We start from the raw sequence: 133,638 nt of genomic DNA, 5'->3' as shown, positions 1-133,638 counted from the left end.
GCCCGCAGCGCCCGCTGGGTGGCGCCAGAGGTCTCGCGGCGGGCGCGCCGCGCCCTCTGGCACCGGCCGCAACGGTTGCGGAGGGGGCGGCCATTTCTCCGCTGCACGACCGCGGCGGTGCGCGTTGCACTCGTGTGCGGTAACGTCGTGTGGTGGTGTGCTGCGCGATATGAACGGCGCTACGTGTAGCCTCGGATGCGGGAGGGGACGGCCAGCCGTCCTCGAAGGCGCAGGGCCTCTTTCTGGGTGGGTGGGTTGCATCCATGAATGGCAGTTTAATCCTGCAGCTGTTTCGTGTAGGGTGAAAGTCGGGGGGGAGGCTGCGTGTTTCTACAAAGTGCTGAGAGAATATGTCGTGAGGCACGTTTCGGCCTTATATTTCTGAATCGGCACAAGTTGCCTCCAGGAAGAAAACAGTCTGTAGATGAAGGATTTGCAGGGTGTGTTTCTGAAGGCTTTCTTGCCCAGTGGGGCAGAGGTAACATCCAAGTTACAGGGGAGGATGTGATCTAATGAAAAAAAAAAAAAAATTCATTTTAGTGTGATCCTGGGATTTCTCTTCAGATTTTAAAAAAAAAAAAAGTGAGGTAATCTGTTTCACTAGTTTTATTTGAGAGGCAGGCAGTGTGGAACACATATATTGGCCTGGCACAAGCTGTGCATCTTTTAGTAGCAGAGGAAGAGATGAGGTCAGGATTGAGAGCAGTTAAAAGTCGGTGTTAGGGATGTGTTACAGCTGTTCATCATGTGGATGTGGGTGATGTGTATTTCCCTGGGGTTTTAGATACCTGCTTGAAAATGGTACTTTTTCTTTCATTACATGTATTAAAAATGTTCATGCCTACTCATCAACCTGCTTAAAGATATGTGGAGTATGTGTAAAGAAACTTGAGACTTGGTGGTGGGAGAAGAATCTTATCTGAGTGTAGGTGACTGATAAAAGGCTTGGATTTCAGCAGTGTGAGAGGGATCATGCAACTTCTAAAGTAAACGATGGGCAAGCACCACAGGCTGAAAACTGGTGCTTTTGGCAGAGTTTCAATTTTGTTTTCCCCTTGATCTGAAGAGTCAGACTAAAGCTTCTGTTCTCCATGAAGACATCCAGTCTTGGTTTGGAAACACCAAGCAAAGATGAAAAATCTTCCCCCAGGTACTTTGCTCCTCTGGTTAATCACCTTGTAGATTACAACTTTGTCTGATTTCACAAATTAGTTTTCTTGGCTTGAACCACTGGGGTTTTGTGTGTGTGTCTTTCTCTGCTGTGTTAAAGAGCTAGTAACTTTCATTTTCTCCTTTTGAAGCATTTATATACTGTAACCAAGTCATCTCTTTATCTTCCTTTTGATGGCCTGAACAGCTGGAGCTCCATAGGCCTCTCCCGCAAAGCATTTTCTTGAGCTCTCACCTCTTCTTTGTGGCTCTTTCTGCCTCCTCCCCAGTTCTTAATCAAAGACCTGAGAAACAAGCTTCTCTTCTACTGCTTCTCCCTTCCCCTGCAGCACAGTACAAACACAGGGATTGTACTTGCTCATTTTCCTTCCTCAGATGTGTCTGTAATCTCTTAATTTTGTGTAAACCCAAATTCAAGTTCTTTGTTTTCTAGAATACACTCTTGTCCTCTGAGGCCTGTGCTTGCTATTCTTATTGCATTGCGTTTGCTTGAGTACTATGTGTTACTGAGCTGAATTTACTTATGATCAAGTCCTTTTACCCTTTGTCAGTCTGAGTATGATAAACATACCTGCGTACGTATTACACATACAAACATATACATGTGTTATGTACATGTCTGTTTCATAGAAGAGGGAGGAAAAACCCCACCTTTATGGGCTGTGTACCCAGAATGAAATCCTACAGAACCCCGCTAGAAACTTCCTCTGTGGATCATGTTTCCCTACTATCTCTGCAAGTTCGCTGGTTAGCCAATTTTTAATCCATTTATTGTGCTTTCATTGGTGTAGGATAAGAGCTACATTTTTAAGTAGAGTATCCTGCAGCACTATGTGAAGTACTCTACTAAAGTTGTTACACTTTCATGAGTAGCATTAACAATCAATCCTGCAGTCTCAGAGAATGCAGTCAGGTTTGTGAGTTGGTGTCTATTTCCATATAATCAGGTAGACCAGCCCTACTTATGTTCCCATCCTTTCATTCTTTATTGATTGCATTGCATGGTTTTTGCCATTATCTTGCCTTGCACTGAGGGTTATAATTACTGAGGTCAACCCGTTCTCTTTAGTGAGTATCAGTACAATGCTCCAGTCTTGTGGCATGTTCCTAGTTTTTTGAAGGGGAATCTCTTCTCAGCGTCATGAGAAGAGCTATGAAATTAGATTCTGCTGCAGCCCCTAAGTCTCATGAGCAGCTTGATGCCAAAGGCCTGGATAAACAACAAGTAGTCATGACACCGATACTATTCTGTCAAATATCCTAGGGTTTGTTGATCTCATGAATGCTTTGTGTCTCTAAACCTCCATTTGACCTTCCCATTCCTGTAAATTTTATACTCTTTAAAACTGTAGTCTGGAATGACAAGTACTGTACCCCACAGTGATGTGTTTTGCACAATTCCTACCATGTACTGAAACTCCGTTTTCATTCTTTGGAATGTACTTTAGTCTCTTCACATGGGCTGTGAAGAGTAACTGAAGGACTGTCTGTATCATTTTACCAGGCTGTAATCTTTAACTGGGTTGTAACCAATTAATCTGACTAGGAGCAGACACAGTTATCAGCGCAAACAGCCATCTGTTCATATCCTCCCTTTCAGCCACTGTACAAAGTAGTCTGAAAGATGCAGAGCAGGAGAGAGAATGGGCGGATAAACTGGCCTCCAGAATGATCCTCCAAAGCACCTTATCTTTCTTTCCAGTGAGAAAGGGATATGGATTGAATCCTCAAATCGCATTTGTAAAAAGGAGTTTCATAATTAATTTCTTTCTGCTTTGCCTGATTCTATGCAGTTGGAGCTGTACATTTTGCTAACTGGGAAAATTCCATTTCGGTGGTGTGCACTGTTTTTCATTTCCAAACCCCATGGATAGATGCAGGCAGCCATCTTAGGTTCCATGATGTAGTTATGCCTTATCCATTAATATCTGTAAAAATAATTTGAGAGTTTTAGAAGACAGGTGATTCTCACATGCAAAAGTTTATTTTTAAAAAGATTATTTTTTTTTAAATTGGATCAATTATGTTGCTAAATTTAAGAGATTACATCTATGCTGAGCCTCTTGAGGTGTGCACCAGTGTGATATGTGCGAAGGGATGCCTTCCCCCTCATGGTTTTTAGTGGTGAATGTACTTGTGGGTATGCATCGGAGTCTGGAACAGGAGGTAAAACCTTACTGACTACGGACAGCAATTTCATTATTGATTGGAATGGAAAGTCACTTAACCATTGGTCTTCATAATGTGCTTGGTGAACAAGAGCAGAGCAGTCTGATTTCAAACTCATTGGTAATTTTTGGCTTTTTTATTTAATTCTGTGATACACTGTGTGACTTTCTCTGGTGCTTATGAAAGGAAGAAGTGTTCTGTATGACAGGTGCTTTGTGAACTTAAAAGAATAAGCTTGTTCTTCACCCTCCTCTGATTTTCCTGTTATTCCAGTCCTAGCTTTGAGTCTTTCCCTGAAGCACAGACTCAGCGTGTTGTGGATGCAGGGTTGTGTGGTGACGTCAGACAATTACATGTGCGTCAGAGCCCGAAATGCAATATGAGCAATTAAGTGAGGCTCTTGGCTGAATTTGTAGCTGTTCTCAATCTATACAACTGCAGCTGTTTCCTCTGGTGGTGATGTCCCTTTGGTCTTGCACCCGTACACTGCTATCACCGCTCTGCATGCGGTGCCTGTGGTGATGGTTCTGCTCTGTCACTGGGTACAAAGCTGGTGTGCTTAAAAGCGCCCAGAGGTGCACAACAAAGGGATAAGGAGCAACAGTGATATGTTGCAACAAGGGAAGTTCCAGTAGGACATGGAAAAAAACTCTTCCCCACGAGAGTGGCAGAGCACTGGAACCAGTGCCAGAGACATGATATCTCAGTCCACATTGAACCTTGAGTGGACAAGGCTCAGGATCTCAAAATCTAATGTGAAGTTAGCCTTGTGTGGAAAAGGCGTTTGGACTAGGTGACCTCCATGTGTTGCTTTCAGCCAAAATCTTTTTTTTTTGAATGATTCTTCTGCAGTCATTAGTACCCATTCCTTATACCAAATTTCATTCTGGCTGTGTATGATAGAAGTCAGTTTTTCACCACAAGATGATTCAGAAGTGTCCTTATGTTTCTCCCAAAAATTTACCTTTTTTTCCAGGCTCCTCATCTTGGTGGCTCCATCTCAGAAGTCACTCAGATTCCCAAAGTAGCTGGATTCTTGTCTACTTTCCCAGGTGTGGGGTGCGGCCTTACTCTGGAATACAAGCTCTAGAGCATAAGGAATTAACAACAGTTACTAAAAGAGGTGATTTGAAATCATGGGCTTGTTCTTCACTAATGTAAATCTCCCATTTATTTCAACTTACAGTAGTTTAGGATCCAAACAGTAAATGTTTCTTTAAGGTAGTGAAGCAACTGGGAGTTAGTAGCTTAGGTAATTGGATTCATTGCTATTTGGAGCATAATCAGCAAGCATTCATTCTCTGTACAGCCAGCATATAAAATTTGCAAGAGCTGCATACAGCGCGTACTCAATCGATGTAAATCATTTAGCAGCCCACATAAGGGATGTCTGGCTATTGGACTAAAAAATCCACTTGGTAATAGAGGCAGATGAGTCATAAACAAGTTTTCCAGTTATATATAAAATTATTATATCCACAAGGGAATCTGAAAGCTGAACAGATTTTAGCTTTCCAGCCACTAGAAGGGAAGACAAAATGCTGTTGCAGTATTTTCATGTATTCTGAATATGTTTATTAAGTGCCAAGATGGCATTTTGCTGCACTTAATAATTATTACTGACATAGCCTAGCTCTAATCATTTGAGGGACTGGGCGACTTTTCTGTTCACTGAGGCCTGGTGGTGGTGGTGAACATGTGTAAACAGATCTGTCTTGAAAGTAAGTGTGAACTTTGCACCAGGTTTTAATAGTTGCAGAATCTTCCCTGCCTGAATCGGAAGCTAGGGAATCTTGTCTGTGCTTGCGGAGCAGTGTGCAGTTGTTGTGCAAGTCAGAGCCTCAGCTAATAATTCAGCAGAGATTTCCTGGGATTAAACTATCAGTTAGAGTATGGCCCTCATTTAGACCGCTAACATCAGACTTGGAGTGTGTTGGCCGAGTATCAGCAGCTGCAAGGGATGCAGATGATGAGCTTTCTCCTTGCCAATGGATGTCAAATCCCTAAACGTTTTCACTCACTCGGTAGCTATTTGCCAGTCAATAAATGCTATGAGCAGCGAAGCATAGATTTGAGCTCAGTTTCTTTCCTTTCTTGAATAGCTCCTGTGTTAACAGGAGAGGAAACATTGCCCCTTTCCATTGCGTATCTCTCCTCTTGCTTTCAATGTCACAACATTATGAGTCAGTGGGGAAATGAAACATCTTACAACTTCTTATTTGAAATGAGAACTTGGTTAGTCCCTCTTAAGACAAGAACTCTCCTTGCTATCAATTACCATACCTGAATTTTGCCTAGATTCTCACAAAATTTTCTTCTCTTGACTACATCCTTCCATCTGCTATCCCATGCTTGTTTGTGCACCTATATCACAGATCAAATGGGCACACCTTTGTGAGCATGACCTTTAGCTGGTTTGTTGCAGAGAATAGAATGCCATGGGTCAAACTCTTGGATTCTTAGCATTTGCCTGGGTTGCCTCATTAAGCAGGATTTGGCCTGTAAGTCCTAAAGAAATAGTGGTTAATTTTTGTATGACATTTTGCTTGCAGGTGTGTTTTGTTTTACCTTTGGGGACACTGTGGTAACTTTAAAGCAGAAAGCACTGATCAGAGGTTTTGAGTTATCCTTGAAGAGCCTGGAAAACTCTATCAGTTACATTAAAATAAGAGAAGAGGGTCTCTTGGGTTTTAAAATGTATGTACTGATTTTCAGCCCAGGATCTCCAAGTGCTCCATAATGATAGAGAGTTAGTGGGCAATACCTGCTGCTTTGGGAGGGGAATCGGGTTCCCACATTAAAACGCAGTCATGGAAAGCTGTCTTTTTAATGCTGGCACAAAAGGGTAGAACACTGTACAAAGATCTGCTCTCCCCTGTGTGTTAGACTCACAGCTCTAACTCCAAGTAAGAAAAAGGGTAACAATTGCTCATGGATGTAAAAGGAGGAGGAGGAATAAGAGAATGTGGAATATAGATCAAAGCTGTAACATTTCATAAATGATAATGTGAGAACCTCCTCTAGGCCATGGATCCTCTTCATGCAATTTATCTTTCCTTCGTGACTGGCAGATGGGGCTCTCTGTGCATACTTCTGTTTCTCCCTTTCTCCCCCTTCTCTTCTCTTGTGCCTAGAAACCCTTGCTGCAGGTCAGGGTAGTGTGAGCTGGCTGCTTAGCTGCTGCACAGAATCAGGAAAAAAAGGGCCCTGCCTGAAAGGGCTGACGAGTGATTTGTGTGAAACCCACTAAATCCAGCCCCTAGTTCAGTTGTCCTTCAGTGCTAATGGAAATAATTTCTCATTTACATGGACAGAATTGAGAAGACAATCAGACTCAAAGTTGCCCTTTGAAAACATGTAGGGTTTGTCTCTAGGACATGATGCATACCTAGCCGCTAAGAAAACTCATCCTGGGGTGTTCCTGGGTACTGATCTAGGCTGGTTGTGGAAGCAGTTCATACTGAGGTGAATCCATTATCTCTGCCCTGCCTTGCATTGTGCCACAACTTCAAAGCACTGAGCAACAGCAAACATGAAAGTCTTTAGGGAGCTAGTGAAATTAAACAAACTCCACTAAAAATGGAGAAAAACGTCTCTGGTAAGGCAATTGATTAGATTAACAAACTGGCCATATTTCTTCATTCTCTTTCTCGGCATGGAACAAAGACATAGACTTTTATTCCAGAAAAAGTCACTCTCCAGTGAGACAAACAAATTGTCCCCAAACTTTGCTGGTGACAGAAGGCAGGGAAGGGTAATTAATGAACCATCATGCAGATGTTTACAGAGCTGTTAAGATTTATGTGTGAAGACTGTTCAACCCTGAAGATGCAGTGTTTTTTGTAAGGAAGAAACTGACAGGTCAGTGGGAGATAACCTTCTCAATTTCTCTTCCTGTCAGTGTAAGCTGGTTTCAAACCTGAAAGTAAACTGCAAATTACCCAGCTGCAGTTCTTGGGTGGTACAGTACTCGGTGCAATAGACTAAGCCATTTTTCTACATTGTTTTTTTGCTAGAAATAACATGTCCAAGTCTATGACTGGACTGATACAGGAAGATAAAATCATCATGTGCAATAAATATGAGTCCTGGGATATACCATTTAAATGTTCAGCAATTATAGGGGTCGTGTTGATTAATTTGATGGTTTGTGTCTATGTGTTTGAGATTCCTGGTAGTGCTGCCAGGGACTATCGTACCTAAAGATGCAAATAGTCAGCATGAGCTTTCAAGTATCAGGCAGTACAGCTAAGGGATGTTTATGACTTTCCTCTTCTGAAGGCAATAAAGGCCTTGAGGGAAGAATTTGTATGGAGCCTTCAAATAAAAGATAATAGAGTAAAAGGCTGGTTTACTTTCTGTAAATGTGGAGGAAACAAAAAAAGGGAAGGAGTGTGCTGTATTTTTAGCATACTAGAGAGAGACACAGTTGATAAGGTCTCAGTGTTTTAAATTAGTCTGGTGCTGAATATGTACCAGCTAAGTAAGGAAAAAGATACTATCTGTATTGGAGAAGAAAATTAAGCAACTCTTTAAATTGAAACTTTAGTGAATTTCTACAAAGTAGTTACCTTATGTACCTACTAAATCACTTTAATTCTTGACAGATAATGTTGTACTAAAGAAAATAAAGTGGGATTATAATGGGGTTTGGAGGCTATATACTTTGTGGGAAAGCAGACTATTGGGATAAATTTTTCCACTTGGCTTAACCTGTTACCCTGCGGGGCTCCTGTCATTAGAGACTGAGGTAGGCCAGACTCCCTGACTGAGTTGCCATCTTGTTCCACCTCAGATGTGCCCTGCTCTTGTACCTCCCTCTGCTAAGCTATCCTATAGCTATTTATTTCCGGGCTTTCCCTTCCTTGGACAAAAGCAGGCTTGTGAAGTTGACCAAAAGTGGAGGGAAAACTTCTTGATGTTATGCCATTATCTCAGTTTTTAATGACACATGGCCATCTTGAGACATTTTGTCATTTCTGTACTGCTTTTTAAGGTCACTACTTAACCAAGATAAGCCAATATATTAATTGAGTAGATGTTCTGATGCCCAGATCAGCTTGCAGGATTCATAAATTATCAGAGCGCAGGTCCAAATCTGTCTGAAAAAATAATTGAGATTAATTGTGAAGATGAAGCACAATATAATATTACACAGTACAAGCCAAAGCAAGGTGGGGTGCAGAGAGTTAGGCACGGCTCTTACATCAGCAGTGAAACTGCCCACAGTGCAAGGGAGAGGACTTGCTGAGAAAGCAGCAGTATGCAAATGCTTCTCTTCTTGCCCACAGTTTGCAACTTCTTACTCAAGTCTTACTTTTTTTTCAAGGACATTCATTTAAAAGAAAAAAAAAATTTGACCCAGCTTTGGGGGGGAATCTTAATCTTTAGCTTTTTTTTGATTGCTGGTAAGTGATGTTTCTATGCAGGTCTATTATAATGGCACACTGTTTGCACACCTTGTGCAGCTGATGGGGTATGGCCAACTCTACCTACTTTCAGGCCAACTTTGTTTGAATTATTCAAGGAATTGACTGCTGAATGGAGTTCTTTTGCTGTATGAAGAACAGTGGGTTGCATTTTGGTGTTAATAATGTTCTGTTAAATTTGAAGGCAGGAGTTGAAGAGTCAAAAATGTGGTAGAAGGCTCAGCAATGATGTTTAGCTGTTGCGGAATTCATACAGGCAGAGAGCTCTGACTGTATGGATCAGGCTGAAGGCCTAGATAACTTTTGGCCTTTCTTATAGGCTGTGTTCCCCTCCTCACTCTTTCTGTTTCAGTCTGTCTTATTTTATTTATTGCCAACTAACAATTCTCACTTGTTATATAAAGCTGAATGCAGATTGTTTGAACCAAGATCTGCATCTTGACTTGTTTTTATGAGGTATCTGGTACATAAAGTAATTAACAATTAAACTGACAACTCAAATAGAGAAGTCCTCCTGGCATAAAGACATAATGGAAATGTTAATAGCTCTTATTTCAAAAGCAGTGTTGTCGTAAGCCATAATAGGGAGTAGGTGTCATTTAGGATACCTGAGTAGGTTACTCAGACTTGGGAAGAATTCTGAAAGTGAGACGTGAATTCAACTAAAAAGGCTCAATGCTATGTGTGATAAAGGACCTGGGTATGTCAAAGCTAAGCGTTGCACACTTGGCCCTTCAGGGTGGAAACTTCTGTCTCTGATCCTTGTACTTGGGTCACTGTGTAGATCAGCAAGTCTTTTCCTGGACATATCATTGCAACATGCAAATAGGTGCCTATGGGATGGGAATTTACAGAATGCTGCAAATGAATTATTTTTGTCTGAGCTGGTAATGCACCTTTTTCAGTATGGTGAATGGTTGGATTGTAAGCCTTTTGAGGCAGAGAATGTTTTCTTGCATAAGAGGCTCCAGCATACTTCAAGGCCCCATAGTCCTGTTGAAGAGTAAACTGCAACATACAGTTTGCCTGCTTTTGTGGCAATGCCACACATGGAATTAAGATTTTGTGGTGGAGGGGAAGAAGTAGGGGAAGCACTAATGGCTTACTTCTTTTGACGTGTGACCTAGTTTAGCTACTGATGGTGTTGATAAACAGGGGAAAATGCATGCAGAAATATTTCTTCCTCTTTGTCTATAAATACCTATAACACACATTATATTTCTGCATGCTTTTTAAAAATTCTCTGCAGTACTCTCTCCTCTGTGAGCATATAAGATTACACATTAAGACAGAATTAATCCCTCATTGTGACACACACGGGCTCAGCATTTGCCATGGCTTTGCTCTAAGAAAGGGATTTGGACATTGTGGTCTCCATCAAAGAATGGCAGATTCCTGGCAGAACCTTCTTCCATTTTTTTCTGCAAGCGAAACAGTTAATAAATCAGTCATGCATCATTGCTGGATTAGCAATCACACCCCCAAATGCTAATAACTGTTCTCACTCTTTCTCCAGAAGATTACCCTTAAATCCTATCAAAGGACAAGATGCCTTTTGCCTTGCCTGGCATTAGCACCCTAGTGACCTACAGCCAAAGTCAATAGTCAGTAAACTAACTCTCTGACATGGTGAAAGAACAGTGTGCCTTAACCAGATCCACTGTTTCTTAAGATGGTTTTAGTTTCTCCTGTCAATGCCTCCACTTTTTATTTTTCCCTTTGTTTTGTTTTTTTTTCCACCTCAGCCAGTCTGGCCACATAAATTGAAGCTGAACAGAAGGAAGTTTGCCACAATGAATCACTCAAGAGTCTGTTGCAGGGTCACACAGGCTGGGGAAGTTTTGCAAGGCTGAAGACTGGCGGAGCTGGAACCAAGAAAATGAGGAGAAGGTAGGTACTTAACAAATTCTTTCTTTCTTGTTAACGGAGCAGATGAGCTTATTTACCTCTTGTCTGCAGCTGAATGGGGTCTGTAAAACTGCCTGCTCCTCTTGGTCTGAAAGCAGAGAGACAGGTCATAAATTGATGAGAGAATTCATGGTCTGTGAGCTCTCCTTGTCTGCAGTTTCAAAGGACAGTTGCTTAAAGTTGGATGTTGGGTGTATAAAATATTATAACACTTTCCTTGGTTTTGTAATGCTCACTAGTGAAATGGCTTGGCTCAGCAAGGACTCCTTAGATAACTACTTTGTGTTTGTTTTCATAGCATTGGTTTGTTGTCACTGGGATTCATTTACAAAAACACAGGAGTATTTTATATGCAGAAAACATACAAAAAGTAAGATTACACTTAAGTCATGTGTTTTATTTTTAAGGAGCAGATATATTAAAAATAATTGGGTTAGAAACCTACAAGATATATATACTAAAACATTTTGAGTAGTAATTAATATTGTTTCATTATGTTTCACTGCATGGAGGATTCATGTTAATGTATCTGTTAAATAATTTTCTTACAGCCTTATAATTTTTTTGCTAATCTGTTATTAGATTTAAAGGATGGTCTGGAGATTTTAAATCTTCTTAGTATGCAGACAAAGATAAAAGGATATAAACTGAAAGGTATAAACAGTGTTTAAACTTTATCTTGAACACATAACTAATGATGCATGATTGTGCAAGTAACTTTTTCAAGTGCTTCCCAGTAAATATGCAACCACAGTATGTTTGCAGAGATGTACTTTCTGGTATGATCAGCATGGTTATCTTTTGGAGTGAACTGTTAGATAAATAAATGGGCTAGCATTCAGATCAGGGCTCACTGTGTCTGGCTCTAAGGCGTCAGACTGTTTCATTCAGAACTATTATTTCCTTGAATCATAGAATGAAGTCTTCACCAAAATTTTAGTTTATAATGTTTCTTTTCTCGAGACTGCAAACAAAAGTGGTGGAGGGGGGAGTGTGGGTGGGGCCAAAGTGAGAGAGCAAAGACCAGTGCAACTGGACAAAGAAGAGAGGTTAAATATTTGAGCGTAGAATTGGAAAGTAAAAGGAGAAAATTATTTGAGTTGAATGGAAAAACTATGTGTAGGGAGAGCAAAAATGTAAAAACCAAAATCTGGGAGGCACCCAGACTGAAACCAAAGTTTGGTTTGTACCAAGTACTCCCTTAAATGAAGACATAAATGGGCCAACTCGCCACCTTTTAGTCCTCCACCCTCACCTAATACTTATTCCTCTGTGGACAGTATCAGCTTGCAGACCACTTCTGTCTAAATGTAAAAGAACAGATACTTTTAATTTAATCGAAAATTCAGGTTATGGGCTCATCATTGCGAATGGAGTACTTCAGTGGCTTTCAAACCACCTCTTAAGTTTTTGGTTTTCAAACTACATTTTTCTGGCTGCTTAAAACTTTGCTTCTTGCTGTGTTCACTGATATACTTGCTGCCTAGCTGTGACTATTGGTCTCTCAGCAGACCATGCACATGGTCCCCACTGCTCTCATGCCAAGCAAAAAGCATGGCATAGGAACCGGAGGGCCCACATGATATTTCTGTAATGCTGGGTTGCCTTCTTGCAGCCTCGAGTGGCTTGCAGTGTGAAGTTTCACCTTCTTCGGGTTTCACCTTCTCCTCAAATATGGTTAATAAAATTTTGCTTGCTAAATAAAAAATGTGGAAGAAAAGCAGTGCAAGTGCAAATACAATTATATAGCAGCTACTTGAGAAATGTTGTAACTATTTTAGATGAAACACAATTAAGAAAATAGAAAGGCCTGAAGACCTTGTAAACATTGTGTAAATGTAATGTAAACATTGATAGTTTTCAGTTCTTCTCTAAAGCTTTGGAACCCTGTAGTGTTCAGGGCCTTTGAATTTTTTTTTTCCCCCAGAAGCTTAAAACTTCTTGGCTTATTTTAAAACAAAAGGGAAATGACAAAATTTTTTTGGTAGTGTACCACTACCTTACACTTGTCTTTTTAAAAAGGAAGAAATCAGATGTGCTGTGTAAATATTTGCATCTTAGCTTTTAATATGGCTTGCAAACCTAGTCTGATATAAGGAAAGGTTGTTCAGAGAATAGTAGACTCTAAGCCACCAGGAAAACCTGAATTCAGTTCTTGCTTTGCCACAGATTTTTTTTTTTTTTTTTGGTATCATCACCTTGGGCAAGGTGCTTTGCCAATAAGGTCCCTCAAGACCTAGGCTACCTCTCTACACAGGGCATTGCAGTGATGAGTACGTAGGGGACGGTGAGCTGCTTCAGTATTGCTCTGATAGGGAACCATGTGAGTACCTACAATAGTCATCCCCTCTTCCTGCAGCAGGCCCTGCCCTGAGGAAGGTGGCATCACATCCTATTAGATGACGAGTAATATTTCAGCATTGTGGCTAGTATTCAGTGGGCAACAGGAGATCATGTGTCCACAAAGAACCAAATGTGAAATGCTAAGCCATATTGCCAAGCTGGAGAAAGATGCAGTGCTTCCATCTTGTGACGTATAGTGCATACTCCATTGTTTCTTTATCCTCCTCAGCACAGCCTCAGGACACTAGAATCCTGAGCCATGACTAGGTTTTAGAGGTGCTGCAGTAATACAAATGCTACTGCTACCACTAACCAGCTTGATTTTGTTTTAATAGCAGTCTTCTCTGCAAAACCACAAACCCAAGTTAATTACACAAGGCAGGGGAATGTGGAATTATTACAATAATTAGACCAGGACAGCGGCCTTGGTCCAGAAAAACAGCTTTAAGCACAACTGTGCCGGAGAAAGTTTGGTCCAGCGCATTAGGACCAAATGCTAAGATCACAACCAGCTCCTGAACTGTCTTTTTAAAACTGCCTTTCCTAATGGCTACTGTTGTCTGAAGAGCTGTGCTGCCTCTGCTTGATAGTATCTCCTTTTCCTCTCCTGCCCAGCCAAGCTGAGACCAGGAGCTCCCACCTAATGGTGACTCTGCCCTTTGCACCTGCCCTGGCCTGGGAAGTTGGAGATTGTAAACCTCCTTCCATGCTCTTGAGAGAATTTCCCATCTAATGTGTGCTTGCGTGCTGATTTGTTTGGATAAACATGGGTAGAGGAAAACATATGTATGCCTGTCATTGGGGTTAGTAGTTACAGTTTATTTATGGCACCTTCTAGTTCTTGAAATTCTCTGGGACTAATGGATATCTTGTATTACAATAATATTTAAGTTAGCTCTATCTGCAGAAGCTGGTTTTCCAGTTTTTCTCCTTTACCTGTTATGAGTCATGACCTGACAGCTTTGCTCTGCCAAGTGAGAGACCTACTGGATTTTACACCTGCTGCTCCCTCTCCTGTTTAGAAGCTAGTCTGGATATGACTGTTATCATGCTGTGTTGTGGTTTAACCCCAGTCAGCAACTAAGCACTATGCAGCCACTCACTCACTTCCCCCCCGCCCCAGTGGGATGGGGGAGAAAATTGGGAAAAGAAGTAAAACTTGTGGGTTGAGATAACAACGGTTTAATAGAACAGAAAAGAAGAAACTGATAATGATAACACTAATAAAATGACAATAGTAATAATAAAAGTATTAGAATATACAAGTGATGCACAATGCAATTGCTCACCACCTGCTGATCGATGCCCAGTTAGTCCCCAAGTGGCGATTCCCCTGCCCCCACTCCCCCCAGTTTATATACTAGACGTGACATCACATGGTATGGAATACCCCGTTGGCCACTTTGGGTCAGCTGCCCCGGCTGTGTCCCCTCCCAGCTGCTTGTGTCCCTCCAGATTTCTTGCTGGCTGAGCATCAGAAGCTGAAAAATCCTTGACTTTAGACTAAACATTACTTAGCAACAACTGAAAACATCAGTGTTATCAACATTCTTCTCATACCTAACTCAAAAAACATAGCACTGTACCAGCTACTAGGAAGACAATTAACTCTATCCCAGCTGAAACCAGGACATGCTGCCATAGCCAATGACTCCTCACAGGGCTGAGGTTAGGCTTTTGAAGCAAATAAAATTTGTAGTCACCCAAGTTACATCCATCAGAATGGAAATTTTTAACTGCAGTTGTTCTAAAGATCAATACAGGATTAGTATTGATGAAATGTTGTAATTCCCAATTTCTTAAATCTCTTAAGAGCAGGTTGCATCCACAGTGGCATCTCCTTGGTCTCAAAAAGCTGTGAGACAGCAATTCTCAGGCTTTAATATGAGTCAGTTCTCACCAGGGAAGGACAGTGATATCCCCTTTCCTGAATGGATGCTAACTTCAAAGAAATGGGTACTGCCCAGCTGTCCACAGCCTGTGGACTCCAGAAACAATTTATTGGTTTGATAGTGATAGGAGCAGAGGAAGGTGATATAAGGCTGAAGAGGAAAAAGACCAAAAGAAAAAAAGAGAGGGAACAACTTGACAACTGTATGGAGATGAGGAAGGCTGCTGAGGGAGAGAAGTAAGCAATATGGACATATTCCTTACAAAATGGGGTAGATGGGATTAAAGAAACCCTAGGAAAATAATAGTGAGGAAATGTAAAATGTGGTCATATGTAGTAAATATGAGCATAGAAAAGCGAGGGCCTGAGAGGAAAAAGAGAGAGGAAAAAAGAGAATATATAAAGAAAAAGGTCTTGCTGAGCTGACAGAAGAATGCCCCTGGAGGAGAAAAAATGCAAAACTGTAAAGCATTGAGTATTATGCCAAGCTTAAGGCGAAACACAAGCCCTGGCAACAAGGGAAATGAAGCTTTTTGGAAGAAGGAAAAAGGTTTTCAAATAGAATACAAACTACACACATTTAGAGTTAATTTTAAGTCTTATTCTACTGAAAGTTGATTGATCAGGTATTATGCTAAAATACTTACATTTTCTTTTCCTGGGTAGAAAAATCACTGAGAAGTTTAAAGTACTGTAATTTTTTAATAGCCTTTTCTGCAGAAGGTCTCACATTTTCATTACCACCACTGGATGATACGGTGAATGACCCAGAAAGCCTGCCACCTAAGGACTTAAATTTTTAGCAGGTCTAGCTTCCTCAGTATGGGTATGCCTGCAGCGTGACACAGAGGTGAGATGTCCCAGATGGCTTAAGGCAGGCTGAATGTAGTTATTGTCACACTGTGGTTGAAGAAGCACAAGCCTCAGTGTGGCCTGCATGTGTCTGAGTAATGTTTGAAAGCTGAAACCTATGCTGCTGCCATTACTTTTCTCTCCTGTGTACATCAATGGCAGTCAGATGCAGGACTGTAGTGCAGATGTGTCAGGATTGAACTTCATAGATGTGAGAACGGTGTCAACATTTATAAAAATGCACTAATCAACACATTTAATGTTCTATGTACTTGCTTCTGCTTTTCCACCCGCTGACACAGCTTTGTGTCTCACTAGTCCTGGCTACTGCTAGGAAATGTATGTGCCAAAAGAGAACAACCCATTTTAGCAGGGCTGACTACGGAGGGAAACCTGAGCTCCTGAAAGCCTTCTTTCACTTTAAATGGAAGACATAATCTGGGCAGTCTAATTTTTGCTGGCAGGAGCAAGAATACAGTCAGATGATCATCTTATCCTCCAGCACAGTGAAGGTCATAGAAAGGACGTTTTTGGAAATGGTTTCCTCTGTCTCTAGCTGAAGAATGACATTTCTTGTAGAAGAGGAGTTGCTTTATTCAGCTAAGTTTTCTTTGAGACGAAAAGATTAATCTTCAGGTAGCTCAAACCTCTTAGCATAATTGCTTCTAAAAATATCTGTTCAGAACAAGACTTGGAATATAACTTAATATTGTTTCAAGTAAAAGGGGTAAAGCTCCAGTCTAGTTCTTCATGAATACAGTAAGTGGTGTGTATGTGTTTTACCTTTTTAAAGTAACTTTTCTTAGAGTATCTCATCCCAAACTCTGTAATGCATCTGATTTATGCAAAGCAGCTTACATATGTGCCAGTGGAGAGAATTCTTTATCTTCTCAGTATGTGTTAATTCTTGTATCCCAAGTCAAAACATTTATCCCTGTTCTTGAAAGTAGAAAACCATCACCCTGTGCCCTCTTACCTTGTTTATAAATTTTTGGTTTTGAAACCTAGATGAAGAAAAGAAAAAAAAAGTATCAGAGAGCAAAACAGAAGTTATTAGATGATTGAAAGAATATATATTCAGGGTGACAAAGAATGCAGGCAAAATAAAACCCATCAGTTGAAATTGGTAAATTTTCTAGGCCTAAAATATTCCTGAAAATTTAAAAAGAGAGGAGTACAACAAAAGCAACTTTTATTTGTTTCAGGCCTTTGGAAAATTTTATTACTAGCTTTAAGGGTCATTGCTGCAAGTTCAACCAAGTTAGAGAAAGTGTTATTTGTTCCTATTTCTAACAAACCACATTTGATGAGACTCTGGAGTACTGTCCTCATAATAATCCCCTTGTGTATTTTTCTTGTTGTATTTCTACACAATAGCTCTTTAATGTATTGTCATGCCAACATATGCCTTTCTATTGAGAACTTTTCCACATACAAATTATTATTGCTACTTTTGTTGAACAAACAAGCCATGTGGTATAGCTTGTTTCATTTACTCATATTTACACTTGCTTTGGAGGAGAAACATCTTTGAGAGTTACAGAGTTTGACTCTACCACTGATGTTCTGTGTGACTTTGGTCTTAGAGACATAGGACTAGGTATTCAAAAGTGTTCTTCAGATCTGGGTATTTAGCTTGAAGTGTTAATCTTCAGGCTTTGGTAACTTTTTCAGAAATGCTAAATGCCTGCTGTGATGGCAGGATTGTTCAGGGGAATACCACTAACTCTAATACTCAGTCTTTTCAATAGGTTAACCCTGGAACAAAAACATTAGGACACTCAAAGAAGAAGCCATTTTTTGGGGGGGGGGGGGGGATCTATTTCTGTAATGCCTCAGTTGCCCTCAGTAGTGAAGCACAGTCAATTCTTATCAGATATCCTTGTAAACCCTTTTAAAATGGATGAATTAAAGTCTCTGAATAGGTGCTTTGTCTTGAGCCTGATAGTAGCAAATGTTCATGCTGTCAGACTCCTACTACTAAAAGCAGCTTTGACGCACACTCATGGAGGCCCATGATCAGTAACCTTACTCAAAGCTTTGCTGTAGCCAGGCACTCATCCTGCTGTGAACGGCATAGACCAAGACATTGCAAAGGGACTACTCACATGCCTTTTTATTTTTATACATATCTGACTGGACTGGGAGCATGCAGCTGTAGCTCTTGAGCTGGAGTAACAGTAGCAAGCTCCATTCTATGTTGACATAAATGAGAATTTGTACCCCTGACCATCCTGTGCTGTCATTTCTTTCTAGTTCTGATAAATCAGGTTCACCCTCAATGCTTTGGAGGTCTAGAGACCCTTGACAGATTGAGCTAGATCAGCTGTGCCAGATACCTGATGCACTTTGCATTCAAGTCCTGTCTGTGCCCTCCTTTTTGAGACCATCCTCTGCTATTTATTCTGGTGTGTTTTTAGAGTTTCCATTGTCCTTCTGTGAGATTGTGTATTCTGCACTCAGCGCTACAGAAGAGCTTCCAATATGAGGAGAGGTGTGTCATAAACATCTTCCTTTGTATATTTAAATGCATTCCAGTCCTTCCTGATATTATGTTTCATAGCTCAAGTATGTCAGCTAAAAATGCTCTGCCCTGAGCTCCTGACAGTTTTTCCGAGAAGCTTTGGATAGTTTCAGTATCTGCAAGGCCTATTGTTATGGCAGTGGAATGCTGCAAAAAAATTTAAATGGTTTCCATATAGCCAGGTCCTAATAAAGGTTCCTTTTAGATTAGGAACAAGAGCTTAAAATGTGTGTAGTTTCACTAGGTGGGAAGCCAGCAGGAGCTCCACAGTACTGAAGTTAATGTGCTCTCATAGCTTTCTCGGAAGGCAAGCAACAGGAATCTGGACATTTGCAGTAGGCCAAACTGGAGATTCCTAAAGACGTGGATTATGATCCCCCCATCTGAAGGGAGTATGGGTGCAGCCTCCAGATTGCATATTAGCTGAAGGTGGAAGAAAAGCCTGTTTATCAGTAATTTTCCTGCAGGCCATTAGCATGGATCTGCTTCTGTCTTTTTAGCCACTGTTGCTGTGGAAAATAGTGGTTAAAGTTGGCAAGATAGAGGAAAAGGGAACTCTTGTAAATATAACAAGAATTAAATAATTTTAATTCAACATTCTTGAAGACTGTGGTGACTCTGCTATTTGCCAGTCTTTATACAATGGTGGAACGGTCATGGAGATGTTTGCAAATCCCAAAAGATTAGTCATGGAAATCCATTCTCTGTTGTTTGCTATCAGTTGTTTTCTATGAAAGTTTCAGCCACATGCTCAGCAAAAAGGGCAATGGATGAAAAGCATACACATAACTCAAATAGCCAATAGCTGGTATGTTCATGAGCAACCAGCATCTGCAAAATGGGCCATCAAACCATTTGGCAAAAGCATACAGGGACAAAATGTGTTCCTCAACAGTGAGAAATATTTGTGAATGATTGTGAATTAGAGAAGATCAAAATCGGTGTCAGCTGGCAAATACTGTTCAGCCAGCTCCAACACTGGCATTTAAAATCTCAAAGAAGATAAATTCCTGGAACTGTAGAAAATAGTCCGCCTGTAGGGGACGTATCTGATATAATGATAATGCCTGTTTTTCTCAACCTTATATAGACAGGCTGAGAAGATTCAGTCCAACCAACATCAAAAAAATACGAAGTCTCATTTTCTGCTGCTGTGCAACTTGTCCATTTGCATACAGATGTCCAGCACTATAAAGACTGAAGCATTAAAAGTAAAGCTCATTATTACCTAAAGAAATCTGCGGGTAAAAACATGAAAGCTACTTCAATATGGTTAAAACCAGGTGCTTCATGTCAGTTTGATGTTGAATCAGTGTAATGTTGTTTCAGCAATGGGATATGACAAAGTGATAAAAGCAAGACTTTTTTTTCTAACAAAGCAGTTGCTGGCAAATTAAAGGCCAAGTATAGTATTGGAAAAAGACATGTCATGTGCAGGAGGTATAAGATGAAATCTGTAATAGACTACTTTGGAGCTCTTCAGACATCTGAAATCATAGGGCTAGGGTGATATGTAAGAAATTACACAGACCATCTGTAATGAGGTGATTCTTATCATAATTATAAACAGCTTGATCCATAGGGACATGTAGGCATCCCTCTGTGGATTGAAGCCCTAGTGCCTATATTGATTCCTGAATAGAAAACAACTTTCTGTGATGTTATGGCTTTTGTAAGTCATTCAGGTATTTTACAGAGACTATGGAGGTGATACATAAATAGGATATAATAAATACACAGATCTTGGGAGCTATGGTGCTTTTACCATACTGGATGTTCAGCACTATGTAAGCACAATAGAAAAAATCTACATATCACAGACAGGGCTGTTCTGTTTCTTCTCTGAATGTTTCATTGCTCGGCTAAGTTAATTGTACACAAGCACAGCATGATGTTCCTTAGCTGCTTCCTTTCAAGCTGAGGGAAAACACTTGATAAAGGACAAAAAGACTGATTTGCAGCAGATCAGTCAAAGCAAATCCCATTTTAATTGGAAAATGTGAAGGCATTTCTTCTTACTTAGTCATCTTGCCTGCCAAATTTGTGCCTTCTATCTCCAGCAATTTCAGCACAAGGTTTTTTTACATTCTTTGTGTGTGTGTGTTTAGAAATGGAAAAGTTTATTTTTCATACTGCAAAGTTACTGAACTGCTTTTGCTTAGATTTTGTTTGTCTTTTTAAAGACTATTTGGAAATTACTAGCTTGAAATGTGAGTTTCAAAGCTCTCCATAACTGATACTGTAGTATTATCAGGAGATAAGGAGAGATGAAAGGAACTTTCAATAGAATGTTTATTCGTTTTGCTTCTTAGTTAATGAAATTGTTACCTTTGAGTGTTAGTTACCTGCAAAGAGGACTCTTTCCATAAGGACCCTTTGCTGGCTTTTGGACACCCAGGCTGTTGTCCCAGGATAGTATTCTGTCAGTAGCTTCCAGTGGCTCATTTGCCTTCATTTACTGGGAGCTACCTTACCCTCACTTGTGCTAGTGTGACTGACTTCAAACCTAGATCTGTGAAATGGTTCATTTAAAAATGAAATAAAATCTGTTCACACTTCAGTAGGGCCAACCTATTTTGCAAGGTTTGCAATTTGTTCTGTTAAAGGAACAATGACAAGGAACAACAGCCTGAAAATACAGATTCTCTTTAGAACTAAAAGGCCAGTATACTTGCCATTTCTGCAGACTCCTCTATGAGTATTTTCTGCTGGTACAGTGAAGGTACTTCCAAGTTCCAGTTTTGCTAGAAGTGTGTTTTACATGCTCTACGTGTCATGAAGGAGTTGAACAGGTTGTACCTAAACTTGGAGGAAAGGATACATAAATAGATGGGGTTTAGTGTTTTAACATCTGATCCAAAGACCTTTTAAATGTAGTAGAAAGTCACGACTGACTTCAGTGAACATTGAATCAAGCCCTAAACCAATAGCTCCTGTTCAGCAATACAGCCATTGAAAGACTCTAATCAAGTGGATAGAAACGCTTTTGCAAAAGATTCCAATCATCATATAGCTCAGCCTGGTTCCTTTTCCTAGGTCCCTCAGCAGCATGACTGCTTTCATCTCTTTGGCTAGCTTTGCAATAGCCTGAAGCATAAAATCCCTCAACCCTATGCCCTTTGTGGTACATAAGCGTACTCTTTGACAAACTGCCTGGAACAGACATACTTCAGCTAGCATTGAAGTCTATCTAAATAGGAATGTTTTGTGGTTCTTTTGTTGCTGTTTTTTTGTGTGGGAGGATGATATGTTTTGTTGATTTAAGATGTTTCTGCAATTTTAGAGACTTTTTAGTGGTGCATTTGGTGTTTGAAAGCAGCTGGATTCTTTTATCTCTAAACTTGCCAAATGGAATTTATTCCACAAACCCTTGGCATTTTCCAGAATATTCTGCCAACCCCCACTTTTTTAAATAACTCCGTACCTTTTTTTTCCTGTGCTGTCTGTCCTCTTGTTTTCCAGGTATTCTTGGTATAGAATAAAAGCTTGAAAACATATGCATAAAGTGGGCACATTTCAAAAAGAAGCCTGAGTTTTTGAAGAAAAATGGGGTGAGAGACAAAGGCATATCAGAACATAGACCTGCCAGACATTTAGGATCACATGTAGATCATCAGTTTCATGCTGTGGCATGCAGAGAAATCTGAGAATTCACTTGTAGCTGGTAATTGAGCACATGGAAATTGTTCCTGTGAAAATGAAAAATCATGAAATATTGCATTGCCCATGCAGTTAATGCTGCCATTTTGTGGATTAGTTTTCTATGCAAATGGTTTTTATTTTGTTTGGATTGGTCTTTTCAGTAGGGGTCTAATTCAGAGTTCCTAGTGAAATAGGAAGGAATCCATATTCTGAACATTTGGAATGTCACCACAATTATTTCTGTTGAGTACTGTAAGTGGAAAGTCCAAAATTGTTAGAAAAGACTTCTCTAATCAAACATGATACAGAGTACATACATAACTGTAGCCCATGAACCCCATAATACATAACCTTTCAAACCTTTTTTTTCTCATTTGTCTGGATGTTCATGTTGTATTGATAATCTTGGGAAAGAACAGTGGTGATAAGCAAGCTAATAATGCCCCCTAAAGAGGGGAAGCATGGGAAATTGTTGCCTACATTGCAGTCTTGTCATACATTGGACTTGTGGTTGATGACTACTTTTTCAGAGGGAGAAGTATCTCTTGTCATTGCTGGGTAAGGAACAGGAACATTCAATACCAGGGGATGTTCAAAACATTTCTGATGCAGTTTGGGAATATATATGTACATATCAGGTTCTTGTCCAGTGCTGTCTGGCCCGAATGGGGTACTATGACATGAATCATTGAAGAGGTTTGGGTGGTAACCAAGGTCCTGGCATTCTCCCCATAGGTCTCTTGAATGCTGGGTTATCTCCAAACGATGTTAATCAGTGGGGATGACATTTCCTTGACAGTTACACTCTGCACTGCCAGCTTCCCAGCTAGGCAGAACAGCTTAAAAAAAGGAGGTCCTCCTCACTTTTTTTTTATTTTGTATAATTTTGTACCCCCACTTGTGGTGGGGTACTGGCACCTTGAAAATGGGTCCAATACCCATGTCTTAATGATCATCCACACCCAGCATAGCAGAATGTCTTATTTATTGCCAGCTAACCTAAAATCCCCTGTAAGTTAAAAGTGGGAAGATAATTTATTTGCATAAGCCAAATATAGACAGCAAAATTAGAAGGTGCAGAGGCAGGCCAAAAAAAAAAAAATAGAAGCAAATCTTTATATCTACCTGTATTTTAGCTCATCTTCAGCTAACAAGCAGTCAGAATACTTTGGTGCTTTATGGCTGGGATCCAGTTCTTGGACAAAACCCACTGCTTTGAATTTAAACGTCACTGAAAAAACCCTCTTTTTAGGGGTTACTTGTACATGATAACTGGCAAACTTTTCTTGGAATTCTGTTCAGATTCAAGCATTCCCTCTCTTTCTCTTCATCTTTTCCTGTAATTCGTCACTTTCTTAGAGGTCAGTTTGAATATTCTCATACAGGACAAGTGATGGTTCACCATGCTGTGGAAATGCTCATGTATTTCAGGTGTTAGCTAGACAGAGTAATCTCCTTTCCAGATGGCATACAGGCTTGTTGCTTCACCGTACTACAAAAAAAATCATTAGCTCGTTGCGAGATAAACATTCTTTCAGCTGATTGATGATGCTCAAACCTCAGTACATAGCTCTTGACAAAGCCATATCCTTATAAACCAACACTAATACAGGGTACAGGCATGTAAAAGAGATCAGAAGTTAGGTACATTACCAATTCTTGAGGTTCATCATGCCAATAACCAGTGTCTTTGGTGAGACAGTGGATTTGAGATCAAGGGTTCCCAGGCCTTGAGAGATACAATGACAAGTTATTTTCGGAACTAGCAGACAAAAAGGAATGGAAGGGATTTACTGTTGCAATCAACTTTTTAGGTGCTGTGTACAACTATAGAAATATTGTTACCAGTGACAGAAAAATTGTTTTTCTTGCTCTATTTAAACATACCCAGGATAAAAGTAGATTCTACATAATTTAAGGGAGTTGGGAGGCAGGAGAGGATTGCTTTCATTGCTGCTGAGGAGTAGGGAATATACAAGTTCAATTTTTTTTGGATAAAATGTGATTTTATTGAACTATTCAGCAGCAAAGTGTTCTGTCTATTCAGCAGGTATAAAAGTTAAGTCTGTGCACTGATTTTCCATTGTGAAGGAGTTAGCTGCTGTAGTACTGTGGTATGTGATGGTCTATTACAGAGAGGATGTAGATCAGAGGTCAAAATGAAATGTGACTGTGAAGACCCTTGACCACTACTTTGTAATAGCTCCACTTAATAACGTTACATGTGAGAACAAAAAGATATCTTTGAATTAGTAGCTCTACTCTGTATTACATTACTATATGTAATTTCAGCTACACCAGAGGGATGAAACATTAGTGGAACTATGCTAATGAGAGAAGATGATGAAAAATAACACCTGTCTTAACTTTAGCCTGTGTATATAAGTGTACTATTTTCCAATTTCTTTGCATATATACATAGATAAATTAATTGAGAGCTGCTTAAAAACTGTGTACAGCACAGCATAACTGATAGGGAAAAGAGTCTTATGAAAAGCTCAGATTTTACCCAGTAGTGCTTATTGTAACTTTCTTTGTTTGCAATGGAAAAAAAACTTTTTTACTTTCTCCTTTGTGCCTCTTCAGACTGTAGACCCACTTCTTAAATATTGTGGATGAAAGCCCAACTCCAGTGAGGCCTGTAGCAAATATCCCATTGACTTCACTGAAACCAAGATTTTGCCCTGAATTTATAAAGTGGTAAAGTACTACTAAACCACACATGCCATAATGCACACCCAAAATGCCAGTGGTTTCTTTTCAGGGATTGGCAAAAATGCTGTTGCAAGATCACAGGGCATTAAACAAGTGTTTCTGTTGTCAGATATCCAGCAGAACCTTTGTTGGTATACAGAGGAATGTTATTAAACACTCTACTCCCAAAACTTTCTTCATGTCAAATGGACAGTGTACATTTTTACATGTCACTTTGGTTTTTAAATATATTTGCCTATTACAGTGCTTTAGAATTTGCCTTTTAAGAATACATGAGATTCATCTACAATTGCCTAAAAATGTCAGTATTGTATTTTAGCATGGTTTTAAAATATCACAATTTTGTGTATGAGCACAGTGTAGGATAACCAACCTCTGAAGATCTCTGTTATGAGCTTCTCCAATGTGTTTCTGACTTGTTTCAGAAGAACTTTGGGCATAGAAGTGGAGGAATCCTTGGTGCTAAGACTTCCAATAAGGACAGTTAACTGTAATTCTGTATGACACCTTCTCCCTAGGAACTGAAATAATTTTGTATAGATCACTGTACATTTCAGAAAGTGGTACTGTCCATTACTTCTGCATTGATCTAGATATAAACTACTTATTGAAAATGAAAGAGTCTGTAATTAATACAAACTCTGATCTGTACTGATCTGCCCAGGAACTAAGCACAACTGTAGTCATGCAGACTGCAAGTGCCAGAGGAAACATGGAAATGTAATGGTGGAGCTGCTTCTGAACAGTTTACTATGACATGTGAAATAGCTGTAGATGCACTGTGGCTGACACATTTAAGACTGTCGATGTCTTTTTCCTGGATATACTGTGATTGTCCAAAATTATGGGCCTTCTTATGGATATGTTCAAATCAAATTGCTTTTTGTAAAGGCCTCGGCTCATAGACTACACTGTTCATCTTGTGTCTCCATACTTAAATGGATTTTTATGTTTCATTCACTGAATTGAAGATTACTTCCTTCAGTGACTTAATACAGAAGGGAGATTCTGTAAAGGTGTAGTTCTCCTTACAGTCAAAAGATGGTAGTACAATTTCTATTCCAGGCAGCCCAGCAACACAGAGCAATAGCTGCACATCCATTGTTTGCATTTATAGGAAGGGATACGGCAACAAAAGAAGGGTGAGAATCTGTAGATGAGATCGCAACAACAAGATGAGATCGTTGTTTGTCAGGCAGTGGTTAGGACTGTGATCTTCTCTGGTAGTCAGTAATTCTGAATGTGGCCATGATGCCCAGGTTTAATTGGCTCTAGCGCAGCTATCAAGTGAGCTGGTGCCTGGATGGACATCTGCAGTGAAGGGCTTAATGAAGCTTGGGGCGTTGGGAGAGCATGAAATGAAAATGTTCTTCTTGCCATCTCTGATGTCTTCAATAAAGTCTCTAAAAGCAACAATTGATGTAATTAAAGCAGCAAGTTTAATTAGGTCTAACTATTGACTAGTCTAATGTTAATCTCAAATTATTTTATAGGGAGGTGCAAATAGTTCATAGCTAGAAAATGGTTATTCTGTGGAAAAGAGTACTAGAGTTTCCTTAATTTAAAAAGGGGAGAAGTCAGCATGCACTAGCTGCCCAGAGATTTAATACAGACTGTTCCATGAGAAATGTGGACTCTCCACACCACATTTTATTTTCTAGGAATACAAAGCAAATAAGATGCTAAAGAAAAGGAACTATTTATCTGCTTTTTTCACTAGTCAACAATGATATTTCAATCCCATTTTGTCTGTAATGAATCCTGTTAGAGTGGTTGTTAGTATGCTTGGGCATACTGCTGATCGTAGCAGAACCTGGAAAACATATTTTACTCAAGGGATACGTGATGTTCTTCAGCGAAGTAGAATCATGTAGTATCTAATACTACTAGCACAGAAATATTTAGATGCATATGATACTGTGTCTGAGCTGAGAAAGCAGGAACATGGCTGCATGCAGTGTGGGCAAAGATTGTGATGGAACATTTGTATCCTTGAATAATATAGCAAGTACGTCTGTACACACTGAGATACTACTGTGAATGTGCTTAGAAATAAGACTAATAACTTGAGATCCTGTAATACAAGTGCTCTGCTTTTAGATTTCCAATATCTACTTCAAGAATTCCAGTTCTGCACTGCAGTGAGTGTAAAAATTGTGCTTAGTCCTAACAGGTTAAGCCTAGGCACCAGAATTAGCCACCCTATGGAGTCAGTGAAGAGCCTTCAGGCTCAGCATAGAAGTAGGCAAAAGAAAACACGGGGCACAGGACTTTATGCAAATTTTATTCCTTTCAGGAACCAAGGTGCAGTTGAAAGCCACACATTTATCACATTTTTCTGCCAAGGTTTCCCTTATGGACTTTCTCTACTGCAGCAGGACTGTATTTGGAGAAGGCAAAACAAGTAGTGGTATTTTTCAGTTCTCTGGCTTCAGATTGACGGGCACAATGAGATATATTGACAAAAAAGCTGTGCAGGTCAATGCAGAAGCCTGTTTCTGGAGTGGGTATGAGAGCATTATGCTGCAAAACCAAGGGTTTACTTTCTATTCCCTGATTTCAGGCTCAGCCTGGGAGCAGGAGGCAGTTTGCAGCTCCTAGAGTCAAAAGATTAGTTCCAGGCACTGGGATTATCTGAGATATGTCTAAATAAATCTCTGTATTATCTAGGGAAAATGATGGTAGGAGCAAACTCACACCTTTGATTCCTTCCCACCAAGCCAGAGCCCTCTAACTTCTAAAAATCAAGGAACTCTCTGTGCCTGGAAAAGGACTTCTGCAAATTCTGAAGGAGAGAAAAGATACTGCTAACATATATCATTGCAGTTCTTTCCATCCTCTTCCAACAATCTTCATCTTAATTCACAGTGATTTCTGCAGCATTCTGGTTGTCTCTGGGAATTCATTTTTTCATGTATGGCATAGTGTGTGGTTCCTAAATTATAAGTAATGCACTCAAATAGCTGATTTGGACTGGAGTGCTGGAAAAGATTGCTAATGAGTGTTTTGAATAAGTGCTTTCATCATTTCCATTCCACTTGGAACCCCCACATGCCCAGAAAGTTACTCAATTCATTCTAAATTGGAGGTGAAGCCACAAAGAGGTCTAACTAGCTGAATGTGTTAGTCACATTGGAATATAATTCTCCTGGTGGATAATTTTGGTTTGTGTGTTTTAACTTGTTTCCTTGTATTTAACAAACATAAAGACATTCCAAGTAAGTAGTGCTGTTTGCGGAAAGTTCCCTCTGGATATCCGTGGAGTCTGGAGATGTTCATTTCAGTTCAGAACTTCTAGGGCACAAATGGTGTCACAGCAGGCGACAAGGTGTCTCCACACTGACTTGATGAAGCAGGAGAGCTAAAGGTAATTATTTCTTATTCTTTTTTGAGCTCCCTGGCCTAAACGGGCTAAATGGAGAAGTCATGAATGCTGGTTATGGTGATGGTGTCGAGGTACTAAAATGCAGGAAGAATAGGGAAAGCGGACAAGGCAAGGACCAAATTGTGCCACCAGCTGCTCATTTGTTTTCCAAATAAAACTAGGTTTGACTTCCCTTACAAATATATCTTCCCATGTGTATACCAACACCTCAGTTACACCTGCCATATCTTACCTGCTGTCCTGTAGTAACTGTAAGCAAACCAAACAGTTTTCTTTAATAATAAAGGCAGGGTAGACCCCTGCAAACAGGACATTGCATGTACTGTGTTCAAGAGGCTTTTGCTAGATGTAACCTCATTAAAACATGTTCAGATGTGGTTGAAATCACTAATGGCTGTTAAAGGCAGAACCTGCAGCATTGAAGAAAGGTCTTCCATGTGACTCTAAATCCACGAGAGAGCTAAGAAGCTGTGCTATGCCTCTTGGATGCAGTGCTCTCTGGGCATGAGACAAATTCAACAGCACTTTTTTTCTCTTCCAAACTGATGTCAATAGATACAATCTAGACCTTAGAGAAATATGGAAACTCGGATAATTTTCTGCCTGAATTAGAAACCTTGTGTTCTATGGAAGCTTGCAGAATTGTTTCCCACTTTTCAATTATAATGTTAATGGTTATGTATCTGAATTTCCTGCCTTTCTGGATAAAGTAGTGAGGCACAGATGAGGCTTTCACCTTTCACTTCTATGCTGCTAGAACTCTATAATTTTGGATGGTCAATGACAAATTTTAATCTTCTATTTGTCATTGTCTTAATGCAGCCTCCTGTGCTGTAGCTGTATAGACCCAGTACAGCTTCTTTCTACTCTGTCCATTCTGCATCTACAAATGACATCAAAATTGCTAGCTAACATTCTTCCTTTGATGTTATGGGGCTTTTAAAAATTTATTTAAGTTTAAAAGCATTTGATTTGTTATGTATTTTATTTGGATAGAATGGGTACAGAAAGAGTCAAGTAACACAATATTAAGTGGCAACATTTCAGGTAAGATCAATTTATTTGGTCTGGTGATGCAAAAGAAAATCTGGAAGCATTTGGAGTATTTTGCTTTGAAAAGGGAAATGTTATCATGCAGTCTTTGTGATTTGAAACTTACAGATCCACCACCCTGTAGAGCAAGGAGAATCATCAGGTTACAAGTAGGTAGTAGAACTAGGAGGCTGTTTTAGGTCCAAGACAATCTTGCCACAACCACAGACAACTTGGAGAGTTCTTGACATTCTGATATAACACTACTTGACTGAGTAAACAGGGGACCATTCTCAAATATTTATTGAAAAAACAATCTTAAATGATGAGAACTATGGACTTTGCATAGGAAAAAAGGCAAGATATCCTGACTGGGATGGACTGTTGAGTTCCTACTTTGGCCTTTTGCAGGTATCTTGATTCTTTTTCTACATCACTCAGCCTATTAGGAATAGACAGACTTGTATTTAGCTATTCACAGGGTTTATTTGAGGTGAAACACCTTGTTTAGAGATGGTGCTTTGCATCTTACATTGTTATAACATGTAATTTCACAGAGCAGTCTATGTTCCACTCTCCAGGCAGTTGAACATCATCTGTGCTTCTCACCCTAGGGAGTAACTAGTTCATTGGCCATGTCATGCAATCATATCACAAAAACCTTTGGGACTGTCACTGTTTAATCTGCCCTTAATGAAGCCTGCCAGATCAGCTTACACTATTTGTCACTGTTTTCTGGCCTGGCTGCCAGAGCCTTGGCAATGGTTTCTGCTTCTAAAACAAGGAAAGAAATAGGCAGGCCTGCAGCTGGAAGCATTGACTGAAATAGAAATCCATGAGAAACCCAGGCAGAAATCCACCTTTGATCTGTTTCCTGTGTGTTCTAGGCTAGATGAAATCAGATTAGTTTTAATCCCCATAATGACTATTTCCTTGGCTGAACTCAGGCAAGATCCGTGCAGGGACTGAGGCCAGATGTAGGGCCTGCCTACTCTCTGGGGTAGACTGGAGTTCAGGAACCCTCAATCTGGAAAAGTCACAGTGGAGTTCAGCCTTGTGCACAGCACTATGGCTTATTAGTGACAATGCACAGAGCCAGATTGTGTGTTTCTGCGCTGAACTCTCCAGCATTTCTGGTTTGTGAGTCAGTATGCAGATCCCTGCCAGCTCAGGTGGCCCTGCTCCCACATTGCAGACATGGTCTTAAGTACCTAATGGCCACCTTAAACACTTCAGGCAGAAGTGTAGGTCTTCAAAACCTGCCACGTAACCCAGGTGTCTGGAGATGCTAAACAGCAGCAAGGGCTGAGTAACTGGGCTCATACTCATACTCTCCCTCATACCAAGACACATCAGGACCATCACGGAAGATAGTTTGTGCCTGTCCTTTCTGAAGCGGTTAATCTGGCACAGAGCTCAGAAAACACCTGTTGAACCCCAGCTGCTGCCATCAGGGGGGCAGAAACCTGATTCTACTCCTAATGAACAGCCAATTACTGAAGCAGCAATTGGACTTTCAAGGTTAGTGCCTTAAACAACAGCCTGACTGCTAGGCTACACAGTGGTCTTTGTTCTCTCCCTTACTCCCTTCATTATTTAGTAATATCAGGATTGCAGCTTCAGGAGGATTCCTACCTTAGAATAACCTAAAAAGATATGATTAAATAAGGGAATGGTGGTTAAACTTTCATCTGGCTGCTAGTAGATTTGAGCCCTGATCTGTCATCTCTTTAGTACTGTACTTGCCTCTCTTCCCCAGTCAGCTTCTGTGAGAAAGGGAAGTTAACTCAAGAGAATGGGTATGTTTGAATCACAGCTGGAGATGGGCATTTTCCTGCAGCCCAGATGAGGATACCAAGTTCATGGAGAGAGTTTAAGATCTTAGCATTTCGCAGTAGCTAAGTTAGGCAGCTCTGTGGTAATGTGCTGGCTTTTGTGGGTGTCATTCCTGTGGATTGCTTAAGCACAGAACTCTTGGCAGGGGGATCTGCAGACTGCAAGGCACCTTGTGGTTAGGAACTGACACCCCTGCCTGTGCCTCTTTGTTAATCTGTCTCTCCCTTTATTTACTGCTAAGATTTTTTTCCTTATCCAAAGCATGTCAATCCAAGTAGATAGAAAGGAGAACCTTTTCTTTAAAATAGGGCCATGGAAGGAAAGAGATTGCAGTATCAAAAGCAGTATAAATCTGATGAGCGGTCAATACCCTGGAAATATAAGTAGCTTGTCTATATAAAAGCCTAGCATGGAGTTAAGAGAGGTGGTGTGTTGACTAGAGATTTCTTTTGGAATAAGTAATGTAATATTGTACAAAGCATTTCTATTGACACTTCTCTCTACCTCTGAGCAAAGCCATATGTAGTACTGTGTTGCTAATATATTTTTTCATAGGCTTGATGTAATGACATGGGAAAAGATGTGGGAAACGTATAATAAATACTGCTGGAATGGGTGGATGCCATTTTAAATAACCACTGGCAGTCTGCCTTTCTCAGCTGTATGGGTAGGCTGTAGGGTTGCTATCATGTTCAGTGACGTGCACCAAACAATGTCCAGGTCATAACAGCTCAATTGCATTTTTTTCTGAGTCCATTCACGGAGAGACCATTATGGCAGATCCTGGGCTGTCAAGAGAAGCTTGGACTCCTGGAGTGAGCTAACTCCCTGCTGGAAGGAAACTAACAGCAAGTTCACAGGTTACAGCTGCATCTCTGTATGCCTGAGTCCTGCTGTGAATGCAAATCTTTCTTTTGTTAGTCTAACTGCCTTCTCAGCAGTATCTCAGCCAGGTCCCTTACAGATCAGAAATCTGGGTAACTTGGGATCCCCAGGTAGCTAAAGGCAGAGTTTAAGGTAAGAAATGTGAGCACTGTAGGTTAACTTGGAAGTACACTGGTACTAGTGAGATGCTGACTCCTGAGACTGGTGCCCAAACACCCTATCCTATGCTTGAAGAAGCCACAAGTGTCCAGGAATTAGATACACACAGAATATTTATGTAGATAAAGGGAGAGGGATCCAAGTTCATGCTGCTTCCATGCTGTGCTGGCTAGATGTTACTTAGCTCAGGCCAGAAGCCAAGTAACCATGTCTGCTTTCACTGTGTTATGCTTTTCTGTGTTGGGAGAGTTGGCACAGCTATGAAAAGTAGTTGAGCCTCCTCATTCTATGTCAGATGTTTGCTGCTTCTTTTAAAATAAGCTATTAACTTCATTGCTTTACCTTGTTATAATATTAATTTTTCAATTTATTCCTGTTGCTGCCTTTTTGCAACGTACTCTTTGAAGTTCAAGGTTTTACATAGCAAAAATGTCAGAACTACATGAGTTTAAGTGACAGTTTAGCTCGTTCTTATCTGCTTAAGGTATCTTTTCAATTTAGTGCTTTTCTTTTGAATATGTTGTCTTTCCTAGGGCCACTAAACATGTGTTTCACTAGACATTGTCTAATTATTGTGTAATTTTGTATATAAGATTAATTCAGAAGTGAATGTAGATGTTTTGTTGAAAATATTTTCTAATTTCCATTTTTTTAGTTTTAGAAGGCAAAAGATTGTTTGTAACACATTGTAGTTGGTATGTTCTGTGGATAGAACATGAGAGCGCTGGGATTCAAAAGTCAAATGTCAGGAGGCCTGACTCCTGTGTAATGTTTGACAAGGAATGTGATATTTGATACATCATAAAAGTTTCAGTCATGTAAGGTGCAGAGCGTGTCCTGGTGGTGCTGAACTTTCTCAAATCCAATTGATGTTAACACCATGCACCAAATCTCTTTTTGTTTTTCTGTGTAAAAGAGAGATAATGTTTAATGCTTTCACTTCTTCATATAACACTTGAGTTTCACAAACAAAAAGGTGTGTGTGCACAGCCTCTGACAAAATACTGCTCTGTGCGATTGTCAGAGTCGGTCTCCTGTATAGGTCAGTTTGGGTATTCAATGCAGTTTCTGGAGTAGTTTTCTTCTTTAATTTAAAAGTAAAACTTTTTCCAGTACAGGGAAACCTCTTTGAGGGATTTTGTATTACAGAATGTCCCATCACTTGTGGCACCAGCAGGTTCTTTGTGAAACCCTGGTCTTAGTTCTTGAACACCTGCTTGGAGAAGCAACGTCCCGAACAACACCTTACCTTCAGGCAGCATGAGTCGCCTTTGTAAAAGTGTCTCCACTACACAAGAAAGGAACATAAACGATGTGGGGTTTGAAGCAATGCTTTCTCCCTGCTTTGTCCCACCTGGAGAGCCCCTTTGCACAGTGGAGTGTAGGAGGACCTTGTGTAAGTTTGGGGGAAATTTTCTGTAGGCAGGGTACGCTCTCTTGTTCATCTTCTGAACAGGAATAGAGAAGAAAAATCAGTCCCCATGTATATTAATGTAGTTCATGCTAATAAAAGTTGCTAGATTGACAGGTGAGGAGAGATCTTGATCCACTGAGTCACAACACAGATACCTCAGAGGCAGGGTTTTACTAAAGTTTCCCCAACAATACTTTTCAAACTGGAATCCCTGATTTTGTGTAGAGTTAAACAGGTATCTTTGCCTTCTTAACCATTGGACTTTTGATTTGTATTGCCAATAAAAGGGTTATCTGCAAGGGTGGCTGCAGATAGGGGAGGGAGGGAGACATTTACCTATGTGTCGTGGTTTAACCCCAGCCAGCAACTAAGCACCATGCAGCCGCTCACTCACTCCCCCCCATCCAGTGGGATGGGGGAGAAAATCAGGAAAAGAAGTAAAACTCCTGGGTTGAGATAAGAACGGTTTAATAGAACAGAAAGGAAGAAACTAATAATGATCATGATAACACTAATAAAATGACAACAGTAGTAATAAAAGGATTGAAATGTACAAATGATGTGCAGGGCAATTGCTCACCACCTGCCGACCGACACCCAGCCAGTCCCTGAGCGGTGAATCCCTGCCCCCCACTTCCCAGTTCCTAAACTAGATGGGATGTCACATGGTATGGAATACACTGTTGGCCAGTTTGGGTCAGGTGCCCTGGCTGGGCATGAGAAGCTGAAAAAACCTTGACTATAGTCTAAACACTACTGAGCAACAACTGAAAACATCAGTGTTACCAACATTCTTCACACACTGAACTCAAAACATAGCACTGTACCAGCTACTAGGAAGACAGTTAACTCTATCCCAGCTGAAACCAGGACACTATGCATTTCACACAAAACATCTGTGACATGACTACCACTTCATGTCATTTCCAACCCAGGCAGGTCTTCAGCTGCTCACTTACAAGGCAAAGCCCCTTCACCCAGCCCCATTACCGAGGCCCTAACCTCCTCATCTCCCCAATACAATCTGACAGATCTGCCCTCCCCACCATGGCTGTGGGCAGGTTTGTCTCCTCTGAGCTGAGAGGAAAGTCATATAAACAGCAGTGTGCCTTTTCTGCTTCTGGTCCACTGCACACTATGCCTCACTGACTCATACAGCTCCTTTCAGGCACTTCCTTGAGTTTTAACATAGCATGATTTCATAATGTAGAGTAAGTGACTCTGAGCCTGATATTTCAGTTTTGAATGGAGTAGATGTAAGCAGTGTTTGGGCTTACGCCATGAAGTGAGGTCCTCGTTGCTGGAAGAATAAACACACAGAAAAAAACTCCACTCTCTAAGATGCAGTATTGATTGCTATATTGAGCCATGATGTCAACTAAATGCTTCCCTTCTTCCTTGCTTCCTACAAATGCTAAATAATACACCTTGTTTACTGGAATTTACAAATTATTTTGTCTTTGTGAGTGATGCAATGACAGTGCCCCCTGCACTGTCCTTTAATTTGTAATTCCATATGGGTTTTTTTATCCTACATTTCTAATGCAATGTTTAAATAACTGTATTTCTTGCCCCCCAGACAGATCAGCTCTAATTTTGTAATGAGAATTTCAGTGTTAGGTTATTTTAAAAGAGAATTTAGGCCATATATATTATGTAAGGTTGCCGTAGTAACAGTTTCTCTGAGGGGAAAACCGACCGTCTGTAGTTTCCACAGAAACCACTCCCCGCTGAGACAGGTGCCTCCAAGGGAAGTGAAGGGAATATAAATGAGAGAGAGAAAAAGACGCGCACAGATGTCATATGATCTCTGTGGCATCCCTGCACTGTTGCAAATTCAACTGAATGTTTCTGGGTTTATTTTCAGTTTGTTGTTTTTGATTGCATGACTGGCACCTTCTCTTGTCATGTAAACTCTGGCCACCCTTCCCTCACATGGAACTGGTTTTGCGACTGGAGGTACGGTAATGCTCCACCTTGGCAGTGAACTGACCACATCAAATACTAAAGTCCAGTGCTCTAGGAGCCACTGTAAGTGGGAGAATTTAAATGGTAAATGAGAATTTTTCCCCTTTTTTATTAACTTTTTTTTCCTGAAAGAAGTCAGCAAAGACAGACAGGTATGGAAATCCTTCCTTCCAGACAGGAACTGGAGAGGAGTGAAGCTCAACTAGTTTGTCAGTTCATGGTTTTGTTCTTTTGGGGTACAAGCATGCACTGCTAGGAGAAATGTATTCTGAAAGATCACGATGTAGTAAAAAGGAATTAACTCAAGTCCTAGGATTTGTTAACTGAGAAAAAAAGGAGAAATTTCTTTAATGTACTTTAATGTCACTGAGGCAAGTATGGATTAATATGTCTGAAATCCTTTTGCACATTTTTTTCACAAATAGTTTTGATTTGTTCTATTTTTTTCTTCAAGGGCAATAAAACCGTGACATTCATTCAAGGCTTAGTGCAGCCATAACTACAGATTAACGCACTGGCTACTTCATCTTCATCCTGTCATCAGTCTGCTGCTTTATGGGGAAAGCAGGCTGACATGGTTATTAAATCTGGCAGCTGTGTTGTATGCACATGGGAAGCAAGTAGAGCACAGCATATAGAAAATGAGTAGCTTTCAGATAACAGCCTTCTTTTCACTGCTGCGAGGCTTGAAAGGCAGCCTAAAAAGCTCTTTCTCTTCTTTATAATCACCAGTCGCTGGATCAGTGCGCAAATATCACAAATACAGTTGCAAATGTAAGTATTCCTTGCCTGTGTGGTGCATTCAGCTTGCTAATTAGGGTTTCTACCTCAGTGTTCTGCTTGAAAAAGCAGGGAGATGAAAGCTGAAAACATCCTGACAGGGAAAGCTTCTCTGCAGTATTGTTCTGGCTTTCAGTGGAAGAGCTACTGAGGGAAAGGGATGCATGAAAGCTTTCCGGAACAAATAGTTTGCAGTTGTGTTTGTTGATTTTTGGGACGTCTGCTTGCCACTTTGTCTGACGAGAGAAGCCAAGCAAAGGCAGGAGGTACTTCTACAGAGATGGTTTTCGACTTAGATTAGGTTGTAGTAGATATACAGTGAGAAAGATACGTCAGCAGTAATAGACAGCTTGTGAACGCATAGGAGAGAAATCTGCCATGGTATTTTTCACTTGGAATCTTTTCTTTAAAAATCCATAAATGCAGACCTGGACTTCTCATTAAGAAACTCGACAGTACCTTATTTTCAGAAGCTCAAACAAATAGTCATCATAAAGGGCACCAGTAAGCCTGCATCTGACCTGATAAGAACAATGAACATAGCACGGTGAGCAATGCATGTTTTTCACCAATCTCACTCTGTACATGAAGACAATCTTTATGTGCTATGTGGCATGAAGGCAGGATAGTAAGGTGGTTGGGAAGCAGCGGGGTAGAAGGTTTCTCAGTGTTGCGGTGATACTGTAAGGAAGAGAATTGGTATTTGTTAGTGTTTTTTGGTCTCATAGCACTAAAGAAACATCATCTTGGTTTTTATTCTCCTTTCTAGTTCAAAGCTTCTGTAGTGCCATTGTCCTATTGAGTTTATGGCTGGTGAATTCTTACTGTGCTGTGAATTAAATCTGCTTATTGAAAACAGCCTGTGATCAGTACCAAGTGTAAATGCAGATAATTGCACAAGAAATGCAGGCTGTAGCTGGTTTGTTTGTGTTGCCATGTCACGTTTCTTGCTTTATTTACAGGTTTCATTGTTTCTTAGGGACAACTGTGGTACTGTAAGCTTTTTATGAGCCATGTGGAAATGTCATTATCACAGTTAACAGGTGACTGCCATTAAGTGACTAAGGAGAGAGTACATATGTTGTGTTGTTTGCTGCACGTAGAGGGCTAAACATATTCATGATATAACCCCCTTGTTAATGCTGCTATAACACAGGTATGTTTGGTCAATCTGTTGTTTATAAGCTACTTTTGCAATACTTCAGCCTCATCTTACAGATATATATGTAGAAATGCCTGTCTTCATTGCAGCAAGCAAAAGGTGATTTTGGAGCTTCTCTTTGCTTTCTCTTATCTCCTTTTTCCCCTCATATGCAGTCAGAAATTCATAGCGTCCCTGAAACTTAGCTGTGAAAATGGTAATTTTTGATGACAGCTGTGGAGCTAAGCTTCCCAAGCCTGAGTGGCAGCCAGCCAACTGCTGAGACAAGTGGTGACCTTTCAGGACAATGTCTCTCACAAAAATGTCAAAATATTAAAATGGCAGACATCAAATGCCATGTGCGCAGGGAAGGGTTGTCAGCTGGCAGGCTTTCAGCTGAAGGCAGTTAATCCACTGCTTGCCTGGATTAAACACTGCAAGCCCCTGCCTAAGTCTCTAAAATGTAAAGAAATTATTCATATGTGTCCTGAATAATTTCAGAAGTTCTTCTGGGAAGATTTGGGATATGGATAGAAAATTTCAGAGGTGTTTTGTTTAAAAATCTGCTCAGGCATCTTCCTGACAGATGTCTGGAAAAGCAGCTTTTTTGCCTTTTCTTTTGCACTTTGCATCATATACCAGTTTTCCTCCCAGATCTCTTATCCACAATGTAAATGGATCCTGATGAAGCCTAAGCAAAGTTCATTGATGCGCAGCAGGATGCTGAAATTCTGATAGCATGTGCACTGACTTTTTAGGCATATGCTCACTGAATATTAAACAATCCCCTGCAGTTCTTGGTGCTGCAGCCCTGAGCTGAAACCTCATTTGCCGTTACATGCATCAGTGATTTGTAACTTTCATTGAAAGCACTGAGGTGTGAGCATTCCCATGCTCGCTGGTGTGTCAGCTTCTCAGATGCCTTTACCCCCTGGTAAACAGATCAATGACACTGTGATTGCCTGCATTGTTGGTTTCCCCCTGCCACATAGCAATATTTCTCAGAGGTGTGAAACTGTCTGATCCTTTACCTTGGCCTGTAGGAAAATCAGGCAGTGTGCATGGTTGATCACGGAACTAACCTGTTCACCTTGTGGTTGACCTCACTTGGAGAATAAGAAAGGGAACACCAGTGTCTGCACCAGACCAGTCTTGTCTGGCCAGTATGCAACTGGCCACAGTTCAAGAGAATTCTCAGTATTCTTCATGCAAAGCACAGGGTGAGCTGCCAACACAGGTAACCCCTGCAAAGCAGTCAATGGCCAGATTTGATAGTGCCAAATCTATTGTTACTTACGAAGATGCTGAAAAGGAATATAGTCCTTTCCAGTATTTCTTTCCTTTTCCCCTTCCCTTTCAAGACAGGAATTCTGTGTCACTCCAAGTTCTCTACAAGCAAGCAATTTTTTATAACTGTGTTTTAGTGTTCTTCACTTCTACTCTTAGAGGAAGTGTGTCCTGCCCTCCCTGCCCTTTAAAACTGGGAACACTGCATTCCATGACCACCTTCTCTCTTCTGTAGTTGTAGGAAAGACTAAGTCTCCATGTTGGTCTTTTCTTTCCAGTCGGTATTCTGTGATCACTCCTCCTTTCTCCTAATTCCCTGCAAGAAGAATTATGAAGCAAATGAGGTAGGTAAGGACAAATTCCCATAAACATCTTACAAAAATTAATCCTTCCATTCCTTTCTCCTTTCCTCCTGTCTTCAAATTTCTTATCGGCTTTGCCACAAGCATTTTTGTGATTTGAGACTTAATAAGACCTAAAAATCTGTTTGGAAGAAAAACATTATGCTCATCTAGCTGAGGAATAAAAAGGTAACTGAGGTACCAATTAATGTAACTTATCACAACACAGATACCTAAGCTGAGTTTTGGATTTTGATCTTCAAACAGCAAACCACGAGTAGGCATAATCTATTTAATCATCCCTGATAATGTTAAAGAAAAAAAATAGGTATGCTGCTGTTTTTTATGGGCTTTGCATGAAGTAAAAATCTGAGGAAAATAACTGAATATATTAATCAGCAGCAGTAATATCTTTAAAATCCAATTATACAGGGCTTGGTTGTTTCCTAAGAACCTGTGCAGTGTCAGATCAGTTCATTAAACATCAGTTTCTACACCTGATATGAAATTCTGACTTGCACCAATGGCATTATCATTTTATTCTGCGTCTTCACTATTTCTGTAGCATCTAGGAACACTTTTATTGGAAGGTCACTGAGCTAGGTACTGTATAGAAACAGAAGGTAATCCTTGGCCCCATATTGCTTACAAGCTATTTTAAAAATAAAGCAAAACCCCCTTATCATACAGTTACCACTTTTCTTGTTTGGCTTTTTATCTGAATTCAGAATATAGGTGTCAGTAGTATGTTCTAACTGAATTGGTCATCAAGATACCAGACTTTGCTTAGACACGGGCTTGAAATTGCATGTAATTAAAATAAGAAAATGACAAACACTGTGACCTTATTTCAAAGCTGTCTTACTGATTTACTTGGAGTATCTCCCTTAGGCTGTTAATGTTTAGCTATTAAGTTAATGAAGTATATTAATTAAAATTAACTCAACTGACCAAAACATGACTATAATTACAAAATAGTTGTGGGCCACCGATGAAGATTCCCCTTAAAATCATTAAGACACTATTGTCAATTACTAAGTTAATAAGGGTCATGATAAACTTAATTACTAAGGTAATAATATTCATTATTAAGTTTAATGAAGTATGTTTACCTGCGGTTATTTACGGGATCTAAATTTCAATGTTAATTATTGATGTGAAATAGCAGCAACATGACATATGACCATCAGAGGGTAATTGACTCACCATGGACCATGTGCTGTGATTTGGGCAGGTAAACAGTAGGGATCATAATATGGGATGAGAGTCTTCATCTGTATTTTCTGTAAGACCAATTTTTCCCATCTCTGTGCTCCTTACCCATCTTATAAGTAGATTTCAGGAGAAGTTACACATCCATTAACATCACCTTTTCTGCTACCTTTTGTTTGAACAGTATTGTGTAAGGTATGCAGTAGTTTTTATACCCGTAAACCAGGACTGAGTCTGCCATCTGAAATCAGTCAGAACAACTCTCTAGTTTACAAAGCCATACTCTAATACACTATTCTGTTCTGAAAGTATTTCATTTTTTTCAGTTTGTACACTCTTCAGATCATCGTTCACAATGCAAGGCTGTAGCATGTAAATATAAGCTATAACTTAACTGAGCAATGTTAACTGAAATAACTGAGCAAAATTGCGTAATTATTCTTTCTGGAAATGTATATTACTCAAACGACTATGATTTCTAAGTGCCATTTTTATTATGAGGTCATAAACCTAGTTGTATATGCAGGAATAAAAAATCTAAAGGATCCTAGAGGGACAAGTTGCAGTTGAAAAGATACAATACTTTGAATTTCCCAGGATTTTTTAATTTCAGTTTGAAACTATACTTTGTGATAATACCTCTTTTTACATTGGCACTGCAGCTTGTATAACTGTGGAGACATATTAAAAACTAACAGTGGGCATTGGTGTCAGCCAAAATTTAAATATATTCTGACAGTGGCACTGTTGTCCCTTCAATAAAGCAGTTGAAAGAATCTAAACGAATGCAAGCTGCCAAACATGAAGGGCTATTGTAGTCATCAAATGTCTTCCCGCTCCCCCTTCCCCCCATACAGGGAACAATGAATAAAATAGTCTGAAAGATTATTTCCAAACATGCAATTAATCGTAAATCCAGCTTGATCTGGATGGATAAAGCAGTAGTTTATCAATCTGGTTAGCTAGTTCTTTGAAAGGATTTTGCAGAACTCATTAGTTCAGGAATATTAAGACAGGTGCCTCTTTTTTTATGACACAATAATATGATTCCCAAATGGATAAGCTAGAAGGTCAAAGGCAAAATAATTTATCCCCAGGAGTGGTATGGATTACTGTTAAGAACATTCTGAAATCCTGTCCTATCATTCATGTATTTCAAAGCATTCCTAAAAGTAATGACCTAATTTTAAAGACAGTAAATCAGAAATAACCAAATCACTTCAGTTTGTCTTTTAGAAAGATGGGTAGTCTTAATTTAAGGTCTTCAGTACTTTTGAGTCTCCTTTACATATCTACACAGTAATTCAAAAAAGTTAAATACTTTTTCTGTTCTGTTTCCCCCCTCCCCTTCAATTAAGTGGGAATTCATTTGTGCAAGAGGCCTTTTTAAGAACCAAGAGAGTCTACAGACTGAAAGTGAGCTACCTCTGTTGAATGCATTGTAATGAATCAGCTTCCATTCTTCTTTGGATGGAAATAGTTTCACTGAAATATGTGTCTTTGGCTCTGTCTTGGCAGAATGCAGAGAAGTAGTTCCTCCTAGGTGGCAGGGCTAGTTTTTGAAAGTGGAGGTTGACATTGACTCCCTTGACATTCTGATTGCTGCCCTACTGACATATCTGAATCCATAGGCTGTTATAGCTTTGTTTCAGTATGTCGCCCTCAGATTTTAAATTAGTCGTTAGTTAATCCTGAGGCATTAGGTACTTGCTATGTAAAAGTGAAGCAATAAGGCTGAAAATTGATTAAAGAATTAGATCAACTAACACCCAAATTATTTTAATATGTTTGGAGTTCTCAGGGCAATATACATATTAACCTTGGGCCAAGACATAGCCATCCTACAAGTGAACGTATCTCATACTGCATATTGTCATGGCAAAATTTTATTGCAAAGGGGCTTCCAACCATCAGTGTTTCTACTGGGTGGAATAGCCAAAGTACTCTTTTTTCTCTATAAAATTAAGATTGTGCAATTTAAAATGATAAACAGACAATTTGTTCAGCTTTTTTTTGTTTTTAAGAGCAGGTTCAGATTTAACAGTGAAGCTTGTAACATAGATAGCTTTGTATAGTGCTTATAATGAACACCATGCTATGGACATCAGAGGTCTTCTAGAAATCAATAATTATTGATGAGAAAAGAAGTCATTATTTTCATTGTAATTATTAGGAGACTCATGCTGGTTTGCTTTGGTTCTGACCTTGATTGTTCATGCACTGAAATAAAAATTGCAGCTAATTCCTTTTTCCAGAAATGTTCATTTCTTGATCAGCATCAGAGAGTGCAGGTAAGGGAGGACCACCATGCAAAACATTGTTATTTCTATTTCTTGGGAAGTGTAAGTTTATCCTCTTGGGGCAACAAAACGCCACATCATTAGCTTAGGGTAATGCTTTTAAAAAATGGTTCTGTCCTTAAAATGTCTTCAGAAAGGTTTTGCTTTGCTTTATTCTTGAAGATGTGAGGGCAGTTAGACATAGAGAGGACCTCATCTGATTGCAGGTGCTGTGGAGGGCAGAAAGAAGAAAGCTCTTTGATGCTCCTTGATCCTCAGCCAGCTCACCCTAGGAGAAATCAGAGCTGATGTTATGCAGCCCTGATTTGTGGAGCTGGGAAAAGATTGCTTAGATCCTTCAGCAGCAGAGACCCCACACTACTCTGACCCTATCATCTGGAAAGCCTTTTGCTGTAAATATACTTCCCCTCTGTTTGTCACTGAGGAAAGTTTGAGTGTTGCCAGAGCAACAGGTGGCACAACATCACTATGTCATCTTCTGTACTTCTGGTGAACTAGCTAAATAAAAGTGTTTATAAAGAGAGCTCAAGAGAGCCCTTCAACTGATTGGTTTAATCAGGTGTGGAGATTAAAAGTAGGTGTAGGGCTGCCTATCACACTGACAGTGCAATTCTCTAGGTCAATGGATTTCTGTCTCTTTACAGGACTGTCTGTCAATGGGTATGTGTACAAAGAAGTCCACAGTGGTTTGTTTATCTACCGATTCAGAACAGATGCTCAAATAGCACAACTTTCATGAAGGAAGAATTGATAAAGAGTGCAGCTGGGGTGTGGATGGTACAAGAAACTCCATCCATCGTTTTCCAAAAGGCGCAATGAATGGCTTAATTGTTGCTACTAACAATTGTTGGCCATTTTATTTGCTATAGACAAAGCATGATCCCACTAAGAGCTAACTTGGAGAAATACAGTGACAGGGGAGTCTCTTTTTTCCATTCACTGAGGTTAATTCACTGAACAGATTCCACTGGCTCTGTCTGGACAGAGACCTTCCACTATTGCTCACATGCAAAGCCCACTTCTTGACCATCATAAGGTCTTGAGCTGGCTAACATAGCTGTAAATAGGGAAGGAACAGCTCTGACAGTGAGGAAATAGTGTTAGTACAACATGGAATAAAAAGAGCAGTATTTCATGTTGGGATAATTTTGTAGGCAATATGTAAAGACACTGTCTTCTGAGAGCTGCCCATGGGAATACTTAATCCTCATACCAGAGAGTTTCCTCAGTGCCTTGTGAATTTAAACTGTCCTCTTCTGTTGAGCTGGGTTTGATGTGTCTTGTTTAGTATCTTCCTCTGCTGCAAGGTTTATACTTAAGGCCATCTCTGGTGCAACACTTCATGTAAGTTTGACTGCCGTACTGATATCTCTAGAGGACTTTACAGAGTATTTGATATTCTTTTATTTATTGGAACAAAATATCTATCTGAATGGGGTTTCTGTTTTTATTTCTTTACATGTTATCAGTTTTCTCTTTGTAATTGTTGATTAAGGCTTGCTACATAGGAGAGGAGAAATCAGTTTTATGAATGGAGAAGAAAGGACTTTTCACAGAAGAAATGTGTATATTTTTTGGTCTCACCTAATCTCTTCTAGAGGTTTGTTCCATTCTCTTTGACCAAAAGTTTTGTGCCCAAATCCAAGTGTGTTTTATTCTTATAAATTGTGGATGTTATCGTGCTTTGTAGCTGGAAAAGAAAAACAGTTGGAATTGGACCCATTACCTGTTTTTACAATAAGGATACAAGTCTTTAACTGGCATCAAAAGCTAGCATCCCAAAGCAGGCTTTCTTCAAATATTAGTACCCTTGCAGCAAAGAAGACAAATGGTACCCTGGGCTGCATTAGGAGAGGTATTGCTGGCAGGTTGAGGGAGGTGATCCTTCCCCTCTACTCAGGACTGGTGAGGCCACACCTGGAATGTTGTGTCCAATTCTGGGCTCCCCAGTATATGAGAGAGATGGACATACTGGAGAGTCCAGCAAAGGGCCATGAAGATGATGAAGGGATGGTACCTTCTCTCCTATGAGGAAGGGCTGAGCGAGCTGGCACTGCTCAGCTTGGAGAATAGGAGACTTGGGGAGGACTCATCAACAAATACCTGATGGGAGGGTGTAAAGAGAATGGAGCCAGGCTCTTTTCAGTAGTGCCCAGTGACAGGGCAAGAGACAATGGGCACAAACTGAAACACAGGAGGTGCTGTCTGAACATCAGGTAATAGTTTTTCTCTGTGAGAGTGACTGACCACTGGCAGAGTTTGCCCAGAGACGTTGTAGACATTCAAATGTTGGAGACATTCAAAACCTGACTGGACATGTTCCTGGGTAACCTGCTCTAGGTGGTCCTGGTTGAGCAAGGGGGTTGGACCAGATGACCTCCAGAGGATCCTTCCCCCCTGAGCCACTCTGTGGTTTTGTGATTCTGTAATTCTGTTAATGAGTGTCAAATAGAGTAAACATAAATAGCTACAAATGTACTCATATCAATACATCCTCAGAATAACAAAAATAGAGTATCAGTGGTATGCTACACAAACACTAAGAAAGAACAGAAAGAAAGCTGCCTATATCACATCAAAAAAATCATCTCCCAAATGACTATGCATCAGGACATAGTGAAGTTAGTGTACATATTCATGTGATTTTAAAAAAGACATTCTCTGGAATAAGAAATTATTATTATTATTATCTCCCTATTCTTTAGTGTTCAGTCTCCTACTGTAAAGAAGAGAATTGTAATGGTTCTCAAATAAAGGCACCAGAATTTTTATCATGCAAAGCAATCTGATTTTCCTTAGTTTTGTTCTCAGAAATAACTCAATGATTTTGGCTGATTTTTTTTAACAAGGCAAACTACTAGCATGAAAAACCCAGCCACTAAAGACTGTTAATCTATTAACTGCTGAAAGCAGGGTCGCTTAACAGAGAAATATGAAATTACCATGCTTACAGATGATACTATCAAAATGCACTAAAAATGCACAATTGACAACAAAATGCTGCTTTGGGCAGACATCATGGCATTCGGTACCTCCATGTAGCTAGGAGGTTCCTAAGTATAGCTGTAACAAGATTTCCTGAAAAAATCTGAATCATAATTCATTCTGTTGAGGAATGGTATTAAATATCACTGTGGATTCTTCCCCTCCTAAAATGTGGTATTGGAACTTGCTGTAGAGGCTGAGATTACTGTGGATGAGGAAGGAAGTAAAAGGCAAAAACCTTGGTCCATACCTCTTCAGTTTCATTTTTTGAAATGCTACTGGGAAAATGTAGCTTTTTCTCTCATTCAAAAGTTAAACAGATTTTTGAATCTGCAGAATATTTCCTTTACAGAGTGCCTCTGTCCTGTTATTCTGAACTGTGCACATTACCACTCTTGAATCCTGTGGAATATCAAGAGGTTCACATGTGTTTTGTTTTAGGCATCATCATATCTAGGGATGCCGGTGGGACTGACTGCAAGATAAGCTTCCTTCTGGCTGACTTGTAATTTTTGCTGTTTTAACCTGTCCTTAAAATGACCAAGAAAAATAGCTTTAAAATAACTGCATTAATCCAAGCAATTGCTTAATTTTAGCAATTATATTGCAATTATCATTGCCTCCTTCTGTGAGGTCTCTTTCAGCTTGAGCTTGAGTTAGAAAGCAACCAAGAGCAAACAACAATCCTTACAAAGCAAGAAGCCTCCTTGAAATGTGCCACGTTGCTGATCTTGACAAGCACACAGAAAAGCACAAGCTAATGCACAGAAATTTTCAAGGCCTGCTGTTCATCCGGACGCTGGGTACTATGCAGTATTGCCTCACAACAGATTTTGTTCCTTGCATGCAAATAGAATCACAGTGTGCAAGCCATAATTTAATCCATGTCGTAGACGGGGTCAACACAAAGGCCCTGGTAGAGCACTGGGCTGCACTCAGGCAGCTGTGACTGTTTTAACAGAAATCAGGGAGTCTTTGCTCAAGGAATGAGGCAGCATGTTCATTACTTTTAGAGCAATAAGACAACTGAATGCTGAAAGAAGTGGGGTTTTTTTCAATGGCTGTTAAAAAAATGAAACAAAAAGCAGACTGTGATGGAACTGATTTCATATTACTATAAAAACATTGTAGTGATGCTGGATCTGGGTAATAGAGATTTTTATTTTATTTCAGTCTGCATATCTTCAGAAAACCTTTACTAATTTAGACAGCATTAGTATTGCTTTTGCATATACATATTTATTTATTTATTCATTTACTTGAGGTAGAATGTACAATATCCCCAAACTTCTTTGCTGGCTAGGTAATATTTCAAAAGACTATAAGTTCCTTTCCCTCAGTGAACATTTGCAAGAAATCTATCTAGACATTTTTGTTTGCAAATAAAAAGATATAATTCAGTTGATTTTAGACTCACATTGAATAAAAACTCAATGCCATGTTTAATTCGTAGTGAAGTCCTTTGTACTTCCATATTAATTACAAGTATGTTGTTATGTAGATTTTTCCACATAACTGACAGTTGCTATATAAACATACAATCTCATACAAATACTTTCTTATGGAGAATTTGGTTTAAATATGTGCAGAACTCATATCAAAATATATATTTCTGAAGCATTTTAGCATTCCATGAATTCCATTTCTTTTGAAATCAGTGAGAGCATACTGAACATAACTCCATTCTTTCAGTATGCATTAGTTTAGTAGGTTTGCTTGAATTTTATAGACCACACAGAAATTTGTGATAGCATCGGTGTTTTCACTCTGCAGTGAACCATTTGTCTATAGACTTGTTTGTTTTTCTTGCCTTTAATAAGGACCTTTGTATGCTCAGTCTGCTGATATTGTCTGTTATCCATTTTTACCTAGGTTCTTACATGTGTGATTCACTGAAGAATTACTCTGGGATTATATTGACCCCCAGTTCAGTTTTCTTAGGCTGCTATAAAATGGCATGACATAATTAAATCCAGACATGGGGGTGGTTTGGTTCTGATTACATGACAGCTTTAGCCATATGCTACTTGGATCAGGGGACTTTTATATTTTAATTGGGTTCTCCTGCATGGCTAAATTTTGTAATGTCTTTTGATATTAAATTCTTTCCCTCTCCTACTGTTCAGAATACCTGTATAACAGAGCTTTGCTTGAGTACGAGCGTGGCCCTATTTTTTATAGGGGAATGGGTAATCACCAGGAACCTGACTTGAGAACACCTGGAATTCATCAAAATTCCCTCTTACTAGCCTGTTATATGTGGATACTGAAAACTTGGACTGTTGTGTTTGCTTGTGACCTTCTATAAGTACATGTCACCATCTTTTAAAAGCATTTATTTGTTCAAGTGAATGATTCTGAACTTTGTGCCTCTGCAGTTCTGTTTCAAGCATTTAAATTATTTAAGTGTTTCCGCATGCTAGACTAGCACACTTTCTCTAGGCTTGCTGTGTAGAAAGGGGGTATAGAAGTAAACTGTGTATAGCATTTTCTTGGTATCCCCCTCACTCTGATTCAGCAAGTAGGCAGGCGACATAAAATGCATGGATAGTCTCATTCAAGGAGAGGTAAACTGCTGATCTACATTGGGAGTGGGGAGGGACAAGTCACATCTGCACTGTGAGGCGCAGACCACTTTGGCCATTATTCAGGGTAAGTGTGTGTGTGTGTGTGAAGGGAGTTAATTCCTTTTAGTTCCTGGATAAATCCATGGCTGACCTCATTGATGTGACAGTGAAATCAGCGGGAGTTCTCATATGCTTAAAAGGAAGGCATGTATTGAAGTGCTTTCTTTGAACCAAGGTCACCGCATTGCTAATCTGAGCATTTTTCCTGTGATGAGCAAATACCTCCTGGTCTCTGAGCATCCTTTACTCTTCTCGATGCAGAAGTTTGGTTTTATGCCAAAGAAGCAAGTGGGATATTTACTGCTGAGTTCAAGATGAATAGTGTTTATAAATGGGAGCAGGACCCACTGCTGTCTTGAAGGCAGTCTTCTAATTAATCATATCTATTTGTTGTACGACAGCAAGGTCTTCACAAAAGAGTTCTTTTGAATATCTCCCTTGAGTTCTTCTGTGTGAGCAGGGGCATCTCAGCCCACAGAGAAGTGTGAGGAACTGGGGAAGCTATTTCTTTTTCCTTGTGAACAAGCCCACATTGCAAAGGCCATACCTAATAAAGGAGATGGTGTGGTTTTTCATACTAGTTTGTCTGTTCCAAAGATACTGCTGGAAATGTTTATACTGTTACCTAGAAAAGCATTCCTTGGAGACAAGTTGTCTAGTAATTTGAAATCAGGGTGGATGTGTGTGCTGCTGGTGTCAATGGCTCTTTTTGGTAGTACCTGACACTGAATGTAGGTCTGCTCCAAAGCCAAAACATTTGTCCTTCTGAAATATTTTTGTGAACTCTAATCTAAGCTAAGGGGTGTTTCAGCACTGTTTGAAAAATCCCACTAGAAGTGCATGAACCAGTGAATTCCACTGAACAACAGTGGAATTTAAATGTTGTGTCTAGGTTCATTCACAGAATTTAATAGAGAAATGCCCGTAGTGGAGTGTAGCAGGGCTCAAAGTAGCTTATAGCCAGCTTGGGTATGGAAGCCCAGTTATGGCAGCATGGTGTCCAAGGCAGGCTAATTTGCTTTGCTTCTTGACTGAGTTCTCTAGTACTTCAGCAGCACAAATACTGGGCAGCTATTTTAGAGCTAGCTTTGATATTTCTTGCTACCTTGCTGTCACAGTCCAGTGTAGACAAACCTTGAGGCTCAAAAACTCTCAGACTACCAGACTGCCCGGTGGGATGGGAAATTGAGACCCTTAGTCTGTAAGTGAGGTGGAGCACACCTAAATGGCAAATGAAAGGCATGTGCAAACAGTGGTTTGTGCTTGAAAGGCCCCCTCCCAGCTCTGTGGTAATTAGGGCCTGTGAACCCCCTCTTATAAGGACATAGGGCTCAAAGAAATTAGATAGAAAACTTGCAGAGGTGGAATTTAAGCTTGTAGGTTTACTGTGCTCTACAGCCCCAAAGTTAATCTTTACCCATGATGCATGTATTTTAGGAGGCGCCTCTCCTTTTTTTAGTGTATTTGTTTTATGTTTGGAATGAGTGACCTTAGAGGTGGCAGGAAATTTTAAACAAAACTTATCCTGCCAAAGTAGTTATCCTGTTTATTGGCTTTCAAAGGATGTATTTCTCAAATCAATAATGAAAGTAGTAACAGTTCTTAGATACAAAATGTGTTCAGTAAGAGCTTCAAAACACTGTAAATGTACCCATACAGTACTTCTGTGAAATAGGTAAGACATAATATTACCACTTTACAGACGGGTATAAAAGATGAAATCACTAGTCCAGATCTGACTAGAACACCAGTGATAGTCAGCTAGGATAGAAATAGTATGACAACTGTTGATGTACATCAGCTATATAAGTCTTGTTTCTTTGCACACAGCTTCTAATGCTGTAATGTTTGTATTTTTGGTTACAGTTATAATTTTACAATAGGCTGCTACTTTTCCACTCCTGTGAAGTAGAGGGGCAAGTCTCTGTGTGCAGTGTGGCATTATTTACACTATTAAGTTCCAGGCAGGTATCTCTGTTTCATCTGATCCTTGGTGTGGCATTACTGATGAGCTCGGAGGAGGCATGACAAGCCTTGAAGAGAGGCAGATTCTGGATAGGGAGATGACAGATTAGGGGGAGATCCCAGCAAGCGTTCAGCAGTGCAGGAAGGAGTAGTGGTAAGCCTGACCTTTCTGTTTAGAGAGCCATGAAGAGTGATCTGCTGACAGCAGTTGTTCACTAAGCCATTTGGAGCACAGGGATATTTCCTGTAGTCAGATGTGGCCTCCAGGGGTTAGACACATCCCCAGAGTCTTTTCTGGCATTTGCTAGACCCCATGAGGCACCATCAAAGGGTTAAATAGTTCCACAGTGTGTTGCTAGCTCTCTAATTAGGAAATGGTCCAAGAGCTCAAAGTTCAAAATGCAGATGGTCTGAGCTGGGACTAAGCCCAAGTTCCCATTGATTGCAGCCTCATATGTTAGAGTGCTGCATCTGCACATGATCTCTTCCCCTTGCCATTTCTGCTATTTGTTTTCCTTTTTAAAAGAAAAATTAAACAATTCATCTACAGAGTTTCACTTCTTTTGTCACTATCCAAAGTCTTTCATTGCTTGAGCTTGTGTGCTTTCTGGGAATAACTTGTGACCCACTTTATAATTGAAACCAGGCCAGTAAAACATGACAAAAATCTTCTCACTCCATTCTGCAGCATCTCTGGCTACTGATGGAGAAGCAGGAGAGGTCTCCTCCCAGCGGAGGCATAGATATCAACTGGTCAGGCTGAGTCTCAGGGGGCCTGAGGTTCCTTGTTGGCCCCCAAAGGAGAAGCAGAGGACAGGCAAAATGTCATCCAACTAGGACTGTGTTTGGAGAAGAAAGGGCAGAGTGAGGCTAGGCTAAGGCCACAAAAAGGGAAAGGAAAAAAACAGTTTTACGAAGCAAACAATACATGGTAGAAGCCAGATGCATGGATGGTAATATGGCAGGGGACAGAGTCAAAATGTTACCCCATGGAGCCTGCAACCTAGGGAGTGGGCGAAGTTAAGTTCTGGTGATTCATGACCCAAATACTTTCTGTTTTCAGATGCAGAAAATGTAAACGTTTCCCTTTTTTGCTCCTATCCAATTATTTTCCTAGGAAATCAAATTATTACTATGTTTTCAGAAACTGGCTTTTAATTAAAATAAAGCCTCACCTTCCTTTGGAAAATACATTTCAATAAAACATTTTAGGGCTTGCTGGAAATCAGACAAGGGGTTACAGGAGCTTTTAGGACTTGTGTTTGAGTGGCATGGTTTTGGGGCTCATAGTTTTCAGTCTCACCCCAGAATGGATGGTAGCTTCTGGGGATGACAGCCAGCTTTCTGCTTATGAAAAAGAAGGTGGTGATTCTGGTCTCCACCTCTTTCTCTCTCCTGCTTCCAGCCACATGTGTTTACTGCTTCCCTCCACCGGCTCTTGCGCTGTTTAACATGGCAAGGAGATGAGTCAGATCATTAACCTGTCTGAAAAACATATCGAGCAAGACAGATTTGGTCTGTGAGCTTTCACACCATTCCTTGAACATGTGTAAGGGAGGGGGCAGGCTGGTGCAGCTGGGAATGGTGATGAAGAGAGGGGGCAGGATGACCTTTTTGGTATAAGTAAGCGGTTAAATCAGCTTGGCCTTCTCACTTAGCTGGTGCCTGGGTTGGTACCATTAGCAGTGATGGTAACAATTTTCCTGCATCATACAAGGCTTAAGGGCAAAGAGGCAGCTGCATCCTTGGCATAATTCTACAAGTGGAGTCACAGGACTTGTACCCAGGGTGTCTTTGTCTAAAGTGTGCCTTTTCAACATAGTCCACTAAATCAGCTTGTTTTTGCTCTCTCTTTTGTTTCTTTATTTGTGGCTGCACTGAATTAGCATCTTAAATAAATTGCCATGGGAATCAGAGATGCAATAGCTAGCTTGCTTTGTCTTGTGCATCTACAAACAGTCTTTTCATAGCAGTCTTTTCACAATCTCATGTACAGTGTTTGGGCACTTGATCCATAACCATCAAGGGCTTTTGATGCCTATCCTGTTCTGTAAAATGTCTAACAGTGTAAGGTGTGTAACATATCATATATGGCTGATAGAAAATTTCTAGCACATATAATTTATATATGCAGATGAAGCATCTCTCTTTCTGGATTGACTTGTTGCCTATTTATTGCTCCTCACTCTCATTCTGATACATTATTTCTAGATTTTGTGACGTGGATTGTAGAAAGGAAAGAAGAACAGATAACTTGATTTGATGAAGCAGGACATTCTCTGCATAGAGGTAAAAAAAGAGAGCTTTGTAGGAAGAGAGAAGGCTGAAAAGGCAGGCCTTGTGATGAAGAGAGCTGTGGGAGCGGATCAATAAGAAAGGAGAAACTCTGAAAAGGCCTTGAAGCTCAGGACAAGAAAGCATGGCTTTCATGGGGATGTAGGCAATGTGGCTGGGGTGTGGAACAAAAAATGTCCTCAGTTGCTGAATTTTCTGTGGAGAAGTGTAGGGCATTGGGAATGAGATCCAGGGTCAGTAATCAAAATAATTAAAAGTAATCAAATACTATGATCACCAGGTGGATCTGAGCAGAGATTTACATGTTAAAAATACTAGAAGAAGAGAGCTCTCGTAAAATAATTTTGTTAATGTGGATAACACAGGGTTAACTAAGCAGGAAATCTGGATAAAAGTATAGGCAGTGTAGGTTATATACTTGGGGTGGCAGCTGATGGAGCTGTGCAATTGCACCAGAATCTCAGATATCATTGGAAGAACTTGCCTAGTATGTCTCACTGTGAAGAAAAACTTGCAAACGTGACCCCAGCACATTGCGATGCAGCAATATGTGCCAGAACTCATGCACAGCCTGTCAGCAGAAGCCTGAGAGCTGCGATATGCCTGCCCATCTGAACGAGGTGCTAACTTCAGCATCTGCTTCTGCAGGGGGCTCAGCTCCTTTACCAAAGCAGAGCACAAGGGAAATGACTTGTGCCAAGACTATAGAGTAATGAATATAGTGTGATTGGACTGCTTTAATTTGACCCCAGGAAAGGACCTTAAAATTAGGAGCTGTCAAGGCATTTAATACGGTATGCCTAAAACACAGAGTAAAATATGGGACCAGAGAAAAGCAGAAAGCTGAAATATAGAAATGCATGCTTATAGATCATTGACATAAAAGTAAAGGAACCTGCACAAGCAAGTGGTAAAAGCTGGATGGAATATAACAAGAAGTAGGGTGCCTTGGGAGTGTGAGAGAGGAAGAGGTAGATGCTGAGAGAAGAATTAATCAGAAAGGTCAGAGAAAAAACAGTGAAAGCCAAAAAGATGGCATGGTTTTTAAGGAGGATTTTAATTATTTCCAGAGCAGAAAAGAGCTCAAAGATGCTGAGGCTGAAGCACAAAGCATGATATTTATGCAGGGAGTTATTATAAGAGACTTGATGAGACTGATTTCGGTGGCAGACAGGTCTCACAGCCAAACTAGAGGCATAAGAAAGTAGGACAAAGCTGGGATGAAATGGGATCAGCAGCTGTAAGCAGGGTATTCAATTAACTAGGAACAATTCAATTCAAACAACAAAAGAGAGAGGAACTTGGGGAGACAGGTGGGATCATAGATGGCTGAGGCAAGATCAGAAGGAGCTTAAATTTCAGGGAGTATTCACTCCATGCAATACCTCTTCTGTCTCATTGTTAAGGTCACTAAACTGACAGAGAAGTATGTGCTTCTGTGCTACATTACCTTTCCTTGAAATGACAGCAGGGGACAGACAGAGGGGCACGGTGTGGTGCTGAAGAGAGGGGAGATTCAACACCTCCACTTTTGACAGCAGTTAAGTTGCTAAATCAGCTTGGTTGTCTCACAGAACCATACCCTAAGGTGCCTGTGTTGTGACCATGCTCTTTTGGGGAGATCAGGACCAAAAGAACAAGCAGTTAAGATGGAGGTGAAGAGAAGCAATCATAGGAGGATCAATGAAGGTTGGGGCGTCAGGTCAGGAAGGTCAGGGTAAGACATTTATGACAGAGAAGTAAAAAACCCCAGTGTCAGCAAACAAAGTGTGTTAGGAAGGATAAGAATAAGAAAAAGGGTGAAGAAAAGAAAAATCAGAGACTTTGCAAGTGAAACTTCTTTACAATGAATATGGGCTAAACTTAATTCACAGTTTTTTTGTTTGTTTGATTGACCTAGAAGGAACAATGCATTGGGGATACCTGTGGGCGTTATAAAAGCGTTTGTATGAATACACAGTAAATATGTACTTTTCCTGAAGTGACTTACTGATATTTTTCCTTCCGCCTTAAGTATTTTACTGCCTAGCAGTAAACCGTCAAGCACTAGCCCTTCCTAGTCAGTCCCTCTTGTTCCCCTACTTAAGAATGAAACACAATATCTTGAACACCCAGAATGCGAAGAAGCTAATCATTGGCTCGCATTGTGGCTGGCAGGGCAGGCCCGCCTCTTTGGCTTGTGCTGACAAGCTGTTTATGTTTATGCAAGGCCACCCTTTAACTCAGCCGCCTGATGGCCATAATGGGACCAACTGTCTGAATGCTGCAGGGAGCTAAATCTTCTGATCAGAGGCACAGTGAATTTCAGTCTCTGATAATCCTGCGTGGACTCTATGGAACACTAGTAAGTAGCCTTCTGTCTCATTGTGGTTTTTCTCATAAGACTAAGGGCATGTTTTAGCAAGGCAGGTAGGCGCTGTCATTCAGAGAGGCAGCTGTTAAAGTATTTTCCTCTGTCTGAACTAAAAGAGCAGCTACTTTGTATGCAGTGTCATGACTATAAGGACTACACTATTTCAATATCAAATGAGACCTTCCTGGGAGGCAAGAGGGAAGAAGTTAATAGGGACACAACCCATTTAAACTTGCCAGCTTATTTTTTTATATGACTTTAATTAATCTGCGTCTAGTTCTCATTTTTAGCTGCATTTCCAGTATCTGATCATCCTGTTGTGTTTCAAACAGCAGCAGTTTTTGCAAGGTCGTAAGTACTGTTGTTCAGAAAAGTGTGAAAGGGCTAGAAATGGGATACTATAAAATGAATGCTCCCAAAAATGCTGATAGGTGCTGTCATATTCTAAGATATATACCTAGCAGTAGAAAAAGCAAAATCATGTTCAGAGATTTCAGTCCTCTTTGCTGGCTGCTATTAGGAAGTGTTCACAGCTCCACAGAGCAAAAGACTGCAGAGATGGAACGAGCTTGACTTTTTGTGTCTTTAAAAGAGTATGTCCTATCTAATGTTCAGAATTTTAAATGAAATATTCCATGTTTGGACAGTATTCTTCAACTTAATCCTGCATTGCAAATACTCATGGACTTTTCAGACTCTCTTTTACCCTTTACTCCAGCAAAGACAATCTTAATGTCCCCGTTAGAGCTGGACACCATTCAGAATCTCGGAACTAGTCTGCCCCTGAAGTTTTGGCAAGTCTGTGTCTAGATTTCATGTGGTAGCTGAGGAGCTTATCTACAGATCTCATTTTATGAATGAAGAAAATAAAGATATGACAGATTAAGTGACTTTGCCATGGCCATAGAGCAAAGTAAGTGTCAGCACTCAACACAATATTATTTCTTTTTCTTCCTTTCGTTTATTTTACAAAATCCTATTGGACAATGTGAATAGTAATTTCTAGGGATGACTGTGTGCACCTCACAGGGTTCAGGTTGGCTAAGAGAAATACCTTATGATTTGGCTGCTTATCCAAACTGCTCTGAGCTCAAAACTGGGTGGGAAGCCTCAAGCAGAGTAGGCTGTAGCAATATTTTTAGTTCTTCCTTCTTTTGTCATGGCTGGAAATGTCCCATATGGCACTATGACACCACTTCAATATTGCCAGGATGGTCCTTTCTACAGGGTACTTTTTCAGCTCTCTCCTGAACCAGAAGTGCCAGGATCTCCAGAACAGTCAGCTCATGCTTTGGGTTCAGGATACCTGGGGGACGAAAGAAGCTGTCACTGTAAATAAGCATGTTCATTATGCCTCTTTTTAAAATCACAGAAATAACCTTACTTTTAAGTTTCAATCAGGTCTTTGTTAGCCTTGAGTCATGCCAAAAAAATAAAAGCAAATCCAAATTGAGGCCTGTTGCCATGTTCTTTTCAGCTTGTCTAACTTGGCCCCTATGCATATACCCAACAGGGGGATGCCCTGGGGGTTGTGCCCTCGTCTCTGCCATGCTGTTTGTGTTTTGGAGCTGTGCACAGCTTCTGCAGACAGCCCTGATGCAGTCTGGAGAGCTTTGGCTCAACTCTCCTACTCATCTATAATGCTTTTAAGGACTGCATCATTCAATGAGTCTTGAACTGCAGAGGGCCAGTCAAGCAATATTATCTGTGGAAAGCAGTGGCTAAGAGACAGGTAGAAACTTTCAAATAAAACTGATCAAATTATGGGCAGCTATTGTACTCAATACCTTTTAACTAGATGGGTCTTGATGCTCACAGTTGTTCAGCTCAGAGACTGAGCCTCCTCTACAGCAATACAGTGCATGCATGGTGTAGTGTATGAACTAAAGCTAATTACAGCAGTAAGCTGCCTCTTTGCCAGGCTGTGAACACAAGCCAGAGGTTTTCAGTCACTCTTACTAAGTGGCAGATAGATACTAAGCCTTGATTAGTAAAGATGAAAATGAAATTGTCCTTTGTCTATAGATTAAGAAAGCAGGATCTCAGTACTTAAGTATCAATGAAAGCCATGAGATACACATCAGACATAAATACACACCTAGGAGTTTTTGCTGCGCTCTCTCAGTACATAGTTAGGAATAATCAATATGCTTACCACATTGTCTGTCTCTTGACTAAAGAAAGAACTCCCTTGTGCATCACGAGCTCAGCACAACATGGCTTGCTCTGTAGGGGCAGACTGTGCCTGTTTGATTTACATCAGGGTAAACAGGCAGAAGATTAAAATTGATTTGTCTTCCTTCCAGAGAGATAATTTTCAAGATGTATTCACAGGGCTTACTAAAACAGGGTGCTGAATCAACTTCCTTCATAAAAAAACCTGACTACTCTGAACTGTATATGCTGTAACTGTACTTTCTGATTCTGAGATGGTAGGCAGTTTGTGAAAACAAAATAATTTACTAATACTCATTAACTGAGCTTTCAGATAGCCTGGGAAGCATATCATCCTCAGTCTACAGAAGTGGGAAATGAAATCTGCAAGAAAGCTGGAAATACAACTAAGATCTCCTTCCCAGGGCTGTTTTTACCGCAATTCATTTTCTTCCCCTGGCTCTGTAGGTGCACTGAATGTTAACTGTGGGATTCCTTGCCATCAGTTTCCTCTGGGTCACTCTTTAGTCTGCAGGCAAATTTGCAATATAGCTATTGTTCAGTTATTCAGCAGTTAATGAAAGGTATTAATTTGGGGTTGGCTGAAATCCTAACCTCTTACCAGTACTTCCCAAATATGCTTTTGGTTACCAGATTACAAAGCCTGTAACGTTGAACCTGATCTACTAGATTTCCCCTTCTTTGCCCTTGAGAATGTCAGACCAGCTCCCAGAACTGATCAGTCTCTCAGGAAAGAATAGCTCTCTAGATTAATAAGAGTTTTGAGTTACCGGAGCTGTAATTCATGACACTCTGAGCATTTGAATTCTTAGTGAAAACAGGAGGCTTTAAGTGTGCTTTTCATCTCAGGATTTCAGCTTATTAGCAGGTGGTCTGCTGATGTGTCCGATATGCTTGACACACATCAATTAAGGTTATGCTAAGAGAGAACCTGTGAGTGAAATACCACATGTGCCCCCCTCCTATCAGCTGTTTGAGTCTGACCAGAAAACTAAACTGCCAGGTAACAGGAAAAAGTCCGAGGGCCTGAAAGAAACAGTTGGCAGCCTTCTGTCAGGTTTGGATAGACTTCCTTGTAAAATCACGCACCATCAGTACTTGGGTCTCCATAGGGATAGAGGCTGAGATTTGCAAACAACCCCTCCTCAGCCTCCTTGGATAAGTTCTTCTCCCTCTTAAATCTGAACCCTCTGACCAATATCCTCCATGCTAATATCCTCAACTTTCACCCACACCTATGCAAGCTTTTAAAATCTTTCATTGTTGCTTTTTTTTCAGGTCCATTTTCCTAGGTATTGGATCCTTTCCTAGGTAAGGGATGTTGTTGCCACTAAAGTGGAACATACTGGTTGGTTCTAAAAAATGCAAAATGCTAAGCATGCAGCCTTTTCTATTAAAAAAGAAAAAGCAGCAGGGTTGTAGTACTCAGATCTCACTCATGTATCAAGAGCAGAGAGTCTCCTTCTAATGTGTGCATTTTATTTTCATAGAATGGTTTGGGTTGAAAGGGACCTTAAAGATCATCTAGTTCCAACCTCCCTGCCATGGACAGGGACACCTTCCACTAGACCAGGTTGCTCAAAGCCCCATCCAGCCTGGCCTTAAACACTTCCAGGGATGGGGCATCCACAGCCTCTCTGGGCAACCTGTTCCAGTGTCTCGCCACCCTCATAGTGATGAATTTCTTCCTTACGTCCAATCTAAATCTACCCTCTTTCAGTTTAAAGCCATTACCCCTTGTCCTATCACTACATGCCCTTGTAAAAAGTCCCTCTCCAGCTTTCCTGTAGGTCCCCTTTAGGTACTGGAAGGCTGCTATAAGGAGTCCCCAGAGCCTTCTCTTCTCCAGGCTGAACAACCCCAACTCTCTCAGCCTGTCTTCATAGGAGGGGTGTTCCATTCCTCTGATCATCTTTGTGGCCCTCCTCTGGACTCGCTCCAACAGGTCCATGTCCTTCTTATGTTGGGGGCCCCAGAGCTGAACACAGTACTCCAGGTAGGGTCTCACAAGAGCAGAGTAGAGGGGCAGAATCACCTCCCTCAGCCTGCTGGTCATGCTTTTGATGCAGCCCAGGATACGGTTGGCTTTCTGGGCTGCAAATGCACACTGCCGGGTCATGCTGAGCTTCTTGTCAACCAACACCCCCAAGTACTTCTCCTCAGGGCTGCACCATTTTGGTGGTATTACTCAGAGAAAGTACTGCACTTAGGAAACAAAAGGATTGCAAGACAGGTTATATGTGCAAAATTCACCTCAGGAGAATAGAGGAAGTTTCTCAACCAGGAATTTGCCACAAGGCCAGTTCTGTAGGGTGGCCTGCCTGAAATATAATAGAAAACACAGGTCAAGACAGAAAGAAAAGGGTTCACTTCCTACCTTCCTTGCCTGTGGCAGAGAGTGAATTGCAGTGGCTAAGTGGTCTTCAGGTCTGTACTGCCTTAAATCTGTATCTACCAGAGTCCACTGGTTTCTTTGACTTCTCTCCCTCCTGTCTGATATGCCTGGCCTCCCAGCTGGTCAGCAATGCGGAAAGAAATAAGCATCAGTGGCATACAGATACTTGCACTGGCTGTGCTTGGTTCCTGTGCTAGGAAGATGTTCCCTTAGACTCCATAGGCAAGCCCTAAGCTTTCTTCTTACTGGAATCACTGGCTTACAGAACAGGCTCTCTGCATTGCTGCTTTGCTTTGATAGTGTGTTAAAAGGCACAGTCTTGCAAAGTACCTTCTTTTAGGATACATACAGGACTGGTATAAAATTAACTGCAGCCTCCAGATGGCCCACCCAGATTCCTCTCTCTAGATCACCTCTCTCAGGCCCAGAAAGCAAATTGTATCCCAGTATGTGCTCAAGTAGGCAGGAAATATTATAGATGCCACTGCTCCTTCATCCACGAAGGAGCTTTTAAATATTTCAGTTGCCTTCCTTTTTGCCTCTGTAGCTGGGCCAAAGGTCTAAGAAAGCAGCAGTTTAAGCTTCTAGCATAAAATGTCCCTAACTGAGTGGGTAGCTTGCTGTGTTCTGTCCTGGTTACTGCTGTCTAAAAAAATTATCAGGGCTGTTGTCAGCCTTCCCCTCTTATCACTGCTGGTTCACAGCATGTGGAACTGAGAAATATAGTACCCATTAAGATTCAAGGATTGCACTGCAATTTTCCTCATGAGATCAAATCATACTGGGGCTTGCTTTCTTCCTCATATCTTTCTCCTTACACAGCATCTTCAGTTGACACTTCACCTAATGTTCCCTAGGGTATAGTATAACCCCTTAATGTACCCTAACTTTCAGATGTTCATGTTTGTTATAGTAATACCCTGGCATGGAATTCTGCAGGTCTTACTTTGGCAAAACTCCTGCTAACAGCAATAGGGGGACTGGTTACTTAAGGGCTGAAATGGGACTGTGAGAATTACAATCTTTTCTCGTATGTATGGTTTAATTTCTGCTTCTGATTGGGATGCTTAACTTTAGAGCAGTACCTTTGGCCTTCTTTTCAATTAGTTTTTGAATGTGTAAGAGCAAGTTGATAGGTATTTGATGAGGTTAATACTAACTCCAGCACTGCAATGGCTGAACTTTCACCATATTACAGTTTTCAGACATTGCCTTCATGACACCATCTGTCTAAAGAAATCTGCTGCCTCCTCTCCATTTTCCCCATCATTTTCTCCTGATATCCACTTTCTTCTATCACTTTGAAATCTATGCTTGACACTCATATACACTTTGGGACCTAGAGCTACATCAAAACATTTCCTTGGTTCACAGTGGCTGTGGAAAATGTTGTGCCATCACACTCCAATACACAGATGGGAAGATGTGAGCCAGGGCTACTGTGGCTCTGACTGTCTGCAAGAAAGAGGATACAGGAGTGGGAAGAGATGATCATGTGGGTAGAAAGTGCAGAGGCAGCATTCTTATATATGCATGCAGGTACCTAAATTAGTATATTCTCAGTAGAGGTATCTTGTATTCCCACCTGCCCCAAAGCCCTGCACAGCCTCAAGCTTTTCAGCCTTTCACTCTGGCTTTCAGTGTCTCCTAGCCTGAGGCTCCTCATCCTTGGATCCAGTCTCCAGTTCATGCCAGTGTAGAGCATCTAGCTCCTCCCTGTGGTCTATGCTCCCCTGTCTCAACCACATAGTTCACAGCCTCTTCATCTTTCTCCCATCTTAGAGCTACCTTTTTTCCCAGGCCTCCTGGATCCCATCCTCCTGAACTTCTGTGCTCCATACCATTTGAGATGCTTGTTCTCCCTGCCTTGCAGTCCTTAAAAGCTTCCCCAAGCCCTTTGCTGTTTGCCATATTCTGCCACTCTCAGTTTTCCTCAGTACAGCCCAGTGTTTGCAGTCTGAGAAAGAAGGGGCTGTTTCTTCTCCCCTAGAGTCTCAGGTTCTTCAGTGCAAAGGTCTCAACATACATTCTTTTTCCTCTTTCTTGTTGTACTTGAAGGCAGGAAAGTAGGACAGGTTCAGGGTAAACCAGGCACATACTAGCCCTTTGTATGCTGTAAGAATGGATAGCTCCAGGCAAGGTCACAGAAAGACTAAGCCAAGAAATATATAAGCATGGTATATTTTTTAGAAAATATAGCCCTTTCTATTTCTTTTGGCAAACAAAGTGTCCAGTATTCAACATATATCTTGTGAATCAACTTCAGGCCTGGAGCTGCTTTTGAACTGTTTGCTGTGATTCTTCATGTGCTTATTTCTTTGTGTTACTGGTCACATGGTAACATTTCTGATTCTTGGATGAATGATGTTTTCAAACAAAAAGAGGGATTTGGACACATTACTTTTGGTTCAGAACTTTTCATGAATGCAGCCATATAAAAATGTATTGCAGCAGTGTTTCCTGGATACTTGCTTGTGAAAGAAAGCTTACTTACATGAATGAAAGTTTGTGAAAATCAGTAATACTGAGACATTACGATTTTATAGGAGCCAGGGCTGGTGGTTAATTTTTGAGAGTAGCAAACTGATTCAGGGCAGTACAGAGCAGAAGCGTGAGTCTAGCACAAACTGAGTGTATGCCAGCATTTAAGGGTTATGGTTGCCACAGAAGTGCAACTTAGAACTTAGAGCACAGTCAGGAGTGTGGGGTTTACCTGCTGTTTCACAGTACATTTTCATAAGCAGCTTGAACATTTGGCTCACGGTCTTTTTTCTTCCCCTGCTCCAGTCCATAATGCCCCACGTCTCTGTCAGCTGCAGCACTCAGTGGACCCCTGTGAGCTAATTCACCTCACTCACCTTGCAGAAAATTGATGCATTTTGTCATGGGTCAGTTTTCTGTCAGGTGATGAACTGTATCTGTTCACTGGAAGTCCAACAAGCACCTCAGTGCAAGCTAAGAAGTGGGAGTGTACAGCCAGAGGGGAAAAGGGAACCTTTGAAAACAGTCTGATGTTTGTCTTTTGAAATTACATCCTTCCAACATTTGACCTTCCCTGATGAAAACCACTGGGACAGATGCATTGCATGCTGTTTGCTAGCTTGTTACTTAAAGAATACAAAGTATCCAGTCAGTAACTCCTGTACTGCGGCCTTCAGGGTGGGGGAAAAGGGAGCTACCATTCCAGCTCACTTAGAAGGGAAAAGGCTGCATGTGTTTCTGTCACCAAAGCGCTCAGAATGAGATCATGTGCCCCAGGCAAGCCCAGCTCCCTGCAGTCACAGATGTTAGTGCGAGCTGATGGGAAAAAGTGGCTTAGTGTGCTATGCTTATTCTCCCTTTTTTCTGGGGACAGCCAGGGGCTACTGCAGGCTGTAGTGAAAACAGCAGCAGCCATGGGGCTTCTCCAACAATGACATCAAGGTTATAATGCATTATGGTTTTGTCTGAGCTGTGTATTTTCTTTCTGTGGAAAAAAAAGTGATACATTACAAAGCAAAATGCATACATTATAAAGCAAAATACCAAAACCACTGAAACAGCCCAATCCTCATTGAACAGTAGGAGCAGGCTGCAAAGGATTATCACACTTGTATTTTATCTCTTTGGAAGATCTGCTGACAATTATGTGGCTTTCTGGAGGGGGACAGGCTTTTGCCATACTCAAGTCACTGGGCACCAAGCTGAAGTACTAAAACAAAATATGTAGTAAGTGAGGCCAGACCAGCCGAATACAAGCTTAACATCTGAACCCAGACCCAAGATATTCCATGTGCTGGCTTTAAAATGCTGGTGGTAAAATGATTTATAATATTACAGCTAATTCATCTTTTAAAAAATGGGTTATTGTTAGTGCCAAAATCTTCATTATTTTTTCATCAACAGTTAAGTGAACTGAAGCTTCGCCTTGAACTCCTCAAAGGGTAGGTTTGCCTCAGTTTATCAGACTTGTGGTTCAGTCTGTACAAAGCCTGCCAGCTTGTTTGCATCAGAAGATTCATCTAGGACTTCAACTATGACCAACTAGAAATCTGCATAAACATATTTAAAATCCTACACCAAGTAGTCTAATGCTAAAATGAAAGGTGAACACATAGCTGTGATGCATCCCTGGCTTGTTAGTCTGCCATCCTGAGCTGCTATCATTCAGGCAATTTCACAGATTCAAATTAAATGGCAAGGTGCATCCTCCACCAAACCCACACCTTTCACCTGTCACTTTCTCAGTATTTAGACTGCAAAAGATCAGGATGGAAAACAGGTTGCTTTCATCTATACCTTTGCAATTCAGCAATCCCAATACAACCACACTAGACTAGATGAGAGCAGAATCTGGGCCAAGAGAGATACATATTCTGCCACCTACTCTGCATCACAACCTGTCCATCACTGATTGAGGAGGGGCACTTTTTCCTTGCTTTAATGAACATGCAATGAGGTTAAAAAAAAACCTTTCACAAATCTATGTACAAAGCTGCATATAATCAGTATAATCAATATCTAAGCTTCATCCTACTCCACTCTTGTCCTACTGACATTGCTTACATAGTTGATCTTGGTGAAAAATCAGGGTTGTTTTCTACTTACATGGAAAATAACAGGGTTGTTTTGAAGCTGGCATTTGAAAACATCCTAAATGGAAGCTGCCATTTTTCTGAGAAGGCAGACTGCTCTTTGCAGGTTGTTTTCCCCATCTGATCTGTTCTTTGTTGCAGTCTTTCCTATATGAAGCTTTCTACAGTGAATTTTCTCCCACCATCAAACTGACTAATATCTTCCATCTCCATTTCTCCAGAAGACTGACATCCCTGTGCTAGATAGGAACATGGTGCTTGACTGCCTCAAAATCAATGGAGACAGTGTGAGAAAATGGGCATCGAATGATGCCTTAGTAATATCCAGGCAACTGCCTGGAGGCAGGAGCTATCTATGGACAGTAGGAGGCTGGTACTCCACATGGATGATACGAAAGAGGAAACAAAGAATAGAAAAGAAGGGAGAAAATGTTGGTGAATAAGAATGATCCCTGGAGCCTGGAAAATGAAAGGTCATTTAAAATCAGTCTTCTATTTTTGAATCTTGAATTTTCTTGCCATTTTCTTACAGAGTTGTTACTTGTGAAAGCAGCCTCTGATGTGAATGGACTTGGTTTTTTTAAGAGAAGAGAAATATTGAAGAGTACCTGAGAGATCAGTGTGAATTAATGCATTTGCTCCTCGGGACAAAAAAACATTCAGTCAGCATGAGCATCACAAACCGAAAGTGGTTATTTCCACCTACTCTCCACTTAAACACCATGTCTCACAAAAAACCCCAAGAGTTTTATTCCAAAGATAACAGTCATTCAACTTGTCTTGTACTGTGATAGTACAGTACATGTAGGGAGAGCCTACATGTCCAGAAAACCACTCAAGGGCTACTGTGCTGTACCCAATGAAATAATTTCTGGCCCCAAACCTTCAAGTCTGCTCCACCAGGATCAAGTTCTTTGATTTCACAGAAAATATCAATCCTGATAAGATCAAGATGTAGTCAGTTCATCCCACTTGTTTACTAAGTGGGAAAAGACTAACTCAACTGTTAACAAACCTTGTTTAGTGCTGTTTCAAAAAATAATATTATTTGCTTCAGCTGATGTCTGTGCATTTCAAGTGTTTTGCTGCTTACTACCTTCATGGGAGAACAGAACAGAAGAGAGGAAAAATGCTAGAATGCAGGCCAAAGATGCACAACTGTGGTAGCAGCTGAGCAGTAGGGCACATGAAATCTGTTCTTATGTACCTCTTGTTTGTGTGGGGTGCTCTGGTGTCTAATAATAAGACTGAGCTCATGTTTGTAACCTTTTACATTGGATCACTGGATTGTGTTTCACTCATCTGGAGGGCTGCCTGTTTACACAAAAGCTGTAGGAATATAATACGTTTGAGATCTAGCATTCTACCTGATGTGACTGAAATTATTCCATGGGTTATGCAACTATTGGAAGGAATTGTGACAGCACAGGCAAAAATACATACAAAGAAAATTTGTTCATAATTTTCTCCTTTGCTTTTACTGATTAGAGAGTCTTTGTTTGGTTTTGTTTTGGGGTTTGGTTTGGGTTTTTTTTAAGTAATTCAACTGCTTTTGACATTAACAGTCCAGTTACATCAATCCCAGATCCAGGTACAAGAGGAGTAGACAATCAGCACAATCCTAATTGTGCAAAGATGAAAAACTGAGCAAGTAACAAGGCTCAGGACTTTTAGGCAGTGTTTACAATGGTGTTTTTATTTTGTTAATGACTTGCTGTACTGATTCACCCATGCTTTAGTGATAGCTGCCTCATTTAGAGATTCTCACTGTTCAAATAGAGTAAGATTATTCCCAGTAGAAAAGCTTGCAAAAGTCCTCTGGCAAAACTAAAGGCTAAATAAAACTTGATATTTTAAAGTAAAAGAACATGCAGATAACAGCAATTTTAGTTTTAATGGCAAAACTTCTTTTATCCACCATAAAAATTGGGTTTACCATTTTTTATTGGGAAAACAATGTTCTTCAGTGGTGACTCAAAGGCCTTGAGGTACCCAGAAATATAAGTGACCCCTCAAGCCTTTGGTACCTGAATTTAATCAGGGCAGTAGACCTTTAAATAGCTGAAAATAGGGACTGAGAGTGACTTAGGAGCTTCAAGTCATGGTCTTTCACGGGGTGCTTTTGAAAATTCTGCTTGTGATACTTTTGGTAAAATGTTCCTTCTGGTAATTAATGGATTGGATCACCCCAGAGGTTGTCTATCAAGCAACTGTCTGCTGACTCTGAGAGTCGCTTTATTAGAGAAAAAACCCGACCAAACCAACCCCAAACCTCCCAACAACCTGGAAGCCTTTAAAGGATGTAAGTGGATCAGCATTCACTTCCCTGTTTATAAAAACCAGGTTGTTCTAAATAACTTGCTAAACTGTTGAACTATTTCAAGTAATGCACTAGATTTTTCCATCCCCTTCCAAAGAGGCAGTTTGTGCTGGAAGCGAGGGCTGCAAGGTTGATTTGTTTCCATGGGGTGTGGGGGGACCCGGCTGCCACCTTCCCGAGTAGTGTGTGGTGCTCTCGGCTGCTGGGGGCTGCCTGGGGGAGCAGTCAGTCATCTGCAGGCAGGAGACCATCCCAGCATGGGGCTGGCTGTTTATTTTCAAAGCCTTTGTACCTCAGGTTACTTGTAAGGCTGATGCTTGGGTAGTTCTGCTAAAACTGGACTGTATATATTCCCTGGTTTGCCTGTAATTTGCAGCTTATGAAAACCAGATGGAAGACTCCGTGCTCTGCAAGTTAGTATAGGGATGGGAGCTTCTGACATAAGAGCAGCTTTTACAGAAAACACTGAGTTAAGAAGATTCAGGCTCAAGCTAGATTGCTTCTTCCCTCCCCCCCCTTTTGTCTATTTTTACTGCATCATTGGTATGTGTCCAAGGAAAGTCGGCCATATCATTCGGAAATACAAGGGAATAAACTTTTGACTGTCGGATCTCTTCAGGCTGAGAGACTCCAGAGTAAATGAACTGGGAGAGAGAGAATTAAAAGGAAAGATTTCTTTAGGTGAACTTTTTCGGTGGTCTGCTCTGCCAACAGCAGTGTAAAATAACGAAGAAACTGCAGCAGTCCTTTCCCACTGTCTTTCTAAATAATGTAAGTTACCCTTTCACACTCATCTCTCAACTGTCCGCTTGCTTTTTCTGCTTTCAAGTATTTTGTGAGAGCAGTGGTTTTACAGTGAGTGAGCTCTTGCCAGGAGCTCTGCTGTGTGAATGAGTGAATCGTTTTGTCTTTCTTTCTCTTCTTTAAGTCAGGGTGGTAGCGGGGAAGCCGAGCAGTTTGACACCACCTCTCTTCGACAGTTGTGCTAGGCTCGACTTTAGATGGCTGTCAAAACCTTTAAACCTTTTCAGTGTTTGTGCAGAAATTCGTTTGTAGTTGGCAAAAGACAATAGCAAGTGTTTTGATTGAACTGTGTGTGTCAGGCTTGCCATAAGAGCAGGCATTTCAAAGGGGATTGTGTGACGCTGTGTAAAGAGGACAGGATGTGACAAGGGAAAACAAATGCTTCCTGGTCTTTAATATTTAAAAGAAATAATTGAAACAGAGCCAAGGAGTTTGTCTAGGAAAGAAATAGTGATGTTTATTCAAGCAAAATAATGACTCTAAATCTAAGAGGGCAATGTCAAGGTCTAATTAGGAGAGTTTTACTTTTCACAGGTGTTCAGTTTTTTGAAGTTGGTAGTTGGCATTAATGTTGCTGTATTCTGTTGTTGGACTTTTGTGAAGAGTAACTTGAGCCATTACCTGATGCGTAGCTCTCTGTAGGTTACTTACATTGGTTGATTTTCCCCCTTTTAGTTTATTTTACTATTTTTAAAATGCAGTCAGGCAGACTGTCAGGCAGATTGATACGTTTAAGTAAAACCAAGGGATTATAATGATAATGTACTGGGCAATATACTGAGAATAAAACAAATATTGCCCTGAAGTGAAACATTCATTAGGCCAAAACAATTACATAAATCTTTATTTGTATGGCGACAAATAAGAAAACTGTGGTGAAAGTACAATGACTAAATAAATATTTCTCTTGATAAGGATGAGGCGTAAGAAAAGTTGCTTTCTTTTCCAGCCTTAGATTTTTTTTCTTTGAGGGCAATGGATTTATTATGTGGATAACAGTTCTATGGCCAACTATTGTGATTTAATCATCAGAAGTTTTTTCCTTAAAATTCCACATTGCTGCTTGTGTGAGAACTGAAATTAAATTGACTAGTGATACAAATCAGAGTTTCTAGACAATGTGAATTTTTGGAATATAAACTGTAGGGCTTGACAAGCATATTAAAAGGTTTGGTTTGTTAAAATCTGTATAAACTTGGTTAATTTAAAGCTAGTCCCATAATTTTCTGGAAGATGCCTGGAGTGGTTATAGAGAGAAGGTACCAGGAAGCTACTGTACCTGGTCTTGGGACTGCATCATTCTGATAGAAAACAAAGCCAGCAGACAGAGGAGGTTAGTCCCTGTTTCCAGAGAGTTTTTTGGGGGGAATCGTTCTGTTGGCCCTCATCCAAAACTGCTTACTATAACCCAAAGGCTTCCTCAAACTTCTCAGCAAAGTATTTGACAAACTTGAGTTGTGAAGAAACTCCCTGGTCTGATCTGGACCTGCAGTGCCCACAGCGACTGTAAAGAACACCTTGGGGTTTTCTTCACTGAGGGGTCATTTTAGTCCTTGAGCTTCATCCTTTTTCATCAGAAATGGCTTTGATACACCTTTAATTCACTATGGCTCTCCTTAGTGAGAAGGCTAAAGAGAACTTCTTTGTTGCTTCAAGGAGCACCACTAACACATGCTGCTTGAGGGCCAGAAGGAAACATGAAGTGGGTTTTATGACAGAACCAATTCTAGATTTGATTATAGGGTTTCTGGGAAGAGGGAAAAATTAAAACCATGGAAACATTTATTTCAGACACCTGGGAAAAATCTTTTGGTTTCTTTGTGTAATTTATAAAGGGAGACAGCAAAGGTATCATGCCAGATACAGAATAAAAATTAGACGTGTTTAATGACTTTTGGGGGGGGGGGGGCTTAAATATTCATCTTTTTCATGGAAGTTATTTTCCATGTACTAACTAGAATATATGAGTTCAATGAAACCATGGTTTTGAGGCTAGGTTTGAGACAAGCAGTGTCCATGGCCTGACAGCACACATGAATGCTGTCTGAATTCTGCTATGTCCAGCAGCATGCAGTGTTAGGAAAAATTAGACCTCACCTGGACAAAAATGACAATACCGCTGGGGGAGTTCCTGAGCCCATGATAGTATTCTTTGTCTGGCAATCCCGGTTTTAGCTTGAAGGTCAGGTTGTTTACTGGGAAATCCACATAATTGGTGCTTGAAGCCATCATGAAAACATGCCAGGCCTGTCTTTGCCTGATAATGGAATTTCATTAATTCATAACAAAACTAGGATTTGGACAGCTTATATAAACACAGGGATGCTCCTAATTCCTTTGAGGAAAACTGATGAATTAAATGAACTGAAAAGGTTTTAAGTGTCCTAATGTAGAGAACAAAGTGTTGTGTGTTACTATAGTGAAGCTGAAATTTAATCATCTGCATAAAGTATTAAACATACACAGTTTTGCAGAAACACGTAGTATTGTGTCTAGACACTTGAACTATCTATACAAAAACAAGGGCACAGTGTATGGTAGGTTAGGATAAATCCTTGAGCCAAATGTGAAAGAATTGGATTTGATCAGTTGGCAAGCATATTGTGTCATAAAAATTAAATGTGCCTGAGGATACAAGTGTAGCTAGTTTGAACTATTTGTTTATACACAGCAGCAAACACATATATTACTCCAAATAATAAATTTAGTTTATAAAGAATGATCCTTAATACAGTTGCATTATAGAAGGGAATAGCTCTTCAGATTGAAATAGTTGTTTTAAGGACAGTGCAATATTCTGTATTATAAAGAGCTGTTAATTCCAAAGAATCTACAAATGCACTGAAAACTCCAACACAGTGTTTTTCCACCTTTTTTTTTTTATTTTTCAAGCCCTAAACATTTTCTCCTGGAATTTTGCCTATCCATATTTTGCAGTGTAACGTATATGAACTTGATTTTTTCAGTCAGCTTTCAGGGACCACGCTGAAAAAGTCCAGTGACTGTCAGATTGAAATCCACTATTGCAGATCCTACACTTGGCTGACACCTTCAACCAAAATTAGATATGCTATTTCCAGAGAATGCAGGTTGTGGTTATGTTATTGCTGATGTTTGTGGGTTAAAAAAAAAAAAAGGCCGGGGGGAGCTAACCATGTGAAATGCATGACATGAGTTGTTAAAAAAACAAGACTCTGAAACAAAATCAATATTTATTGAAAGGAATAAATGTTGGAAAGGAAATAGTCATTGCTTGGAGGTTTCTAAAATACTGAAGGGAAAAGAACAGGGTTTAGCATTCACATAAATAGACTTCACCTTTCTATACCTCCATTTTTGATAGGTTACTTTTTAAGACAAACTTGCATATTTTGTTAGAATTGTTAGAAGGCCTGCTCTTGTATTTGTTATGTGACATGAATGGATTGGAGGCAGTCCCTTGGTGTGCTGCAAGGTTTATGTTGACATGTTCCTGTAGTGGAAAGAGCTCCTTGGTTGCAAACACTTAGCAAATGCAATTTGGAAGAATTCCTGTTTTGTGAGAAATTGTGCAAGATTTCTTTCTCTTCCTCCTTATTTTTGATCAACTGGAATAAAGTCCACCTCTCACTGAACAAAACTCAGGTTGACCTTTGGAGAGATGAAAATGGCATTTCATGGCAAACTTTCTGAATTGTTTTACTTCTATAAAGACCAGGTTTTATTTCTGTGGTTTAAATAACTAAATATTTATTGTATAAATTGTAACATTAAATACATTTATCTTTGTTTTCTACCACAGACTCTAGACATTTTCTGTCACAGAATCTGTAGGCATACCTTGGCATTGCATGTCATTCCTCTAGTAATTGGGGTGGTTGGCTATATTTGGTTTGGGCATTGCTTATTTTAAAAGGTGAATTTAGCTGAAAGTCAGTGATTTAGTTTGATCACAGGAATAGCAGTTTGTAACTGGAATAGTGTAAAGTGAAATAAATGATGTAACATGTCACTCTACTGTACTGTGTGGGGACAGCCAAGGATCTAGTCAGTTGAGAAGTCTGCTGGCAACCCGGCAGCCTTCCCACTTGCCAGCTGGACTTTAGGGCAATAACTCAAAAGCAAATCCCATTCAAAAGGAAGAATTGAAATAGCAATTGGAATATAGTTCTTGAGGTGCTGAACAGATAGTTGGGCAGGTAGATGTTGGCTGGCTCCATCCATCTTGCTACTAGGTAGTTGCAGGAGGGTTAAAAGAAGCACAGCTAAATTAAGAAGGAGACTAATCATAGACATGTGAAAAATGTTAGCAGCATGTATTCTGGCACTTCTTACATTACATGGTGATCCTGTTAACACAAGCATCAAAATATATCCTGTGTAGCTGGACTGCTACAATAGTTTACAAACAAACTGCTGCTGGAATGGCTATGATGCTTTACTGGTAGATACTAAATTTAGGCTATAGTAACTTTAAGAATATGCCCCGCCACTAGGAGGAGACAAATTACTTAAAAATGTACTGTAATCATCTATACCCTGAATGTTCCCCTGGAAGAACTATGGACAACTCTCCTTTTTATGGTCAGCATTTTTGCTCATGTGTAAAAGTATTATTAATTTTCTTTCACTTTAAGACCTTCTGAATATTTTCAGCCTTGGATGCATTTTAGGAGCAATTAATTAGGTGGATGGTGGTCTTCAGTACTTATGCCAGGGTAGATGCCCTCTGTGAGAGAGACGTAAAGATTGGAGTAGATGCAATTACTTTTGATCAGGTTTTAAATGCATGAGATGAATGTTCAGCAATCTCTCTGCTCCTAATCCAGTATGGATTTATTTGTCTTAGTGTTATTAGTCTGCCTAAAGATGTGTATGATCAGTTTATCTCTGGGTGACTTTCTGTGCTTTTGTCACGTAAAGCTATTTGTTCTGTGCTAGCTACCATGAGCTTCTGTTCTTGATGATTTTTTTCTATGGAAACACAGAGTGACAATCCCCTCCTTTTCTGTTGTTTTTTACAGGTGTTGAATGCTAGGTTTGAGGATGTCCTGTAATTGAACTTGTCATTTGAAAAATTGTTATGTGTGGAGTGCTGGCTTAAAGAAAAAGTGCAACTCTCTGCAAAGATTTATACCGTGCCTGCCTCTTTCAATGTCAAAGTTTAGTAGAACTTGGTTATTTGTGAGCTTGAAGGTGTGTGGGATCTACCAGTGTGTTTTGTGAAGCATTCAGGAGTTGATTTAGCAGTGAAAGAGCAGTGGCTGGATTATTCTGAGCTACTTAACTCTGACTAGTATGAAAATACAAATGCACAAAGATGCTCCTGCACCTTGTGCAGAACAAAAACCCCTCCAAAGCAGCAATGGAACCTTGAGCAAACACACTTCACACAATTACTTACAGAAAAACAACAACAAAAAGATTGCACTGAAAAGATTTTGCTGAACTTGGGAATGCTCTTGAACAACAAGAACAACACATGAGCATCTAAAATAGCTGGAAATAAATTTTGATTGTGAAATCTAAATATGTTCTGAGATAATTCATTACTAATTAAAGATGAATAATTTTTCATTCATTCACAAATGTAATCCTTTACTTAAAATCTCCCAGTGGAGGTAAGTGCAATCCTTTATTACACAGGAAACAGAAGATAGTATGTAACAGAGGGCTGTTTTATAAGAACTGCACTACATGTTCTGTGTAGGCAGAGAACCCACTCATCCCTTAGCTTCCTCTTTCTAATTAGGTTTTTTTTGCTATTCCCTCCTACAAAAAAAAACCCAAACCCAGACTAGACTGGTGCATGCAAAAATGTTTGCATATAATAAGGTGAATTTGCAAAAAATAAGTGAGCAATTCCATGAATAATTTCCTGTGCTTGCAAAGTCCAAAATTTTTGTCTTACGAGAAGCTGACACACTGCACAGTCTTCAATACAAGTAAGCAGAAGAGCAGGAAGGCTCTTCTTCCCATATTTAGCTTTTGGGACAGATTTTTATCTGCACTTCTGAATGGTGGCCTGTACTCTCTGAACAATCATCATTGTTTCACCTCTGGGATGTGGTTCTGCAGAGGGCATGCTCTGAAGGTGTACACCCTCTGCAGGGACCTCTGTTGAGGAAGGTGGGCTACTTTTAAACTTTTAAATGAGGAGAACCAGGATAGCAATCAAGGCATGATTTCCCCAAGCTCTATAGCATTGCATTTAGCATAATACAGAGTACCTCTGTAGAGTAACAAGATAAACAAGATAAATGTCACTCTTAAGGAAGTATCACTAGAAGTGTCTTTTCTTTTTTTTCCTTAAGGATAAAATAAATTTGAAAAGGTAGGAGGAAGTGGGGAGAAATGCTAGGTTACCGCTGTATTCACTATGAAATGGTTCTCTGCTTGGGGTGATGACTAGTCAGTCACCATTGTTGTGTGTCTTGTTGGCATGACTTAGAAATGGGTGTATGTGCTAAAGGTATTCTGTGGCCCTGAGTGGCATTCTTCATGCATCAATAGTGTATTAAGGCAGCTGTCTGATGGATTAATTTCACCTGATATCCCTAAGTGGCAGGGCAAAGTGATAAAAACAGCCCTGTGGAGCCATTATTGTCCATTAACTATGCCAAAAGGGAGTGGCTACTTAGATGGCTCCTGTGAAGTCTACACTGAGTATTTTGAAGCTTTGCCGGGGTCAAATCAAAAGTAAATCTAGCCTCCCCTTATAATTTGGATGGTGGCTGACAGAAGGGTGTAAGAATAGATCGGACATACAGTACTTTCCAGAATGCTCTTGCATCTTCAATGATATGTGCTTCCAGTTCTGCTTCTGGTACAGGTGGTGTCTTTGTATTTTAAAATCTTTAATCAATTTATCCACTATGAATTTGTCCCTCTCTCCTGGAATGCCTGTAAAATATTAACAACTGTAGCATCCTGGGGCAATGGGTTTCACAGCTCACAGGATGAAGGAGTATCCCACACATTACTGGTAGCCTTAAAAGAGGTTTCTGATCTGTGGCCAATAAAAAGGAAGATTATAAACCAATAGATATAAATTGTGAATAAAAAATAAATTGTGAATAAAATTTAACTCAAGGTACAGCATGCTCCACCTACCAAAAACCTAGTGGTTGCTGTTTCATCAGGCTTCCAAAAGCATTTAAATTACTTGAATACATCCTAACAGCCCCTCACTGTGGTATCTGAGTGAGAGAAGTTCAGTACCTGAGATAGTGCAGAGTCTGTATGGCCGATTTGTAACTGGTTTTCCATTAGGATTTCTCAATTGCTTTTAACAGCAGTACCTGGAGCTGGTTACTTTACATACGCCTCTAACAGGTTTTGTCATTTACTACGTATAAACTGTATCAGTAACAGCATGGTACATCTTGTCACAGTCATCACAAGGACTACTTCTAAAGTGTCAGGCAGTTCTTATATCTGCTTATAGAATTTACAAGGGGAAGAGGATGCTAAGATCTGCTCCTGTTCTCTGACTGCAAAAGATTCAGGCTATATAAGCTACTATCTTGCACCTCTTCCTTTACAAAAATAGCCCTTATCCAAATTAATGGCTTGCTATGAAAACTTATTTCATAGTGTAAAAAGGTACTTAATGTCACAGATATGGTTAAATGGCAATAGTTTAATTTTGTGAGGTGTTAAGATATGGGCTACCTATGCTTGCACAGAATCTGTGTTCTATGTAGCTGGTGCCTATCACAGTGGGATTCTGGCACTTGGAAGAGATTTCCATGTGCTATCACAATCCAAATGATAATGTGGCTGATTTAAGACAATATTGTTTATAGCTGTCCTGATGCCAATGTTTTTTTCCAAATGCTTTTTTTTATTTAAAAAGACAGCTGCATTCACATAGTTATTGTTTTCTAGACTGTTTCCTAATTTGCTTTTCAGGCACTCAAAAATGTGCTGGTTTTCCTGTAAAGTAAAATGGAATTATTTTCATATAGAAATGAATGTACTGTGTATCCCAGTTCAGCTTGGGAGAGTCTTAAAATTGTGTCATATGAGTGGTTCTATTTTCCTCCTCTTTCATTAGCTGTTGCTTCATAAATTGTGATGTCAGTTAAAAAGATTGATATTCAGGCAGGAAGATATGTATGAGGGTCTTCTGAGAATGTGATTTTTGCAGAAGTGTGACGTATGTCAGTGCTGGGCATTTGCTTACGAGCAGCCTGGCAATGCCCCTGTAGGAGCCTTGGGCATCTAGCCTGAACCTGCCCTGCATGATAAGAACCTGGAAGAGATGTCTAAGAGAAAGCTTAGGAGAGATATTTTTGGAGATGAATAAAGGATGAAGGTGGACAGCTTTTACTACTGCTGCTCCTTGCAGCTCATGTCAGGTATAAAACCCTGTACCTCAAGGAAAAGGCTTGAGGAAAACCTGGGCTGAGCCAGAGTAACTGCTTGGTAGGCCCTGAGAAGGGGCCACTAGGACTGTCTGGAGAGCCAGCCTGCTCACAGCTTTGCAGTCAGATAACCGCATCTTACTGTGGCTGTAGTGAAACTCCGCTGTGGAAATACATACTGGGAATTGATGCATTTCTGCAGATAAGGCACAAGATACGGGGAGCACTCTGTCTCTGCTGTAGAAAGGTTTCAGCTTTTTCCCATAACAACAGTTCTTTAAATAGGAGCGCTGGCATGCAATCAGCAAATGAGTGTCCTTGCTGAGGACTGGAAAGACGTGTTTACTGGGTGAAGTTCAGCCATTGGGTGTTTCCAAGTTTTGAACTGCTGGAGCTGGCTACTGCTAAGTCAAACAGAGTGCCCCTGTGAGTGCGGAGAAGGAGGACACAGCATCGCAGCCGACATGCTCAGGCTCTGTGCGCCACGGGAGCTGTAGATGGATTTTGTTACTGTTGTTTGGTTGGTTCGGTTCCTGTGCCTACAACCATTGTTAAAACCCACAGAGCTCCTTTTGTCAAGGTTGTTCTGACATTGTTTCTCACTATTGCTGGTGCTGCCAGACTACCTGCTGTATGCAGCTATGTGTTTACCTACTTGTTAAAGTTCAGTGTTGCGTTTTTTCCAACATTAAGAGCCTGCCTGGGTAAACCTCTGCCTGCCACTTAACGCTTAAGCAAGGTTTTCTCTGAAACCAAGGACGACAAAAATGTTTAGACATATCAATGTGTTTTTGAAAGACATTTCAGTTCAGAAGACATAGCAGACATAGAAGGTAGCATCGCTGCTGAGCTCTGGACAAGAAAATGAGGTGGGTACTGTGCAAAAGCTAAGGGAAATTGCAGCAACCAATATTTCATCTTTTAAACAATGTAAGTGCTGCAGAGGATGTGAGCCCAAATTCAGCCTGCTCACAGGCTGGAGAGGGGCTCTTCCTTCCCCTCCTTCTTAGTCCCTCTCCTGAGATGTGTTTTTGGCAGAAACCTGCTTGGGCACCCTATCTGCTGTGTGCTGTGCACTAAGACGACATGAATTCCTTCACTTTCTGCCTCCATTGTTTGCTTTTTTAACGCGTAGTTTCCATCTGCTGTTTCTTGCTGTGAAACACCTATTTTTTTTCTTGCAGTTTATTTTCCGTATGCTGTATCTGCTGGGAAGTGGGATTTTGAAGGTTGCAAGAAAAAAATTCTAATGGGCTGGCAGCATCTAAGTTGATTTTGTGAAGAAGTTACTGGCATGTGGTGATTGCTGGGTGCTGCGTTCTCACTTGCTGATTTGAACTTTGCTAGTTCAACAAAATCCTACTGAAGTAAATGGAAACAGAAGCAGAGAAACTTTACTTTGCAGTGGTCAGCAGAGAATATATGACTAAACTGCAGTAACTGATGTATATCACCTCTCCTAAAGAAAGAGTAGCAGAACTGTAAGATCAAGTGGAGATGCAGCGTGGGTCAGATCCAGAGGAATGTCTCAAGAAGGAGTGGAGGGGATGGTCTCTGAGCAGTCCAATCTTCACCACACAGCTCAGTAGCAAAAGCACTGAGCATTTCCTGCTTGCTTTTGCTTTTTTTGCCATTACTCAGCAACTCTGAAGAAAATACCTACAGCATTTTTCAATGTACCTTATATCTAACAGTATGTGGAAAAGGCCAGGGACCTCTTTCCAAATAGATCCCTGCTCAACCTCCTGCTTTTTATCTGTACTGCCTGTTATCCTGCGCCTGGAGGGGTTAACAGTGATTAGTACGGAGTCTCCATGGAGCACTTTTATTTCAAGTAACATTTCAGAGCAGATGTTTATGGAAGCAGCAGTGATTTGATGTGCAGTTTTAATTATTTGTCAGTTCAGCTTGTTTTTATTTGGGCCTGTGTACCTATAAAGGCTGAACAGAGACCTGTCAGCACTAACAAAACAGGTAGGCCTAAAGAGTAAAAAATGTACAGTTGTAAAGGTGATGTTAGCAGCACTAGGTAGTTAATCAGGGTAGAAGGGGTTTCAGTATAGATACTCTGACTTGCTGCTTTGGAGTGTACAATTTAAAATCCTTTTACTTAGGCCTGCACAACATCTAGCCCCTGAAATAATTACTTGGACCTACCTCACTGCAGGTATTTATTTTTCTTAATAGCTCACCTGAGAATATGACATTTTATTAAATGTGGAAATGGCCCTAAATGACAGCTCTGAGGCTGTCATTTAACCTGATATGTGACAGTTTAATCCTATCATTTCCCTTGGCATGCCCTTTCCCCCTCATTTCCTAGTCGTCTCTGAAATCTCATTTGTCAGAACGTTGGCCATTTGGTTGGGAATCCGTGGACTTCCACTGCAAGCACTCAAATTGTCCTTGCATGGGCAGTAAATCCAGTGTGCTCCAAGTGAATTTATTGTTCAAGGCCCTGACCCAAAATGAGGTCCTGAAAACCTCAGACAGACAAATATCTCAGTTGAATGATGACTGTGTGGCCATACGAGTTCTAACCTGCCAGTCTTGTCCCTTGGTGTCTGCAGGGCAGCCACCAGCAGGTCCCCTCTCCATCCAAGGACAGGACAGCTGGGAGATGGGGTCTTCGGTGATGGTAGCAGGACTACTGCACCACCAAAGGTTGGTGGAGAAGGGGTACTGCAGAGGCAGGCAGAAGTTGTGGGGATGGGGAAAGAGAAGAAAAGGAGATATTAGATACCAGCCATAACCCTTCCCTCCTCTACAAATTGGAGTACAAAGCACTAGTACGTTGACGTCTTAAGAGGCCCACCCATGTATTTCAGGTGTTCACTGTGTTATAAGCTTTGATTACAGACTGACAAAAGGAAGGAGGAAAAAGCAACAAAGCATTAAACATGTAAAACTATTAAGCAAGTCTTTCATTTATAGCAGTGGCTTCTACTCCTGTTATTCCTGTGCCTTTCGCAGTTGAAAGCTTTTAAAAGAAATCTAATTCATTGCATCAACATCTGACAGCGTTACTGAAGGTGAGCCCATTGCCATGCAGAAGAAATGCCAGAATACAGAGCTTGTTTCTGGTGACCATAATGCCTGCCCCTGCCACCTCAATGGCAAATACCCAAAAGGGGAAAGAGAAAGAATAACACAGAGGGGAGAAAAGCAATTTGAGTTTGGTGCTGCCTGACTTGCAACATCAGTGCTGGAGACAGGCAGGGAGTGTAGTCACATCAGCCAAACTTGGGCTGGCTGAGCAGGGAGGCCAGGCTGTCTCAGCCTGGCTGCAGTTGTGCTACAAAAGCAGCAACCTTGGCAAGCTAAACTAGGTGTAAGAAGAAGGTAGAAGGAAATAGAATAAGGTGGCAAAGGCATAGGAGGACAAGTGCTGGGTGGGCTGGGCAGGTTTGCAGCAGCCCAGCATTACATCCCAGTCAAACCTTTCAAGTTCTTTGCCTCCCAGGCTATGACAAGCCATGTGCTGCGTCACAAGCTTTGGGGAAAAGCATCTGCTCCACTGGATCACAAGATGAGGGAGTGATTGTGGCTCCAGGCTGTGGCTGGTGGGGAGGACCCAGGACCTAGCAGAGCTCCTTTCAGGGCAGACATGCCCTCTAGCTACAAGCCCACAGTGGGAGGAAGCTGTGGCTCTTCCCATCTCATGTGAGCTACAGCCTGGGCAATTGGAGAATGTGGAGTCAGGGCTGGAAGTTGCACTTGCTCTGGGTCTGCATGGGTGCACAGCTGCAGTGGGGAGCTCTGTGGGAGCTGCTGCGTCTGCATGGGTGCACAGCCGCAGTGGGGAAAGGTAAAGATGCCTCCACCCCTGCTGTCTCGTGAGGATGACTAAGGCCCCTTGATTCCTGGTGTGGGCATGGTCCCACAATGACAGAGCTTGGTTGTTTCCCCCACTTGCTTTCCTGGCCCCAGGGTCAAATTAAGGACGCGGAGCTGAGTGATGGCTGTAACAGCCCATCCTCTCCCATAGTTGTGTTTCCAAACTAGCCCTCGTTCCCAGCATGCTGGCTTTGGGTAATTGATTTCTGGTCTCTCCCACCTCTTATTTTCCAGTCAGTCTTAATTGCCAGGACTGTATTAGCTGGCCATTTAGTTTGGCCTAACCCAATAATTTTTTTTTCTAGTGACCTTAAAATCCCTTTTGTACAGCAGGCTGAGTTAGAGTACTCTCCCTTCAGTCAATTTATACAGGCTTCAGTGCAGACCATTAGTATTAACCTGGGGTGTTTGGATGAATTATTTAATATTAGGGAAGGATATACCAATATCTACCTATGGTCTGTAAATTAGCTGTGACATTTTTTGGCAACTTACTATTTATGGGCTTCCTAAGAATATGAATTCAGGTTGTGTTCAGAACAGGGAAAAGAATAAATTATTCAAAAACCATGACATTTACAGGGGATAATAACAGGGGCTAGATCACTCTTCCATGGCACTATGAAGATAGCATGTGCTATGTATTTTCTTCTCCAGAACTTACTTCCACTAGTCAGCAGTGATGCAGATAAGTCAGCAGCAATGAGTGCGGCAAATTTCTGAGGGAAACTAGCCTGTTCTTTTTAAAAAAAAAACAAAACAAAAACCAAAACCAAGCACGTAACAACAGCCCCCACTCCCATCTCCCAACTCAAAAGACATACACATACAATAAACCTATTTCAAACAGGCTGGTAGTAACTGCTGTGGGGGTAAAGTGCAAGACTGTTCACTGAGCTACAAGTCCATTTCCTCTTCACTAGGGAGAAGAAACCCACATATCAACATTCAACATGTAAGAACAAAAATCTCAAGGGAAATGCTATGACTTTGTCTCATTTTCCTTGCCACAGTACCACACTTTTGTTTTCCTGAAGAAGCAGGATTATTTACGGAGTATCAGCTCATTGTCAGCAGGCAGCTTTTGAGAGTTAATTATAAGAGAATTGCACTTTGAAGCAATCTCTCATTTGGAGGTGTAGATCCCTGTGAGAGTGGCTGCAGCTGTGACTCCTGCAGTCTTCTTTGGCCATGAGGTATGTTACGAGTTCGGTTCTGATTTGAGGGATATGTAGTTCTTACTACTGACTGTAAATGGAAATAGTAATTTGAGCAATGCTTGTCATTCTGGTTTTGTGTACGTAGATTTGATGCTTGAAATGAGCAAGGAAAAGCAAGCAGCTAAATGATGTCTGCATGCTTCTGTCCGAGAGTCTTCCACTTTGGCTCTGAGGGTGCCACTCCTGAATTTTCTCTCTTGATTTTTGTTTTAAGTGTGTCTTTGTTCCAGTGGCAGAAACAAAAGGCCTTGGATCTCCTTGTTGTGGGAGTGAAATATGTTGCTTGCTCTTTGCAATGGGGGTTCTTTAGACAGTTTAAAAAGAAAACAAAAAAACCCCCAATGAAACATAAAAACCCACCCCTCCAAAAATGTGCCTGAAATCTCTGGCCTTTTTTTAAACTGTGAATCCTGCTGTGCAGATGCCTGCTTCTTCTGACCTGCTGAATGTTAGAGCTAAAATGAAACATACCTTGTTCTCCTTCTTTGACAGAGTTCAGCACATGTTGAGAGAATCAGAGAAGCAGTATTTTGGCACAAGCACCCAAAATCCTAACACACGCACACACGCTGCCTGATGTTTCATTTCAGGTTATAAACTGGATTACAACATGCTTTCGCCCTGTGGGCATTACCCAGGGAAACCAGGCTGGATCTGCCTGATGCATAAAACCAATCTGGCTAAAATGATTGCCAAGTGGAAAGTAAATTATGTATGCAGAATCTATATTTTGAACAGGAATTTAGATTACATTTCAGTCATGCTAAATGATTATTAATACTATTTACCTCATCAGTCCAAGAATGGAATAAATAATATATTCTGGAAACTGTGCTTAAAGAGCTTAGGACAACATTTTAAACTTCTGAAATAACTGTATCTGTCCTAATTAAGTCAGAGTAGCACAGACTGTTTAAACCCCGCATTTTTTCTTCTTGATGCAAATGGACCTTTGTGTCCTTTTATTTGTGGGAAGCTTTGTTAGCCTCAGTTAGCTGACATACTTGCATATGATTTGTTTTTTCAAAAGAAAAGATACACTGTATTTAGAGATGCAAATACTACCTTGTCTGCAAAACCCACCAGCTGTTACACTGGAAGACAAAGCTAATTCTATGTTGCTTTACTTCAGTAGTGTCTGTGTATTCACAAGCGTCTTTTTAACAACCTTCTCTGCACAGCTGAAAAATACCAGACACCACATTTCTTCTTATTTCCTTTGGTAATAGCCTAGTAAAATCTGAATTGATCTGTGATTTTAAATTTTTTTTAAACAAGTCAATAGATTAACTAAGAGAATACATGTTTGCATTACTGTTTGTACAAAAGTTGATCAGACTGTTAGCTTTGATTCTCACGTTCCTTGAATATGAGTTTACTAATTGCTGCCTTATATATTTGACTTGAGTCTGAGTCAGGTCAAATACGCAGCTCAGTAGTAGAAGAAACTGCTGCTGGTTTGTGTGTCAGTAGCACAGCTTTCTGAAGAGGTTCTTTGCTTCTGCTTTAAACATCTGGAGAGACAAAGAGCATTTGTGGGGTCTTTTGTTGTTGTTGAAAGTTGGAGCAGGGAAGAGTTGTGTTCCAAGAAACACTCTGAATCCTGGAAAAATCAGAGTGGAATCATTAAGTGTAAACTTTATCTCCTTTAAAAACGAAAGTGCTTTCGCTTCATCTGCGGTGACTGTCCTGATAATGGATGTTACATAATATTTACTCTCGCCTTTGGAGTTAAATCCTTTTTCTGATTTGCAAGTAATATTTGCATATGTATTTCTTAGCTGCATTGACATGCCAGATGCACAGTGGTAGCTGTCTCCGTCTGCTAATCCTGTAATAACATTCTGGTGACCAAATTCAATGGCCCTGCGCGGAGCCTCGAAACAGCTGATTGCTGAGTAGGGAGGAAAAAAAATAACCCAGCGAATCTCGTTGCAGCTCTCTGCTGCATCCCTATCCCACAATCCCTTGCACCATTTACTGCAGTCTTTCTACACAGGCTGAGTGAGAAAAAGATGTGCTAAATAAAGATTGATTGGTTTGAATCCTGAAGGGGTCTCCTACTTGTAAATGACCCGGGGGAAAAAAAAAATTCATGACGACTTCACTGGGCCTCCTCTTATTCTTCCATTTTTCTTTCCACCTGTCCTCTTCATGGAATGGAGCGTCATTCCTTAGAGCACAAAATCTGTTGTGCATCTAATAATGACTATGCTGTGATAGGGATTCTTAAACAGTTTTGCGCATGAGGCTTGAAATATTAACAGATGATGGTTTGTTCGTTTGGATTACTGCGGAACTGCAGCTCCGTCCCTGCAAGGATTTTATCCTCAGCACTGCACTGATTAAGCTATTTTTCTACAAAGATGGGTAGGTCTAAAATGCTCAAGTTTGCTCAGTGTTATTCCTGGTGGCTGCTGCTGGGTTGCTCCTTCTGTTTTGGCCTCTGATTGTTCATTATGCTTCTGCATGCTGTAAGAATGAAGAGGGTTGCTGTGTTTTAAACGAGGCACCAAGCTGATTGCAAGAGTGGGAGAGAAAGGAATGCAAATTTAGCTTATCAAGCCTTTTACACAAGTGGACTCTGTGGTGGTTAGGATTATTAATTTGCTCAGTGTGTTCTGTATCGGCTAATTTGGGGGCTGCTTCTAGAAATGGCTTGAACCTGTTCTTTATTTCTAAAGACTGTGGACAGGGGATGTATCTGTTTTAAGGGCTTTTAAACCCCAGCTCCCCCAATCCTTGAAGCAACATTATTGAGGTTCCCCACCCTTTCTTACAGCTCTCGAGGCCTAACTGTTCCTTTGGAAAAGTTGCCATTGGAAACCTATTCATTCATAATACATGAATAGACCCTCTGGGTTGTGAATTCCATTGATAAGAAGAGGATGAACAAGCTGCAAGCAATTTGTTCTCCTCAGGCTGTACTTTCAGGCTAGTTGCGGCTCTGGCTGGGTGGAGTTCGGTGAGAGCAGTGTATCAGCAACAGAGAATTCTGCTCTTTTAGGAGTAAATCCTGGGAACTGAACAGACAGTTACAAGTTTTCCCAATGTCTTTTTCTCAGCTGGGCCACAGAAACGAATAGACAATTCGGTAACTGTTAAGGAATTCCAGAGGTCATTTGAAGATACCTGTAGAAAGGGTGCACTTTCCTATTACATGGCTCTATTCAACTAAAACAACTCTTCTGGAACTGTTATTTGATGTACCCTAACATTTTGTGGGGTTTGGGGTTTTTTTTTTTCTTTTTTAATGCTATAGGAAGTTCTTTTTATATGGGTGGGGCTGCACCCTGACTTTCGTTCCTGAAGGCATGCTTGCATAGCAGGGCAAGGCTTTCTGCTAGCTTAGAGAGCCATTGTTTTCTCCTTTCTTTGCTCTATAGTATATTTTGAATGAAAATTGATAGTCATATCTCCAAGTAGAAGGAAAAAGAACAGTGTTATTTTTGGGGTGGCTGGAAAGATAACAATCCTTGAGCCTCAAAGGGGTGACAAAGGGTATACGTTTCAGAACCCTTTTCTGCACTTGATTTAGCAAACCTGAACTGGGTTTCCAGGGTGTGCTTCTTATAGGTAAATGGGTGGGGTTTTATGTCATTTGGTGCAATGTTTCGTAAACCTTTGGCTTTGCATGTTTAAATTATGAAGTGTAACTATATGGAGAAGTGATTCTCATACTTGTTTTCAAAGCTCGTGTTTCAGCTGCTCTTTATTAGATTGTGAGACAGAATGAACCTCCGAAAAGAGCCCTGGCAGCTGCCGAGCTCAGAAGATACTACTGCAAAAAAAAAATGTTTTTCTTGTAAAAATAGTGTCACTTTGCAAAATCTCCAACTGCTCATAAATCTGAAACTTACGTTGCGGTTTCGAGGAGCTGCTGTGAGTGCTGCAGTAAATCAGCATAAATACTGTCTTTGGTGAAATTCAAAAACATCATCTAAAATCTCCAGCTTTTCCTCAAATAGTCCTTGATTGTACAGTTGCTTTGATTGAATCAATGGGCAAAATCATCCTTCTCGTAGCTACATAACATTAATCAAAATTGCATCAAAGGTGGAGCTGGCTCAGAAAAGCTGCAGAATCCTGGAAATTCCATACTCAAAAAAACTTTTTTAAATGAACCACTTGTGTAAGAAGTTCTACCAGGTAGTAGCCAAAGCTTGAAATGTACTGATGAAATTCTATTTTCAGGTGCATGTTTTAAACCTGATTTATGTGAGTTCAGGGGTTAAATGACAATCACGGCCTGCTGCGTTCCAGACAAAACATCAAATATTAAAAGCACTTATTTCTGAATTGTTAATGGTTTCTTTCACTGACAAAGCTTAAACTGTGAACATTTGAAAATTAAAGTGGCTGGCATGAGCTTTGTGTATGAAACAGTAAGAGTCACCTGATTGTGCAATGAGATTGGGGGAATGTAAAAGACTAAGATAAGATCAGATGAAATCAATATGAAATTTTTCAGGCAGCAGGAGTTTTCCTTGTGCAAATGCTATTTGCTGGTGTAGCTATACATGATGGTGGAAAGATGAAATTACAGAAAATATCTGGTTGCTAGAGAACTTTCTTCTGTTAAAAGACAGGCAGCATTCACTGGAGACCTATTCTTTCATATCTTAAGTACCATTATTTTTCAATAGTCTGTGCTTAGTCTATAACAAAAAAATTAGACTGTTCATAATGTATCGGTGTCCAGTTTGGAAACTCAGCTTTTGATAAGAAGTCTTCCTGCTTCTGATTATCTTCCCTGTTTTTTGGGGGTCCCCACCCCTAACTTTTGGAGAGGGAGAGTGGGAGGCAAACACAGCTGCATCAGTGGTGAAATGAATTTTCTTTTGAAATACATTACTGAGGTTCCACATATTATGCTGCCAAATGCATGAATATATTAATGCATATTTGATAGTCTGCTCTTTCTACTCCGTTTTGTGAAAGCTAGATATTTTGGTTCAACTTCTTGTAAAGACATTTTTACTTCAAGCTTTTAAGAAGTAACATCGGTTCCTAATTGATCTCCTAAGGTTTATTGTGTGTGATTTATGGCATTTAAATAGGTAAAATTAATTTGTGTTTATGTAATATTCACATTTTATCTTACTATGGGGAAAGAAATGAAAAAAGTGAAACAAATGATCAATCCTGAAATCATGCATTTTTGGGTCATGAACAAACATGATATTTTATGAGTATCATAGCAATTTTTAACCTTGCAGATTCCCCTTTCTTGGGAAAAAAAGGAAACAAAAGGGTCTGCCATAAGTGTTTTCCATCAAATTAAATGTCAGTTACTGCTGTTGGGTATTTTAATTGTGAATAACTTTATGCTGCTGTATTTGCTAGCACAGAGGTGATTCCCCAGGAGCCTGTTATCAGGGAAGTCAGTACAGCATGATCCATAATGACTGTCATTATCCTAGAAATAGCCACTTGCTCAACGTACTAAGTAAACCATACCTGTATGGCTAAATACACAGCTCAGGAAGAACAGCATGAGTTCAACTCTGCCAGATTAGTGTGCCATGCATCCAGCACAGGAAGAAGATTTGATGTAACGCTGCTGATAAAATACTACAGGTCATGCAAATCATTGTGGAATTTAGTGACCTTTTGAATGAATGTGATCAGCACCAAGGCAGAGGGCTTGTTATTTCTGTCTTGGAAAGCCTGAACTGCCCTCAAGCCAGATATTAAATTGTCTGAAATGGATGACTAAAAACTGTGGTAGAAAACTGGGGAAGAAGTTACTACCTCAGGAGTGTACTTGCAGTGAAGGAGCCCAGCTAGGCTCGCTGCTCACACAGAAGAGGAGCCCCTGTTTCACTGTGGGTGCAGGAGGACTGGCAGAACTGGGTGCTGTGACAGAGATGCTGCGGTCAGCTCCCCTGGGAGTGAGCCTGTGCCTGCCAGCGCTCCAGCCTGCTAGGAACGCTGGTGGAGAGGAATTCTTGCTGGGTCACCCTGCCAGGGCCTCCGCTTGTCAGGTTTTCCTGAACTATGTTAGCAGGCAGTTTACCTTTCCCTGAGGTTGCTTCCTTCCTTTTCCTCCCCTGTCTTCTCTTTCCACATATTAATTCTGTTGTCTATAATCTCTGCCTCCAGCTCAAAAGAAACTAAGTTTTTCTCTCCCTGTGCCTTGTTCCAGGACAGGAGGTGTTCCAAGCCTGCAGGCGTTCCTTTAACCTACAATTTTAATTCTGTCAGTCAGTAGACTTTTTTCTTACCCTTCTATTTCATGCTTTATATGCCAGAGTTATGAAGTCTCTTCAGTCCTAGAAACATGATTCTTACTACTCTTTCTGCCTAGAATGGCATTTTTCTTGCATTTATTACTTGGATGTGCTTCATGTATCCTTCACCCTACCTTTGCTGATTCTCAGTAGGTATCGGTTGCCTTCTCTTTGCTCAGTTTCTCTTATTGTGAGGATTTTCACCTCACCCCTGTTGCTGATGCAGAATTTGAGCACTCCCTTCCCAGGGGCTGGCTGGTTCTGCAGGTTCCTTCTTGGGGGCTTCCTGGAGTCCAAACCTACTGTATCTTTGACAAGACCAGCACCGATAAGGGAAAAAATTGTTAGGTGAACCATTTTTAAACTCTGGCCGTGATGCAGCCATTTGACTGGCTGGTGCAGTTCCAGTTTAAGCATTTAGCCAGTGGTACTGTAGATGTAAAAAATCCTATGTTTGTTAGCACTGGCTGAACCTACTGGTGCAAGAACGTTTCTATTGTGGGATTTCTTTAAAACCAGACAGCCCTGTAACTCTTTCAGTCCAGAGGCAACGTGCCTTTCCAGAATGCCTGCTCAGATAGAAGTGGTATGTGTGGTGCTGTAGACTTGGCTGACTGTTTCCCAGGCTCTCATCAGTGACAAACCATTTTAGAAGTTTAATTCTTCACTGTTTTGGTTTTGTATTGAGATATGAATTCCTGCATAAGGATGAAACATGAGTGTTTTAGTTGTTGATTTTGTTATTTCATGGAGTTTATAACCCATTTTTCTTCTTTTCTTCTTTTCCCCACCCCACTCCAGCAGTGTGCAGGATAGAAGGGAACAGGACCCATATGTCAGTGGTCTAGGATGGCCAGTGAAGGCTCCAACATCCCAAGTCCTGTGGTCCGTCAGATTGACAAGCAGTTTCTGATTTGCAGCATATGCCTGGACCGTTACAAGAACCCCAAAGTACTTCCCTGCCTGCACACTTTCTGTGAGAGGTAAGTCCGTTCCTCATGCTGGTAATTAGGTATTTGTGTCATGCAACAAGCACAGAGCAATGCATCCTTTAGTGGACAGGGACTTTTCTCTTTACTTGTAAATGTCATGTCAAGGCATGGTAAAGCCTGGGAAGGCTGGAGAGACAGAGATGTGGAAAAACACTGTTATTTGTGGCAGGCAGGAAGAAGAGGCAGCACTGGAATATTTGGAATACATTCCCTTTATGCAAGAGTAAATAAAAAGTAAATCAAATGAAACTAATGAATACAGTGACAACAATGTGAAAGGTGACAGCAGGCAGAATTTGGACCTCAAATTAATGGCCTCCAATTTATACTGATTAGCCTATAATTAGAAACAATAAAACCCTTTCTTTGTTGATTTACTAAGCAGAGAAATAATTATCTCGTCCTTTAATGTCCAAGGGTTAGACATGATATATACATTATTAATAACCTGTGATTAAATGTCTTCATTATTCTGCAGCTTGGTTGATAGAACTGGAAAAACTCTCTGAAAAGACATGTGATAAAACAGGAACCCGCCTTCTACTCTGTTTGGCTGAATGAATTGAATATACTTGGTGATACTCTAAAGTTATATTATCCATCAAATGGTGGAAAAAATACAGCATCTGCAGAAAAGTTAGCTGAAGAATTATTGGTTCGAGTTCTTTTTCTGATGATGGGATGCATCTCTTTGGATTATATATTGAATGGCAGGAGAATTTTAATAAATGGTATTTTGGTAAACATTTAGTTCACGAGATTTCCACCTCTTAGTCAGACTTGTGGTGTGCATATCTAATTTTGCACAGGGTGCAAGAAAAATTGTGGATCTCTGAGTGTGTCAGATGAACTGGTCTTTTGTAGAAGAATAGGAAACCCCAACTTTACTGAAGTCAGCAGTGAAACTCTCACTGAAGTCAGTGAAGTCAAGATTTTCACTACCATGTCTTAAGTTTCTTGACTTCAGTTCATGTGTAAATCCTAAGGTCAGCTTCTGGTTTTCACTGTAATCCTCTTACGCTGATCTGGTTATGGAGAGAGGCTGGAAGAACTCTTTCAGTGTACTGCTGATGTGCAAAGCCTAAGCTGTCCTTTCACAGAGCCGTTACTGGGGGGTCAGGAGGAGAGCTGCCAAGGGATCATGAAGAGTGGTGGAAGGAAAGACCTTGGAAGTGGATAAGAGCTGTGTAGCTGTGCGAGGTCACGCTTTCTTGGTTGGCATCTCATGAGGAATTTGGTGTAGCACCGGTCCCCTTAAGAACTGCATTCTGCAAAGCTTTCTGTGCTTACAGGACTATACTGAATTGCCAGTTGCAGTTGGATGTTGCATGCCCAGCAGCTGTTAACTTGATTTTCAAGGCCAAAAGTGGCACTAACTGTCACCTAGGCCAGTCTGCTGCACATTGTTGATCATAGAATTTTTGTGTCAGATTTATATTCTGTGAAATTTACTATTTCTAAAAAAACCACAACTGCCCCCCCTTGCCAAATCAAACACAAACAAACAAAAATTTCCTCCCAGACTCCCCTTAACATAAACTGTGATAACCTAGGACAACCTTCTCTATGTAATAAAGAGAGCTCTGTTGACTCTGGCTAACTGCCAAATAACTTTCCTAATTGAAATACATGGAAAAATTTCCATTGGTTTCATTGGGACCGGGTTTTAGCTCTGAAACACGAAACCCAGAAATACAAGTTAATAAAGGAGATTCTATTGGAAAGGCAAGGGTCAACCACCGGTTAGTCAGTTAAAGACACAGGCTCAAATACTTGATGCAATAACTTCATGTCTGTCAAACTTTATCTGATAGTTTATCATTTTTACTATCCTGTGAGCAGGATGCAGTAGATATCTGGAAGCATGGATCCTCTCTGCACTAATATCTCAAAGAAAGGCACATAACTCTCATAATGATGTCAGCTTATTGAACCTTTTTTCATGTGGCAGAGGAAAAAAGGTTTAAAGGAAAAAAAATCCCCATAACCACTTTTACTTTTGAAGCCTGGTGGTGTACCTTTCCTTTTATAAGTAGGGGTAGCACTATTTCAAACCACTTCTTAAACTGAAGGGAGTTTTTTTCCTCTTTGATGATACTTTGCCTCTCTCTCCCCTTCTACCTCCCTTCCTCATAGGTGCTTACAGAATTACATTCCAGCCCATAGCTTAACCCTTTCTTGCCCCGTGTGCCGCCAGACCTCCATTCTGCCAGAGAAAGGGGTTTCTGCACTCCAGAACAACTTCTTTATCACCAACCTGATGGATGTCCTGCAACGAACGCCAGACAACAGCATTGAAGAGTCCTCCATCTTGGAGACTGTCACGGCTGTTGCTGCGGGCAAACCGCTCTCCTGCCCCAATCATGATGGAAATGTAAGTGAGATGAACTCCTGTGGTATGTACTGACTGGTCTGGTTTGTCATGGATATTTTGTTCTAAAAAATAGTGGGGGAATTGGAATCACACTAGTTCTTTGATTTTATAATATGTCAATAAAAAACAAGTGATTCTTAAAATTAACTCAGATGGTCTTAGTAGGGCATCTTAAAGTAGTCAGGATATTATTTCATCTTACCAATCATCTTGGATGATACTGTCTTTTAGCACATTTGATCAAAACTGTTGTCCTGCAAGCACTGAACCTTGTGCATTTGCCTCTTTGAGATGGGTTTCCATAGCTCTTGCTTGTAGAATCAACTATTGCCATGGGAACCTGTGTGCTTGTTTAGGCAGTATGTGGCAGGGATCTTATAAGCTTCACTGACCTGCACACTGAGGTAGTACCAAAAACTATGTGAGCATATTAACATGCAGCCAAATAAAAGGGTGTCCTCGTTCAGGGTGCTTTGGGTGCTCAGGGTGCACAGGCTAGAAACAGACAGCTTCTGTTTATCTGCAGCGTTTTGTGCATCTCATATATCAGTCCTTGAAGGCTGCTTTGTTTTTTAAATCTACCTACTTTTTGCCCAGCATCCCCCCACATACACCCTCAAATCATATCAGTGTATTCATTGGCAAGTACCCCCAAATGAGTAAGTATTCCCAGATTATTACAAGAACAGCTCTAACTCTGCTTACTTCACAATTTTCAGTGTTAACCTGTGTGGCTTCATGGTAGGCATATGAGCTCCTGTCTCATAGCCAGGCTTATGCAAACATGTAAGTAGACCACATTGCAAAGCTAAGCGATTCTGTGTTGTAAAAGCTGAGCGATGCTGTGTTGCAAACTGAATGCTGTGCTTCTATGCAAGCCAAGAAATATTGCCAGTATTTTAAGACAACTTTCTGGGGACTGTTTTATTTGGTACTCAGTTTAGGTATATCGGTTGTATAGGATTAATTCAGCTGATAGGTAGTGATTACTCTTAGAGGGGAACAGCTCAGTTCCCTTTCCTTTACTGACCTCCTGGAATTATGTGGATGCTCTGATTAATGAGTAACTGTTGTAACTTTTTTAATGTGTGCAATACCTATGTGTGTGTAGTGGTTACTGATTAATCCATTCCTAGTTTTTATTTGCATTTTATTGGCTCTCCTTAAAATGAATCATAGTTTTTTTCTGACATAGCAATCGTGACAGGAGCCATTGATTATGAAATGCAGAAAAAAGTCAAAATGAAGATGTTACTTGTTTTGCATTTTACATTATCAGCTGATGATTCTTTGGGTGTGCTTAGAAAAAACTGGTTTGCCTGCAATTAAAAATATGTCACCTTGTACCTCTCTGAGAATTCCTTTCTAGGGAAAGGTGGATTTGCAAGTCCTCTAAACCAAACTTACTTGGCTTGCCTTGAAACACACCATGCCTTTTAGGATGCTGAGTAGCGTGTGATGGGAATATATTCTTGCTTCAGTAACTATCTGGGAGGGTTGGGGACAGGCTAAGGATGACTCCAATTTAAAGCTTTGTGGAGCTAGGAAATTAAAAGCTAAAGTGCACACATTAGTCCTTGTGATGGGAGGAGCTGAGATAAGCTTTGGGTTCACCTGTTTGAGGCTGGCCAGGTGGGACTGGCTGAAGTGCAGGGTGTGCAGGGCAAGCTCCTGGGCACTTTAGGCCTGACTAAGGAAATGGGCTTTTGCTGGCTTCATGTGTACCCAGCACGAGGGCACTGTGTGGCAAGTGCCTGGCTGCTAGCAGCTTTGCTGGGTGCTTCAGGGAGTGAGGGAGGATTGAGGTGGTAGCTGGAGGAGAATGCCTTCACAGAGCCAGCGGTCATTCTGCATTGAATCCTCTCTCCATTATTTTTTTACGTATTGCTTGGGGTAGGGTCAGACCCACTGTATTTTTACTATCAAGGAAAAAATTTGCATCAAGTATATTTCATTTAAATATTACCAGATTTTCTTTGTATTAGCTTGGAAATAAGTTTCTATTTAAACAAGTTTTTTCAATCTTTCCAGCCATGCTGGATTTAAACCTCTCTGATTATCAGATAGAAGCTGATGGGCAGATACTTTCTCATTGGCTTGCCTGTCTGCTAGAAACTTAGCCTCCCTCAGGCCATGTAGATTAGATACTTTCCCTTCTAGTTGGTCTCTTATTCCCACCACTTACATTTTCCACAAATATGTGTGTATCCTATTCCTTCTGTGCACATCCTCTCATTCTCTGTTGTGGCATCTTTGTTGTGTGTGTTCTTATGAAAAATGAAACTTAGCTTGTAGTATCTTAACATGAGAGATGGTTTCCTGTGCTTGAACTATAAACAAATGCTTCCTCATATTCACCCAACACAGAGCAAAAATATATGTTCTTGTTAAATCGGGGCAATAGGGCACATCTGTTATGGAACTTTTGAACCTAACAGAAGATTCTTATCTTCTACCTACACATTAAAATAAGATTGGCTTTATTCTCAGCTGCTAAACACCTGCAGCTCTTGTTGGATATAAGCATCCTGGTTTGGAAACATTGATCTACAATCACTTAGGGGCAGGTACAACAACCAGGACAGGGAAGGCTGTGAAATTCCAGGTCCATTACTTCATAATATGTAATGAGTGGTGTAGCCTCTTTGTAGTCACCCATCCTGAAAAGTCCATGCTTGAGTTTTATTTGAATTTGAAATGAAAGTCAGCCCAGAGTCTAGGATCCATGCTTTTACAGGTGCAATGTATTTTCTGCCTATAGAGTTGTCATGGTTTAACCCCAGCCAGCAACTAAGCCCCACACAGCTGCTCACTCATCTCTCACCTCCCGCACAGTGGGATGGGGGAGAAAATCAGAAGGGTAAAAGTGAGAAAACTCGTGGGCTGAGATAAAGACAGTTTAATAGGGAAAGCAAAAGCCATGCATGGAGGCAAAGCAAAACAAGGAATTCATTAATCACTTCCCATCAGCAGGCAGGTGATCAGCCATCTCCAGGAAAGCAGGGCTTTCACGTAACCGTTACTTGGGAAGACAAAACACCGTCACTATGAGCATCCCCCCCTTCCTCCTTCTTCCCGCAGCTTTATCTGCTGAGCTTGATGTCATATGGTCTGGAATATCCCTTGGGTTGGTTGGGGTCAGCTGTCCCATCTGTGTCGCCTCCCAGATTCTTGTGCACCCCCAGCCTCCTCGCTGGTGGGGTGGGGTGAGAAGCAGAAAAGGCCTCGGCTCTGTGTAAGCACTGCTCAGCAATAACTAAAACATCTCAGCATTATCAACACTGTTTTCAGCACAAATCCAAAACTTAGCCCCATACCAGCTACTATGAAGAAAACTAACTCTATCCCTGCCAAAACCAGCACAAGAGTGTAACAAGAGAGCCTACCCAATATTAAATTAAATGCATGTAACAAGAGAGCATGCCTTATCTTTGACTAGCTTTTTCTCAAAAGATCACAGAATAGCTTGGCAACTTGACAGGTATAAGATCTTGTCTAGAAAAACATTTCCTGAACTTGTACAGGTGTTGCTTACTGCCTGTATGCTTCTTTTAGAAAAATAAAAAAGCACCTATCCTTGATATTCTGATGAAGTGACTTCATAACATACTTTTTAAACCTTGTTTTTTCTCCTCACCTCTCTACTTCCCACCATGTCACTTACTTGTGTATCCCATTAAAGTGTAATCTAATTTCTCCTGTACTCTGCAATATTCAGTGTGTCACTGAGGCTAAATAAAAAAACCTCAGGATGTCAGGGTTAGGTTCTTCATGAGCCTTACAACTAAAAAACTGAGCTCACTGCTGGTGTAATTTTGTTCTGCCTCACAAGGAACATGTAATACAGTTAGGAATCTATAGTGTGACTGATACAATCATATCTGACTGAATTGGAAAGTCATACAAGGGATCTGAGTGGTTCACTTGTATGTAAGCGTGTTTAAGTCATGACAATCTTACAAAACTTTTTAAAAAATTTGCTTAAAGCTTTCAGGTTTGCTGCATGGCTAAGGCAAAAGCTATGACTGGGAGAACAAAACCCCACATTCTAAATTTTACCGGATATCTGGGAAGTGCCCTCAAGTAATCCAAACTTAGATTCTTCTAAAAGCCAAAACATACAAAGCTAAGGTACGCACCAGCCCTGGGACAGACGAATTAAGCATGTGTGTGAGAGGAGGAAGGAGGCTGGCAAAGAGCAGACTCATCCTTTTTCTCTGAACTGCTCTTTTAATTTAAACAAATAGAAACCAGAGGATGAACAATGTCATTATTCAAATATGATTTTAGAGAAGGGGAGCTTGTGATGGGTGAGAGCCTTTTTCTTGAGACCTGAACTTTGAAGGGCTGGAATTAGTGTGCTTTGGCTTTGTGAAATCTATTTCAGAAGTACCTGCATCCTTGATTATGCAAATTAAAAATTTTCTGTAAATTCAGTTAAATTATAGTAGTGAAGATATGCATGAGTCTTTAATTAGATCACTTTGCTGAAATATGCTGATCTGGTTTAAGGTGGGAGTTAGTGGATGGGATTTCAGAACCAGTGGGTATTAATTCACCTTTCATTACAGCTGATGGGAATCTTCTTGTTGACTTCAGTGGAAATACAGCTGAAGCCATGGTTGGATGCCATAGTATATCCTGCCCAAGAGCTCTCTTAAATTTGGAAAAGAGGGGTTCAGGCAAATGGTTTTTTCTGAGATGTTTTGTAAAGCAAACTTTTATCCTGAAAAGCTTTCTGGGTGTGTTGGGTTTGCATGGCAGGGTTTTGGTAGTGGGGGAGGGTTACAGGGGTGGCTTCTATCAGAAGCTGCTAGAAGCTTCCCCTGTGTCTGACAAAGCCAATGCCAGCTGGCTCCAAGTTGGACCCGCCGCCAGCCCAGGCAAAGCCCGTCAGCTATAGTGGTAGCACCTCTGTGATAACATATTTGAGAAGGAAAAAAAGTTGCGCGGCACACAGAAACAGCAGCCAGAGAGAGGAGTGAGAACATGTGAGAGAAACAACCCTGCAGACCCCCAGGTCAGTGAAGAAGGAGGGGGAGGAGGTGCTCCAGGCGCCAGAGCAGAGATTCCCTTGCAGCCTGTGGTGAAGACCATGGTGAGGCAGGCTGTCCCCCTGCAGCCCATGGAGGTCCATGGTGGAGCAGATACCTACCTGCAGCCTGTGGAGGACCCCATGCTGGAGCAGGTGGGTGCCCAAAGGAGGCTGTGACCCCGTGGGAAGCCCACGCTGGAGCAGGCTCCTGGCAGAACCTGTGGACCCATGGAGAGAGGAGCCTACGCTGGAGCAGGTTTTCTGGCAGGACTTGTGACCCCACGGGGAACCCAACATGCTGGAGCAGACTGTGCTTGAAGAACTGCAGCCCTTGGGAAGGACCCACGTTGGAGAAGTTCGTGAAGGGCTGACTCCCGTGGAGGGACACCACGCTGGAGCAGGGGAAGAGTGTGTGGAGTCCTCCCCCCGAGGAGGAAGGAGTGGCAGAGACGTGTGATGAACTGACCGTAACCCCCATTATCCGTCCCCCTGTGACGCTGGAGGGGCTAGGTAGAGAATTTGGGAGTGAAGCTGTGCCTGGGAAGAAGAGAGGGGTGGGGGAAAGGTGTTTTAAGATTTGGTTTTATTTCTCATTACCCTACTCTGGTTTATTGGCAATAAATTAAGTTAAATTTCCCCAAGTCGAGTCTGTTTTGCCTGTGACGCTAATTGCTCCCTGTCCTTATCTTGACCCACGAGCCTTTTGTTATATTTTCTCTCCCCTGTCCAGCTGAGGAGGGGAGTGATAGAGTGGCTGCGTGGTGCTTAGTTGCTGGCTGGGGTTAAACCACGACACTGGGAATGTCACAAAATGTGATGTCCATGTTGGGCATAAAGAGGAGAGAAGAAAAGCCAGTAATACATGTCTGTCTGTAGTTAAAATTAATCTTACCTGATTAAGAAATGCTAGACAAGATCTTAGGAAATCAGCTTATCTAAGCATTTGAAGCCTGAGTTGTATTAATGTTAGGTTTTCTTTCTCCTTCAGCTATGGCACAATCCAGAGATTTTAATGGGAAATGAAAGCTGCTTCACTCAAAACACTTTGAATTTGACTGAGGCAAAGAAGACTTTTTCTATGCAGACATACGTGTTAGGTCTTTGTGGTCTGCTTGTTACTACCATTCTAGCTTATGTGATTCTCTGGTGCTTGAATAAAGAGGAAGAAAGTTGATTAAGCTAAACTTTAATACGCCAATGAGATGCTTCCTTTCCTATATATGTTGCTGCAAATATAATGATGTTTGTTATGATGTGTTCAATAGGAAACAGAAATATTAAATTATTCTAATCATTGTATCCAAAGATAAAAATATCGAATAAGTAAAAGGCTTGTTAAAATATCTTGAAGCTAAGCATTAAATTATGAAGAGGCGGACAGATGAACTTTTGACACTCATTCAAAAGAAATGAGATTTTTTGACCATATAAAGTGACTTAAGAGTTTCCTAATAAAATACTGTTCCTTTTGGTTGTTTCTGGTTGCAAATTTTTGAAGCCTTTGAAAATAATTTAAATCCTAAACTCTGTTTAACTCATTTCCTCTATGCCCTGTAAGACTGCACCACATCTTAGTGCCTACCAAAGTAACTGTCAGGCCTAGGAGGATCTAGTACTGTAAGACTGCTAAATTCACAGTGACTGGAGTAGCGTTGATGGGGGTTGTCATTGTTTAGAAAGTCTCTTGTTTTTTTCTTGCTGATCTATTTGATCTCACACAGTTTATTTGGAGCAGCTTTTAAAGTTTCTCTAAAGTGGCTTACACGAATGGCCAACAAACGACTAAGCCCTCATTGCATGTGAATCCCATATCTTGTGAATTGAGATAAGAGGGAAGAATGGGAATAAGAGGGAAAGGAGCTTATCAGAGGAAAATCCCTATTAATGCTAATAGCCACATGCAAATCATGGTTCTTACTTCCCCCTCCTAATTTTCAAGATATCTTGGAGCAGCCAGCTACTTTGCACGGTGCTGTTACAGGTCCCTCTGCTCACCTGAAAACAGCCAGTTCTACATAACCATCTTGTCAGCCAACATCTCCAGCACAACTGTCTTTGTGCGAGAGATCTGAGTGCCAGAAGCATCAGCTGAGTTATTCAAGATTCTGATGCTATGTTCTGAATGCAAGAAAGCTGCCAATGTCTTGCTTTGAAGCATATACGATGAGTTTCCTTATATACTTTTAATAAGCCTAAAATGCTTTGTGCTCAAGGACTTTCTAGTTGTAAAAGAAAGTCTCATGCTGAACTTGCATATATGTGCATCATTTTGACTAACATATGATTTTGGGCACAGCACTTTTCTGTTTCTTTCCCTTCATGAATATATTCAGAATTTGGGGTATTTATTACATGTAAAAATCTTTTTTTATCTCCAGACAGCATCTTACTGGGTACATAACAGGTTGAAACAATCTCCTCCTCTTTCAAGTGTAGATCAGCACTCTCATTATAATCTCAGATATGAGGTTTTGATGGTTTTAAGGGATTAGTAATGGGATATGGAGATTTTTCCCTGCAGCACGTTGGTTCATTTAGGGTGCTTTTCTCTAGCAAATAAACATGCTGTTTGGTGAGCTCCATCGAGTTCATGTTCTGCGGGTGGCCCTGTTATGAAAAACAGCCTAAGTTTACACTTCGTTTGGCAGACTTTCTGGGGAGACTAAGGATTGAGTTAGTGAGGGGACTCAAATGCCCTGTTGTTTGAGTTGTTTCATGGAGTAGTTGAGAGAGACAGGAAAACTTACTATTACACAGTGTAAAGATGATGTTAGAGCCAGCCTTGAAGTCCAGCATTCTGTTTCCCAGGCTGCTGTTCTGACACTTTCTGATAGAATAAAATGCACTTAAACCAGAATTTTGATATGAAATATATAAGAATATCAGCGATCTTTTAGACAGTAAATTGTTGGTGTCTAAGGAGAAACTTTGTCTCAGAGCTCGGATAATAACATGAGGTCAAGACCCAGTAAGATGTGCTTTGAGTGATGTTACTGCTGCCATGTTTGAATTTAGAGTTGTGCGCTTTTCCAGGTGATGGAGTTTTACTGCCAGTCCTGTGAGACAGCCATGTGCCGGGAGTGTACAGAGGGAGAACACGCAGAGCATCCCACGGTACCACTCAAGGATGTGGTGGAGCAACACAAGGCTTCCCTCCAAGTCCAGTTGGATGCTGTCAACAAAAGGTATGGAGACTCCACTGATTATTTTCCTTTTTCAGTTCTACCACTGGCTTCCTGTATTACCTTGGGTAGATGTTTTAATGTGCTGGTGCCATGGACCTTTACCTAGAAAACAGGGATAGTGAGGCTAGCATAAAGAAAAAAATCCATTGAGTGTGATGCACTGAGGGATTAGAGGAAAGAGGAAAAGATTCCTATCTGTCTTTCACAGAACAGAGGCCATTAGAATTGCAAGTGTCCTCTAAAGAAGGGGCATAAAATGTTAAGGTGAAAAGTACTAGCCAGTCATTAATTTCATAATATATAAATAATACTGGATGCTTAAAAGACTAGTACGGACACTACGGTGGCAGAAAGGCTAAAAAAAAGAAAAAGCATGGTAGATCTAGTTATACCTTCCTGAGTAGATACATTTGCATAAAGGACAGAGGATCCAAGGCCTCATTGTTTGAAATGCCTAAAGTCAATGGATTTCCACAAGGGAGGGCCCTGGCTTGCCTTATTTTATCAGATGAAAACCACTATGTGGTTATAAAAAGAATGAACTTACTCTGGGAAATGACTGAGTTTAAAGACAGCCTGCTGATGAGATTGTTTCTTCAAAAGATATCAGGGCAAGGGCCAATGTTTAATGACTTTTGAAATAGCAATCTTTGTAATTTAATCCCTCCCTCAGGCTTCCAGAGATCGACTCAGCACTTCATTTTATATCTGAAATCATACACCAGTTAACCAACCAAAAGGCTAGCATTGTAGATGACATTCATTCCACTTTTGATGAACTCCAGAAGACTTTAAATGTGCGAAAGAGTGTGCTGCTTATGGAACTGGAAGTGAATTATGGCCTTAAACACAAAGTAAGATGCATGTTTTGTTTCAGTGAAAAGCTATTAATTTAATCAGCCAGTTTTTACAAATGGTGCAGGACACCAGTTTGACAAATTGTGTCTGAGAGCCAGAGGAGAATTTTGTTTTCCTGAAATCAAGTGCTGCAGAGCCTTGCTTGTGTGTGCCCAGCATTATAAATGGAATCCACACGGTGTATGGGCAGGTAGCCCTTTGTGCATGGCGTGTGAGGATCTAAAATGGCCAACACATTAAGCAGGCATCTGCTTAAAGCCAACATGCTGATGTGCAGATGACAATAAGGGAACACAGAAGGAAAGTCTGAAATCCTTGGGCTGCAATCCTATGAACCCCCCCAACAAGATACAGACCAATTTCTCCTGAAGAACTGAGCAAGGCTTACTGTTTTGCTTTAAAGCACTGTTTTCCTTTCAAATGCCTGGTAACATATTTCATGTTAGGTGTCACTGGTTGTAACACATAAAGATTGCAGGGATATCTCACTTACTTTCTCAGGGAAGCACAGAGAGGAAGTTTCCAGAGCTGTATTCACTCTTTTACTTCCTATCTGGATGATTGAATCCTGTGGTTTTCCCCCTGTATTGTAGACTAAGCTTCAGAGGAAGAAAACAGAAATCTGTGCTTTTACAAATACAAGCCTGTAGCCTGCTGGGTGGGGTTTTGTTGAGGATTAGTAAGTTTGAATCAGGCAAATGAAAGAATTTAGTCCTTGTCTTCCTGAGCATCAGTTGTCTGTTTTATATAAAAGAAAGATCTCTTCCCTCAAAGTAACCTTTAAAAGAAAGTAGCATCAACAACTGGAGTTTCAAGAATGCCTGATAATATTGGCATCTTTGGGCATTCTCTGTGATTACTGAGCAGCTTGAGCATCTCCAGATGTCTGAAGCGGAGGAATGCTGCATTCCTAGATCTGGAACAGGCTTGATCATTAGGAAGGTACTGAACTGCTGGGCCTGTGAAAATGGAAGAGTTCTAATACGTGCACAAGATGTGTACTTTCAGGAACACAGGGAGCCCAAAACCCTTTGGGCACAGAATGTAGTCATCTCCAGAGCTAAGCAGCAGCTGAGGAGCTTTTAGCATGAAAAATTTGGGCTTAGATCCCAGGTTCATCTAAACATATCCAAGATGTCAGGATTTATTTTCTTAGCAAGCAAATATACTCAGGGTGTGTACAAAGTTCACACAAGATGGAATATGGTGTTAAATTATTTTATTGTTGTTTAAAGGTATTTAAAATAGTTTAAAAACTGTTTGGGGTGTTAAAGAACCACATTTTTACAAAGCTGCACATAAGTGGTAAAAGAGGCATCTCCCTTGTTTGTATAAAAAAGAGCAATTGGAATTGGATTTTACTTTTGCATGAATAGTCCTGCAAAAGAATGCAAACCCAAATATTCCATCATTCTGATCATGTACTTTGCAAAAATGAAAAAATGAAAGGGCTACATTTTACTGAAAGGAAGTTGGTGATTCAGTTTCAGCTGTCCAATGGACTGAAAGAGGCCTTCTGTAAAATACTCTAAACACATTTTGAATATTAGTTATGGTAGGATTTAATATTTTCCATCATTTAAAACATAGCTGCAAATTGTCTTCCTCCTCAGTTTGTGGTTTGTTATCCCAAGCATATGGGATTTTATCATCCTGGGACTTTATTAGCTATGCTGTCTGTTTAACTACTTAAATTGAATAAAGACAAGGCAGATTAGAAATGCCTTGTATTGAATCCTGAGACGTTTATAGATGCCTAGAAGATAACTTGAAATTTCAGTGTAGGCTTGAAATTTGTTCATTCTGTTTTGCTTGCAAAAGATTTTGTTATCACTTTCCTGTATCAGTAACTCATCAGCCTGGATTTTCTCCTGTGGGTGAAAAGCAGATAGCTTTGTAAAATTCAGAAGAAAAATGCCCTTAGAATGCAGTGTCATTACATGGTGTGTCTCAGCAAGGGAAGAGTATCTCATAGCAATAAATACATCCAGTCTCTAAGTTTACTTTAAAATCAATTTAAATGTTTCAAAAATATTTACTTTACAGTGATGGTCAACAAAATAACTTCTCTGATCCACAGTAATGTCTGTGCCCTAGTTCTTCTCTGTAGGAAAAACATACCACATGTGTGTCTGGATACTTTGGTTTGGGGATTTCGTCAGTGGAGAGTGTGGGGGGTAGCTAGAATGTTTGGGCTTTCCTGACTGTCGTGAATTTCTCTGCTAGGTTGTTATAATTCAGGGATCCTTTTTCCAATTCATTGCAAAGCTGCCTTAAAAAATTTTTTTGCCTTGTTCCCAGCCCACACCTAACAATTTTGAGGTCAATACTGTTTTAAGGATTTTAGACTAAGGGCCAGAACTGAGCCTATAATAAAAGCTCTTTCTCAGTCTTAAATATAGAGTAGCTACTTGCTGCCCACCAAAATTTCAGACTACTCAACCCAACTCTTCCCAATAACCACAACCCATCCTTTACGTTTTGCTTTCCTCCTGCTGAAACTGCAGAAATTACTTACCTGCTTCTGCTGGGGAGACCTTTCCTTTTCTTCACTTACTTAGATCAGTAATCACACTTTTCCTTAGGATGGATGTACAGATCTTGAGAGTGCCTTCTTGTCCATCTCCATAGATGAGTAACCCAAGGTTTCCCTTGGCTCTGAAGAAATAGTTTCAAGAAGTTTCTTGCAGCCTCCCTTATTAATGGGCCTGATGACTCCAAAATATTTCTGTCTCTGCGCACACAGCTCAATTCCCAGTAACTACCTCATTAACTGTGACTGCTGAGAGTTAGATGGAGCAGGGTTCAAGCTTCTACATTTGGGTTTTTTTAAAAAAAAATAAAAAGACAAGACAGACAGGTGGGGCAGTAATTCAATCTAGTGTGACAGTGGATCTATGAAGCCTTGAAGACCCAAAATAGGGTACGTTTTTTGCGTTGCAGCATGATATTCCAAGAACATGTAGGGGATCAGTGTGGTACTTTTTCTACAATGAAACTTTACAATAAACTCTAAAATAAAGCACTATAAATTTGCTTTCTACAAAGGCCTTCAGATATAAAGCATGCTACATCTTGCTATGATAGTTCTTATAACAAGATGCTAATCTCTGGTGTTTGGTAATGCACACAGGTCCTACAGACACAGCTGGATACCTTACTCGAAGGACAAGAAAGCATTAAAAGTTGCAGCAACTTTACAGCCCAAGCCCTCAACCACGGCACTGAAACGGAAGTTCTGCTGGTGAAGAAGCAAATGAGTGACAAGCTGAATGAACTGGCCGAGCGGGACTTCCCATTGCAGCCCCGTGAAAATGATCAGTTGGACTTCATAGTGGAAACAGAAGGCCTGAAGAAGTCCATTCATAACTTGGGTACTATTTTAACCACCAATGCTGTTGCCTCTGAAACAGTGGCCACAGGTGAGGGACTGAGGCAGACAGTGATTGGACAGCCCATGTCCGTTACCATCACAACTAAGGACAAAGATGGGGAGCTCTGTAAATCTGGGAATGCTTACCTCACTGCTGAACTGAGCACACCTGATGGGAGTGTAGCAGATGGAGAAATACTTGACAATAAAAATGGCACTTATGAATTTTTGTATACTGTTCAGAAAGAAGGGGACTTCACTTTGTCACTGAGACTTTATGATCAACATATCAAGGGCAGCCCGTTCAAACTTAAAGTGGTCAGATCAGCAGATGTGTCCCCTACCACTGAAGGGGTTAAGAGGCGTGTTAAATCTCCTGGCAGTGGTCATGTGAAGCAGAAAGCTGTGAAAAGACCTGCGAGCATGTACAGCACTGGCAAAAGAAAAGAGAATCCCATTGAAGATGATTTGATCTTCAGAGTAGGTAGGTGACTTGTCTGCTACCTATTGACATGCTTAAAAATAGTTCAGGGAAACTGGATGAAAAAATCTAGAAGTTAAATTATTTTAAGGTTAAAGCTGTAAGTAGAGCAACCTGATAATAACTTTAGGCCTCTTGACTTTTGTTCATATGTAAATTTTAAAAGCACATACTTCAGAAATTCTGTTTGCAGCAAATATTTAATTGGAATTTGGGTTGAAAAATGCATACATTTGATTTAGGATAAAATGTTTTACCACCTCTTCTGTACTCTATTGGGCATCATAAAATGAAAATATAATAAGATCGATGCTTCAGATTAGATTAAATTACTTCTTTAAAAAATTGCATGGCAAGAAGGGAAGTAGGAGGACTCCTTCTCTAAAATGATTGCCCTAAAGATTAATCTAATTAATTAACCTGGAACTATACATGCTAAATCCTGTGGTCATATATAGTTATTTCATTATGTCAGCATAGGAAAAAATTAATGTTTGCTTTTTTCCCCCCAATATCTAAATATGTTTGGTTCTTTATATATAGTGTAATGTTATCTCTAAATCTGTGGACTTGTAATGCTTGGTAAAAATACAACATCTTGGTGTCATTTACTGTGATTTTCTTTCAGGTCTTTTGATGTACTCTGTTTTTAAGCTATATGATAATAATTCATCATTTTAAAAGTCTGTACCATGGGGTATTGTATTTATATAATGTCTGCTTATAGAGTTAGAAAATATTTTTCACTTTGCACAACTAAAGAAAAAAGCAAGTTCATTCTTAATATGTACAAGTCAGGATTTCAGCAGTATGTGTTACCAAGTTTGACAACCAGTTGGCAAGGTGGTAGCAGAGAATAGATGGTGGTTAATTGTGGAGGGTTTTTTAGTAATTCTGTTGAAAATTCATCTGGACACCATTTGTCAGTTGGTTAATTCTGTCCATCTGATTTCTCATCTGTCAGTATTTCTAAGAGATTCCTTGCTTTGATGGTTTTATATCAGAAAATGTATTCAGCAAGCATGCTTTGCTTGCTGAATAGGACAGTACAATGTTAGCTTTGCATGAAGCTACTCATTAAATGACCAGCCTTTACCAGATGGCCAGTGCATTTCTTAGTAAGATAAATGACCCCATAAATATAACAACTCAAATCATTTTTTACAGAGGCAATGATATCCAGCTTTACTGTTGCTAAGGCTAAATTTTATGGTGACAGCTGAGTCAAAAGTTAGAAATATGATGTAGAACAATTCATACGGAAGTTAAGCCAGCCCTACTCAGCAGTAACCATGCTTTATCATCCAAAGCTGGAAGGCGACTTTTGCTAAATTAGTACCCGGACATAGCAGGAGGGTGTTCTTGTTGCAAAAGCTATTGCTGTAGTCACCACTGGCAGAGCCCATGTTAGCAATCCCATGGGGAGAGAAGCCCTTGCACAGGACAGAGTGATCAGCCTCAGGCTCCTGCTGGAATGGAAAGGGACCTGTGGCTCTTCCCAAATGCAGTTTCACTGCTGGTACTGGTAAGAGTGGCAGAAGGTATGTATAAATGTAGCCTAGATCTTTTCTGGCCCCTGTTTTGAGACAGGGTTAAACAAAACAGTTAAGAATAATGTCTGAACCCTGTCTAGAAAGAAAACATCTCTCTCATCTCTTCTGGAATGTTTGTGACATGTTGTATCCTAGAAGGAGAAGGGCCTGGATGGATAGATTCAGGCAGAAAGAGTCTGTGGGTCTGTAGCAGGTAAGAGCAGGATAGGAAAGCCTGCACAGGTACACTGTGCCTGTGAGTAACAGGGGAGCTCTGTTACGTGTTGTGACTGACACTTTCACTGAATGCTAAGCCCTCTTGTTTACATATATCAACCATTAATTTGTCCTGGTGTGGAAACTGTAGATCTAACTACTTTAAAAAAAAAAAGAAGAGATGTCCTGAAATTATTTAAAAACTGTTAATATTCTTATTACAAAGCGTTTGGTATAGATTAAAGTGATTTCAGCTTGTAATTTCTGCTTCTGTATCCCTTGCTTCTACTCAGCAGTTTCTAGCCTGACTACCAAATAGTGGTATGGCTCTAGTTTGGGTTTTGTTGTTGTTGGTGGTGTTTGTTGGATTATTTTTTTTTTAAACTGTTCCCTCCAACATACCACAAACTCTAGAAGTCTTAGACGTTTTCCAAAAAGTGCAGTGCCCTTTCTTTCTGTTGTGATGCAATCATGACCATGTGCTTTATTTTGGAGTTCTGCCTCTCCACTTCTTCACCACTCTACACCCCAAGAAAGAAGAGGAAATAATTAGAACAAGAGCTACGCATGTCTCAGAACCTTTGCTTGATGAAACCTCACAGGAGTGTCCACATTTGGGATATATGGATCACTATTTTATTGAAAAACTGAGCTGAGAGTAATACTTCATCCTATTACATGTTCAGTTCTCAGCCACTCATTTCACAGAATGACCCTACATAGAGGTGTCCCTCTGGGCTTTTGTGGTCTTATGTATGCATTGTCTGAAAGGTCTCTTAAGCCATTGCAGCTGTAATGCTCTAGCTTTTTACACTTCCAAAATACACGGAATTAATGAACACAGGTAAAACTTCTGAAATTTTCACAGGGATTGCCTTCATGGATTTAAGCGTTCCTTTAGTTCCAGTTTCAGCACACGTCGAAAAGTTAAGGTTTGGTTCATTTGTTGATGAGGTAATGTAAAATAAAGTTTATTGCTGTTTTCCAACACAACTGCCTATCTCTATTTTGAACCCATTGTTGAATTCCTCTGCTAACCCTGGCCAAATCTGGATTTGTATTTTAAACTGGGCGAGATAAATCTTACATTTGGGCTGCCAGAAGCTCATACAGCTGTGTTGGAGAAATACACTGTAATATTCCTATGGGCATCCAAGTACACAGAGTATGCTATTGTATATATGCTGATATACGGGCTTTTATGCACAAGTAAATTGATCAACTCATAGCAGGAGATTGTTCTTGTGCTAGTATTAACAGAGATAGCATTAATACAACATTAGTACAGTTAAGTGCTTTCATTCATGGGGAATCGTGCATTGTATCTTTTGCCAATTCTGTGTTATTCATGGCTTTTAAAATGGCATGTGGTTCTATTCAGACATTTTAAGGTCAAGCTATTGACTGCACGTTCATGCACGTTCATACATTCGTGTAATTCATTATTTACAAGAACACTTCCTCCTTTTCTCTCTCAATAATTTATATCCTCACCCTTTTTCTAATTTTTTTTTAAACAGGCATGATCTCTAAGAGTGAGTCTATGCAGTATCTGTGTAGCATGTACTTAGATTATACAAATGAAAACAAGAATGCGTTATGATACCCAGAAAATAATTGTTGTGCAATGGTTTTTGCTACCTCTACAAGTGGTAGGAAGCACTAAAATGAGAGGGAAGGCTCTTTTCCATTACCCTGCTTTTGTGCCTTAGACCCATGCTGAGCAGAGTTAAGTGGAGGTTAGGGATGTTCACAGTGTCAGCCACTTCCACCTTCCATGGTAAATCTCCCATGTCCTCCAAAGGAGGGTTAAGAGCCATGCGAGGCATCAGTTAGCTACTCTGTCCAGGACCCCCATCTTGTGCTCTAGCTCTGTCATGCTGTGCTGTATGCCTTGGTATTTTTTTTCTTCTGGCACTTTTCATGACTGGGTTCTTTGACACCGTTCAGCAGTAGTGGTGCTATTTCCCACTTTAACTGCTTTTTCTCTTCATTTATTTATACTTGGGATTGGCATCAGATACAGCCAGATGGAGAATTGGCTCTCTGCTAAAAAGGTCAATTTTCCTTTTCCTCAGACTGTGTTTAGTTGTCTGTTCAGTCATGTAGCTGAGCCTCTAAGTTTAGCTGGTACATTTAATGTGTGTAATTCACTTTAATTTAAAAAAAAAGTGCCTTTAACAGTACCTTCTGTCAACGTCCTTACTAGGTGTGGATGTCGTCTTCTGGTCTGTTATCAATGCTGAAAGCAAATAGGAGCCTTATTGTAAATTTACTCCACATAAAACCTCATGAACAAGGCCTGTGTAATAATAGCTTTAGTGCAGTTTAAAAGCAGGCTTAGGGGGAGCAAAGGGCTTCTTGATCAGGTGTTTCTTCTTTAATTTTCTCTGAAGGCCTCTGCCTGAAACTCTGTATTGGATTTCCCTGTTTGAAAGGAACAGGGCTGCCTGTAGATACATATTTTTTGAGCTTTTATAGAAATACAAGTGGGTTATATGGGTACACATCTCCTTGAAAAAACATGTATTTTTCCAAAAGCAGTTAGCCCCCTTGTATGGATCTTCCAGAGGAACCTTCTCCTATCTGCTTCCTCCCATTTCCCTGCCCCTTCTCTACCTTTCCAGCAAGGTCCTGTCCTGGCCAAATTATGGCCTGGCTAAGGGCATAGGAGAAGGAAGGGATGTGTTTGTGTAGTTGTTCCATGTAGTGCAGAAGTATGACACATGAAATGCAGAGGCCCCTCTGATACACTTTAATCAGTTGTTCTTCATTCTCTCTTTCAGAACTCCGGAACAAACCCATTAATAAGCAGTATGAAATAGCAAGATGTTTTCTATACAGAATTTATATTTCTGTAGAAGTAGGAACACCTAGTAATGGGGAAGTAGAATTTCATTTTCCAGTTTCTTAGCTCGAATCCTTCTGAGGCTTGTCATGAGCTCTTTAGGGGTTTGTGATGGCCAGTGTGAAATTTGGCCAGGCCCACATTGCATAGTTTTGCAGTTATACCTGTATTGAACAGGGGGTGAAGAACTCTGAGAACATTGCTTGCAAAATCCCCAGCATGGGTCTGATGTCCTGATGACAGAGACCTGGTCTTGGTGTGACTCATGTCATTCGGGGTTTTGCTGCTGTACCAGCAAAGAACTGCTTCTGCGGTGCACCTACCCCTAGGATTTGTGCATACCTACCTGTGGCGGCAGGGGCTCTGCTGCACAAGCAAGGCTTGGAGGTGGTGTTGGCCAAGCTTTAGGGACAGATGCTGTGTAAAGCAAATCAATACATACCAGCCCAAACTTCACTACCAGCAGTATGCAGGAGTATCTGCCAGAGTTCCAACTGAATTATTCATTCATCTTTAAAGGTTACAAACGTTGTGCGCCTCCCTCCAACAGATTGATTGATTTTAAGACTTAGATTTGCATGGGAACTTGGATTAGAAACACTGACATTTATTTTGCAAGCACATAGCTTGTTAACAATCTGGTTCGGTGCAGTTTACTACAGAGCCTTTTGTGTTTCACATGTTATAAGAGAGGGCATCACATCCTCATAACATGTAAGGTTTCACTAAGTATCTTTTGGCGCGCTGAGGAAAAAAGAAATGAAGCTATGGAACAAAAACAAAACTCCTTGATACCTGTCTATGCAGTATGTATGTAGACCTTTCCATGCTGTTTAGTTTTATCCTTTTTTTTCAGTACCACATAGAGAACAGTCCAGGAAGAAATTTTTGAAGTGGTGTGGGCAGGAAAGCAATGGTGCTTACACAACAGGTTATGGCTACTTGCAACCTCTAAAGTCTCCCCATTAATCTGTAATCTTTCTGCAGGGTTTTTGTCTCTCTGAATCCATTCCCTTCCTGCTGGGGACAGCAACATGGTTTTTTGTTGTGTTTGAGGAAGCTGGTAAATCTAGGTTAGCAAGCAGGGAGGTTATTATTCATATTAGTAAAACTTAGCAAAAAACCACTCCTATTACTACAAGCATCAAAAATGTACAACAGGTTTGTCCAGATGCCCAGCACTTACAGAGCAGATTCTTACTGCAGTTACATGATGTAATTTTTAACATCTCCTGTGAAGTTAATGGGCTTTTTTTCCTTCTATTTGGTGAGATTCAATCTGGCCTCTATTGTGCAAGAATAAAAGATTGAAATTATGAAGCATTTTATGTGTGCTAGATTGTCTTGAGCTGAAAATGTATACTCTTTTGTTGAAAGCATATCTTCAAAGCTAAATTAATTGGTTTGTGCAGGCTACGCTCAGTAATACCAGAAGGAATTAGATAGGGCTATGGCAAATCTGATTGTTTATCTGTATACAAAGATGGTATAAAAGGAGCTATTCCACAGATCTGCTTCCTAATAACTCTGTTCAGCTTTCCCCTTTTTGAAAACTCTGCTGTCCTCTCCCAATCCCCAGCAGCTTGCCACAGAAGTTGCAGTAAAATGTCTGTCTTTTCCTCCTTTGTGCCCCGCAGTAGCTCAGAACTGGAGGGAGGTAAGGCTGGGCAAAGACAGGCATGAAAAATGCAGGCTTTCACCTCTAAACTAGGCTGTGTGGGAAACACTGGAATGAGGATCCCACAACCGTCCTCTGGTTCCAGCCCTGTGCATTTGAAATGTTGGTGCCTCCCTAGGCTAAGGAGTGATGGGTGACCGCCCATGACTGAGGGAAGAGGAGACAAATCATGGGGTGCCTTGATACAGAGGGGTGGTGTCTTGCACTGAAACACTTGCTGAAGACTCTGTCTCAGGCAGCTATGTTTATAAGGCAGGAATCTCTACTTACAGGACAGAGCTATTATCCTTTAGTGTTACAGAGTCAGTTGCAGGAGCCTGCTTTTCCAGAGGCTGACAAACTTTACTACAAGATTTCCTCTCATCATCTGAACTGCTGCCACTGCCTGTGCTTGGACTCAGATCTTTGCTGGCATAGTGAATTATTCAAATCAGAAGGTTCAAAGTTATCTGTTTTCCTCTTGAACATAAGTTAGGAAGTAAGCTGTGTTTCACTAACCTCAGCTTTCTTCTTCAGAGAAATATGTGCCACTCCAGAGGGGACTGTCTAAAGGCCTGTGTGCAAATTAGGACTTATGTGGTGGGTTTAATAGCTGCAAAGTGCTATGTACAGGGACGTTGCATGGAGCTGAATTTCATCTGCAGCTGTGCTAATAAATTACTATTTCTTAAACTTACTGTGAAATGTGACTATGGCATTCCTGGATAATTTCTTTGATTTTTCCTTTGATGTATATTTACAAGGTCCGACTGAAGAACACTCTGAGTAACTCTTTATATAGGTGTCTCTTATTTTTAAAAATGAAATTCCTTGACTTTCAAGAACATTTTTCTAAGGGTAAAGAGCATACATTCCATAAAATTTGTGCTAGTTGGTTCCAGATGCTCTAGCTTACGCCTCCTCTTTTCTAACAAATGTTTTCCCTTTACTCTCAGTAGTAAAAGGAATGTTTCTCCCTTTTCATCCATTCTCTTTGGCTAAAAGGCAAAAAGGAAACTTATCATTAGCATATGGTGGAAAAAAATTACTGCATGCATCCCTCCGGCGCTGCTCATTAAAAGAATACACAGAAATGGCTCAAGTGGGGGTAATGTAATTGGTGTGTAACTCACTATTCCCTGAATATGTACTTTCCCCTTGCAGTAGAAAAATTGAGAAGTATTTGCCTTGTTTAGAGGATGGAGCATATGGAGCTCAAGAAAACAAGCCCTGAAACAAAGGGACATGCTTGCAGCACCACCTGCAGAGGAATTAAATGTTACTTGTTAGCCAGTGACAGGAAATATGCATCCCACAGCCATCACCAGAGCATAAAGAAGGGTTGTTAAGAGCATACACATCCCTAATGAAAGCTAAATACAAACTAGAGCTAATATGTATGTCTTATATTGGGTGTCACAGTCAGAATAGTTTTAATCATTGAGCACCAGGATATCTTGGATTCACTAAAATAAAATACATGTTTTTCTGTTAAAACCATATATTGAAACCAATTAATGTCTGATACGCAGCCAGTGAATGCTTGTAAAAATACTTCACCAGGAAAAATAGTGCTGCATCCAAGTATTGGAAAGAACAGCTTATAGAGTCTTTTTGTTTCAAAATTCATTCATTCGTTATGAATAACCTTGGGGTCCAAGATCATAATTGCAGTCTTGTCTAAAGACCCCCGAGCCTCCATGACAAACAAAGCAGGAATTTGGATGCTGTTCCTGTGCTCCAGGTATAATTTGGACCAGCCACTTTAGGGCTGACCTTTTAAAGATACCAGTTTGCTGGGTGACTCTTCTTGGAACATCTCAGAACAAACATCTAAGTAATGAGGCACCTAAACTTAATGACCTTTTGTGAAAATTTGACATTTTACAGCTCCTTATCACCTTAAGCCAATGGGGAAAAGACAGTTCTATGTAAATCACTATTGCATTTGTCCTGGGTAAAAATGGGACCTCTGTGTGTGTACACTACTTTATTAGAACAATCTAAGGTCTTTACAGAAGCAGTCAGTCTCCAGGTGTTGGTCTTCATTGGCCCACAGGTCCCAATCATTCAAAACCAGTTCTTCATCTGAGTTTCCCTTCTAAGGGGATTTTTGAAGCCTATGACAGGAGACTGTGTATGAGTGAACAGGAAAATTCCCTGTCTTGAAATGGCCCCAACCAAAGTGATCACTGATACATTTTATCTCAACTTTTTGGCATCACTGAGGAGATTTAGCTAATTGTACTAAAACCTGGTCATCTGTCCATGTTCTTATTTTAGTCTCTGTCTGTATGTTCCCACAGTACTGCCCCTTTCATTGTCTTCTCAGTTGAATAAAAATCCGCAGTTTAAAAGAAGTCCATCACTTATGAAAAAACATTTTACTGGTTCCCTCACACAAGAGGGAAATTGTGAACACTTTGATTTGTGAAGGCCAAAGAGGTAATTACGTTGATGGGCGCTGAGTTGGCATACATGCCAAAGAGTAAGAACAATCCCTTCTTGTACTTAGAATTGTGGATATGTTACAGAGATGGTTCTTTGAAGTTGTAGCAGTGATAAGAACTCTTCAAAATAGAAATCTATGGATCAAGGATGTAATAAATGCATGTGTTGGCATTTAGGTCCTGACTAATTAGTCCCGTCTAACCTGATTTCTTCTGTGCTTTGTGTTCAATTTTAGGCACCAAAGGAAGAAACAAAGGGGAATTTACAAATCTTCAAGGTGTAGCTGCATCTACAAATGGAAAAATATTAATAGCAGACAGTAACAACCAGTGTGTGCAGGTATGAGGATATGCCACTTCCAGTATTTTTCTCCCTGCCCCCACACCTCTGCCTTCTTTGTAGTACAGGAAAGACACATTTTGTACAAGTCAAGCAGATACAGAAAATACAGAGGAAGCTCAACTTGTTTGTCGTCCATTATCATTCCATCTTCTTGACCTGCAGCTATGTTTTTCAGATCTACACTATATCTAGTATGTATATCAGAGTTTATTTCCCTTCCTTATGATATTTGACAATGAATGAAGAAAACAAGTGGTGCAATAATCTGGAAAAATGCCTTTTTGTAAATACCATTTTACATTGTAAATTTATCACTCTATGTTTCCAAATATAAATCTAGGGCAAGGTGCCACAAATACAATTTCTTAAGCAAATACAAATACAAAAATAAACATGTAGATGTCATTTTCAAATGGCTTTTAGTCTACTTAATTGACTTTTCTGTCTGTTATCATGATCAAATCTTTTCTGTGGTAGCACCCCTGACACCAATGATTTCTTAGCTTCTGTAACCTGTGTTAAAATCAAGCTGTGTTTTTTCTTTGCTCACCATGTATCTTTTTTACCATTAACAATTTGTAATCACTCTTCAGGCTGTCCATGTGGTAGCAACGAATAAGGCAGCAGTGTGTGGCTTGTTCTTCAGTATGTGAGAATCAGCAAGCTACATGCAGTAAGAACTCGTTTCCAGACCTTTTCAAAGAGACAGAGTCAAATATTTATCAGCACCCTCACACTTTGTAATTTGCAGCCACTTCAGAGGAACTTCAGTGTCTAATTACCTGGCTTGGGGACACAACCGGTGGACTGAATTTTGCGTGGCTAAAACATCTCTTAGGAAATAGCCTAGTACTTATCCTTAAGTCAAATAATTAAATTTTGAAATTCTCTTTTAGCTTCTATTCCTATCTTTTCTACAGACTTAGTGTTTGACTGTGGCCGAGTCACACAATGCCTCAGTTTCCTCATTTCTAATATGGGAATAACACCACTTCCTTCCAGCTGAGAGGGACATTGTAAAGCTTAATTCACTAATGTTTGTAAAGAACTTTGAGATCACTGAAGAAACAGGGCAATATAAGTGCAGAGAACTTCTTTATTTTGAAATTAGAGTCCAGGTGGAAGCCTCTTCTTAAATTAGAATCACTTTCACTTTCAAATATGGACCATGTAAAAGTGCTTCATGTTCCTAACTCTCTTCCTGACTATAGTGTTCATTAGTGACTTGCTAAAACCTAAGCTCCAAGAAATAGATGATGTTATTATACAGACTTAATTTTAAAATGAATATTTTCTGTTACAGATATTTTCCAATGACGGTCAGTTCAAAAGCCGTTTTGGCATACGAGGAAGGTCTCCTGGCCAGTTGCAACGGCCAACAGGAGTGGCTGTGCATCCCAGTGGTGACATCATTATTGCAGATTATGATAACAAATGGGTTAGCCTATTCTCATCAGATGGAAAATTTAAGGTATGAGTTATCATGTGAACTCTCCTGAGCTTTCTCCGTCTTACAAAGGAATGCAAAGTAATGGCTTTTTTTGTCAAGAAACTACATAGTTTGGTTGTAACTTAGTCCAAATTCCATTGTTGTGATGTGGAAACCCATGACACAGCCACGTTGTAAAATTAATAGGAAGAGGTCACAGCTGTGATGCTAATGTTACACCAAATAGAGACAATATGTTCCATTTTACAGTTCTGCATACTAGGTGCTTGGATGCCTTTCCATAACTTATAGTCAAGGATAGCTAATGTCATCAAGTCTAGTTGGACTAGCTCAACAACCTTCATATCATTAATATTCTGGTTATGCAGAAACGTGTGTGCATATATGTATATACACACAGATACACATAAAAACTTATGAGGAGGACATAAGGCTCTTCAGTGACATATGGAGGAGAAAAATAAGGTAGCAGACTGATGATGACTTCCTGTATTTACTCCATACATACCAGCCGGAAAACCTTGAATAACATGAAGACACCAAAACAAAACCAAAGAAAGATGTCACTTAGTTAAGAACCCAAATACTCTGAGTAACCTATGTGTGTTTGAAATAATTATTAAAGTCTTTAACTTGAACTGGCTTGATCTGGACACAGAGCATGGAGGGCTTGTTTTCCTTCCTTCTCAAGACTTGCTGTAAATCCAGCACTTTGGATGGTGCCAGCTCTGGAGGAAAAAGCCATGGCTCTATATGCTAGCAGCAGGGACACAGGTACTGAAAAAAAATAATTATTAAGGTAGTTCCTCTGACATAGAGCCTAGCTTTGGTTTTAGTCAATGTTTTTGTTGGATTGCAAGAGCTGTGTAAAGTTGGCAATGTTTGTGTGGTTAATACAAGTTAGTGCATCGAACTTTATAGTTCTTGGGACTAGACTGATTAAATGAGAGATGAAGCATCAATGATATAAAATATTTTTAGATTCAATGCAACAGGCTATATTTATGAGAGAAAAATATACAAATGTTTGTAGAAGCATTTTATATGTGGAGGGCAGGCATAATCACATAGTTGAAGCACAAGACACGGATATCACAGATCTAGCCTGTGGGAATCTGGGCAAAGCCTTGTAATTTCTTGTGTGTTGGCAATGGTAATTCTTACAGAGGCTTTGTCAGATTAAACTGGGCAACGCTGTGCTAAGATACACGGAGAGATAGATAAAGGGATAATGATGTTTCCCTTCAAAGGACTGTGCCTTTGTCATTGTATATGATCTCTGATGCAGGTGGTCCGCCAGTTGTTAACTCTGTTATCGGGGGCTGTTTTGAACTTTAACTATTTTTGTTGGTGTCCCCTTCTTTCTGTATTTGCTTACACTTACTCTCCCTTAGCAGCATTTTAATAGTCATGCGAGCCAGAAGGCAAATTTCCCCTGGAGCCAGGCCCAGGCGTCTCACTGATTACAGCACTGGGCTGACTCACCCCAGCAACCTCCACTGCCAGGCAGAAAACTGTCACCTTCCTCAGTCACTGGTAGCAACAAAGACAGAGTTCCGTTTTCTCAAGGCTGTAAAACTTGCATAATGCAGAGGTGGACAAACCCTAATCTAAGGTTACACCAAAACACAAGTGGCTTAAAATGAAAGGCTGTATTATCCTGTGAATGATAAAAGCCTCAAATAGGGTCTTAGGAATTGGGGCTTCTGTTTCTGGCTATGCCGTGGGTCTCACAGGTGACTAGTGATCTTCCATTTCACTTCCCAGTGCTTTATTTTCCTCATCTATAAAAGGCAGATAACAGCACTGAAATTCCTTAAGAGAACTGTTATAGAAGACATGTTGCTAGACTAAGGAGAGAATGCATGGTGAAGCAGCAGTATCAGCTTCTGTGGCAGTGGTGGTGTTCAAATCTAGTGAAGGAACTGGAGAACAGGGCCAAGAGAATGATTTTTGGCCTCTGAGGAGAGAATTACGTTCTTTCTGGTCTTGAAGGGTTGTATCTAAGATAGCTTGTTGTCAGCCAAACAGGGCTGCAAGTCAAGATCAAGTTTAGATGAGTGGGCAAACATGAAAGGAAACATTTTATCTGTCAGACTTTATTTTTTCTTGTCTCATTAGAAGAATTAAGAACGGAGCTGCTTGAAGCTGGTTGCATGTTCAGATAGGAATAGTTCTGTGGAGTGTGATTAAGTGGTAACATCTGAATTAAGATGGTCACGTGAATGATAAATCCATTTATGGTGTGACATTGCAATGTGTGACAAAGCTGTATCTCCGTATTAGGGAAGTTCTCAAACAGAAAAAGATAGTGTGTTGAAAGTCTGCAAATTAATTCCTGACAATCATGAACCTTTCAGACAGCAACAAGATTGGTGGAGTTCAAGATAAAGCCCTAACACACCTACTTCTACAGTGGAAAAGTCTTTATAAATTCTTATATAGGCTAGCTGATTTTTTTACCTGTAGGAATATCACACAGTAGAATATTTTCCATCTGGGTAGGGTGACTTTATAAACATATATTTGAAAACCAGTCTAAATTCATAAGAGCCTATAAAATAAGGGACATAACGTCCTTGACTGAATTCAATTAAACACATTATTTCTATTAAGGGTTCAGATGATTCATTATACTTTATTCATTTCTAATGGCAGAAAAGTCTGAAAATACTTCCATTCATACACTTAACAGGAATGACTGGGTTTCATAATGTTCTGTTCTAAATAATCAAACCTATAATTCTAAGAAACCTTCTGAAATAAAAATATACAAAGCATATGTTCAGCCAGACCCAGTAATGTGTCATCAGCATGTTTTGATCTAAACTGGAAACAGAGATTTTTAGTAAAAAGTACTGCAAACTCTAGGTGGGCATAACTTATTGCTGCCTGCAAATTATATTTTAAATCCTGGCCCAAGAATAGTGATTTTTATTACTCTTCTCAGCACTGAGTGCCCATTAATGTAGTACGTGATTTATTCATTATTTTTTTCTGTATGTATTTATATGGGCAGGAAGACACTGTACTCATGAGCCTGAGTCATTTTTCCATAGGAATCCTGAAAGATGGTAAGGAGGTGGTGCAATGCACAAGCAGACAAACACACGGGCATCCCAGAGGAAAGAAGGGAATATGATTTAATCACCCCAAAGGAAAGAAATCTACTGATTTGCATTTGGTTTATGTTTTTGCTGCTTTGTTGTTATGCAATCCAAATACATTTTGTAGGTCTGCTCATATCTTTCCCCTGGTGAACACAAAGTCATTTTTAATAGTTCTCCCTGGGGATATTTTAGCATGATTTAATTAGGTGGGTTTTGCCTAAATATTTAGCAATTTATAACAGCATATGTACCTGAACATAAACCAGACACATGATCATTGCACGTGGGCTAAGCATAGTCTTGAAGCTGCAGTATTTACTCCCTGGAGTTTTCTTTATTTGAGACTGAAAGAGGTTGTGTAGTAATGCTGGTGACTTTGTACCAGACAGCCTCAGGGAACCTAGACGGCTTTATTTTGGGATGGCTCCTATTTCTACCTGCAACCCCACCCATGAGAATGTACTGTGGAACAGGAGCATGGGGCTTGCTAACGGTAGTTGAGCTCCTTCAGATACTAACATGGTTGTTTGCTTTGAAAACATTAGGGAATTGAGAGAAATGAGTCAGGTAATGGATCTTCTCCATACCCTGTAATCTGTCCCACCTTGATAGTTAGCCACAGACTAATAGAGCTTCAGCTACCCCTCACCACTTGCAGGAGGTAGGGGAGAGGGGCAGAGAAGTCAGAAGTATTGCTTGTTCTAGGTGGTGATCTGTCCCACCCTGCAAAGGCAGTGATGTGAAAAATGGTCTTGTTTCATAAAGAAGACAAATATCTCAGTATCTATTTCATTTAAATTCCAAAGGAAACAGGAAATCATGTTCTCTGCCAAAGAGATGGACCTCAGTTTGTAGGATGTGTCTCTCACAAATTACTACAGGATCTGAAAGTTCTGGGATCCATACTTTCAACACAGCCTGTTTGGTAGATTGCCTGTCCAGCACAGTAAAGAGGCTGGCAGGAGACCAGACTTTTGGAACCAACCTGGATAACTGCTTCCAAATCTGCCCCTCATTTAAAAAAACCAACCCAAACCAGAAAGCAAGTTGCTCCATTCCAACAACAAAACCCCCAAACAATTAGGTCATATTTGTATAACCTTTTTCTAACTGAAAGGGCAAAACTCAACTGATTTTATGTAGATTAAACCAGTTTCTAGAACCTCTGCCTGAAAAAAAGAGCAGAATGGTGAAAAATGTGAAACGGGTTGCAAGGTGATCCTAGAATCTTCTTGGGTATATGCCCAGGTAGGTCATGGGTCCTTTAGAGGCTTTGCCTCAATTTCTGCTTTCTCTGGGCTGTATGGGATGCTGTTGCTTAGATCCCCTTCTTTTTGATCCTACTAAAGAACCCTTCTAACATTTTTTGAGTTATTTTGACAGCTCTCTAGCCATTCCAAATAATTCACTGTGTGTGAAATCCACCTCATCTCCACTGAAGGTTTTTCCATTGATACAATATGGAATATTGTATGTAATTCCCCTCCTGTTGCTGATTATGCTGGCAGATGTTTTTGGTAGTCACAGGGCCTATTTAAAATTATGGAAATAATTTTATTTACCTAAGGCAGGAGTAAGCTTTGATTTGTTTAGTGTTTCAAAGATTACTTTATTTGCTGTTTGGCAGCACGATCCTATCTCCTTTGCAGGTTTCAGCTGACACTTCATGTGTCTAAGCAGTAAATGAAGCCATCCCACGTGGATCTGGTGGAAGATATAGAGGTTAGCCTGAGCTTTAGCTCTGCTCAAATTCTTTCCAGGAGCACTCAGAAGCTGCGTGGTGTCTCATTCACCCAAGAAAGGCAACACAGGACATCATAGCCTACATCCCACCCAGCTCTGATGCTCCAAGTATAAGCTCTGACTGCCTTGATGTAGCAGGCAGTGGTAAAGGCATGTTTCCCCGTCCATAACCAGATGGTCACTTGACTCAGAAATAGCATGCAGTAGGAGGCAGAAGTCCTTTATGTCTGTCTGCTATCCTGCTGGTACACTAGTGCTGGCTGTACAGCCATTTGTGATGGTTCCTGACAGATGCTGTAGTTTATCAAGACACACAAATCTGATGATTGTGTTTCTCATGAATTGTATATTTGGACTCAGTTGCTGAGGTGGCAGATTTTCCACTCTGTAAAGGACATACAGAAAGCAGTCTTTTTTCAGCTGACGAACAAAATTATGAAGTACACAATAAGAGCTGATAAAAACAATCACTTACCAATGGGAAACTTTTGATGACAAAAATGTCTCTCCAACTCGCTGTCTGCCTGTAATACAATCTGAACTGTACTAACTTACTTCTATCATGCCAATGTATTTTCCTGTTTTGTGTTTTCCCTTTTAGGCCAAAATTGGGTCTGGAAAGCTCATGGGCCCTAAAGGTGTTTCTGTGGATCGTAATGGACACATCATTGTAGTGGACAATAAAGCATGCTGTGTCTTCATCTTCCAGCCAAACGGGAAAATAGTCACCAGGTTTGGTAGTCGAGGAAATGGTGACAAGCAGTTTGCAGGTACACTTGATGGTAATATGTAAATCCCCTCTTCTTGCCTCTTCTGCTCACATTTGCATGATGTTTGAGCATGTTGAAGACGCTACATCCTACTCATTTTTCCTGTGGGGGAAAGGTTCTACTAAACATACAGCTACTGTTCACTTCACCCTTTGTTTAATTGGTCAGGAAGACTGCAACATCTGTTCTGCAAATGTAGCTGTAACCAGATTGTTTTATCTACCTCTCTGTGCCTGGAAGCATTTCAGATCAGTGACCCAAGACTGATCTTAACTAGCATTTTATAAATGCTTTGTAATGCCCACACTCTGCTGTTCATGATAATCAACTCAGACACCTCCTTTGTGTTTCAGTGATCAGATACACATTAACCAATGCCTTAGGTGGTATCTTCCCATTAGAAAATGAGTGTAATGGGATAGTGTTAAGACTCAGATCAGGAAGACGTAGTTAGGCAAATGGAAAATGCCTGTTTGAGGAAATTGCCACTTACATTCAACTGACTGCTTGCACATGGTGTCTTTCAATTAGAACATGCAATTAAGTTTAAAAAAACCCCAAACTGATATATTTTGAGTGCATAGCTGTCATTTCAAAATTTGAAATGAAGATGCCAAATTACATATGCAGGTCATTTTGCAGGTGTTTGGTCACTCTGAATAAGTAGTTATAGATTGGTCTGATGTTCTGACTGGTTCACAGCGTAAGAGAGAAATACCATCAATGGTGTAACTACTTTCATCTGACTTGAGATCTCTTGCAATGTCTTATGGCACAAGTGCCATATATATAACTTATAAGAGCTTTGGGTCTAACACAGCTAAGTGTCACCAACATTTTCTGGGTATGTCCAATTTCTTTAATTTATAAAAATTTATAAGAATACCTCCTGAAAATAAGTGTGTGAATACTCTGTAACAGTGCATTTGAGAAATGTATCACCTTTTCTTGGTGGTAGGCTACATAAAACAGGTGAATTGTCATTACTTGAGTGTTTTCAGTGTAAAGGTTTTCACTCTTTTTATAGTTTACACTGATGTACTGTGAAAATTAAACTGAGTTCTGATCTGTTTAATAACTCAAAATAGGACCAAGTATTTTGATTCACATACTTGCCTGTTTCCAAGCTACCATTTCTTTTTATTCAAGTTTGTGCACATAGTTCAATACACAAAATAAAGCAAAAAATACACTTTTTTCCCTGTGTTCTTCTAAGTAACTTTTGTATTTATCCTAAAACTTGGTTGCTCAAATGCTTGTAAGAAGTGAGCACACAAAGCAGAGACACTTTCAATTAAGACTTTACATTAACTTTTTTGAGAACTATTTTCAGTGTATACACAACTTTATGCCTAAGCACTACACGTTTTGTCCTGTTAATAAGCACATAAATATCTACATGGTCATCTGTATATGAGAGAAGAAGGAATGAACAATTCTTACTGATAACAGTGACAACTGGTTGAAAAAGAAATTATTCATGTTTATAAAAAGGCATGCTGAGCTTTTTAAAACATGAAACAAAATTACTCTTAATATGAAATTGATATTCCCAGTTTGACAATTATTGCTCAGAAGCCAAATATAATATTCTGGCAGGCTGAATAATTTTTTTTTTAAGCCAATTTTTTTATTTAGTGGTATTATTTTTATTATTTGTTTTTCTTCCTCTGCATTGCAGGTCCTCATTTTGCAGCTGTAAACAGCAACAATGAAATTATCGTTACGGATTTTCATAACCATTCTGTCAAGGTACTGTCACTTAATGGCAACTTAGAAAGCTTTTTATTTTGTCATGGTACTTTCTTAGGGAAAATAAAGTATCGTTAAAAACAAAGAGATCACACTCTGTATGTATGAGGTCTGATATAAAGACTGCACATTCAGAGACCTTTGCATGCACTACATTGCTTAATGGAGATATAATCTGTTGCCTTTGGTGCCACTATAATGTTCTCTAATTCAGTTGCTTAAACATAAGTTGTACCTGAGATAAATAATATCAACTTAGTTATTTTTGTTAGCTCTCTGCCAAACCTGTTTTTTACCCTATGTTCTTTCCTATTTTAAGTAAGTCTGGTAACTGCTTTTGAATTTCCCAGTAAAAGCTTCCCACATTTCTAGTCGAATAAAATTATAACAAAGTAAAGATAGCTGACAATCTTTAATTCCATACCTGTAAGCTTTAAGATTACTGGATCCATTTACAACCTGATACTCTTAACAACTGTGTAACACAGACCGTCGGTTTTCACCCAGTACCTCCTGCACTGGGCAGAACTGGCCACTAGTCCTTAGACCTATGGGACGTCCTGATTCGTGGCCTGTTAAACAGTCATGGTAAGATAGGGTGGTATATTTGTTTGTCCCAATAATAAACCAAACCAAGGATACATGTTGAGATGTCATGTGGTGGAAAATGTATATGAAGGAGCTACCGGCCATTTCAGAAATTACTCACCTATGCTTGTTTGTTTTCAGGCTGTGACATTCCTTTTCAGTCACTTTCTGTGCTCTTTTTCCCTCCCTCAACACGCAGCAGCAGCAGCAGCAGCACCAGGAGGACACAGGCAGCAGAACGCTGTCCTACCCGGGTTCTCAGGCCATGTGTGCCGGTCCCACACACCAGTGAAATCCCTGGGATTTTACCTAATGGCTGCCTGTTCTGATTGAACACAAAGATGAACCCTCAGTCCAGTTCTTAAGTGTTCATAATTGCAATGATGAATCTTATATATTCACCTGAAATAGGCAATCCCTGTCTAAGCATAGACACCCTCATGTCCTGAGCAGTGCTGAATCATCTAGTTTTTGAATGATGACCTTGCTCTTGTATCCTTTTGGAATTAGAAAGGAAGTGGCAACTCATGTGGTTTGGATTACAACAAAGAAACCAAGACTGCTCCAGGAGCCCTAAAGCAGATTGTTTATGTGGTTTAGCTGCAGGAGGCCTATGAATCCATAAATTACCCTTCTACCAGCAGGATTTACCATGGTAACAAGAATGCCTGGAGAAAGTTAACAAGGGCAAACTAAAATGAAAAAAAGCAAGTGAAGAGATGTAAGAAGTGTGGCTTCTTAGCAAATTTATAATTATTGCGTTCCTAATGAGAACAGAGCGTTCCCGTCTGTCTCTGGTGTGACTCAATGGGATAAAAATGTTACTTGTTACAACTTGGTACTAACTGGAAAACATTCTTATTTTTGTAGTGCTCTCTAAATTGGTACAGATAATTGTTGACACTCTGGAGAGTAATTTATAATCTGGGTGATGCTGTTATCTTTTGTTAGATGGTGGGGAAAAGAGCAGAGAGTACATTTCATTTTAAATAACAAATACATTTATAAATAAATAAATTTCACTCTTACGGGTCCCAAAGCCTCTTCCTGCCACCAGTGTCTTGAATGAAACATCCTCACTCGGCAACATTATCCTTCCTCCCCCATTAACCTTCAAGCACGTTCCTTTCTGCAGGCACCTTCTATGGAAAATCCTACTCAATGTAATCTTCTCTCTAATTCAGTCACTTGCCATCCCCATTTTAACCCAGGGAGAAAGCAATACATCTTTGCCTGTTTTTTTTATTAGTTGACTTTTTTCTACTTTCTTTAATCATCTGACGCACCAACCTGGTACTTCATTAATTTTCTCCCCCAAATGCTTTTTCTCTGTTCACTGTGAGTGATGATTTCCTCACATCTTCCCCTTCTTAGCACTTCAGTGTGCATTTGGCACTCGTCAGGTCTTTGCATTTTCTTGTGCAAGCCACAGCTGGTCTCCAAGAACGCTGTTGGACCTTGTGGCACAGCTGGGCCTGGGTCCAAGATGGACCAAAATAAATAGAGATGGCTATGGTAATATGTAAATTACACATCCTCTATCTCACTTGGTTCCATTGGTGCATCCAGGTCACTGACAGAATAGTCATTGACTGGTTCCATCTTTCTGCTATCTAAACCTGTTAACATCACAGAGAATTCAGTTGCTGAACTGTCTATACAGAGAGCAGCGTGCCATGATTCTCAATATGTGTTAAGATTATGAAAGTCAGAGAAGAGTGTATCTGCTCAGTTGTGTTTCTGTAGGACTGACTCCCAGTGCTGTATCTGCACTCAGCTCTTCTTGAAAGATGCACAGGCTGCAGAAGGGTTCCTGGGGACCTCCATCTCTGTGTCTGAGCTCTGTGTGTGTGTGTGTAGTAGATTACTAATATTTGATACGATGCCATATTCAGGTTTTTGTTTTAACCCATACAGGTATTTAACCAGGAGGGAGAATTCATACTGAAGTTTGGATCAAATGGAGAAGGAAATGGACAATTTAATGCACCAACTGGAGTGGCTGTAGATTCTAATGGAAATATTATCGTAGCAGATTGGGGAAACAGCCGAATACAGGTAGAAATGTCTGTATTTCAAAGGTGCTTGATTAGGAAAACTAATGGATTGATAACTGGCCATTGAAGTCTTCAGACTTCCCAAGAAACAGGATAGCAGCATTGGAAGTGATGTGGTTTCTAACACAACCTTTTATATGCCTCATTGCTTGTCTGTCCAGTTTTAGAACTGGTGGTGTCAGATCGTGGACTCTCCAGTGTGACTGCTAGCAACTCTGATGGTTACTGTGACCAAGGCTTTTGTCTCCAAGTAGTTCCCCAAAAGCTATTTGATGACTAAGGAGACTTGCAAGCATTGCTGAGATGATAGTAATTTATAATCACCAACAGAAGATTAGAGACATGGTGGAAAATATGAAAAAGCAAATGATCTGTATAGACCCTGAGGCAAATGCAGCAGATTTTTATCATCTTTTTTAAATGTTGAGAAAATATTCTGCTTTTAAGTTATGAGAGTTGCACTCTTTTTATCTTTCAAGTGCTAATCACAAAGGCTTCTTATTTGCCAAAGAACATCTATTAAATAACTAAGTGTATGTATTATTTTCACTGAATATAAAGATGAGGGAGCCGCTTATGAGCTGTTCTCAGGAAGCACTGTCAACAGTGTAAACAAATTCCTGGTTTTCTATGTGTGGGAACCTAAGAGTCATGCTAGCCACAACGGTAGTATTTGTTAGGAAAACAAGGTGTTGGTTGAGTTCCTGATTGAGTTTGATTTATTGTAGTTGGCTATTTTAGAACAAGGAACAGTCGAGTGCTCTTTTTATTATTATTTCATTGCATGTTTAATTCTTGCCAAAGATTCTGGCAGCTTTAATTAGTTCTTTTTAATAAGAAAATACATTTGTATATAAACTTGTATATTACGAGAATAACAGATCAGATTCTGCCTTTGTTTATTCTAGTGTATGTCAGCCGTTTCAGAAATAAGAAGTATAATGGTATAATTGAGAGCAGACTTGTGTCCGCTATTTTTCTTTTTTATTCATAACATTTATTCTGTGCTTTCTCACCCTCAAAGGTTTTTGATGGAAGCGGATCATTTTTATCCTACATTAACACCTCTGCTGACCCACTTTATGGTCCCCAAGGTCTGGCCCTTACTTCAGATGGCCATGTTGTAGTTGCAGACTCTGGAAATCACTGCTTCAAGGTCTATCGATACTTACAGTAGCAATGAGCTCTGGAGCTGGATAATCGTCCACCCTTAAGAAAAGACTGGTCCTAGAGATCCAATGCAGGATATCTCCTACTTTGAGTTCATTTTTAATAATGAAGGAGTCTCTTATGGACTTCTCATGTTAATTCCCAAACTTACCTTGTTTACATAGGACTTGCACCTCTTACGTTTCTCACTGAACTTTTTGTTGTAAGGGTTAATACACAAAATCCTCTTTAACTGAATTAATAAAGACAATGTGATATTAAATGCAAACTGCAACTTATGGAACTGGAATTAACTAATCAGGCAAAAATGAGAAAAATTTGGGAAAAATCCCCAAAGCTTTTTGAAGACTGCGAAGGGTAGCTCCTGCTCAGAGCTTCCAAATTTGAAGAAGTATCATTGTTATGCATTATTTAACCCAGAAGTGATCCTGGGAATCTTCTAGATCTCATTATCATGGTAGGTATTACACTTTTAACATTCTTCAGTCTTACTATCTATAACAAGTAGGTCCTTTTAGTATAAGGTTAAGTCTCACAAAATCCGTCTAGCTCTAACTGTCAGACCTAACACAGCTCAACGTTTAGCACTATGAGAATCAATGCAAATTCCCTACTCATGTGGGATTAATGAAGGATTGTTTCATGTGCTTGTTTTTCACTCTTCCTCTTGCTCAATATGCTGGAAGGACTTTGCAGAGACCTGACATTTCTAAAGCTCTGGAAAAACTTAATTGTAGTGATACATTAATGAGAGCTGAATTTCTGTATAACGACAGACCTTTTGACACCAAACTAGTTCATTAGGATCAGGGTTATTACAATGCCAACTCAATTAACCTCATGTGTGCCACTCTTTCATATGTGTTCATTGCCATGTTTCCTTAAGGCAACTCATTGTATTAACCAATAAAATAAAATGCAGCATCACACAGGACAGAAAGCCAGAGAGGTACCCCTATGGAGGACCTACATTATACAACCAAAGGAACTGTGGTAAACAGAGGTTGTATAGGAAAGCCAAGGGTTACCAAAGCTATTTGTTTTTACGTGAGAAAAAAATACATTACAAATAAGAATGAATTTGAACCAATTCCTGAAGTCCTTCATCAAAGGGAATTTTGTTAGAGGACAAAATAAGGACTGTGAGATTTGTTCCGATTTGTTTGTGTGTATGTATGTATGCCTGATTGCCACAAAAATGAAAAAAGGCAAATGTAGGTTATTTCAGCAAACTGGAACATATGTATGCCATTTGACTATGGCAGTACTCTGAAAAATGTCCCTCCTTCTTCCTGCTGGATCTCTCTACTGTGTTCTTTGTTGAAGTATTAATTTAATTGGAAATGCTTACAATCATATGACTTGGTTCTGTTTTTAATGTTGTTTTTTTTAAGTGTGAACTCGTCCTTTTTAAAGTAGCATTGGCTTTATTATTATTTCTAAATCCAGTGGTCAAAGGATGAATTGCTACCATAGCCTAATATAGATAGAGTAGTGCTCACTCTTAAACCTCGTTTGAGGAACTGGTGAGCTTGCTGCCAATGCCTATGATAGCCTGGGAAGTATTGTCTTTCTTTTCTCATTTTTAGGGCCTTGAAACAAAAGGGCATTGGGTCAGGAACAGGGGAGTATCTTAAGCATGTTTGCAAAATTGAAAGAAATCTTTGTTAAATTACTTGTTATAAGTATTTGTCTTATTTCTAAAAGGTTGTTGTTTCAATGACTTTGAGAAAAACTAATGGTTTTTTTGTAAAGATGCATTTGACTTGTAAAAATGCAGACCCCGAAATTCTTAAATGTGGAGTTTGTCTGTTTTTTAATTACTGTTTCTTAAAGATGTTTCCTCTTCTTTCCCTTGTTTATTTTTTGCACATAGAGCCAATTTACAAATTCTCGTGCAAAGAAAAGTTTGCTTATTTCATTTGAATAAATATTTTGTGTATAAGACTTAAGGTTTGGACTACATAATGCAGCTAAGAAACTGGTGGTAACATTTTTGAGATGATAAAAATCAAGTCTGTCATTACCAAGAGAACAAAATATCCTCTGCTTGAACTGAGTTTGTCCTAAAATTCAGAATCTCAGTCATTACACAATAAACTGTCCTATCAAAATTTAACAAAGTTGTAGACCAAATTTTCTGATGATCAAGTAATTTCCTCTAAGTGTCCTTATATGTAACCTTCTGGCAAACAAACAATTTCTGACATTGGAATGCCCTTAAATGGCTAATTTATCAATGAAGAAAAGGTATGTAGCATTTTAACTGTATTTATTATGAAGGAAAAGAGGTTGCATGGGTTATTTGAGATAAAAATGTAAAAAGAAAATGAGAAATGTGCTGTTGCTGTCAGTTATGGATACTATTAATCCAATCTAGTTCCAAATTTGGATTTGTATAATAACATTTTGCTAAACTTGCATGGTTTCCACTCAGGAAACATTGCCAAATCCTCTGTTGCCAGGATCTCTGAGAACCACAGTAATCAGACCCTAACCTATATATCAAAACATGTACTTAAGACTGTACTATTCCATGTACAAACTTTTCTTCAAAAGATTTTCAGTCCCTTTGACTCAGCATTGTTTACCAGGATTTTATATAACCTATGTCAGCCCAGTGCACCCTGATGAAATACAGAATTCTGCACACAACCCCCTTAGAACCCACCTAACAGCTATTAGGGGTGGTGTGGATTTTTTCTTAAGATTGAATAGTCTTTTGGGTTTTCAGACATTATTGAGGTTTCCGACATTATCACCAAAGCAGCACTTACTGCACATGAAAATGTCACTAATTTGGAGTTCCTTCTGATAGCTAATGCTGCCAGCTACAATTTCAAATTCAGTGGCATAGGGCATTGTCTTCCAAGGCCTGACCTTATCCACCTGGCACTGGGAAACTGAGAAACACATTGCTTTTACGGTGTGCTTCTGAAGCCAATTTGGCTAAAATGCTTGGCTTACAAACCTTACAAAGAGCAACCAAAGCAGAAATTCTGTTCTAAAAAGCTGGTAGATTCTTTTCTCATCCAATTAAGTGAACGTCAAAATTGCACTACTTGATTTGCTGAGTTGTTAGCATTTATTAAAGGCTTTATAGGCATTCTGCTGCCAGATTTCAGGTATAACCAAATGTTCCCTTGACTTCCCTGGAATGCTAATTGACTAGCAGCACAGCATTAATGGTGAAAGTATGTGCTTCATTTAACTAATCTTCAACTCAAAAGTAATCTCAAAAGGTTATCAGATCTTGTGTAATTTGGAGCATTTTAGGACAAACTAGCCAACTATATTTTCATTGTTTTGTGAATAGAATAAAAGGATATGTTCAGATAAATCCAATATAAACAGTAGGGGATTTTTACATAGGCTAAACCAGCAGCAAGATAGCTGAAAAAGAAAAGGAAAATGGTTTAGGCAAGCATTTGCCTAATGTAGATGGAGAGTTATTTATTAGTAAATGCTCTTTTGTTCTGTAAAAGCTAGAGGGCTTTCGATTTTATGTTGATATTTTTATAACTAAGGATCTAGTGTTGCCATAATGAGAACTACAAGTGCCCAATATGTTGTGTTTGCTATAAAGAAATGACTTTCAGTTGTGGGTGACAGCTCGTTATGAAATCATGATGTACATTGAAAATTTTCTTTAAGAATTGTGAGCAGTGATTGTTTTGGCCTGTTTGTGGAGAGTGCGCGAAAGGTATTTGTGCTACGGAGTGGGAAGATTCCTAACGGGTTGTGTTATTTCCGATGAATGTACAGCACTTCAGTTGATGTTTGTGAGCAACACGGCCTTAACCCTGACACTTTTGCTTTGGCTTTATGACACGGGAATGTTCCCTAAGCTGCATAGTGATTGGCAGTAGCCCCTGTTAGAAATCTCTACCAGTTGATACGCTGCAGCTTTCCAATTCTAGGAGTGAGTCTGTCTTTTTTCTTGATTTTTTAAAAAAGTTTTTGTACATTCCATCTTTGTATGTCAATCTCGTATGTTTTGTGTACGTGTAAGCCTTGCACTCTCTTGACACTCATAATGAAATATTCTTCTCACTTGGGGTTTTTTTGCTGTTGGTTTGTTTTTGTTTTTTTTTTTAAATCCCTGTGAGACTAAATACAAACTTTGTCTCCTGAAGGTCAAGGATGAAAGATGCGCATCAAAGTGTTTGTGTGTGTGTGTAGTTTTAGCTTCCTGTGTGCCACAGTATTCTTGATGCTTTAGCCGATGATTAAAAAAAAAAATTACTCTGTCTTGGAAATGTAGGAAAACCAGAGTCAAATGTGTACCTTTACCACGCACAAAAATTTCAAATAATAAAAATAAAGCTTGTTTCCTCTGTTATTTTCATGACTGAGGATTTATTTTTCATATGTCTCATACACACTGTCCCTAAAAATAGCCCCATAATGCAGGAAGATGGGCAATTTTTTCCAAAAGGAACCCCTGACACCACAGGACACAAGCCAAGAACACTGTGTTGGTTTCAAGGGTGTTTAGCGTTTATGGAGACACAGAGGAAAGAGGGAGTTGGGTCCTTCTTGGGAAGAAGGTGGGAACTGGAGCTTCCTTGTCTTCTCCCTTCCTTCTTCAGTTCAGTCATCAGAATTAGCATTGTCATTGGTGGCAGTAAGATTATCAGTAGTAACCTTTTTAATTTGTATCCTGGAAGTACATACTACCTTTCAGCTATGCTGTGCTACAACCTTTCAAGGGTCTGCTGCAGAAAACCAAATTTAAATTCTTGTAGAAGAACAGAAAATTTGCCTTAGGAGTTCAATCTGACTCCTTTCATGTAAGAACAATTTTTCATCTTATGTTAACCTTTTGTTTAGATAGTAAATATGTCTTCTTGGTCACTGGTGAACTCTCCAAAGCTGAATCCTTTGAGAACCCAGTGTGATTGGGAACTCACTCACAAAGTATGAGAGAATCTTCAGACGCATCATTTGGTTTGGAAACAATCTCGCTGGGGGGACTAGAGAGGTCAGACTGGTGATGTGTGTTTGCTTGCCAGCAGGACACTCAGAAATGAGACAGCTGAAATACTGAGCAGCTACCCTTTTTCATGGATCTTTCCCCAAACCCTCTAAAGGAATCAAAAGACTTTATTTGTCTGCCAGCTAAAAAAACTGCACAGCTTGAAGCAGAGCAGTGTTGGTTTGACATTCAGAGTTGCAGAGCACCCGTTCCTTCCCATGCACAAAACACCATGAGGAATGGAGGAAATGGCACAGGATATCCTGGAAGACAGGCTGAGTAGGCAAGATTCTTGTCGCATTCCCAATCTTTTCTCACTGATGGGCTAGAAATTTTTTCTGTCCCCTGGATTATTACAGCAGAGGCTCTCCACCACTGAGCAAAATCAGACAGACAGGCAGGCAGGACATCGAGACTGGGGAACACTGCCCTTTACCAGGAAAACTCTGCAGTAAATGGCCAACTTCCCCTTTGGCACTCCCATGGTACTTGTTTGAATACTGACTCAAATGCTGCAGCAGGATCTTTTAGAAGTTCTGTAAACCAGAATACAGAGCCCAGTCTCACCAATGAGAAACAACACCAGGGAGAGTAATGCCAAAATAACGAAGGGTGCATGTATTTTGGGCACCCATCCTGCGATAAGCAGGATCTCTTTCTTTAGAGTGCTAACCACTCACATATCATTCAATGGTCAAAAGCGTTTCATTTTTCCTTAGGCTGAAGTTCTCTCTCACATCCAGCTGTGCTGCTCTGCAGCTAACCATCCCCATAGTTTTGCTGACAATTCATGTGAATCCTCCCTAATTTGCACCGGACAAAACTATCTCGGTGAACTGGAACAGTCAATGTAGTTTCTGTGGAGAGGTGTTCTCTCCAGGCCCCAGCTGTGCTGGTGGAAGAGATACCCGCCTCTTGCTGCTCATTGCTACCTCCAGTTGAAGGCTGATGACCCTCAGATCTGTTGGCTGAGCTTGTTCTTTTAGTGAAATGCCTAGTTATGAAAAAATGCATTAGGATTTTATTAGTAGTAAATTAGTATTTAAGCTCCTCACCTCAATGAGTTGGTAAGTGCTTACTTCAGCAGCTCTGCTAGCAAAGCTGTGGAAGCAGTAAGTTTTGGTGGAGGGTCAGCTAGCATTTCTCACTGGGTTAGATGCTTGTAGGGAGAATGTCTGCTTACAGTCCAAACACTCATCCGAGGCTGCAATGAGGCAGCAAATGCTGCAGAGACTGGCCTGTGTGGGTTACTCATGGATGACATTGCTTCCTGATACCCGGCCACATCCCACCGCAGACTGCTCGGACCTCAGAGGAGTTGGTATCGCCTCCCATGGGTGAGCATCTCCTAGAGCTCTCCTCATCCTCCATCCTCAAGCTCTACTGAAGCACCTTTTTGCTGTCAGTCATACAGATGCTGTGGGAGGTAGCCGCAGGACTCAGAAGGTTTGCTATTACTTTTCTGGAAATAAATTCATCTGCTATTCAACTTGAATTCTTCCCTTCTAATGAAAAAATAGCGCATGTAATTAAAGACTGCACTATGGTACATATATACGAAAGGAACAAAATTAAAGTAGGACAGACAATTTTCATTCTCCTACTTCCTAACATTCCTGTCTGCCATTGCCACTTTAATGTCCTTTCAAAACAGAGTTCATGAATGTAATTCAATTACAGATTTGTAAGAGGAAAATGAAGGAGGGTACAAATTTAACCTTGTCTAAGCATAATTTAACACTGACAAAGCAATATATTTTCTCTGCCTCAGGAACAGGAAAAAACTATTTCGGCTGGTACTGAAAAACCTTGGTCAGACACCTAGCATAGAAAATTTCAGTCCAAACTGCTAAAGATTAAGAAAATCACAGCAAAAAGAGAACAGCCTTCTAATAGAAAGGCACAGTTATGAGTCCCCCTTCCACAGTATTTCCATCCATTGTTTTGTTTTTGTATTAACAGTATATGAATAGCAGTTTTGTGAAGTATCACATTTAGACATTCTGAAGCCCATTAAAAATGTCAGACCTTTATGTATTTTAGGAGTCATTCATTCCACTTTATCCAGTAATGGAAAACTACCCTCCTATGACAAAGCAGGAGAGAGTCCTGTGTATTCTCCCTCTGTTTGGGACCTCTTCCACCCAATGATCATTCAAGCTAGTTAGTTTTGATCTGGTGCTGCAAAATTTGGGAGGTGTTAAGGAACCTTTTCTTACAGAGTAAATCGGGCCTAGTGATTTGGCCATGAAAGGGCTTCAGGGCCACCAGTGCACTCGGGGCAGCTGAGCCTGGCCATCTCCCGGAGGCATGGGTGGAGAAAACCTGCTGAGCCTCCTGTCCCACTATCGCCTAAGAGCATGACCTAATGTTTCGGAGGCAGATATGCCGGGCTTGTTTGGTTGCTGTGATCACATTTGACTGCTGAAACCAGGAATGCCTTCCAGGTGTGTGCTCTGGCCATGTGCTGGCTCCATCCAGGGAGTGAGACCCGGGTGTTTGCTGCCAGTCTCCTTTCAGGTGTGACGGGGAGATGGGAGCAATGCTGCCTCATTGAAGGTGCTGAACAGAAGCCCCGAGGTACGTGCCCCAGGCTCGCTTCAGAGTGAGCGTCCCTCTGAACCCCTTCCTCCCTCTCCTCCTCTTCTCCCAGCAGCACGTTCAGCTCTGACACCCACTCTGCCACTCACATGTGTCGCTTGGAGAAAACCCACGCCACAACAGGTGCTTTGCAAATGTCGTAGCAACTGTGTGCTTGGCAGTGGTAAAAAAAAGGAGTGGAGCTTGGTTTTATTTCAGGCTGTGAAGGAGCAGGAAGGGGCCTGCGTCCTGGGGGAGAGGAGGTCACGGTGACGGGAGGGAAACAACTGTCACAGGGAGAGTGGGAACATACTCACTGTGAGGGCTGGCCAAAGGAAAGGAAAAGCTGGGGGGACGGAATGTGAGCCCTCACAGCAGATGAGGAGGTGTGCCAACAGATTTCGTCGCAGGTTAGCAAGTTGAAAATGTGATGCACAAGAAAGCATGAGAGAACAAGAAGCATTGTGTTTTGTATTAATATTAAGCTTCATATTAATAATGTCCTTTCTAACTTGCATTTTTTAGTAATACACTGGTGCACACAACAAGAAACAGGATCATGGCCAGGTCTGCATGGAAGAGAACCTCAGGTTTCAGGAAAAGGGGCACCTCGCAAAGACGATGGAAAATATTCATGGAGACAGCCTGAACATTTCAGTCTGCGCGTTTTCGTTTGCTTGAATTTAAACTCCAGAATTAGCATAGCAGGTACAAAACCAATGCTGTTGAACTGCGAAGCAATTTCCCAGAACTGCTGTAGCTGAAGGTAGGTAATTTGCAGCACAAATAATAATTAAAATGAACTGTAAGTAATTAAAGTCTCTAGAACAGTCATCACAATGAACAACTGTTTCAAGCAAGACCAGATGTGCCCAGGTCCTTTGCTTCCATGGGCAGAGAGGGTTTTATTTTTCCACGTCCTGTTGCTCCTGTAATGGGCTAGTTGTACAACACACGTTGCTTCAGGCCACCGTTAATGTGTTTGTGTTTTACCTTTGCTGCTGGGCCTCGGAGAAAAAAGTATATGCAGTGCGCACACCAGGCAGCGCTGGCATGGAGGCCCAGTGCCTCATCTCGGAGGTGCAGCCACCTGGCAGTATAAAGCACGTATCCCACAGATTTTCAAACCCACAGCTGTAGACAGAGATTCAGAAACAAGTATTTTCCCCCTGATGATTAGAGCCAATGGTGGCAGGATTTTAAATATTTTAAAACCTTTTTGTCAATTTTTATTAATTTCAATAATACAGCAAATATAGATTGAAGATACGGCAATGACATCTGTCCAGAAAATTGGACTTTCTACACAAAATATAAAATGGGTAGGTATCGAGAAACACAGACAAAATGAGAACTTGAGACAATTTTGCTCTAAAGCCTGGGCAGTGCTGAATGCAAAACGTAGGTATGGCCCCTACATCTTAACACATCCTCTGTAACGTGTGCAACGTCTAACTCGTAGGTAGCTGGTGACAAAAGCTGAGTTTTGCTTCCTAGCTTCACCTGTCTACGAGTACCTATGATACGTGTTTTAAAAAACAAAACACCCCCCCCCCCAAAACCCCCAAAACCAAAAGGGGGT

General features: G+C 40.3%; 1 protein-coding gene across 5 annotated transcripts; it reads left to right on the top strand.

The window, feature by feature from the left end:
• Window positions 1–54,484: 54,484 nt before the first annotated feature.
• On the top strand, window positions 54,485–128,678 carry TRIM2 (tripartite motif containing 2). 5 transcript variants are annotated; one of them, XM_010586118.1, is made up of 13 exons: window positions 54,485–54,599; window positions 61,966–62,131; window positions 87,314–87,497; window positions 89,643–89,880; window positions 97,949–98,100; window positions 98,774–98,954; window positions 102,092–102,815; window positions 111,752–111,855; window positions 113,162–113,329; window positions 118,763–118,931; window positions 120,613–120,683; window positions 123,189–123,329; window positions 124,353–128,544. In XM_010586118.1, the coding sequence occupies exons 3-13, from the start codon at window positions 87,364–87,366 to the stop codon at window positions 124,503–124,505; spliced, it is 2,235 nt and encodes a 744-aa protein (XP_010584420.1). In that variant the 5' UTR covers window positions 54,485–54,599; window positions 61,966–62,131; window positions 87,314–87,363; the 3' UTR covers window positions 124,506–128,544. The 5 variants fall into 5 exon arrangements, 4 of the variants coding, with proteins under 4 accessions (XP_010584420.1, XP_010584419.1, XP_010584423.1 ...); XM_010586117.1 differs by having other exon boundaries at window positions 118,763–118,943; XR_775539.1 differs by lacking the exons at window positions 123,189–123,329; window positions 124,353–128,544 and adding an exon at window positions 128,662–128,678 and having other exon boundaries at window positions 120,613–123,130.
• Window positions 128,679–133,638: the final 4,960 nt, after the last annotated feature.

The sequence above is a fragment of the Haliaeetus leucocephalus genome, unplaced genomic scaffold (genome assembly GCF_000737465.1).
Source record: "Haliaeetus leucocephalus isolate CR32 unplaced genomic scaffold, Haliaeetus_leucocephalus-4.0 Scaffold140, whole genome shotgun sequence".
Taxonomy (NCBI): Eukaryota; Metazoa; Chordata; class Aves; order Accipitriformes; family Accipitridae; genus Haliaeetus; species Haliaeetus leucocephalus.
Note: the sequence above shows the minus strand (reverse complement) of the source record. Positions and strands in the feature narration are given on the sequence as shown.

Coding starts and splice junctions, on each gene's coding strand:
- TRIM2 (XM_010586117.1), top strand. CDS start 87,364: ATGGCCAGTGAAGGCTCCAACATCCCAAGTCCTGTGGTCCGTCAGATT. Junction 87,498..89,642: donor CTGCACACTTTCTGTGAGAG/GTAAGTCCGTTC, acceptor CCTTCCTCATAG/GTGCTTACAGAATTACATTC. Junction 118,944..120,612: donor GTTTGCAGGTACACTTGATG/GTAATATGTAAA, acceptor TCTGCATTGCAG/GTCCTCATTTTGCAGCTGTA.